The sequence below is a fragment of the Thalassophryne amazonica genome, chromosome 8 (genome assembly GCF_902500255.1).
Source record: "Thalassophryne amazonica chromosome 8, fThaAma1.1, whole genome shotgun sequence".
Lineage (NCBI taxonomy): Eukaryota > Metazoa > Chordata > Actinopteri > Batrachoidiformes > Batrachoididae > Thalassophryne > Thalassophryne amazonica.
Window position 1 is genome coordinate 71,514,872 of NC_047110.1, and position 144,179 is coordinate 71,659,050.

General features: G+C 40.9%; 1 protein-coding gene across 2 annotated transcripts; it reads left to right on the top strand.

Annotated features, from left to right (window-relative positions):
* Nucleotides 1-16,367: 16,367 nt before the first annotated feature.
* Nucleotides 16,368-87,561, top strand: sema3e (sema domain, immunoglobulin domain (Ig), short basic domain, secreted, (semaphorin) 3E). Of its 2 annotated transcripts, none has more exons than XM_034176633.1 (17): nucleotides 16,368-17,349; nucleotides 51,851-52,011; nucleotides 53,625-53,684; nucleotides 55,520-55,639; nucleotides 62,628-62,721; nucleotides 62,887-63,003; nucleotides 63,743-63,885; nucleotides 63,978-64,092; nucleotides 65,064-65,133; nucleotides 65,215-65,359; nucleotides 65,634-65,859; nucleotides 82,738-82,829; nucleotides 83,072-83,113; nucleotides 83,625-83,791; nucleotides 84,113-84,180; nucleotides 84,311-84,444; nucleotides 86,398-87,561. In XM_034176633.1, exons 1-17 carry the CDS (start codon nucleotides 17,238-17,240, stop codon nucleotides 86,890-86,892), a joined length of 2,361 nt encoding a protein of 786 aa, XP_034032524.1. In that variant the 5' UTR covers nucleotides 16,368-17,237; the 3' UTR covers nucleotides 86,893-87,561. The 2 variants fall into 2 exon arrangements, with proteins under 2 accessions (XP_034032524.1, XP_034032523.1); XM_034176632.1 differs by having other exon boundaries at nucleotides 16,369-17,349; nucleotides 84,110-84,180.
* Nucleotides 87,562-144,179: the final 56,618 nt, after the last annotated feature.

The following is a 144,179-nucleotide window of genomic DNA, read 5'->3' on the forward strand; positions in this document are numbered from 1 at the left end:
GCAGTGCAGTCTCGTTTGAACCCTGCGTGATAGCACGGGATTTGACCACTTATGGGGACCTCCGCCCCCGTTGCGCAATGTATACACAGCATAGCTTCACACGGGAAAATGGTGTACTGTTTTGTTATCGGCTGCAATAACCGATGCAGTCGCGAAAAGTGCAGTTTTTTTTCCGGTTCCCAGGAGAGAATGGAAGACGAGGCAAATGGGAGAGGTCGTGCCAGTAAGTGTTAGCCTACACAGCTAACCAGAGTAGCTCCGTTCTCTTGCTTGCACAACTGCCTAGACACGTCTGAGTGCCAGTGTCGCAGAGCTAACAATCCGCCCCTAAACATTGGTTGACGATTTAGGTCATATTATGGAGTTCATTTTGAATGAAAGGAAAACGTGCACACGTTTTATTAATTTGAGAGCACGTTTTATTAATTCAAGGGCTCAGTTAAAGGAAAACGTGTGCACAAATTATCATGGCCAGAAAAAAATATCACTTTAAGTGACCCCTCCTGTGTTCCGTAACTTTCCACCTCATCATCATTTTTTCTTTGCATTTTCACTTTGTTTGTGTGTAATTTGCCCAAAAACCCAGAGAAAGTGCTATGTTTCTTTCCCTGGAAGTAGGAGAGAAATGATCTTATATGCATCATATTTTACTCCTTTAGCGCCCCCCCCCCCCCTCAAATGAGACTGCGCTGCCCAATATGAAACAAAATCTGTGAGGAATGTTTCCAGTGCCTTGCTGAACTTATACAACACAAACAACTAAGGCTGCTAAAGGGGATCAAAATGTAAAAAGAACGCCAACCCATTACTAGCAAGGTGTCCCTCGAGCCGTGTTGTATAGTAAAAAAGTAAAAATACTTCACTACTGTACTTATGTACGTTTTGGGAGAATTTGTAGAGTTTTTTTAATTCAGCTTACTTTCACTTTTACTTCACTACATTTCCGACCATAATTGCATACTTCTACTCCAATACATTTTCTATGCACCATGCTGTTACTCATTACAAAAAACACACACACACACAAAAAAGTCCTGTTTTTACCCAGAGACACCACTGATTACTAGTGACTGCAACGAAGTCAGGCCGATTTGTCATGAGGCATGTCTGGTAGGCTTTTTTGCAGTTGCGCACTTGGGGGGTGTTTGTCAGGAGAATGATAATTTCTCTACAATGATTAGAGAGCTGCAACGGGTCTGTAATCAACTTTTCTGCAGCACGGCTTTGCTTTGAACCTTGAACCAATCGAAGCAGTGCTTCGATCTACGATTCGTGGAGTCATTGTTTTATTTCGCTTTATCCTATTTTTTCCCACTAAAACCCTGAAGAGCATATGTCTGTGAGTAATATTTAATATTTTTATGTTAAACCAACCTGTTATGGTCTTCTGAAACAGTTGATAGATGTATTTTATAACTTAAAAATGGGACCGATGCTAATGCGTTAGCATGTCTATGGCATTTTCAATGTTACAGTTATCATTAAGCTGTTCACATCAGCACATTTGTGTTGATTTGTTTTCGGTATAATTAATGGCCCAGCATTCGTTGTCATAAAAGAGTCAAATTGTAAATTTTTAAATTTATTTTTATTCATAGCAACAACAATAATAGTCTACATAACAGACAATAACACTATGTAACAAATTTTTATTTTTGTTTTGTTCCTGGGTACACAGTGTGTTTTCCAAACCTGTTATGCCTTAAATAAATATAAAATAGCTGTTATTCCACAGAAACTTTGCTTCTGTGATCAGGACAATGATATTTTGAAATTTGTCTGTTTTCAAGAATATTCTCAATTCGCCTTCACTACTACTGAGTAGTCTTCTAGAATATCCTTTAACTGCTAGAACTGTCCAGAATTTTCTAGAAGTTTCCAGAATTATCTAGAAATTTCAAGAAACTTTTAGAACTTTCTAGAACGTTAAAAAAAAAAATCAAAGTTTGTGCTGAATGTAGTCATTTTTCCATAGACTTTAGACATAAGCAGTTGAAATATAACACTTAGAAGCCAGGAACAAAAATTGTGTTACCTAGTGTAATAGTAATAATACACTAATAATGTTACAATACAATTTTAGAGAAAGAGACAAAAAGAACCTAATGAAACAAAACACAACAGAAAAGATAAAACCATCTAACAATGAAAATAAATAAATACATATAGAAATAAATAACTGTCTCCTGTGAACACCTAGTGAGTAGCCTGCTCTCATTTAGGTTTTGAAACCTTGTTTCTGAAGTGTTTTTGTGTGATGTGCACAATTTTCAGTATTTTGACTAACACTACCAGTCATTTACAAGCCTAGATAAACTTTTATAAAAAAAAAAAAAAAAATCAGTCCGTTTTTGATTATTAACATTTACTTGTACTTTTACTTTCAATATGTGAGTACATTTAGTTGTACATTACTTGTCATACTTAAGTACAATAAATATTAGATACTTTAAGACTTTTACTTGAGTAGCATTTCAATCAGTTACTTGAACTTCTATCAAAGTCATTTTTTAATGGGTATCTGTACTTTTACTTAGTGTGATTTTCCGGTACTTTATAGAACACTGCAATTGAGTACACATCACATGTTTGTAAATTGTCTTGAAGTTGAACCAAGGCATTTACTGTAATTCCTGCTCAGGATACTTCTGTATAAAGTTGCTTTGCCACAAACTGTTCTGGCAACCAAGGAAACAAGTAATGCTCCCTGCACAGTGACTGTCTTCATGATAGATGCCATGGGGACAAACTTTGCTGGACATATGACAGCCACCTGTGTAAACGTCTATGGTATCTAGTGCTTTGAAACACTGGATTCTCGGAGTGCTACTTCTGTTGCTTCAGGAGACCAGAGGTCTGACCTCTTAACTGAGGGGGTCCTGCTGACAGTCAACAGTAGACACAACAGGCTTTAATGCACGCACTCATGCCTGCCATTAAATCTTGACATCAACTGTGTTTTTATACATTTTAACATATTTGATTTTTAATACAAAGACTTGCAGAGTACAAGTATTATTGAGTGTCTGTCTGTGGATGTGTATGTGCGGGGTCAGGAGAACCCTGTCTACACGTCTGTCTCTATGGGTGTAACAGGAGACGAGAGAGGTTTTTGGGTGGGTATTGGCACAACATTAACATGAATGGAAATATTTTCTGTGTTCAGACAGCATGAAAGAAACATAAGCAGAAGTTTGGACCTGACTTATTAAAACAAACACTTTCACATCAGCACTCCATCAGACTGTCTTTTCTCAGGGTCAGGCTTCCTGAAACAGCAGCTAAAGGAAGAAGGTATGTAGTCATGTGGGACTGGAGGTCACGTTGTCGCCTCGAAAATGAGTCTTTGAAAGGTAATGTCATGAAGGATGGCAGATACTGCAGAGCTGATATCTACACGGAATAAAAAAAATTCACATACTGCAGCAATCACAAGGACACATGTAAGAGGATAGGATTTCAGAGGATGTGGGTAAGTGCGTGCGAGGCAGATGTGGTGGTTATAATGTGGGGGAGTGCTGCATATCGCCTCTTTTACTACAGTACTGCAGCCAGAATTCACAAATGGAAACATTACAGCATGAAAATATAACAATAATCAAGAGAAGAACAGGGAAGCAGACTCTGAGAGACAGTGATCCTGCCAATAATCACTTCACAACTATGCAGTTTAATTGTTATGGATTTGATCCCCAAACACCTGGGTTAGACTCCAATGCAGGGAGGCTGAATGGATAAAGAAAACCAGATTTATTGTACAAGGATTGTACAAGAACAAATGCAGTGTGAATGGTGAATACAGCTTTGGAGGTTAGCTGAGTGGAGACCCGGCCCACGTTGTGGTGGAAAACGGTGGTCACAGCCCAAGTGGATCCGGTGTGCAGGTGGAGTTCCAAGGTGTGGAATTGTGCGTGGTCTGTGGTCCAGGTGGCCCCCAGTGGAGCTGATGAAGAGCGGTGTCACTACAGAGGAGGAGAAACTGTATGAGGGTGGCAGTGTACAATTGCTCAGAACCAAAATAGCACAGGTGTCAAAAAAACAGTAGATAAACAGAGTCCAGAAATAACTGCGATGGAACGCAAACAGTAGATTCTATTCACAAATAGAGAGGCCAGGTACCAGGTCGTGAACACTGAGTTTCTGGCGCCGATGAGCCATTGGACCAGGGTTTTTATGGAGGCAGGTTGATTGTAGACAGGTGTGCTCATCATCTCCACAAGGAATGCCACCTGGAAGAGAGAGAGACAGAGAGAGAGAGAGCAGAGGAGCAGGTACCAGGGCAACACACAACATTAATTGCAACAATCATGTTGGAACATCTACTCCTCCATAAGGTATCAATGAAGCAAAGATGACCCATACATTCGTTAGCTTGGGTGAGACATAGTATGGAAGAAGTAAGTCCTATAGACATCCTCAGGCCCACATGGCACCAGATTCAGTAGCTTGAAGTGAATGAGACCCCCTCAAACTGAATAGGATGCCAGTCCATAGCAGGTTAGTTCCCCAACCAAGGCCATTTATACCTGGATAGACTTGAATAATGCAGATGAAGTGCTTTTACAAAGGACACATGGGTCATGTGACTAGGAATAGGACCCTGGTCTACAACTACGTATCAATAGCTCAACTCATATTCCACTGCCCCACTGTGTATCCCTTCTTGTCTGTATCTCTGCAGAGATAGGTATCGGTGAGTTAAATATGAGCATTTCATTGGTGTTTCCCAAAGAAATGCTCATATTTAACTCATGCGCTTATGTTTATAGGTGAGATACATATAGTGAGGACTCAAAAGATTTAAGCCACCCTCAGTAGGATGAAAAGTAATGGAAACTCCATAACTCGCTTACTCCAAATAATGGTAATGGGGGGCTGGAGCTTATCGCAGCAGTCATAGGACACAAGGCAGAGTACACCCTGGACAGGACACCATTCTATCACAGGGCCACATATAGACAGTCAAACACATTCACAACCATACGCATACCTGCAGTCAATTTAAAGTCTCCAATTCACCTAAACTGCATGTCTTTGAATTTGGCAGGAAGCCGGTGCATCCAGAGGGAACCCACACAAACATGGGGAGAACATACAAACTCCACACAGAATGGCATCATAACAATATGTCCAATAAAAACAATAAAGATCAAATTAAAATGTTCCAAAATGTACTCCACATGAGGTACCCACTGGGGTAAATCTGAAAGTTGCTTTGGTGCATGTTGACAGTAGAAAAATGCTAGTAGTGGTTATAACAACAGAATTGCTGTTGTCTGCAGTGGAAAATCATACAGTTGTGGCCTGAACTTTACATACACTTATCATGAGCATGAATGTCATGGTCAATTTTGGGCTTTTAATGATGTCTTTGAACTGTTCAGAGTGGAATGATTATACAGCATACATCATTAACGACTTTAATAAACAGAAATTGGGTGCACAAGTTTGAATTTATTTTGGATCCTCTCTAATCCACACAGGGTACACAGCAAATTTTGCAGAGAAAAATTTACTCTGCTGGGATAACATTTGGTCCCAGTCCAAATAGAGTTAAATATACTCCATCACAGTGCTAAATCAACTCTATCACCGTGTAAAATCAACTGTTGTTGGAGTAGATACACTTGATTTGACAAGACGGGAGAGCTGATTTCATTCTATAATAGAGTGTATTTTACTCTATTTAGACTGGGACCAAATGTTATCCCGGCAGAGTATATTTTATTCACCAAAATTTACTGTGTAGACAGACAGACAGACTTGTGGATTGAAATTTATTATTATTATTCCTATCAAGGACAATGTCTACACACTGGCAGCTGGATTCTTGTGATTAGCAATAAACCTTCACAACCACAGATAGGCCTGTTTTTATTTTGTATTGTGGTCACTGTCCATGTTAAAAGATGCCAACACAGCCAAAACAGTTCTACATTAATGCTATGCTTGCCTTCTTAATTACAGGTAATAAGTAGCAGAACATAAAACAGTGTGGGATGAGGGTTCCTCCATGGAGGCAGCTTTCTGATTATTTGTCAGGACCCAGATGAAAGACAAGCATTACCTTTGTAAAAATGCCAGTCAACTGAGGTTGTGTGGGAGGTGACAAATCAAATTTCCCTGTCATCAGGATGTGAGATTACTTTTTTAATAAACTCTGGGTTGCTAATCTTTGTGTTCAAACTGATGCATCTGTGTGAGGCTGAGTGTGCCAGCTTGAGGGAAACCAGCATTGAGCAGTTGTCTCAACATATGAGTCTATAATTGCACCAGGGAATAAAACAACACAGAGAGTGTATGTTACAAGCCCTGTGCACATAAAGCCATTCTGCCTTTGAAAGAAACAGGTGCAACGTGGGAGTTGGAATCATCAGATTCAAGTGGTGTGGGGGTTGGAAAGGTCGGGTCCAGCTTTTAGGCCTTAATGCAATTGTTTACCCTTCTCTGTGAAGCAATTTATAGGCTTAGTATTTACCGATAGGAGCATCTCCACAGTTTGCGCAGGTCCTTCCATTACCATATGTGTGTCTAATAGATATGCGCTTGTATTTTTTGTCTGAATTTGTGAAATCAGTATTAACAAAATGCAGTTTTAAGTTTATAATAATTTATGACAGATTCCATTGTAGCTTTTCCACTAGCAACTGGCCAAATTAACATCACACTCAGTTCTATCAGGAGACAAGAAATGGTCAAATATTTATTCTGTAGATACTGTATATTCTACAAAATATTTGGACAGTCTTTGGGGCATGCCCTGGTCTTGACTACAAAGCAATATGTTGATCTCAAATCCTGCCATTGGAAGAAGGTAGGGGTAGAGCCTACCCTCGATATCAGACAGGGACCAACTGGTGATAGTGTGTGGAGGAGGTCACAATTCTCACCTGGAACTGCAAACAACAGAAAGGTGACTTATAACTGACATTTTGTAATGACATGTACATTTAAAATTTGTTATGAGTTGATAACTAAAGTGTGGACTAGCTGCTTCCTATTAGAGATATATAGCTGTTACTGATTCATCAAACCCGACTAATAGCTTGAAAACTGAGTCTTCCTGGTATAACCTACGGGCAGTGATGCCGGTAACTGACCACTTTTTTTAGTAACGAGTAATCTAACGCGTTAATCTTTCCAAATCAGTAATCAGATTAAACTTACTTCTCCATGTCACTGTGCGTTACTATTATTTTTCATTGTGGGTCGATAACAGCATTAAACTTGGTCCGTGGGCAGGAGGTCGGGTTCGACTGAACTGCCCACTTTAAGCGAGCTGTGAGCTTTTAATCCGCGGTTTTTTGCAGCTGCTCGACTCGTCCTCACCTCTTAAAGCGCGGTGATCAGCACACCTGCACTGAGCTTTACAAAGACATTTTTATACTTTTTTCCTCCTTTATTTAGAATTCTGAGCTGAGCCGCTCTGTATCTGGTCATTAAAAAGCTGATCCTCCGCGACGCGTCAACAACTAACACTATTTTCCACTCAAATGCACCTAAACTCTCTTTCTGAGGACCACATGATGTGAAAACGCAATAAAACTTTCTTACCTGTAAATCTGGTCATGTTTTCTGCATAAATAAATGTTATCCATTCTTTGTGCTCAAACGCCAAAGCAGGGGCGAATCTAGATGGGATGGGGGCGTGGGGCAAGGATGTGCCCCCCTCCCCCACAACACCCCTAGATTAAAGGTGCAATTTTGAAGCCGTTTTTTACTACAACTAATATTGCTTAAAATAATAATAATTTCGACAAGTAAAATGTTTAGAGAGAATTTAAATGTTAGAAAAATGTTAGAATTTAATAGTTACCTTTATAAAATAGTTACCTTTATAAACAATGTAGGCTCGAAATTGCAAGTTTTACTGTTACAGTGCTGTCAACAGTTAAATATGAGGTCAAGAAAGACGTCTTTATTTTACTTTTTATAAAACAAGTATTTATTTTCATTGAAGTCAAGAAAGGGTGACTATAAAGTGAGTTTTGGCAAAACAGGTATCATTGTCATGTTGAGGTGGCAGAGGGTTGTTGTCGGCAGCTGGGAAAAGTAACTAAAAAAGTAACTAGTAATCTAACTTAGTTACTTTTACAATTGAGTAATCAGTAAAGTAACTAAGTTACTTTTACAATTGAGTAATCAGTAAAGTAACTAAGTTACTTTTTCAAAGTAACTGTGGCAACACTGCCTACGGGATACTACATTTTAAAGTTAACATGTTAAAAATGTAACTTGTTTATTTAAATTTTGATAAGAATATCTTTCTCATGGCAGCATGGTGGCTTAGTGGTTAGCACTGTTGCCTCATAGCAAGAAGGTTCTGTCTTCACATGCAGGTTAGGTGTGGGCAAGCGTTTGATAACTGACTAATGGCTTTAAAGTTGTCACACTGCAAAACATATTGTGCTGCCCAAGCTGTCCTGTGTCAAAAAGGTTTGGCTTTTCTTTTTCAAAGCTCTCTTTTTTAAGCATGTTGAAGGTCAACACCAGGAGCCCTTAATGACAGAAACACTACAGTCAGTCATTTCTTTTTCCTCACAATTTCTTTCTTGAATTTATCTTTAGCATTCTTACTTTGTGATGTCACAAAAGTAAGAGGATCACATGCACTCTGTGAGTGCATGTTGTAGTTTCATAATACATCCATCAATTTTCTATACCCATTTACTCCAATTAATGGTCATGAGGGGGCTGGAGCCTTTCCAAGTAGTCACTGGGCGTGACGTGGGGTACACCTTGGACAGGACGCCAGTCTGTCACAGGGCCACATATAAACAAACAAACACATTCACACCCACATGCACACCTACAGTCAATTTTAAGTTTCCAATTCACCTAACCTGCATGAATGTGGAAGTGGGAGGAAGCCAGAGCACCCAGAGGGACCCCACACAAACACGGGGAGAACATGCAAACTCCACACAGAAAGGCTGCAAGTGGAAAGTAATCCCACGACCTCCTTGCTGCGAGGCAACAGTGCTAACCACTGCGCCACCATGCTGCCTAGTTTCATAATGTGAACAAGATTAACTGTTTAAAAAACATATTTTAAGAAGTTCAACTATAGCTGAACTTTTTTCTTTACAGATTTATTGAATGTTTCTTTGTTACATCTGATGCAGAATAACTTAAAGTGTCACGACACAGATACAGAGAAACAGATGTATTACAGGAGACAGATGACGCCTCTGTTCCAGTAACAGGATGCCTTTTGGAGTTTCCTGTAGGACGTGAAAAATTCAACATTGGTCCACTTATGTTTTTTTCTTTTTTCTTTTTTTTTTTTTGTGTAGTTTTGTTTCCCCCCTATTGATAATCAACTAATGGGTAACAGTCTTGACCATGTGAGAAGGCGAAAACAAAAGACAGAGGAAGAAGTCTGCATATCAGAGCACAAGCACATGCGCAGAAACGCTTGCATGCACACACACATTGTAATGAGACCAGTACTGTGTGCACTTTCTTTTGATTCTGCTTGATCCTCATTCTGTTTATCCTAACATTGAAAGTTAATATGTTTTGTTGAAAGAGCTCATAAGCCAAATTAAAGACTTCAGATCAAAGTTTATAAAGTCATGAATCACTCAATCATGATCAAAGAAGTCTTATAGGTTGCTCAGATACATGTACTTACAGTGCATCCAGAAAGTATACACAGGGCTTCACTTTTCCCATATTTTGTTATGTTACACCCTTATTCCAAAATGGAGTAAATTCATTTTTCCCCCTCAAAATTCTACTCACAATACCCATAATGAAAACATATAAATCAGTCATAAATCCATCGGATAATGCATTTAAGAACGCAACAAAATCAACTTGTGATGATTTCCTCCATTATTTTGTTGAAAAGGTGGCCTTGGTTAGACAGCATAAGCAATTCACTAAATGCTCTAGACCTCCATCACGCCCCTGTTGCTCCTGCTGTGTTTAGTACATTTGATCCAGTGTCACTCTCACAGCTCTCCGATGTAGTACAGAAACTGAAACCTACTAATTGTCCTTTGGGCATTACTCCATCTAGGGTGCTTAAGCAGGTTTTTGACACAGTTGGACCATCTCTTCTTCATTTTTTCAATACCTGTCTAAGGCTAGGGTCTGTGCCAACTGTTTTTAAGCAAGCCGTGGTCAGGCCACTTATCAAAAAACCCAACCTAGACCCCGTTGTGCTGTCAAATTTCAGACCGGTGTCCCATCTGCCCTTTCTTTCCAAAGTTCTTGAAAAGCTTGTTTTCACTCAGTTAAATTCATTCCTGGTTCAGAATCAAATTTATGATAAATTTCAATCCAGATTCAGAGTGTGCCATAGCACAGAGTTGGCTCTTTTAAAAGTGCAGAATGACAGCCTGTTGTCTCGGACTCCAAGACACCTGTGCTTTTGGTTATGCTGGATCTCACTGCAGCATTTGATACAGTGGACCATTCCATCCTGCTGACCCACCTGGCCCAGCAGGTGGGTCTCCAGGGACCTGTACTGGAGTGGTTCAGGTCATATCTTTCAACGACCAACAACAAAAGATTAACGACCTCTCCTCTTCACTAGCTCCTCTGACCTCCAGTGTGCCACAGGGTTCAATTCTTGGCCCTGCCCTTTTTTCTTTGTACATTATGCCATTAGGTTCTGTTATTTCCCATCATGATGTGTCCTTTCATATGTATGCGGATGACTTACAAATCTATCTGCCTGTGACTTCTTTTTCAGACACACAGTCCATTAATTCCTGTCTCACTGACAAAGTGCTGCCTATCACAAAACTTTCTCTGTCTGAATGAGTCAAAAACTGAATTTATCCTCTTTGGATCTTCCAGCCATGTAAATTCAGTTAAAAATATCACTTATTTTGGCTTTCAGCCCAACACTGCCAGGATCTGGGTGTGATTTTTGACTCAGATTTAAAATTTAATAAACAAATTGACTCTGTGGTTAGAGCAAGCTTTTTCCAACTCAGACAGTTAGCTAAGGTCAAACCTTTACTAAACCGCAGAGATTTTGAGAAAACCATTCATGCTTTTGTCAGTTCACATCTGGACTATTGTAATGCTCTATATGCTGGACGTAGTCAAGCCTCTCTTTACCATCTGCAACTGGTGCAGAATGCGGCTGCTCACCTCCTCACCAGCACTCGCAAATATGACCATATCACACCAGTTCTTTACTCCCTCCACTGGCTCCCAGATCAGTTCCGAATACAATTTAAACTCTTGTTGTTCACCTTTAGTTCAATCCATGGCCTCGCACTGACTTACCTCAGTGACATTTTGACCCCTCACCAGCCCAGGAGAGCCTAGCGTTCTTCAGACCAACACCTGCTGGTGGTTCCAAGGTCGAGGTATAGACAGTGGGGCAATCGTGCCTTTGTTGTTGCAGGTCCTAGACTCTGGAACTCTCTTCCTCTGGAGTTACACTCCATCTCATCCCTGCCCCTGTTCAAAGCCAGGCTGAAAACGTATTTGTTTCGATTAGCCTTTGACACACAGAGCTGTGACTCCCTGGAAATCAACAACTGTAATATATTTTAGATGTATATGTTTTTATCTTATGGTTGTTTTTAACTGTGTGTAGCACTTTGATCAACTTTGGTTGTTGTGAAGCGCATTAGAAATAAAACTTGATTGATTGATTGATTGATTGATATAAAATGTTTTTTTTTGTTTTTTTTCTTGGCCAAGTTATTCAAAATGGAAAAACTAAAAGGAGAATTTGGTCAATATTTTGTTGATGCATCAGCCTCAAGTCTTCTTGAATATGATGCCACAAGGTTGGTGCACCTACCTTTGGACAGTTTTGCTCATACATCTTTGCAGCACTTCTCAAGCTCCATCAGGTTGAATGGGGAGCATTGATACACAACCATTTTCAGATCTCTCCAGAGATGTTCAATCAGATTCAGGTCTGGGCTCTGGCTTGGCCACTCAAAGACATTCACAGAGTCTGTCCCTGTTAGATCAGATTTCAAAGTTCTGCTGTTAACCTATAAAATTATTCACAGACTAGCATCTTCTGACTAAGCTGACCTACTTAAACCCTATGTACCGACCCGGGCTCTGCGTTCTCATGGTGCAGGGCTACTTTGTATCCCTAGTGTGAATAAAAAGTCTGTGGGACAAAGACCTTTCTCTTATCGTGCCCCTGCATTGTGGAATGATCTCCTTGCGTCAATAAAGCAGATTTTGTAGAGACTTTCAAGTCCAGATGCACTTATTTTCCCTTTTGTATGACTAGCATAGTGGTATAGTATGTTACTATGCTTCCTACTCTTTTAAATTCATTTTATTAGGAAACACAGCAGGGCCTGGTTTCAACTTCTTCTAAAGACTGGGTCTTTTAGTGAAGCTGGGCTAGTGGCTGGCAATCACCTTAGTATTTCTTCTGTTTTTCTTGTTGCTTAATGCTGACAAATGATACCTTATTTGTTGTCTTTTTGATACCTAATTCTGTTTTTTTCTCTCTCTGAGGTGCGACTCCATCCAGAAGTGGGAGTGGGTGTCTTCTTCTGCAAGCCTCCCATCCTGTACATAAGCATAGACTCTCAAAATTTTCTGTATATTGGTATTGTCAAGTGTGTCGGTAACATGGCCCAAGCAGAGGGTCACCACTTAGAGTTTGGTCTGCTTGAGGTTTCTTCCTCAAATCATCAGAGGGAGTTTTTCCTTACCACTGTCACCTGTGTGCTTGCTCTAGGGGTTGGTAAGGTTAGACCTTACTTGTGTGAAGCACCTTGAGGCAGCTTTGCTGTGATTTGGTGCTAAATAAATGAAAATAAATTGAATTACATTAAACTTAATTGTCCCGAAGCCACTCCTTTGATATCTTGGCTATGTGCTGAGGGTCATTGCCCTGCTGAAAGATGAATCGTCATCCCAGTCTGAGGTCAAGTGTACTCTGGAGCAGGTTTTCATTCAAGATGTCTCTGTACATTGCTGCATTCATCTTTCCCTCCATTCTGTCTAGTCTCCCAGTTCCTGTTACTGAAAAATATCCCCACAGCATGATGCTGCCACCACCATGCTTCACGGTAGGGATGGTGCCTGGATTTCTCCAAACATGACACCTGGTATTCCTGCCAAAGAGTTCAGGCATTCAGAGAATTTTGTTTCTTATGGTCTGAGAGTCCTTCAGGTGTCTTTTGCAAACTCCAGGTGGGCTGCCATGTGCCTTTTACTAAGGAATGGCTTCCATCTGGTCACTCTAATTGGTGGATTGCTGCAGAGTCTGTCCCTGTTAGATCAGATTTCAAAGTTCTGCTGTTAACCTATAAAATTATTCACAGTCTAGCATCTTCTGACTAAGCTGACCTACTTGTCCTTGTAGAAGATTGTTCTCTCTCCACAGAGGAATGCTGGAGCTCTGTCAGAGTGACCATCAGGTTGTTGGTCACCTCCCTGACCAAAGCCCTTCTTCCTCGATGGCACAGTTTAGACGTTCGGCCAGCTCTAGGAAGAGTCCTGGTGGATCCAAACTTCTTTATGGATGATGGGGGCCACTGTGCTCATTGGTACCTTCAAAGTAGCAGAAATGTTTCTGTACGCTTCCCCTGCCTCTAGACAATCCTGTCTCACAAGCCTACAGACAATTCTTTTGACTCAATGCTTGGTTTGTGGTCTGACATGCACTGTCAACTGTGGGACCTTATATGTAGACAGGTGTGTGCATTTCCAAATCATGTCCAACCAACTGAACTTACCCTGAGTGGACTGCAATTAAGCTGTGAAAACAGAGGAAACAGGATGCACCTGAGCTAAATATTGAGCTTCATGAGGCTGTAATATACCAAAATGAGGAAAACTGAAGTGCTGTGAATACTTTCCGGATGCACTGTATTTAGCATCAGCACTCTCAGGTTCACCAGTTACAGTCTAAGTACTTTAGTTATAGTTTAGTTGTTACTTGTACTTAGTTACTTTCAATGATCTGGTACTTTTTACAATTGAAATTTCTGCAAAGTTGTTCATTTACTATTAGTTTCAAAGTTTACTTGCTGTTGATCATTGACCAAGGTTAAAATCTTCCCCCTCATCCAGTTCCATACCAGCCATCTCTTTGATGGTCCAGCATCTAGATCTACCTTACATTTAGCTGAAATCGTGTATTTTTTCATTATATATATTTTTTGTAGTGTCTGCCACTGTAATAAACTGCAACATTTAATGTAAAAATGCCACACACATAATATATCTCCTATAAAACATAATAGTGATTGCCTCCTACAAACATAATATGCAATTTCCTGCAAATGTAAGAGCTGTGATGAAGGTGACATCACAGATCATTTATATTAGGGGTACAATACATTGTGCCCTCTGGTGAATGAAAGCAGTCTCGCATTTCCAACTCCTTTCCACTAGCAACAGAATTGAAATTATAACAATTCTTCATTTTAAAAATTGATCCTTGTTATGTGTCGACGCAGGTTGAGGAGCGGACCTGCGTCAGACGGAACCCAGCGCTACAAATAACCAGAAAAGCGGCTCCAAAAACAATACATTTATTTCACCCACTGGTGCATAAAAGTGCAAAAACAGAAATAGCGTCCTTCTGGTGGAGTGAAGGCTGGCACGCTCTCCAGCGCCCAAAAGGATCGAAGCCCGGCGCTCCTGGACCCACTACCACCGCCAAACACCCCCCAGGTGGACATGACAAACCGACTCTCTGCGAAGCATAGAAGAGGTGAGGTAAGTTAGCAGTTACAGCTAATATCCTTCAAAAGACACACACTATCAGCAACACATACAGGTCTATATTTTAAGCTTTATGCAAATAAGGTGGAGGACCACTTGTCCGCATGCCACAGCAGTGAGAAGCGAGCTGCACAATCCTCATCACAATTCAAGTATACTGCGTAACAAAATACCAAGTTACTATCAACAATTAGTCAAACACTTAATCACCTTTGATGTGTGCTGACAGCATGTGTCCCTCACCCTTCCTTGCTTCACGGGCTCGATGTGTCAAACCCAGGCGCGGTCCTCAGCGTCTCACAAACGAACATCACAAGGTCGAGTTCCCGGCAGTTCTGCTTGAATCACACATGACTTAAATGCAGAACGCCATCCAATTATCTGCTTCAGCTGAAAGTCTTTAAGGTTGCATGTGAGCACCATTCACAGGTGCTACACATGATGTTGATGAGGGTGAAGGATTCTTCAGCCAGCACCTTCTCCACAGACAAATCAGTTCTCATGCCACCTGGAGAGCAAAGAAAAGAAAAGAACACCAAAATATCCAGCCACACCCCCCAACACACAACAATCCTTATATTATAAAACTGAATATTGCAATATATTGAGTATGAATATTTTCCCACCCTGAATATTTTGTATTATTTCCTAACATATTTTCCTTTTTTGGGGGGAGGGGGTGGGTTCTTTTTTGTCATTTTCATTGAAAAGGATTGCTTACCACGCCTCCACTGCAAAAACAATCCCTCTCAAAATAAACCAACTAATCTGAAATCTAGCCAGATTGTCTAGTATTAAGCAAAAAAAAATCTGTCAATGGGGTAAGACAGATTTATTTGGTTAGAATTCTCCAAATTAGCTAAATGTCTAGGCGCTGAATAATCAAAATGTGCCTTAAATAAAGTATTTAAAAAAAACTGGATAGAATTCTCATTTTAAGATTAGCCTCTGTCTTAAAACAAGGAAAACAATTTTGTTCCTTTGCTTGGATAATTTGAAATCCATTGTCTTTCCTTGTTACTGGTTAAATACAGCTTGATATTAGCTGGAAACACCTATTAAGTAAAAGTGAGATACATTTTCCCAAAATAAGACATTTTTCCTTATGTAAAAAAAAAAATGCTTGACAAGATTACTTTTGTATTTAGACAAAAATTAAGTCAAATTTTCTTTAAACAAGTGTTTTGTTTCTTTTCTTTTTTACTTTCTTATATATCAGTTTTGACAGTACTTTTTTTTTTTTGTACTTTGCTTTTAGATGGGTAACCGTGTAGCTCTCCTGCACACCATGTGGGAATATCACAGAGTGCACAGCGCTTCTGTAGGTGATCGAATACAAGAACGTACATAAATGTTTGTGACATGCATCACCATACTCCAAAATGAACCATTAAAAGCCTAAATTATGTCCAAAGACGGGGGGTTTCTCTGTACATTCATAGAACTGTGGCACTTTGGATATGTTTGTCATAACAACCCAAACAGATTTTAGTGTAAAAAGCATATAAAAATACATCTTACACAATATGACCACTTTAACAGAACCAAGGAGTGATAGAGGACAGAATTCCTCAAAGAACTGCTCAACTTTGTGAAACATAAAAAAAAGATAAAGAGGCCAATAATTGCAGATTAAAGAGAAAGTGAAGACACTGAAAACAGGCTGGTCTAAGCTCATGCAGAGGAGGGAAGTGGTGAAGGAGGAGGAGTAAAGGCAGGTCTGGAGGCTGACTTGTGGAGCAGTATTTCTTGGAGAGGAGCAGTGGGGGGGAGACACACGCCAAGTCTGCCCGGGAGCCGGAGCACGCTCATTGAATCCAGCTGTCTGAGAGAGGAAAAAGCGGAGCAGCCAGTTTGGCGGGGTTATTTTGCTTTTTTTCAGTGGCAGGTGGCCCGTGCCCAGAGCAGCCGCAGCAGGAGAAACCCTCTCAAGTGACTCCCTGAGGTTGAAGCTGAGGTTTATAGACTTGGTGGCTGTTTAGCAGCTTTTCTCTCCTCCCCAGACCGCACGCCAGGCACGAGGCAACCTCACTCCTCCCCTCTCCCAGACAGACATCCCTGGGCTCCTGTCCAAAGAATCACTGGCTCCAGTGTAACCAAGATGAGGAACCCAATCTGAAGATATTCCACAAGTTCCAGCTCTGTCTACAAAGGGAAACAAATATAGACATTCATTTTTTTTTTGTTCTATCCAAGCGATCAACTCCAACACCTTTGTGGGACTTATAGATTCCATTTTTTGCTTGCTTTAATCTTTTAATCTTTCATTCAGACAGATGGACTGACATATGGACAAAAAGCGCTGCGGCGTGAATGTAGCAACTGGTCTTCTCCCTGGTTACTAAAACCAGAGAGGGATAAGCGCCCGACACAGAGTACCCTGTTCTCCGAGGTGGTGGGTGGATGCAGCTGTCGGCTATAGGGGAAATCAGAGCTTGTGCTGCAGAGATAGGTGTTCCACAACATGCACACAAAACAGACTGTTCGGTGCAAGTAGATTTTTTTCAGCTTGCCAGCTGTTAGACGTTGCAGGTTTTTGTGCATGTGGAGTCTATATGAGGATGGCAGAGTGCACCAGGACTGTATATGTGACACTGATGCTGCTGTATTTGGCTGTGCAGAGCAAAACGCACAGCATCAACCCAAGGATACGGCTCGCCTACAAAGGTAAGAAACACTGTGATCGGGTTTGATGGAGGCATTGTGTTGCACATGCCGGAGAGCTCTGGTCTTTTGAATGAATAAAATGGCTCAGATCGCTCAGTGCATTCATGAAAACTCACCTTTGCTTTTGTATTTTCATGGTGGACAGACAAAAAGACAGGTGCAACAGTGCAAAATGTTCACACTCTCTGCTACTATTAGATCATTTCATTAAGAGCTTTGAATAGAATGTAATTCTATAATACCTTTAAAGTGAAGTGTTCTTCATGTTGCTACGCTTGAATGACAAAGTTCACTTTTCTGATGACCGTTGTCCCATTAAAACAGTGTTAGCTATCAATCCTCTGAGGGATGTCAGACTTTGATGACTGCATCATTGCAAGGAATGCATTTTTAAACATGTTTCAGAAGTCAATCCATGAGACTGAATGGGGCAGCTGTCCAATTCTTATGAGGAATGGCTACTTCCTTGTAGCATTATTGCTATACCCATAGCAGAGCAATTAGACCTTAGGTGATGGTCTAGTGGTTAAGGCGCTGGGCTTGAGACCAGAAGATCCTCAGTTCAAATCCCAGCCTGACGGGAAAATCACTAAGGGCCTTTGGGCAAGGTCTTTAATCCCCTATTGCTCCAGGTGTGTAGACATCGGGGTGATTGTGAGGCATTGATGTGTCTGATGGAAAAGCGCTATGTAAATGCAGTCCATTTACCATGCTACTTGTCTGTATCCTTGGACGAGATAGTTTGTCTGCATTGTTCCAGTCACCTGTGATGGACTTGCATCCTTTAGAGAAGGAGTCATAGACTCTCATCTGCTTCATGCTACAGAATTTGGGGTTAAGCACTAGTACCAATGGGACTCAAGCCCTGTATAGGGCTATACCTATACAGGTAACATGGTAGAGGAGTTGGACTGCGAATATATTGATCTGGATTTGATTCCAAGCCACACTATCTCTCTGTATCCTCAGACAAGGCACTTTCTCTGCATTCTCTCAGTCCACCCAGTTGTCAATTGGTACCAACCTTGGTTGGTGAAGTAACCTGTGATTTACTGGTGTCCTATCCAGTGAGAATTGTAAAAACTCTACTGCTTGACGCAACAGTACCTGAGGATAAGTACCACCATCAATGGGATTTGATTTCTTACTTTGGGTCCAATGAATGAATAATTTGCAATGTTACTTTCATAAAATACAAAAACTACTGCACTTCTATGGAGAGTGAATAATTCATTATACAGTTGAGGAACAATCATCACCAGCTCTCCTGTGACTTTACGCAGTATATTTCTCTGACTATAAACATTTGAGGAGCCTCCTTGTTTATTTAAAGCTGTCAACCATAGTGTCTGAGAAACTATGTCGTGATTTTCCATTGTATAGTGGCTGATGTGGTGGAAACTGTGCAGTAGGAGACACAGAGACATGTGTGCACTGGTATGTGCACTGACTGATTGTGTACATTAGCTGTCTGAGAATAATGATGGGTTTACCTTTGTGGATTTTGAGAAGTCATTCTCCCCTCTTTTTGCATTGTTTCTTTATTCCCTATAGCAACACAACGTGTTGATTCCACATAAGCCTCTTTGTCATGGCTGACTGTAGGTGTGGAATTTGTATGGTCAGTAACTCAAAAATATTGGATAAATACACTACTGCTGATGGTTATCATGGCAACTGTATTGATTACATCTGTGGAGACAGTTTGATGCTTTGCAGATGCGCCTTAAGCTTGATTGTTTGTTATCAATTTGTGGGTTTTTGACTGGAAAAAAATAAGCACTCAGCATGTCGTGATGCTCCTTTGGAAGTATTAAATATATAAAAAAGACACATAAATGGAAAAAAATGGTAGAATAATCAGATGTTTGATAAAATGCAATGTTTACACCCCACTAAGATTGAGCAGCAATGCTGATTTGCTTATTCAGACATGTCAAGTCAAAATCTGTTATGATCATATATCACTCAATTCATAAATAGCCTGAGGAGACAGTTGCTGCAGTGATTGAGAGCCCACCTTTCGCTCGTGTTCTGGCTAGCACACAGCACCACAAAAAGGCTGCAGTTCCTCCCATTATGGAATGAAAAACATCTCAGCATTATTATATTTGCCTCATGGGCTTTGCGTGCATGCATATGCACACACACACACACACACACACACACACACACACACACACACACACACACACACACACACACACACACACACACACACACACACACACAGGCGGAATAGTATAAATTCTTCACATGCAGAAGTCTTGGACAAATTTCAGAAACACTTGGATAAGTGTGGTTTAACTGAGGCTGAAGACACGCTTCCCATAATGTCTGTTATCCAAAGAGGGAACTGGGACTGTCCTGGTGACATAATTATGTTAACTGGAAGTAAAAGTTAAAATATGTTGCCATAACACATTCTAACCAACTTCTAGCCAGACAGTTTGATTTTACAGGCGTGTTCTAAAGGTGTGTGCAAACACCTGAGTGCACTTCTCATCAAATTCATCTTTTTTTTTTTTGCTATGTTGGTGTTTGATTTCCTGCTTTCTGTTACTTCAGCTTTGTAAAACTTTGTAAAAACCTTGGAACAATTAAAATGGCCTAAGCAGTTGGTTACCCCTCTGAGTCTGGTCTGCTTGAGGTTTCTTCCTCAATATCCTCAGAGGTAGTTTTTCCTTACCACTGTCCCTTGTGTGCTTGCTCTAGGGGTTGGTAAGGTTAGACCTTACTTATGTGAAGCACCTTGAGGCAGCTTTGTTGTGATTTGGCACTATATAAACAAAATGAATGGAATTGTTCACATGGTCACAGTCTTCTCTGTGTGCTGTTCTGCTTTGCACAAATCTTTCCCACCCCAGAACACTTGGAGGCACCATAATTTGTTTGAATGCAGTAGTGACAGAGTGTTTTCTGGAGAGGCACCAGTGAAGAGCTTACAGATCCATGAGGTTGCTGGACAGAGATGTTTGGCGATGCCGGTATCTTTACAGGAGAACAAAAGCCCAAGTCTTTAGAGTCCTGGTACCACCTGTCTTGCTGTATGGTTGTGAGACTTGGATGCTAACCAGTCACCTAAGGTGATGCCTGGATGTCTTTGGTACTAGAGCTATTTGGAGGATCCTTGGGTACTACTGGAAGACTTTTGTATCAAATTAGTGAATGCTTAGAGAGACTAAGATGATGAGTATTACTTGCGCTGTGAGGGTGCGTCAGCTACTGCATTTTGGCCGTATGGCTGTTCTTCTGTGTTTGATCCAGCACACAGGTGCCTGAATGTTAAGGACCCCAGTAGCTGGAGAAAATCAAGGGGATGCCCATGTTTCACCTCGCTGTGGTAGGTAAATGGCTATCTTATGGCTTCTTCACACTTAGTGCGAAGTTTTGACAGGGTTTGGACGAAAACGGCGTAACAGCGCAAAACAGTTTGAAATTAGCGCACAAAATATTGCGCCGACAGGCAGGCATGCACAAACCCGGTGCGAATGTTCGTGCACGTGCCGGTGTCTGTCGAGCAGGAACAGTGTCAGGTGCACCACATTGCGCCGCTTATGTGGTATAAATAAAAAAAATAAAAACCAGCTAGTACATGTGGAACCACATGGCATCGCTTATGTGGTATAAATAAAAAAAGAACCACCAACCGGTATGTGTGGAACCACATCGCGCCGCTTATGTGGAATAATTTAAAAAAAAAGAGAGAAAAACACACCGCCCACTGGATGCAAACTCACACCTTTCAAAAGCTCTGATTACCAGCCAGCGACTTTACCACTGAGCTACAGAGCTGTTCTGTGAAACATGTGGGAATCTGCCTGATATCAGGAAGGATTACAAAAAATTAAAATCACACACCATATAACAACACTGCATTTATCAAGCAAGCAATACAAATATGATCCGTTCTGTTCCTTTGTAGATGACCCATGGTGACAGACATACAGTCATGAAATGACATGAATGAGAAGCAGTTGACTCATCTCATTCATGCACATCTGCGTCCGTCTTGTGGACGACGCGCTGCAGGACACCGCGTCATGTGCAACAGAGCTCACGTGGGTGACGTGACAGTGAGATCGCCTGTTGCGTGTTTTGATCTGATGGTCCATTTCAACCTGGGAGCAGCCTGACCATGTGCGCGCTCGCTGGCTGCAGCATGTCACCACAGTGACATATGTTTTTATTTGTGTCCACTTGATAACAGCAAACAGACGTACCCACGTCACAGTGGGCAGTTGTTTGTCTATGTCTGTCCAAACACAGTACATGGTGTCCAGCTGGAATGTCCATATCCACAGATTTCCAAAGCCGCTTCAGTGGGAGGACACACCTTCTGTCATCTCAGCGCACACACCAAAGCCACACTCATGTGGGACTTAAACAAATTTCTCTGCAAGTATGACAGTGGTCGTCTGCAGTCTCTTGTCATGCCAAGAGTGCGACTGGCCACACATTTTCTAAGTGCCATGCGTGCGGTGTTAGATGTTCGTGCGTGTCACCGGGAATTTGGCCGGCACCTGCCGCGAAAGACACAATTTGTCTTTCAGGTGCTTGTGTGCGCAAATAGTTGTAGCAACAGGTGTACGAGGCGTTGGTGACAGGGACGACATTACGCAGTTTGCACACAATTCCTGCATCACGCACACTAAGTGTGCACTTCGTCCAAACTTTGTACCATGTGTGAAGGGGCCCTTAGAGATGTGTAAAATGGATTGGTTGTCTACCTGGGCAGTTGCCATCCAGTACCCAAGGTGGTCCCATGGTGTTGTGGATGCAGTGAAGCACAGCACCAGTGTGTGACCCATACTTAACTTGACTTGCTTTGCAGCTATAGCCAAACATTGCTAGCATTAGCCATGTCAGTAGTCCCACTATATTAGCTGACCTTTAAGAGACAGTCGACTCAGCCACAATCAGGATTCTTGCATTACATTTTTTGATGTTATTGGTCTACATTCTTGTGAAAATTACAAACACAACTATCCAGGAGTATTTTTTAGCCAGGAAACTCATGAATGACATGTAACCTCAACAATTTCAAAAGATATGTATAACCATCTTGTAGATGAAAAAAAAATCTTGTTTGTTATACACGACCACTTGATATATACACTGATTTCAACATCACATTCTGATATAGTTTTGTTGACATGCATGTCATTATGGTATGGCTGCAGTTGGTACGATTTTTCTGTGTTATTTTCCAGTTTACAGAATAGGTCAATGCTGCTTTGGATTATGACTCAATATAGAAACTTAGGTTTTTGTTATTATTTTCATTGAATATTAAGACTTCACCAAATACCTGGCAAAACTTTGCTGGAATTTTACCTGACTTGTGTCAAACAAATTGAATTTCATGTCCACCTACAGAAGGCTTCTGAACATAATCAATTTTGCTGTTATGTCACTCAGAGTGTTACATGTGAGTCCAATAGTAAAGGACTCTTTTTGTCTGTAAAATAATGTAGTGTTCGTAACAGCACAGAGAGAATCAAATGAGATAGATTGAAACAATATTGTATATGTTGATGACAAACACATATGGTACTGACATAATATACACCAAAACATTCAGGAATGCTGGCATCACTGTCTTTGTGAAGGCTTCGCTGTGTCCAAATGTAGTGTCCGTAACATACATCCAGCTGTTCTCCTATCAATGAACAAATGCTGTGCTAAATGTACAAGAATGTGACATGGATACAAAGCACATGATTCAGCATTCATTAAAATCAAAAATCATTATTTTGGATTGAATCTGACAAAACTAAATGAATTCGGGTCAGACAACTAGGGTCACTTTTTTCCCATTACAATGAAAAGTAAAATTTATCTGCAGGTGAACCTTTTTGTTTTATGCCAACTGGGACAACATCTGCAATGTTGCTTCAAAACATGAAGAAAAAAAAAAAAAAACTAGGAAAACTGTTTAAATATCAGAAAATTTGAGCTGTTGAAAAAGGGGACATTTCCAGCATTACCGAATAGTGCACATGTAACTGCTAGAAAATACCATAAGATGTACCAGCATAATTTTGGGAATTAAATCACGGTTTCAACACCTTAAGACACACAGTTTGGTGCAGATTTTGTTTGCATCAGGCGAAACAGGTTTGTGATTTTGGGCAGTGATCAGTTTGTTACCAAGGCAACTGAAAACATGGAAAATAACAGCTTCTGAGGTAGGTTAAATATACTCTTAAACTTCAAAAGCTTTTTGGGTAAAAACATGTCATTTGCTAATAATAAAGAATCTTAAAATCATTCAGATAAGATTTTTTTTATCTTTTGAAATGTTCAATAAATTGTCGTTTTGAAATTTTTTCCTTGTCATGCTTATTATTGCAGTGCACTTAAGTATTATGCGATATATTTGCATATTATCATGATTATCAACAAAATTTAATAATTCAGGGGACAAATAAATGTCAAATATGGCAGGCCTAACTGTCAATGTAGTGTCCGTAACATTATTTATAACTGAGGCTTTAAATTAATGCCAATCCGTGAATTTTAGTGATTGCTTCACAAAGTTTTCAGATATGATTCACCAAATGGTTACCTTTGATAATACACAAGTGAAACACCTGGAAAATATGTTCAAAATTTTCATGCATCTTGTCCCTGAATTGTAATCCTGATTGTGGCTCAGCTCTTTAAGTTTAATACCAAGCATTTGAAAACTGAAATATTCTTTGTGTTTCATAACATTGATCCCAACAGCAAACATATTTGTTGCACAATGGTAGAATTCCAACAACCGCCCTACTTTGCACTCATTTGTTGCAGGTGCAAATATGTGCATGGTCTACAAATTAGAATGTTCCTTGAATAATCACATCACATACAAAATAGAGATGACACACACAAAATATGTTTGTTTTTTATTTTATGTTACCTCCACCAAGGAGGTAATGTTTTCACCAGCATTTGTTTGACTGCTAGCAGTTTAACTAAAAAAATTTTTTTTTTTTTTTTTTTTTAATTGAAATTTGGAGCAGATAGATAATGTTCCGGAAAATAAGCGATTCAATTTTGGAAATGATCAAGAATATATTCTAGAACCAAGATAAAGAAAAAATGTTTAACATGTAATCAAGTAGTTATGAGAGCATGTTGTTGAAATTTGGTGAGCGGATGGATAATGTCCTAGAAAATTATAGATTTTATTTTGAATTAGATTTGAAACATATTATCAGTTATCAGGCTGGATGGTCTGGAATTGCAGGACACAAATGCACGGCTCAGACAAACAGCTCTGGTTTTTAGAAGTTTTTACTATTGAGGATAGCGGTGGTTGGTACACGAGTAAGCAGTTCAGAAAAAAGCAACAATACAAAAAACATCAGGCAAACAGGCGTGGTCGAAGCAACAGGCTGGAGGTCAGGTACACACAAAGAGGCAAGTAGGACTATGGAACGCAGGAACAGAGCTGGAATGAGGGCACAAGGCATGACAAACTGGCGGGGAACAAACACACCCAGTGAGCTTAAGTAACTGCAGGTGGTAATCAGCAAATCAGGAACAGGTGTGCATGGAAAGCACCATAACTAGGGCATGGCCAGAGAGAGAGAGAAACATCCATCACCAAGATCCAAGGGAGAGAGACAAGAGAAAGAAAGACAGGCAGACCCAAGCAGAAAAACCCCAGCAACCAAACCCAACGAAATGCAAAAATAACAAACAGAACAAAATAAAACAGAACACCCAGCAAAACTGAAACCTTGACATCAATCCAGGATCCATCAGACAATTTAAGCAATATTTGGCTTTAACTCTCCAAGAGCCCTATAGTTTGTTTGTTTGTTTGTTTGTTTTCCTCACATTTTTGTTAGTAAGCGGAGTGTATCTGATTCAGTTCAATTCAGTTTGGTAGTACAGAACAAAATCATAACATAAGTCACCGCAAGGTGAACTGCATGAATAAGGTCTGGACCCCTCACTTTTTCTGATCTGACTGTTCACATAGAATCACATCACTGGAGGTCTCTGGTGGACAAGAGAGGGCACACCACTTGTAAATCCTCACAACATTAGCAAATCCAAAAAAAAAAAAAACACCTGCATCAGATCAGCAAGGGGTTGCTGCATCAAAAATAACTTGTAAATGCAAAAAAAAAAAAAAAAAAAACTTTTAACCAAAGAGAACACAAACAAATATAACATGAAACACATGGAGCAAAATTATGTCTGCTGCAAATTCACAACACATGCAAAACCACAGATACACTGCAAAGATCCACAACACAGCAAAAGTACTCCCAAGACAAAGACACTTCTTCCAGGAGAACCTTTGCTTTTGGACTGTTCAGTGCATTGTGGTGATCTGTTATCTTTATCACTGCTTGGTTGGCACAGCTGAGGTATGTTACATTTCTGCAAAATGAGTGCATAAATAACTAAATAAATGGAAAATTCAGGTTAGTTGAGGTGCTATTTAGTATGAACAGTTAGTGCAAGATTTATGGAAATAACTGCATAGATATAAAGCTACACTATGTCCTTGTTTGTTAAGGTGTTTCAGATGTTTCAAGGGTATCCAGACTGCCATTCTATAATGATCTCTCCTCATGCTTTGATGTTGGTCATATTTTGCACATGCTGTGCAGTTATTATGGCCTTTCTCTTCTTCTTTATCCACACTTCTGCACCAGTGAAGATTTCAAACAATGCGGCTCATTCGCTTTGATCTAAGGCATTTTTTTTTCATTTGCTTGCAGCCTCAATTAATTCATGTTCCAAAAGGTTGCGACCTAAATCTGAGACTGTGTTGTGCTACAATTACACACTGTCTGCAGCCTTTAGAGCATAACTGACCTTAATACTTGGCAGCACAGCCCCAACGACCATAAACACAAGTCCTGAAAAGGACTTTTGCCCAATCACACATCTTAATCTCTGTGTTATTATCTGCAGAAGTGCTCCACGGTGAGGCATGCTCGCTAACAAAAAATAAAGAGTGCATTATTGTATAAAGTGTAGCTGTGGCGGCTGGTGAAAACAAGACTAAGTAGGGCTGTCCAGCATCTAAATAGTTATAGTAATTATTACTGTAATTCAGTGTAAACTGCCAAGTACACAAATTTCAAACAGGTATTAAAAGCACTTTGTAATGGCCTAGACAGAGAATCCCCAACACAGAGAACCACAATGACGTCAAAAAGAACGCGGTTTTTGTCCCATAGGTAATTAATTGCAGATTATACCAGTAGATAATGCTTGGTCACTATACAGGTTCAGGTGATCAGTCCAACAAGCAGCAGAGGGGTTATCCAAAGCACAAGCAAAAGGTCAGTGCACAGATAACATACCAAGTGATCATCATCAGTGCCACTTGACATGAGCATGGCAGTCCAGAATTCATCCAGGCATCTAACTAGGAGGCTGCCAACTGTTTCAGAGCTTCAGCAGCTTTCCGTCTTGCGCGTCTTTCTTCTTCAGCGTTCCGTCTATTGGTCTCAAAAGCCTTGATGCCATCACAAACCGTTCCCCTCCAAACCAGTCTATCTGCTGGGGCTGTAGCCCAGTCAGCAATCTTGCAGTCTTTAAAATGTCTTTTAAGGACATCCTTGTATGTCTTCTTAGGGGCGCCAACATAACATGATCCGGTAGAAAGTTGACTGAAGAGAAGCTGTTTTGGAAGACGTTGCACATCCATTCTCACCACATGTCCGTACCATCTCAGTCTGTTTTGGTGTAACATAGCCTCAATACTTGTCAGGCAAGCTTGGTCAAGAACTACAGCATTGGTGACACGATCATACCATTTCACATTGATTGACTCACAAATTGATTCACATTGATCATGATTGTCCGATGATATCTTTGATGGAATTTCTTGAGTTGTTTCACTTGATAACAATAGGTAAATAACACAGCACAGATAACATACCAAGCGACCAAATCAACCAAAATAACCAAAACTTTAATAGAGAGGCTAAGTATAGGGAAAACACTTTGAATATAAGCACAAGATAGCAGGTAGGAATCTAGACAATCTGGCAGTGAGGGAATGCTTTCATGGTGGTTTTGAAGCCAACCAAACAATCTTATGTGGAAGTGATGCATGAACCTGAAGATGGTCTGACATGATAGAAAATTAGCCAAAGAACATAAAAAAATAATAATATACAGAAAATAATGCCAGGTGTAGAATAACATTGACATAAGAAACAGACACCAAAAACATAACACACAACAAACTTCATGATTTACCATACTAGTTCCATAAGAGTTTTCATTATTTATGAGCACCAACAATAAACTTAATAAAAATAAAACAAACACTTTACACTTGAGCACAGCATTGTTAAGGCCGCAGTCACATTAGAGCAAAATTAGGATGCTAACCTCCTTGTGGTGAGGAAATATTGGTCATCGCCTGGTTTGCAATGAATTTTGCAGCTGCTGGCAACTGATTGCAAGCAGTTGCAGCAACCAGCTGGTTGTATGAAAGTTGAGTGTGCAGCACCCTCAACCTCAGCATGACCATGTTCCATCTCAACACAGTCACAGGTCACCTAGCAGGGAGGCGCCTTGTTTGACTTGGACTGACTGCAATCAGTCAGACAGATTGGTGACAGCTGCAATCAATGCAATCAATCTCATTTAATAAACAGGCACGTTGCAGTCAACAGCAGTCAGCCTGCAGCCCACTGTAAACCAAATATATATGAGTGATACGTGTATCAGCTCTAACATCACCGGAAACTGCTAAACACTTCATGCGGTGGATGCACAATTTCAACACTTACGGACACGGTAACATACATTTAGATCTATTTCAATATCAAGTAAAGTTCATGGTGGCACAAAGTCATTTCAAGATCATGGAGGTGCAGAGATCTTGTCTGTTGTGCACACTGATTGTGAGAAAGAGAAAGAAAATGAAAAGAGACAGACACCTCCAGTGTCCATTGTCATACATACAAAAACGGATCTGTTTGGATTGCTTGTTTTTTCTTTAAACTGAATCAACTGTGGACTATTTCCCGCACCCAAAGGTGATACAAAGACAACCACTCTGTTTTCAAATGTTTCTTCACAAGCCTCCATGCCTGACATAAACAGCAGAAAACTTTTTTTTTTTTACACAGACGCTTGTGTTCATACAAGATTAATATAACCTGAGGTAATCTGATCTCATTTCTATGGATCATTATCCAGATGGTAAAAGGTGCAGACTGTCTGAATGTGCACAGTCCATATTGCATTCTAATCCAGCAAACTATTGATTGTTTCTGGTAATAATCACTTCACACAACCTCTTTACATAAAGCATGGCCCACCCATTTATGAAATAAGAGATTTATTAATCAATCAATCATGTTGCACACATGATAGGTTTTATGGAGGCAGTATACAAAACATTTTGTGACTTTTACACATTTTGATTTAAATTATGCAATAAGGTGAGAAACCAGGCCCATTCTTTACCCAAATGTTGCTAAATTAATTGAAGACTGTATTATCACAGTAGTAATAATAATCTTTATCACAGTAGTAATAGTTGTATGATGGCCCAGTCACATGGGACTTAACGAAGGACAAACAAGCCCTAACGAAACAAGAAATATGGACTTTCGTTGACCTTTGTTGGCATCATTTAACCTTCGCTCATCTTCGTTCCTGCAGTGGTCGCTTTGTCAAGGTTTTTAAACTGTCAAAAAATTTGAACGAAGGGCAATGAAAACCTCAATTCGTCCGTATTTCGTTTTGCTGTCAATCTTGATGGTTTCTTATTGTTTGCTTAGTTTTTGTAACGTTAGCCTATCGTTTGCTTAGTTTTTGTAACGTTAGCCTTTTGTTTGACCTTTTCAACCAGCTGAATGTTTTCACATAGTACAAAAGCCGGTTTTTGAGTGCTTTTGTGGAAGAGCTGCAGCTCCGTCCCAGCACTGAGTCATGGAACGCAGATATGCAGACACACACTGCTCCAGCAGTGGCTCCAGGTGCGTTTCGTTTAAAGCGTCGAGATCAACGTTGGCTTCGGTTTTGTTTCATTCCTCTTTCATCCCTTTTGTGCTCTTGATTCACAGGGTATTCTGTGATAAAGCTCGTTCCTCCACCTTTTCTCAATGAATTGTGATTTTTTTTTTTTCACTTTTTCCCTTCGTTCAGGAATCATCGTATGCTGGGTGACTGGGCCATAATCTTACCTCAATTAAACTTGGTTGGTGCTCTTGCATGTGCGGCATTGTGGCTTTGTGGTTAGTACTGTTAACTCACAGGAAAAAGGTCTTGGGATCACTTCCCACTGGGTCCTTTCTGTATGGAGTTTGCAATGTCTCTCCGTGGTTACATGGGTTCTCTTCAGGTCCTCTGGTTTCCTCAAACTTCCAAAGACATGCAGGCAAGGTGAACTGGTGACTCTAAATTGATCATAGGTGTGAGTGAGCATGTGGATGTGTATGTCTGTCTATATGTGGCCCTGCGACAGACTGGTGTCCAGTCAAGGTAGTACCCTACCTCACACCCTATGACTGCTGGGATATTCTTCACCCCCCCTCCCATGACCCTTGACTGGAGTAATCCAGTATAGAAAATGAATGAATGTTCCTGCATTGTTTGTGCTACACTGTATGCAGCCGAGCAGAGTCAACTCTGCAGCACAGACATAATAGATAGCAACCGATTTGCGCTGTTCCTCTATTTGTCATTCATTCACTGTATTATTGCATACAGATTGCATGTAATTGCCAATTTGGCCCCATTCACTTGGACACCTATAGCAGGCAACTTGCTGTCAGAGTTGATCTTATGGCAGTTTTATTGTTGTTTGACTGTGCAACTGACTGCAGGTGGCCACAGACATGGTTGGCCGTCTTTGACATGCCCATATCAAGGTTTCATGGTTGCAATGTCATAGCAATGTTATTGTACATGGCAATGCTAATTTGGATCAGGCTACAGTCTCCAACCAGTTTTTCGTGGTATGACTGGGCCCTAAGATAGCTGTCATCTGAAGAACAACACTAAAATAACTTTAATTTTATCTGACAAATGTGAATGCCATCAAATTGTCAGTGAAAAACTCTTGCAATTTATATATTTTTAACGTTTTCACAATAATGTGTAAAATCATGACAATTTACTGAATATATACGAGGTCTGTCCGTAAAGTATAGGTCCTTTTTATTTTTTTCAAAAACTATATGGATTTCATTCATATGTTTTTACGTCAGACATGCTTGAACCCTCGTGCGCATGCGTGAGTTTTTCCACGCCTGTCGGTGACGTCATTCGCCTGTGAGCACTCCTTGTGGGAGGAGTCGTCCAGCCCCTCGTCGGAATTCCTTTGTCTGAGAAGTTGCTGAGAGACTGGCGCTTTGTTTGATCAAAACTTTTTCTAAACCTGTGAGACACATCGAAGTGGACATGGTTCGAAAAATTAAGCTGGTCTTCAGTGAAAATTTAACAGCTGATGAGAGATTTTGAGGTGATTCTGTCGCTTTAAGGAGTTTTCACGGTGCAAGACGTCGCGCAGCGCTCTCAGGCAGCGTCATCAGCCTGTTTCAAGCTTAAAACCTCCACATTTCAGGCTCTATTGATCCAGGACGTCGTGAGAGAACAGAGAAGTTTCAGAAGAAGTCGGTTTCAGCATTTTATCCGGATATTCCACTGTTAAAGGAGATTTTTTTAATGAAAGACGTGCGGGCGGATTGCAGCGTCGGCTCGCAGCCGCCGCGACGCTCCGTCACAGGAAAAACACCTCTGTTGGAAGCCTTGAGGACAAGTTGGAACATCTCCAGCTGATAAACAATTTCTCATATACTCACTCCACTGAAAGCCATCAAAAGCCAACTGGATTTTAACAAATGGTTATCAACACGGAGGTGTTGCCGCCGCGCCACGGAGGTGTTGCCGCCACGCCGCGTCGGCTGCGTCCCGACGCGCAGACCCGTCCACACGTCTTTCATTAAAAAAATCTCCTTTAACAGTGGAATATCCGGATAAAATGCTGAAACCGACTGCTTCTGAAACGTCTCTGTTCTCTCACGACGTCCTGGATCAATAGAGCCTGAAATGTGGAGGTTTTAAGCTTGAAACAGGCTGATGACGCCGCCTGAGAGCGCTGCACGACGTCTCGCACCGTGAAAAGTCCTTAAAGCGACAGAATCACCTCAAAATCTCTCATCAGCTGTTAAAATTTTCACTGAAAACCAGCTTAATTTTTCGAACCGTGTCCACTTCGATGTGTCTCACAGGTTTAGAAAAAATTTTGATCAAACAAAGCGCCAGTCTCTCAGCAACTTCTCAGACAAAGGAATTCCGACGAGGGGCTGGACGACTCCTCCCACAAGGAGTGCTCACAGGCGAATGACGTCACTGACAGGCATGGAAAAACTCACGCATGCGCACGAGGGTTCAAGCACGTCTGACGTAAAAACATATGAATTAAATCCATGTAGTTTTTGAAAAAAATAAAAAGGACCTATACTTTACGGACAGCCCTCGTAAACTGTTCATTCAGAATCTGTAAAGCCTAATTCACAACCCACCATGCTTGCTCCAATGGCAGTCTACAGGGAAAATTGGGCAACACCGTGCTTGAGACTTGTGCACCACTTACTTGTGTTCAGCAATAGTAGAAGATTGCAGACTGCCCACGGAGACTTTTGGTCCTGCACATGCAAATTCTGCGGGTCTTGCGAAAAATCAAGAATGCATACAGTACATACAGGACCCATACTCCTTTTGTACGCTTGAACCAAGTCAGGACCACCGCTAGCAAGGGCTTTGAAATGACAGTAAGATGCATGTGTGAGGCACAGTCATTGAATGGGTGATGTGTTTCAGAAGTAGTACACAAGTACTCCACACTTGTTATTTGTGTGGCCCGCAAGACCGAAGTACATCTCACTTTCTACCCCGATGTGTGGCACACTTGCAACAGATGCGACACGCATGTGACACAAGCGGCAAGACTCTAGAAGGGAAGATGATGGCTGTCGCCATGCCAATGCAATGATTGAGGTTGTTGGACATCTCGAGGCAGATGATAGGAGGTGAGGAGAGGTATGAGCTACCTCGCTAACTACATGCGCCACAAGTGCAGCCCCTAGTCCTGGCTTAGGAAACTTGTTAATTGCAAGTGATGCACACTCCTCACACTCTGAAAATGCGCTGATCACCAGCATCAGACATACGCTTTGCACAGGATAAAAAATGCAACTTTCCTCATGCCTCGTGTAAGTCAGGCCTGCAACCTGTACTTGACAAGTACAATGTTGTACTCTTTCTCAAACTTTCCCCTAGATTCCTGCAGCACAGCTCTGAGCTACCAAACCCTATGACCTGTGCATGTGCATGGCATAAGATTGCAGCTAGCCAGCTTCCAGCACTGTACCTTAAGTGCATGAAGAGACATGCATGAAAGTGAATTTCAGACAGTTCTCAAAAACTCAGTGATGGAACAAGAAGGGACCAAGATCCCCAATGAAATCTCTGAAGGCTTCTGTGGCTGACTGGAGAAACTGTGCATGCTTTTGTTCGCCACACCACCTCTTACAGTTTCATGGGGGAGAGGAACAAAGAAGATCTTTCATACAAGAGATCAGATCACAAGTTGTGTCTGTGCAAAACAGTACTTGGAATTTTTTGTGCTCTTTTACCTACACCAACGAAGTTGGAGGAGGTTATGTTTTTGCTCCGTTTGTTTCTCTGTTTGTCCGTTTGTAAACAGCCTGGAGCCCACAATTTTTTCAAATATCATTATGAAATTGTTACTGAAGATTCATATCCTAACAAACAAGAAGTAAGTAAATTTTCAAGGTCAAAAATGTTCAAAAATTCATAAAAAAGATCAAATTTCTTTCATATTAGGAAGTTATGTAGGATGGCATACTTTTTTGACTGACAATGCTTGATCCAGTGTCACCCTAAAAATCAGTCCCTCTGCCTTCACTGTGCATGTGTCATTTCAGAGTGTCAGCAGCAGTTCATTGATTATCACCTCATTTTTTCAGTTTTAAGCAGAAACGAGGCGATAATTGGTGAACTGCTGCTGATGCACCGAAATGACACAAGCGCTTTGAAGGCAGGGAGGATTGATTTTTAGAAGCAGCCATTCGGTCGGCGACACCAGATCTGATCCGGATTACAGATTTTGAGGCCATTTAAATTTAACATTGAAAACCCCATTTAATGCCTATATTACAGTATATCTTAATCAAACATGCTCCAATCACTCTCATATTTGAAAGTGATGTGCAGACTGGCACTCACTATCACATGACAAAGTTTGATCCAGATCTGATCCAGATTGTGGATTTTGCTGTCATTTGAATTTTATATTGAAAAGCCCATTTTGTGTACATTTTGCAATATATCTCAATCAAAAGTGCCTCGATCATTCTCATTTTTCTGTTATGGATTTACACCACCAAAATTAGATGGAGCTTCCAATTTTATGTCTGTTTGTCTATCTTCCCATTATCAGTTGGAAACCAAGTTCTAAAAAGCAATGGCAAATTGTGCACAGCAAAGACAGCCAATGTTCTGTTGCATGAACTAAATACATACTCCTGACATTTGATCACTTCTAATTTAGCTTAAGAAAAGCCACTTCTAACAGGACTTTGACCATGAAAATTTTTTCCAAGATAAAATTTTGTGGAATTCGAAACTAGTGCTGGTGGAGATTTGCGCTTGATGAGCGTGGTGCTTTAGTTTTTTTTTAATGCTTCTCTGTTCAACTCCACCATGAAGCGTAATAACACTATGTTGTTTCGATTCCACTCCAGTGTGGTGGTGTACAGAGGCAAAATTACAAAAACTGAGCCACTGACCAAATACCTGCATACCTGACTACTTTCTTAGGTTCCCTTATTGCCTCATGTTGGTCAGTTCAGATCAAAGTCGCTGCCAGAACATCTCATGCCTTTACTATTTAAAATAATTTATTTCTCTATTTATTGTAGGTGTGATACTTTCTAAAGTAAGGTTGTGTTTTTGTTGGTTATATAGGTTGTTTATTCAATTCTCTTTTTTCAGTTTGCAGTGCATATTGAAAAAAATTGAGATAATGGATTTCTGATTTATTGGAGCTTTAAATCTCACCCCTACTACGTAACAGATGGTTTTCTCAAATTGCTCTGACACTATTCACTTATAGAAACAACACTCTGTTTTTAGAAAGATCTGAAAAATTAATTGCTATAAGAAATAAATCTCTTTATTAAAGAGCTGTAGCTGCTGATGAATGATTTATAGTTTATAAAATGTTGTTCAGTGTGTTGACTAATGATGTGGGTGAACAGGTTTCATGGCAGAAATAAGCATCTCTCTTGTCAACATGTCTGTGTTTGGAAAATTGTCTGAACATGTGCAAGAACTGCTTAAAATAAAACCTGCATTTTATAGCAATTAAGTTGATTGCCAAAGAAGTGTCAATGTGCATAGAATAAGTTGTAGAAGTCATAATTGTTTTGCAAATATTTTCTTTGACAAGTGTGTATTCAAGGGTGCATAAATCAATGTGAATCCCCATGGGAACATTTAGAGGAACCGTAGGAAAGGCGCAGAGAAACACGCCTTCACTACCTCTTCTGTGTTACTGCTTCAGGCCAGTTCAATTCAATTTATTTCATTTATATAGCACCAAATCAGAAAAAGCTGCCTCAAGATGCTTCAAACAAGTAAGGTCTAATCTTACCAACCCCTACAGCAAGCACACAGGTGACAGTGGTAAGGAAAAACTCCCTCTGATATTGAGGAAGAAACCTCAAGCAGACCAGACTCAAAAGGGGTGACCCTCTGCTTAGGCCATTCTAACAAAAAGTTTACAATACAGAACAGGTAATTCTAAATTAAGTTGAAACAATGTTCAGAGATCATCATGTACACTGTGACTTGACAGTTTTTCTTGAAATTTTTCTAATTTACACATAGAATGTGCCTTATTTTTCAATTATATTTTTCAATGTGATTTTTGTATATATATATATATATATATATATATATATATATATATATATATATATATATATATATATATATATATATATATATATATATCCCTTTTCTGCATGCATGCAGAAAAAAGCCTTTGTCTTTTGTACAAGTGGCACATACAATACATCTGCGTATTCTATTCTTCTAGAATTTTAAAGTGGCACAAGTCATTAGTTTGATTGTCTCCAAAATGAGAGAGCCGTAGTTTGAAGCCACACATGCCATGTTCTTTGTGCACATCTGGAGATGAATGATGAAGGTCATCCGGCCTGAAATTTTGTCTGCGGTGACCTCCAGCAAAAAAGAGAGAATAACTGATGTGGTTAACTTGGTTAGGTAGCAGGGAATGTACCGGCACACTCATTTAGACCTGCATAAACAACATTATCTTTAGATTTCATTTATAGTGTATCTAAATATAAATCTTTTTCTCACTCTCACACCGTCCCCTTCTAGTGTAGTGGTGGTCTTTGTCTCCTTTAAGACCATGTTTTCAACCGGAGGTCTAGGACAGGGGTGGCCAAGTTCGGTCCTCGAGAGCCACATTCCTGACACTCTTAGTTGTCTCCCTGCTCCAGCACACCTGAATCCAATGAAAGACTCGTTGGATTCAGGTGTGCTGGAGCAGGGAGACAACTAAGAGTGTCAGGAATGTGGCTCTCGAGGACCGAACTTGGCCACCCCTGGTCTAGGAGGCTGAAAGTCCTGCATAGTATCTTAGCTGTTCCCAAGAGTGCAGTGTTGTGGACTGTGACTTTAGATGTTGCACCTGGAACTTGCTGGAGCCACTCTTCCAATTTGGGGGGTCATAGCTTCCAGAGTTCCCAGTGCTCCCATTACCACTGTTGTCACTGTGGGCTTTACCTTTCACATCATGTAAAAGGTAAAGACCGCCTCATTGCAGGAGGTGGGAGAACAGAGGATGATGGCTAAGCTGTCACCTCTGCTGGAGAATGCCTCTCACCCCAAGTGTGACACCCTTAGTGTATTAGAAAGCTCCTTCAGTGACAGGCTGCTCCACCCAAAGTGCATGAAGGAGCGATACCTTCCTGCCGTTGTCAGACTCCACAACCAACCAGCACTGTTTCCAGTAGACCACTCAGATCACACAAATCATTAATATTGTTACAGTAACAATTTTTCAGCCATTTTCAATAATTCCACACATTCTGTGCAAAAATACTTGTACACCTGTGTACAACATCACTTGAACACCCATGTGGAATATTTCGGATCATTCCTTAGGGCCCCTTCACACATAACACAACTGAGGCAGAATGGCCCACAAAGGAGTAGTCAAATGCCATTCATGAAAAATTGGAGCCGCCTCTAAACGCCTTGTACACCTGTCGCCACAACCATCCACGCACTGCAGCGGCCAAAAGACAGCAAGTGCCCTGCAAGTGCTCATTTAATCCTCCTCTCGGCAGGTGTCGGCCAAATTCCAGGTGTCACACAAACATCCAACACTGTTCGCTGGACACTTAGAAAAGGCGGGGCTGTTCGCACTCCTGGTATGATAGTTGAGAGCAGCTGACCACATTTGAGCTGTTTGTAAAAATTATCTAAGTGCCCACGGGTGTGGCATCACCAAACAACCCACATGGGTTTGGCTGTGCTGAACTCCCCCAACACGTCGCGTGCGTGTGTGTTGTGGCTCCCCCACTCCCCCAACACATGTGGCGTGCCAGTGTGTCGGCTCCCCCCAACACATGTGGTGTGTGGGGGGAGCTTGCATGACATGCTGATATTTATGTACAGAAGATCACATGGAGACCGGCCACCCATGCTTTGCTCCGCTGCTGTGTGCACGACTTTCCACGTGCTCGCACTGTGTTCATACACACAAACACAAGTGTGCACAAAACCATCGCTGCAGCATTGTGCACGTCTGTCCGACCGTGTGTCCCTCCCGACAGCAGGTGGAATGTTTTGCGGTTCCCCATTTTGTTTTAGGTTTGTGGATTTTCTTCCCGTTTCTGCGTCTTTCGTGTTAGGTGTGAAGGGGCCCTTATGCTTGTATATAGTGTATTCTATTCTACTGTATGTATTTTTGTTCAGTACAGAACTTGATATCTGTATTTGGTAATTATTTTTGTTTTGCCTTATTTTTAGATGTTGTTCTGTGACTGTCCCAATGCTGATGTAACATTGTAAATTTCCCCTCCGTGGCATTATTAAAGGATTATCTCATCGTATCTAGTTCTTCCTTCAGGCCTGGGAATTTCTCAGTCTTCTCATGCTCTTTCTGATTTTGGCATTGCTTCAAATTGCCACATCTACCACAAGTGCCGTCTGCTGCTCCTTGTCATATACATATATGTGTGTGTGTGTGTGTGTGTGTGTGTGTGTGTGTGTGTGTGTGTGTGTGTGTGTGAGTTGCTGTGTCTTTTGCATATGGATAAATACAGTGATTACTCAGGTGCAAATTACTGTTATAAGGAACACCCCTCTGATTTTAAACTTTCTCCTCTCTTTATGTTTTATAATCTTGGAATGATGTGGCTGTAGGACACTTTCTTCTTTAGGTGCAAAAGGGAACACCAGTGTGGCATAAGCTTAAAATGAAATGTGAGGGGAATTTCTCTCTCTTGCTCTCTCTCCCTCTCGGTTTTCAAACCTGTAATATCCAAAGTAAAAAGTCCCATTAAATCTTTTTTAAACCCTGAGGCAGCTTATGAAATCACTGAAAGACGGTCTCTGTCATGATAATTAGATACATCACTCTTTTGAGGTCAAAGAATATTTTTTCCAACCCCATCCTCTGCCTTTTGTGTGTCATTTTCTCTGTTGGCTTCTCAGCAGCTTTCTCTTTCCCATTGCGTTGTGTGCATGTACTCTACTTCATTAATGAGATGTCCAGAGGGGAAAGCAGCTGGTGAAACTGTAATATCCTTTCTGACCTTTTTCCTAAGATGAGTCTGTGGCATAGGAGAGGGGTGTGTGTGTGTGTGTGTGTGGGGGGGGGGCACAAGAATTGTTTGATTCTCTTTGAAAATGGCATAAAACAGTTAATCAAGGAATGGTGAGTGCATGGAACATTTGCAGGCACAGTGATTATTCTTAATCATCTGACAAAAACAAGCAAAAAAAAAAAAAAAAAGGAGAAAAAATTCCACTAAACTAAACTTAATGATGTTTTCTGCAGATCCAAACAACAGCTTTGCCTCCAAGCTTCAAAAATGAAAAATGCTGCTTCATAAACTTAGACGATGAAACAAACTGGTGAAAAACTGGTATATAATGCATGCTTTCACATGGGGTGAAGGGGGGCGGGCTTTTTGAAGCTTTTAATATCAATTAAATCTATCAAACTACAGAAGTGCCAAACACATGCAGGGAAATCACCAAAGTGTTAAAATCGATGGTGTCTTTGCGCTCATACATTCAGAGCATGGTTTTGTCTGTGCGCAATGAAAGGTACATTTATTATCTCCGCCAAGGAGGTTATGTTTTTGGTCGCTTTTGTTTGTTTGTTTGTCTGTCTGTCAGCAGGATAAGTCAAAAAGTTTTGAACGGATTTTGATAAAATTTTGTGCAGTGGTTGGAAATGACAAGAGGAACAAGTAATTAAAATAAATAAATCACGATGCTAATGTGTTAGCGTGTCTATGGCATTTTCAATGTTAAAAGTTAGCATTAAGCAGTTGCAGCTGTCATCACGTTCGTGTGCATTTTTTTTCAAATTGTAATATTTCTTAAATTTATTTTTGTTGAAATTTTGTGGAGTGGTTGGAAATGACAAGAGGAACAAGTGATTAAATTTTAGTGGTGATCCGGATCTAATCTAATGAATATTATATACAATTTTAGAGAAAGAGACAAAAAGAAATAGATCACTGTGCCAAGGAGGGACTCTCTTTAAGGTCAGTGACCCTATGGCCTTGTTTAGAGAAGTGTTTCATAAAAGTTAAAAAATTCATATATTTGCAGTTTAGTTGAATAATAAATTGAATTGTGTCTCTTATTTGTTTTTGTCTATAAGCACATGCAATATCAATATCAGTGCTCAGATGACAGTAGCTTCTGGGAAAGGTGCAATTTGCAATAAACGGTGATGTCAAGCGCTAAGGATACATGCTATCCAGTCACAGCAGATGAAACTTTTTTTTACTACTGAGCAAACATTATTGTTAGACTTTTTTAGGTTCAATGATTCCACGACTGTAGATGTTATGGCGTCAGTGACCCCATGGCCTTGGCAGAGGTTTGCACTCTCCAAGTGCTTCTAGTTTTATTTTAAAAATTATTGTTTTCTTAAAGAAAGCCACATATGTGAGTGATACTGTATTAACTAATTTTTCCACATACAGGAGAATGCTTATAAGAAGTTACATTATTGCAGAGATGTTCCTGTGAGGATGTGATGCAGCTTTAATGCATTGTTTTCATGAAAAAAAATACAATGAATTCCAACACCTTGTGGTCAGGTGATGGAGATAATATTTTAGAGCATTACTGAAGTGATATGTAATCCAAATCATAATCAATCATTTATTCATTCATTCATTTTCTGATGTTTATCAGTCAGAAAGTGATTTACAATAAACTAGTGCCACAAATCCCACTCAAACATCCTCCCTAAACAATCCACACACATACACACACAGAGAGAGAGAGAGAACAGAAAAAATGTGAAGACATAGTCAAATGTGCCTATATTTATGACTTGTAATGGGTACATACATTATAACTTGACTGCTCTGTGGTGAATTGAAAAAGACCCTTTGCGTGGATTTAGTATGCCCTGGATTTTGTTCAAAGTGTTTGTGGTCCAGTTCAACCAACCAACAATGGTACTGTGCTAACTTCCTTCAAACATTCAGGATCTTACAGAACAACCATTATTACTCAACGCACAAGTCAAGTGAAGTCATGAAACATATATGCTGGTATTGTGGGGTGCTGCATCATAGAACTGCCATGAAGGAAAATAACCTATCCATTCCACCTCTCATGAGCAGCCATCTATCTGCTACAGCCTTGTCAAATGTGGGTGTCCCCTAAGCCTTCTCCAACTATGGGGGTTGTCAACACTGAGATACCTGCATGCTGGATCACACCCAGAGAAATGATCAAAATGTCATAGTTGCCATTACCTCACCACACAGGTAATAATCTTCATGTGATTCTGCCTAAGTAACCACTCATGTTATATAAAGTCATTCAGGTAGTACCAAAGGATCAAGCACCAAAGACATCCAGGCATTGCCTTAGGTCACTGGTTATCATCGAAGTCTCACAACAATGCAGTAAGATATGTATGGTGACATGTAGCACTCTGCCCATAAACACTTGGACCTCTGTTTTCTGGTAGAAGTATCTGCACCTCCAAACATCTCTCTCAAATGATCTCAAAAACAATCTACAAGTTCAACAATTGCACCACATCTGAATGCTGAGTCCAGGAATGCACTGAAAACTTGTTTTTTATTGTTGAACATGGACAACTGCAGACATTCTGACACAGTTTCTGGAGCTATTGCAATCAGGGTATCCATTGCTTCTGCAAAGATCACAACATCAACTGCAAAGTCAAGGTCAGTAAACCTTTCGTCACCAACAAAGTTACCTAAGCTGCAGTAAACACAATATGAATTGAAGAGCATGCGACTGAAGCTGGGTAGCAAGGTAAATGTAAGTGTTAGTACTGTTGCCTCACAGCAGGAAGGTCCTGGGATTGCATCCCACTTGGTCCTATCTATGTGGACTTTGCATATTCTCATTGTGTTCAAGTGGGTTCCCTCCATGTGCTCCATCTTCCTCCCACTTCTAAAGATATCCAGGTTTGGTGGATTAGAAACTTTGATTTGAACATAGGTGTGTACGTGTGAATGAGTTTGTCTGTCAATGTGTGGCCCAGCAATAGACTTGTGTCCTGTCCATAGTGTCCCCTACCTCTCTCCCTATGTCTGCTGGGATAGGCTCAACAGCCCCCCTGCATGACCCTTGATTGAAGTAACCTGGTATAGAAAACTAATGAATGGCTGAAGGCTGCAAAAAGTTTATACTTGTCCTTGGACTGCAGAGTTGATCTTTCTTTTTAACACAGGTGGACATATTTGTAGTTTCACACCAATTGCCATTTTAATATACACAGGGAATTTTGCTGAGTAAAATTTACTCTGCAAAATAGAGTAAAATATACTCTACCATGGGGCTAAATCAACGCAACATAGTGTAAAAACAACTCTTATTGGAGTAAAACCATTTGCATTGACTAGACGGTGTCACAGACCGAACAGTCTGCCCTAAAACTCTGTCAGCCCTGCCTAAACTGAGCATGTGCCATCAGCCGCAGTTCATCAATTATCACCTCGTTTCTGCTTCAAACTGCACTCCAGTCATCATCTATCTCAGCGACAGATATCTGAAGCTTTTGTACAACAATCATTTCCACATAAATTCAGCCTTATTTCTTTTAAAAAAAGGCAGATGAAGTAATCAGAGCGCCATGGCTACATGAGCTGCTAGCTGTTGTGATAACTGGCGGTCTGCCATTTCAAAGCGTCACGGTCTTAGGGACAACACTGTAGGTCTCCAGCTGTCGGCCTCTCAGTGCCAATTAGGCTTCAACAACACAAGATGAACTGACTCACTTCCTGTTCCATGTGCTCCTCTCATTTACAACTTTTCTCTTTTTTCATGCCAACAGAGGTTCCGTTCCTCAATAAGTAAAGACTTACAGTACATCCACAGTCTTTGACATGGGGTGTAATTTGTGCCGGCAGTGGATGAAATTATGTTTCCTGAGGAATGCATTTTCTAATCTATGTGCACTTATCTTCATTTCTTTTACCAAACTTCAGTCGTTTTTCCTGATGTCTTTGAAACCTGTAATCAAATGTAGATTCCTGCTTCACGCATGTGAACATCAACACTGTTATTCTCCCCGCTGCAGGAAATCAGTGTTTTCATCAGTGTGCAAAAAAGACAATCAGGGAGTTTATTTGGATTTCACCTCCCTCAGGGCTCACGTGATGAAAGCCAATGTCTTCAGGGAGCCCCTTTTTTCGAGTTTTCCATTTGAAACAGGATCACAGTAACAACTCGTGTGTCCCTGGCTCAGCTGCTGATGGAGATTCACCCTCCTCCTGATCCTTCTGAGCATGTCACTTCTAAGTCCTCATGTCTGCAGATAGGGAAGAAATTTTGTAGAAGAGAGAAGAGGGGCATTTGGAAATCCCCCTTCTTTCGTCTCATCGGTCTGTGCTGTGGGTGCAGCTGTCTGTGAGTGTTCCACATAATTACAGAGGAGACAGTATGTGTCTCCTAAAACACCTCAGTGTCATCAAAAGATGATTTTATTGGTCAGATAATTATACAGTGACTCTGTAATCATGTGTATGTCATAAAGTCATTGCCCGTGTCTTTTGGTGATTGGATTTCCTCAAAAGAAATTAACTCTCACTGACATTGATTAAAAGCTTTGCCACAGCCTGGTATTAAATGAGTGAAATTTAAGACAGCTAAGGATTAAAATGGCAATAAACAAATGCTGTCATTGGAATTCACTCTGATGATCAAAGGTGGTCAGAGAGCACAGAGATGCCATGCAACATTTTAATGTATCGGACAGAAATTCAATAACAATAAGATATCTAAACTACTTAAAAAATTACCTCTTCCCCATACTGCTATGGGGGCAAAAACAACATCAAGCCCCCTGACCTTTATCATTGTCATAAATTAATGTTATTTCACTGAAAAAAGAGAACAGTTGAACCAACTTTAAAAAGCATTACAATTGGTAAAACCTGAATGAATTAAGTTGTTTAAACTTAAATTTGTAAGTAAGAGTTGATCTTTTTACCAATTGTAATTTTTTTTTTAAGTTGGTTCTCTTCAGTGTATTTTCCATTCCTTTCATTCATTCATTTTTGACTACTACTCTATTACTACTACTAAAAACAATAATTGTAATAATAATAATAATAATAACAACAAAAGGAAAAAAGCATGGCGTATAGTCCAGATACCATACTGAGTAAGATGTTCAATCTTCACTGGCCAAGAAAAAACATAAGAATTTGTGCCCAAAAGGTCCGTGGAGTATCTTTCATGCATGCTGCAGCTCCCACCCACCTTATACAGAAGTCACTTTAGTTTGTGAGTTAATGTTTTGTAATTCTGCATAAGTAGGGGTGGTGGACAAGTGGTTAATGTACCTGATTTCAGTGCTGAAGGTTCCCGGTTCGAATCCCACCCCTACCACATTTCTCCATGTAATGTGGAGTTGCATCAGGAAGGGCATCCGGTGTAAAACTTGTGCCAATTCAACATGCAGATCCACCTTGGATTTACTGTGGTGACCCCGAGTGCAAACAAGGGAGCAGCCAAAGGGACTTACTTACTATACTGAAAGAGTAATAAAAATGTTGCTGTTTTAACATCTAAATGTATTAAGTTGTTTGAATTTAAGTTTGTTTACTAACTTAAGTTCAAACAACTTAATTCATTCAGGTGTTACCAACTGAAAGAACTTTTTAAGTTGGTTGTTTTTTATTTATTTTTAAGTAGCAGGGCACCTGGGCGATGACCATATGTGAAATCTCATTAAGGTATGATTGTTTTGCATTTTACAGTATGTTTGTTAGGCAACCATCATCCCGCTGTTTTGATATACTCTCTGGTCCACAAGGATTTAGAAACCACCTCATTGCACTGTTGTCACGATTCTGCTTTGACATACACCCAGGTCCATAAATATTTGGACATTGCTCCGTCCCACTCTGACTTATGAGGTGAGATAAGGGTTAGGTGAGATTAGGGATGTTTGGCAACCATCGCTTTCATTTTCTTTGATGACATCTTTAACCTTTCCATCAATAATACATCTTTCCATTGTTAATCTTTCTCACTGGTCAATACTTTGATCTACGTAGATATCATTCAGAGAGAATGTTCGTTAAGCATTTGGACACCACGGACAGGAAGGAAGAAAGGAAAGAAGGAAGCATGGAAGGGGTACTGTGTGTGGGTGGGTTGTGTGTCTGAGGGAAGATCTTGTGTATGGGGCTTGACCATGTAGAGGGCATTGCCAAGGTTACTGTTGCTAAGGGCCCCTTCACAAAGTATGCATAAGTACAAATCAGGGTGAATCATGGCGCAACAGCTCGTATGAGCGAACCAGGAAAACATCGAGCTGAAGGGCAGGCATGAACAATGCCGCTGCGATGGTTTTGTGCATGCGGGGACACAGTGCGAGCAGCTGCAGCATGTGTAACCACACTGTGCAGCTACTGTGAAAATAAAAAAATAAATAAAAAAAATACATGCCACCCACAGGATTCGAACTTACAATTTCCAAAAGCTCTGACTGCCAGTCAGAAATGTTACCACTGAGCTACCATTGCTATCCTGTAAAATGTGTGGGAAAATGGTTGATATCAAGAAGGACATGGACGTATTTTTAAAAAATACAACCACACACCATACAGAAACACCACATTTTATAGAATCCCTCTTATCAAGCAGTTAGTACAAGTATGAACCACCTGTTCCTCTGTAGATGACCCATGGTCACAGATGTACAGTCATGAAATGACATGAATGAGAAGCAGGACGCTCTTATGTCCACATCTGCTGGCAGTGTGTCCAGCCGCCCCCCGCAGTGTGTCCGGTCTGACATGCATGTCTTGTGGACGGCGGGGGCAGGACAGACACTGCATCATGTGAAACAGAACTCAAGTGGGTGACGTGACATTCAGATCACCCACTGCATGTTATGATCTGACGGTCCATTTCAGCTGGGGTAGTCTGTCAATCTGTGTGGAGTGTGCTCGCTCACTGCAGCCCATTGCAACAGCAATATATGTTTTTATGTATGTCCACATGAGGCCAGCAAGCAGACACACTCGCGTCACAGTGGACAGTTCAGTTAGTTCATGTCCATCCAAACACGGTATGTGTTCTCCAGCTGGGACGTCCAGAACCAGAGATCTCCACAGCTGCTCCTGTTGGCGGACACACCCCCTGTGAGTTCAGGGCACACCAACCACACCACTGTGTCTGTTTGCAAAGCCACACTCGTGGGGGCACATCCACGACATTTCACATCCAGCTAGAAAGTGATTGTCTGCTGACTGTTTCTGTGCTAATAGTGTGAATGGCCACAGATTTTGTAAATCCCAGGCGAGCGGTGTTACATGTGCGTGCATGTCACCTGGAATTTGGCCGACACCTGCCGCGAGAGGGTTCGATGGGCTCTCACAGCACACACTCTGTCTTTCAGCTGCTGGCGTGCCAAAATAGGTTTAGCAACAGGTGTACGAGGCATTAGAGGTGGCTACGATTTTACACGTATTGCATATGATTCCTGCTTCATGCGCAATTCGACCACGTTCATACTATGTGTGAAGGGGCCCTAAGCAATAGGCCAGTCTTATCAGGCAGAAATACAAGGATGCATATATACCCACGTAAATGCATAGATACAGTACATACCACATCTGACTTTTTTGTAAAAGCTGTCCTCTCATGGCCCACATGCAGTACCTTTGTGGCTGCCAAGGGGCCATGATCCACACATGGGGAATCACTGCCTCATACCATTACTTCACCAAGAAACTGGGAGGAAAATTACATCTGGTAAAATAAACAAATAAATAAGTAAATCAGATTGAAGAATGGGACCATAGGCTTAGACAGCAACACGGACATACTTGGCAGAGGTAACTGCACTTAATTACAATCTAAACATATCTGTGTTATTTGTGTATGAGAGAAAACTTGTAAATGCATCATCATGTCTCACGAATCATGTGTCATTCATCATTACCAACTCAGACAGGTGAAACATATGTGGAAAAAGAGAGCATGTCCTGTTTATTTGTTCAGTCCATGTAGATGTTTGCCATCTGATTAAGTTGTAACAGATCTGCCATCTCATAAAGACCCAATTGTTTCCCTTTACATGAAAGATGGAGGGAAATGTTTGAGTGCTGCCCTTAAAAAAAGCACTTTAATCCAGTGACACAGAGAGAGGGGGGTGAGAAAGAGAGAGAGTCAAATGTGTAGATGAGATAATTACAGGAAACATGCCGTCTTTGTCACTTAACCACCTGAGATCTAATACTGCTCAAACAAGCAGTCGTCTGTTTCTACCACAGAACCCGTAATAGCAACAACATATACACTCCATCCTCTGCGGACACTTAATTCCATTTTAAAACAAACACAACCTTCTGTGGAGTCTACGTTGTTGCTTTGACTAGCCTACAAAAATTAGATAAATGCTCTCTGCCTTGATGGTGGAGATCGAGTTTCTCAAAATATACAGTCTAAAAAAACACAGGTACACAGTAAAATCACCAGCGTTAAATAACACTGTCAGTGTCTATATGGGTCCACACTCTGTAGGTAGCTGAAGCACCGGTGCGCCGTTCTGGTTGCGTTGCTCAGCGTATCACCATAGCAGGAGAATGAGCCGGGGGACCGTGCAGGTCTGAGGTTTGACTTTTCTAACAATCGCCAGATACTGTCTTTTACAAGGACGTCCAATCGTCTGTGTCCATGGCTGAACAGTTTACAGGCCTGCGTTCCCACTGAGAGTGAGACAGTGCACCTCTGAGACTATAGTGATTAGTTTAAGTATTTCACCTTCAACCCTACTCTCTGAATGCTCACAGAGAGCAAAAACAGACAAACAGCCCTTTAGATATAAAAAGTGACAGCCTGCTTATGTCCATGTGCATGTGTGTGTTTGACATAGACATGTTTGCACAACTAGGAAAGATATGTAGCTACCTTCACCCAAGTGAAGAATAGCTGCCAAGCTGTTACCAGTTTTTGGAAAAATCAGTGCATCAATGCAGTTCTTTTAGGCTATAAATAAACTACAGCACTCAAATCTTTCAAGTGGCACAAATCCCAGCGGATGAGTTATTGCTAGTTTCCACCCTATGTAGCTGTCATTTCTATAGGATTAGTAGAGTTAGTTAGTGATTCTACCAGGATGTAAATAAGTGAACCACTCAAGGAATCATATTCCGTCAGTGATTCACTCAGTCAGTCAGTGATTTAATGAGTTATCAGCCTCATCTAACTCACAATAACACGTCCTCCTAGACTTTGCACAATATTTCCATGTGTTACCTGAAGACACGTGCTTCTTATAGCTACAAGTACAGTATACACCAAGTCAGTATAAGTATCCTGAGATTTTCCTACTTTTCAGTATGTACCAACTACAGAGATTTTTTTCATTTTTTTAGTATACTTGTACAAAGTATAAACTCGTATACAATATAAACAAAGTATACCACAAGTATAATATGTTAAGCATATAGCTAATAAATACGTAACATGTATACTGAAAGTATTCTCCATTATTTTTAGTTTAAAAGAGGTATATTGCTAGTAAACTTGGATAAACTTGTCTTTGGTGAGGATCTAAAGCACATGAGAGTAAGAGGAGGTAAAGTCGGAGAAATGTCAAGGCTGGATATGGCATGGAAGGAGGGTTCTCATTACTGGTGCATCACAAGGGAGAATATACAGTGTGATGTGGGCAAGAACATGTAGCCCTTTCATCACAAAAAAAAAACAAAATGGTGGGAGTATTCATAGTAGCTGTTTCAAAGCATTACTTATATATTCTCAGTGGGTTTCATTTGGTTTGTTTTCTGTAATGTTTACAGGACTTCAGTTTTCAACCAAAGTTTGGAAAAAGAAGGGCATGAATAAAATCAGTTTCAGGGTCTTACTGTTTTTGGATTAAATTATTTACAAGAGGTTACATTTGGCACATACTATACATGTCAACAGCCAACAAATGGCACAAAACACAAGCAAGTCCAGTTCACATTAATGGCTGCATTTTGTATTTTGTTGTCCATTGTAATGGTTAATTGGAAAAAAAAGAGAAAAAAAAAACATATTCATGCTTGAAGGATATATTGGATTTGTTGCATGTTTTAAATGGTTTATCCCTATTAGAGCCTTTGGTCTTTTGTTTAGACATATGGTGCATCGATAAAGTATTCACAGCCTTTTACTTTGACCACATATGAAATTTTTTTTTCCTCAAAATTCTAAAGACAATACTCCATAATGACAAAGAGAAAATTATTATTATTATTATTATTATAGATTTTTGCAAATTTGTTAAAAATAATAATAATTTAATAATAATTTGTTGTTGTTGTTGTTGTTGTTGTTTTGCAAATTCATGAAAAATAAAAACTAAGAATTCACATGTACATAAGTATTCACAGCCTTTCCCATAAAGCTCAAAGTTGAGGTCAGGTGCATCCTGTTTCCACTGATCATCCTTTGGAGTCCACCTGGGGTAAATTCACTTGACTGGACATGATGTGGAAAGGCACACACTTGTATACATATAAAGTCCCACAGTTGACAATGCATGTCAGCACAAACCAAGTATGAAGTTAAAGGAATTGTTTGTAGAGCTCCAAGACAGGATTGTCTCAAGGCACAAATCTGAGGAAGGGTACAAATACATTTCTTCTGCTTTGAAGGTCCCAATGAGCACAGTGGCCTCCATAATCTGTAAATGGAAGAAGTTTGGATTCACCCGGACTCTTCCTAGAGCTGGCCACCCGTCTAAACTGAGCGATCGGGGATCAGGGCCTTAATGATGGAGGTAACCAAGAACCCAATGGTCACTCCATCTCTGAGAGGAGAACCTTCCAAAAGCACAATCATCTCTGGAGCAATCTGCCAATCAGGACTGGTGTCTTGGCCAGATGGAAGTAAAAGGCACATGGCAGCCCACCTGGAGTTTGCCAAAAGGCACCTGAAGGACTCTCAGTCCATGAAAAACAAAAGTCTCTGGTCTGATGAGACAAAAATTGAACTCTTTGGTGTGAATGCCAGGTGTCATGCTTGAAGGAAACCAGGCACCATCCCTACAGTGAAGCATGATGGTAGTAGCATCATGCTCTGTGGATGTTTTTCAGCAGCAGGAACTGTGAGATTAGTCAGGATTGAAGGAAAAATGAATGCAGCAATGTACAGAGACATTCTGGATGAAAACCTGCTCCAGAGCACTTTTGACCTCAGACTAGGCCGGCAGTTCATCTTTTAACAGGACAATGACCCTAAGCACACAGCCAAGATGTCAAATGAGTGGCTTCAGGACAACTCTGTGAATGTCCTTCAGTGGTCCAGCCAGAGCCTAGACCTGCGTCCAATCAAACATCTCTAGAGAAATCTGAAAATGGCTGTGCACCGACGCTCTCCATCCAACCTGATGGAGCTTGAGTGGTGCTGCAAAGAGAATTGGGTAACACTGCACAGTGGTAGATGGACCAAGCTTGTGCCATCATATTCAAGATTCATGGCTGCTGCCAAAGGCACATTGACAAAGTATTGTGAAAAGGGTGTGAATACTTATTTACATGTGAATTCTTAGTTTTTATTTTTCATGAATTTGCAAAACAACAACAACAACAACAACAACAAAAAACATTTGTGTTGTCATTATGGCAAAACATTAATTCACTCCATTTTGGAATAAGACTGTAACATAGTAAGTGAAGTGCTGTGAATATTTTCTGGATGAATATAAGTGTATATGTGTTGATTGTTTTGAGGATGTCAGTTTGGAGATGACAGAAGAATTAAAGAAATTGAGAAAAACTGTAATATCAGCTGGAAGAGAGAGCCAACATCAGTTTGCTGAGTGAAGTAACAACAAATATCTACACTTCTGTCATCAAGAACCAACAAATAAAGATCACTCATGTTCAGAAGAAAGATCAACATCTACCAAATGAACTTATTTGACTCCCAGTTCAAAAACGGCACACACAAAAGAGGGAAGGCAAAAGAAGTGATTCAGGGATGTCTTAAAAGCCAACATCCCAAGTGGGAACAAGAACTTTCAAAGAGAAGAAGGCACACCAACAATCCAATCCGGATCTGCCATCTGGAAGTACCTGTCCTACTATACACCTATAAACCTATGGTTGGATTCATAAGCCTCCTGAGAGCCCATAACTGGATCAATCAAATGAAGACAATCAACCTCAGCTTTGAATTCGAGAACCCTTAACCCAAAGGGACAGCAAGACTTCATATTGCAGATATAAGGTGCTCTTGGGAATTGGGATTGTAGTTTTCAACAACAGATGAACTTTGACTGAATGCACTGTTTGGAAACAAGATTGCTCCATGTGTCACATATATCCGAATACACTGATGTTGTTACTCTCAGTATGTAGGTATTGTAGCGCAGCCCTCTGTCTGATTTGAATTTCTGTTTTGTGTGTATCACAGATGTGTATATATAAAGCAAACCATTTCAGGCCTAGACCTTTCATGATACAGGAGCATTTCTACATGTTTTTAATGAAAATTGTGAGACTTTTGGGATGTTAATATGACACCCCAGAAAAATGTAACTTTAAAATAGTAGCTCATTTCTCACAATCTGAACTGTATTTAAACCAGGATTTTAAATCATCAGACTGTTAGCCACACTGGATCAAATGCTCCCCTTGTTCATATTTCCCAGGAAGACTCCATCCAGACTGTTGGAAAATGTCTTTGTGGTTGCCACAGTGGTTTCACGGTTGGATTATGTCAAGCGTTAATGACGGTCTTTATAGCCCTTTATTGGCACATATGGTGCCTTGGAGGTCTGGTTCAAGCTGTCCCATCTAGGTACCATGTGATCTTGTGAGGAAACATGGTGTTTTTAAAGTGTGTGTGTGTGTGTGTGTGTGTAGATGGGGGTGGGAGGGTGGTGAGTGACACATGTGGTGAGGGTTGAGTGCAGTGATAACCCTGCTGTTCTCTGGGGAAGTTATAAGTAACACATGCTGCTGTGTGCCCTTGGCCATGAGACCAATTGGGGCTCAGACACAGCTGGAAAGCACCACAAGGGTGAAACTGATCAAATCTGTTCCTGCTGTTGTGAAAACATGCTGGGTGGAAGCATGATTTCAAACATTGGAATGCTTTGCTCTGATCCATTATCCATTAAAAAGGCAATAATAATAATAATAATAATAATAATTATGAAAATCCATCCATTTTCTATACCCACCTACTCCAGTTAAGGGTCATGGTGGAGGGGGGTGGAGCCTATTCCAGTAGGCATGGGGTGTAAGGAAGGGTACACCCTGAGCAGGACAGCAGTAATAACTGCGTTAGGTGTTAACTGACAGGTACTTGTGTTGCATTCTGTAGAGACCAAAGTGATCACAGCAGCGTATGCCTCCAGCTGCAGCGCTAATGATAGACAATATAAGCATTTGTCTCATTTCTCCTCAGTGAGCTTTTTCCATGGAACACGAATGACAAATATAACTTTATGTAACACCCCAGGGTGTGTCAGTTAAGCAGCTCTGTAATAATCTTGGTATGTGTTATTCATCAGTATTAATTATGACTTTATTGTTTCATGTTATTTTGTCTATATTTTGCATGCATCTGTGTGAATGGAGTGCAACAAAATTTTTAGTTAAGCATAGTGCAAGTGAATGTGCATGAAGAGGACTTCCCTCCGTGAGTGTTACCTTTGCCAAAACAGATGAAATAATGTTTTTCTCATCATGTTTTTGTGCAGAGCTTTGGCAACTCAACAGGACTTGGGTGTTCCAGGGGCACAGTGCATTACTTCAGCACCACACGATGTTGCTGGATGAGGGCCATGAAAGGCTCTATGTGGGGGCCAAGAATGCCCTGTACTCCTTAAGTCTGGATCAGGTTAATGCACAACACAGAGAGGTAGGTCAGTTTCCACGCCTGCCTGTTAGGAAGTGGGGCCCATTGAACTGTCACACCATTGAACCAATAAATTAGCTGAAATGTGTGTTTCTTTGTACGTAGGTCCACACAAGGCCTTGAATCAGTACATGTGTGTCTATGAGTCAGTATACAGGAGGACTTTTATTATTGAATTATAAGTTTACTTAACAATCCAACATGGCCAGTTCACGAACATCTTTGTGTTTTTTTGTCTGTTTGATTGATTTTTATTTTTCGGTTGGTTAGCAGTGCTATAGGTTTAATGGGGTTATTCAGTCTGTCAGTTAGTGACTCAGCCAGTAGGGGAAACTGGGGCACACTGAATCAAGGGGCACAGTGAATCAGTATCTATATCTGCAAAACTACGTACTGTATATATTTGCAGCAGTTATGCCACATTTTTATGCATAAAGATCCCCCTTATAAATTAGTGTTTTGTTTTTGGATACATTCAGAGTAAAACTAAGTGGCAAGTGAAGTCAGTTTTTTTCCTGTCAAAAGTAAATTTTGTGGATGTCAGTGTCTTTGTATTTATTTCTCACAACAGAGGAAAGGTGGCCAAAAATATTGTTATTAGTTAGAAGTCTACCCCGTCCAACTGATGAGCATGTGTTATGTCTTCTCCAGACTATCAGCTATTTGATAACATGACTCATGTGTGTCACATGCACCGTGTGAATCAGTCTAGAAAGTGATTTACTAAGCCCCAGTATCAAGTGAATGACCAGTATTACTTGTTGAAGCTTATACATTTATTTTTCCATGAATTATTTCTATAATTTGTGTATATAAACAACTGTTTTCATGTTTGAACAGAAATGATGACAGTTGTATTTATAATAGTTTCTAAAGGACTTAAGACACTCACACATTACACAGATGGTTTGCGCGATTATAGTTTGTATATGCATCAGCATATGTTTAATTATTTTGAAGAAATCTTTATAATCATTTGTTTTTCATTATATTCTGAGTTGATTCACTGTGCCCTGGACACTGATTCACTGTGCTCCATGAAGCACAGTGAATCAAAAATTTGAAAATTGATTTTAAACACCTGTAAATTACACTTGGGGAGAAATAAATAACACAGCCTTATAAACAATAACTTGCTGTATTACATCCACAATAGAATGACATAAATCTATGCATAATGTGTTTATGCTGCCACAAAATAACATTTCTTATCCACTGTGCCCCGGCTTCCCCTATGTCAATGAATGTGTCAGTCAGTAAGTCAGTTTGTCAATCACTCATCGAGTCAGTGAAATCATCAGTCAGTCAATCACAGAGTCAGTCATTTAGTCAATCAGTCAGTGTGTCAGTAAAATTTCTATAGGTAACATTATAAAACTGCTACTACTAATTCAGTTCTGAAATCTTAGGTTGTGAGAACCTGTGAACGTTAAGTCATTGTGACATTTTTCCATAGATCATCACAGAGAATACAGACACACAGACCTATGAAGTTGCTTGTGAAGCCTTGTTGGTCACCGCCGGCTCCCGGTGGCCACTAAGACCAATGTTGTTCATTATTTATGTTAGAGAGCCAAATGTCCCTGTTGTAAATGTGAGTGCATGTGTGCTTTCAGATCCAGTGGGCCAGTACTGACTCTCAGATAGAGGAGTGTCTGATGAAGGGCAGGGAAAAGGTATGCAACACCAGTTAAAATATTACCCTACGTTTATGGTGTACATGATGATTAATGCAAAGGGCAAAAGGCTTTCGTATACAAAATTGATTTATTGTGCTACACTGTTCTAACATGACACTGGGCCTCATTCATCAGCCATTCCAAAGAAGAGAGTCAAACCCAAAGCCAAAGTAAATCTCATTCATTCAGTATTCAGAAAGTTTCTTGACATTTATCAATGTTGTCTTATTTGAGGATTTATTTTTGGGTAAGGATAGTCTACACATACTCAGTAGCAAACGTCCACACATTTGAGTGCTAGAGAGAGACATGTTTGTGCAAACTAACTGGTTACTTCATGTTCCAGTTCAACAGCAATTACTTTTGCATGTGGAAACAGATGTTTTAAAATCAAACTCCCGGGACAGAACTGCATCACAGCACAATATCAAACAGGTTGCAATGCATGTCTTTATTTCATTAAATTTGTGTATTGTTTTTCTGGGAAACTATGGCTGTTGTTGGGGTGATTTGTGTCAGTGTTTGGCTAGTTTCTTTTGGTTGTCCAGGACCTCAGGGCTGTTGAGATCAAACGTTGAGCTGTTGAACAGCACCTGGGTGCTTGCATGGAGGAACAGCTATATGAAGTTTCTGGTTGTGAATTGCCAGGTTTCAACTTGGATGATGGTTTACTTAGTGGATATTAGGATAAATGTTAAAAGGGGTTGGCATGTATTACCAACTAAGCATTTAAGTAACAGTTGGGCATGCTGAGAAAACTCTGAATATGATCCACCTTGGTGGTAATTCTGTGTTCTATAAGGAGCTGAGAAAGTGGGTTGTCATGGCACTAAGGTTAGACAAAGGGGTATTTGTTAGAAGAATCTGTGCATATATGATGCACTAACTCTAGTCTAGGCTTCCTGCAGTGGAATCAAAGTTCTGTGTTTCACCAAACCTACACCATTTCCCAGTCTTAGTAGGTAATGGTGCATTCCTGACAGATGACTCCACTGCACTGGCCCATTGGGTTGGCTAATTTGAGCAGCTGTATGAGGCTGATCCATCAGTAGGATGGTTGGACACCTCCAAAACCATGGTTCTTGTTGGTGATCTGCTTATCACCTGCCAATCAATGAATCTGAGATTGCAAAGGTGGTGGGTAAAGCTGCAGAGTTCTATGATATCGGGGCTGAAAATGCTCAAGGGGTGGAGACAATGTTGCCATGACCTTTCAAGGAACCTTTGCTTCCATTTGGAAAACAGGTTGCATCCCAACCAATTGGAAGGAAGGATCTTCTCTGGAAAGTAAAAGGCAATCACCTGGACTGCATCTGCAGAGGTATTACACTGGTCTTCATGTTGACCAGTGTACTTGCTAAGATTATTGTCAACATCATTTAGTCCCAGCTATGTGCTCCTCAGTGGAGCAGTCTGGTCTCATGCCCAAGAAGTCAATCATTGAGCACATCCTACCTCTGTGCACTCATTGAATGCAAACCTGCATGTAGGCTTCACTGCAACCTCTATGCATGTCTTTTCTTTGTTGTTTGCAGCCAAAGCATCTGTGGGGGTTATTGTTGATATCATTATGAGGTGGAATAGACATTTCTTAAGACCTTTCTCAAGAACAATTTAAGGAAGAGAAATAGAAAAATATTTGTGAATGAGGCCCATTGTTCATCGAGATCAACAGTACTGTCGCCACGTATGGAGTGATGTACATACAGTATCTCACTGTGCTATTTACCTTCTGTTTAACCATGCAGTGGCTTACTTATATTGTGATAGTGTTATTTGTTTTTGTATCCCTCTGCCCATCCTAAACTCTATGCATATATATCTTTCTGCAGCCTGAGTGTGCAAACTACATCAAGGTTCTGCAACAATACAACCAGACACATTTGCTGGTCTGTGGTACTGGAGCATTTAACCCTATATGTGGCCTCGTCAAAGTGGGGCATACGGGACAGGTGAGTGACAGACTGGAAATTCAGTTCAATGACCAATCTTATTTTCTGTGATTTAAATGCATCACATATCATTAAATTCCAATGAGACCAAGCTATAATGTTCTTTTATCAGTCTGTGGTTTTTCGTATTTATATATTTTCTTTGTCTGCTATGAACACGCACACACAAAAATACAAGTTAGAAGAAGAAACAAACCTTGGCAATCATGATTAGAACTTAAGGTCAAAACCGATCCCTGAATTAAAAAAAAAAAAAACCTACAATATGATGTAATACACCATATTGATCTTGGGGTGTAATGGAGTGAGAGTGCATCCTTTCTAGGCCCTTTGACCTCTGGACAGCTCTTGCCTCCATTTTATGTAATGTAAAGCAGATGAGAGTCTATTCCCCTGAGATGAGATACTCACCCTTCACAGGATACTCCCGAGCCAAGGCTGGTACCCATTTACAGCTGGGTGGACTGTGAAAATGCATGACTAAAGGTCCTATCTTGCAGTCCTTCCAGCTTGGTATCAGCGATGTGAAAGCTACTCCAGATCATGGTCTGGAACAAGCAGCTGATTTTGAGCCTGAAGAAAAGGGGTGATCCTGATCTGAATCAAACTGACAGGTTCAGGTTTTCTGCAGTGTGTATTTCTGTAGATGATTTGGACTTTTGGCTTCATTAAGTTTAAGCAAAGTATGCTCTTGTCGCTCACTTTGCTGGTCTATCTAAAAACAGAAATGCCGTGCCTCCCTGGATTAGTTGCACTGACCACTTCCTTTTGTTTTGATGATGACATAATTTACATACAAGATTTGGCAAATGGGAATTAGCTGCATGTTGCACCTGAATTCTTTCCTACTGAATTGGTGTTCTTTTGGGCACAGGTTTTACCCTAGATGCTCTCTCTTACAGAACTCTAGGTGTACATGGAGTTTTCAAAATGGATGGCTTTGAACCAGATACCTTTTTGTTGGAAGGCAAGACTACAAATAATGGGCCATAAATGTCACCTACAGGCTTTTTCTTCATCTACTATTTGGAAGGAGATGATCTAGTTGTTTAGTGGTTGGCTTGAAACCAGGGGATCCTTGATTCAAACCCCCATCTGGCTGGAAAATCATTAAGAGCCCTTGGACAGGGTCCTTAAAACCCCAAGTTGCTCATGGTGTAGAGGGAGCGCCTTGCATGGTAGTACTCTGACATTGGTGTGTGTGTGTGTGTGTGTGTGTGTGTGTGTGTGTGTGTGTGTGTGTGTGTGTGTGTGTGTTAATGCAAGGCATCATTATAAAGTGCTTTGAGCTTCTGATTCAGACGGAAAAGCACTATATAAATGCAGTCCATTTACATTCGAATTGACAATAATCCAAAATCAGACGCACACCTGTCTTCAAACCCTTCATTTGCAGTTATAGAGAGCTGGAGACTACATGGGCGAGGATGACAAGACACGCACATGTCTGCATAAACGTCTTTGTTGCACTTGCATAATTGCAATTTGAAAGCTTAAAAAAAGTTTGGTTGGGAGCTTGGCTTTCACTTTCAGGTGTGAAAACACCCTTAAAGTTGAGAGCATCCCAGGAAGATAGGATACATTTTATGCTTGTGTATATTAAAAGGGAGAAAAGCACCTTAAAAGACTACCTAGAAACATATAATCACATGTTTAGGACCTTACTGAGGCATTCTTAAATATGTCATTATAACGTCAACCAATGAGCTGTTCGCACGTGTTGCTGTATTTTATCCTTCTGGCAGCAAGGAGTGACATGAGGCGTAGGTAAGCAGCAGAGGGTGGAGTGCTTCTTTTTGCCAAAAAGAATCATTTGTGGCTCCCTAAACGAGGACAGAGAACATGTGCACTAATTTATAAATTGTGTGCATGTCAGCTGCTTGCATTATGTGTTCAGTATTTACTGCAGATGTGCAGGAGTGCACTAATGTCGTGCAGTCAGTCAGTCCCTGCATTCAGGTTTGCCACACATAACCGAAACACTAGTTTTCTTTTTCTTTTGTATCCACAGAGGGGTGAAGGGTAGATGGAGATTTATTCCAGCACCAATCCCGTTGGTTGACCACTTTAGTTTACACTACCCAAACAACAAACCACTCTTAACTCATTTCACTGGAATGTTCTTAGCTGAACCAAAACTGAACTTGGCTGCTTTCTGTGTCTACAAACAAATCTCATTAGAAGTAATGGGTGGCCTCCCACAAAACTGCATAACCGATGCATGAAATTTAATTTAATTTACATCTGCATAATGTTCATGCAACGAGTCATGAAAAAAATATTTCACCATTAACTGTCATGACAACTAATGGCACAGTCAACAATCCCTGTTGCAGTGTGTGAAAACCTGTTCAAGAACTACAGGAAACGTCTGACCTCTGTAATGGCAGACAAATGTTTCTGTACCAGTTGTTAAGCTCTGTTTTTTGGGGGATTCTGTCTCTCACAGTTGAAGTGTACCTACGATAAAAATTACGGACCTCTCCATTCTTTGTAGGTGGGAAATCCTGCAAAACTGACAGGGGGCCAAATACTTATTTTCCCCACTGTATGTCTGGTTGTGAGAAGCAAGATGGTGGCACTCTGGCAAGCCAATGAGCAGATCGGCCCGGTCCTCCATCTATTGATTCGATAGTTATCTATGGGTGTTACTGACAGAAATTTTGAGGATCCACTGAGTGACTCCCTGGTGACATTAATCCTTTGCATTACACAGTGTTTTCCTTACCATCCATTTTCGAAACTGACTTATTCCATCTTGTGCACTAGCTTGACTGTATAATTTCCTTTATTGTCCTTGTATATTATCCTTTATTGTCTCTCCTCACACATATCATAAACCACTCTCTGCAATCCGGCCATCTGCCACAAACCCTTACAACCGCCTTAATAAAACCTCTGCTAAAAAAAACCTACCCTCGACCCTGCACTACTTTCAAACTTCTGGCCCATTTCAAATCTTCCATTCCTCTCAAAAATCATAGAAAAAGTTGTTTCCACCCAAATCCATGATCACCTGCAATCTTCCAGCCTCTATGAGAAGTTTCAGTCAGGGTTTCGCTCTGCCCATAGCACTGAGACAGCCCTGGTCAGGGTCACCAATGATTTGCTGGTGGCTTCTGACCAGGGCTCTCCATCTCTTCTCTTGCTCCTGGACCTCTCGGCCGCCTTTGACACTGTAGACCATACCATCCTTCTTCACTGACTCCAGCATTTCATTGGCCTTTCAGATACAGCACTCCAGTGGTTTCTGTCCTACCTGACTGATAGAGCTGAGTATGTGGCCCTTGGGGAAGCCAGGTCTTGGCCCCACATTGCAACCTGTGGGGTCCCCCAGGGGTCGGTCCTTGGACCGACCTTATTTTCCATCTATATGCTCCCCTTGGGTCACATCATCAGCAGGCATGGAATATCCTTCCATTGCTATGCTGATGATACTCAGCTCTATGTCAGGTTGGACCCCACTTCCTCATCTTAAATTTACACCCTCACTGCCTACCTGGAGGAGACAAGGGCGTGGATGAATGACAATTTTCTTCAGCTAAACAGCACAAAAACTGAAGCCATTCTCATTGGTACCCCACATCAACTGAAATCATCCCCCCTCAAAGTATTTTCATTTTCTAGTAACAACATTCCATTATCAACATCTGTTACAAACTTGGGAGTCCGTTTTGACCCCAACCTTTCATTTGACATCCATATCCAGCATATCTGTAAGACAGCATTCTTTCATCTCAAGAACATCTCCAAACTCCGCCCCTCCCTGTCGTCTGATGCTGAGAGGCTGGTCCACACCTTTGTCTCCTCCAGGCTGGACTATTGTAATGCACTCATCGGGATCTCTGGCAGAAATTTACAACGTCTCCAGTCCATGCAAAACTGTGCTGCCAGGGTCCTGATGGGGGTGCCCAAAACTCAACACATTACTCCCATCCTCAACAAACTTCATTGGCTTCCTGTTAGGTTCAGGGTGGAATATAAGATCTGCCTCCTGACCTATCAGTGTGTCTACGGCGGTGCACCAGTGTACCTCAAAGAACTTCTGTCCCTCCATGAGCCCATGAGATGCCTCCGCTCAAACAACAGTCACCTCCTCCAGGTCCCCAAAACCAAGCTCCACACAATGGGGGACAGAGCCTTTCAGGCAGCAGCACCACGCCTGTGGAATGCCCTGCCCATCCACCTGAGGGTGCCACAGTCAGTGAACTCTTTTAAATCAAATCTTAAGACGTTTTTATTTCAGAAAGCTTATGAATTATAGTTGCTAATTTTAGTTGATTTTAATTGATCTTGTTTTATTTTATTGTTGTTGATTGTTGTTTTATGCTTTGTTTAACCTCTGTGGCACTTTGAGATTTACAAATGTAAAGTGCAATATAAATAAAATGTATTATTATTATTATTATTGTGTCAATAACATGCCCCGAGCAGAGGGTCACCCCGTTGAGTCTGGTCTGCTTGAGGTTTCTTCCTCAAATCATCAGATGGAGTTTTCCTTGTTGCCTGTGTGCTTGATCTAGGGCTTGGTATTTGACCTTACTTGTGTGAAGCGCCAAATCATGTTGTGATTTGGCACTATATAATTGAAAATAAATTGAAATTGAAACTCTATTTAAGGATGAAAGGGGTGCTAGAGCATGTCACAGCTGTTATTGTCTGAGAGATGAGGCACACCCTAGACAGGTCGTCAGCCTATCGCAGGGCCACACAGAGACAGACAAACACATTTACACCAACTGTCCATTTAGATTCACCATTTGTCATGATTCAAGGAGGCGTGGCACAGTAGGTAGATGGATGCATATGCACAATCACAGACACAAACACTGGAGTAATCAAAGGCTTTATGTGGGAATCAGGCTGGGGTTCGGTACACAGTTTGACAGTCAGAGAGGCGGAGGTACAGGCAAGTGTCAAGCAGAGGTGTGGTCAAAAAACAAGCACAGTTCAATACACAGGGAGACAAAGTTCATGGGCAAGAGCAAGGTCAAAAACGGGAACATGGTCAAAACACGGCAATGACAAAAGGCTGGAATGAGGACTAGAAAATCAACGAACTGGCAGAGACTGACAAAACACATGAGGCTTAAATAACACAGGTAGTGATTGAGAGAAATGAGACGTGGAGGGAGCATGGTTGGACAAAACAAAGATGAGGGAAGACTCGTGCAAGAGAATGCAGTTGTACAAATGAGACACGGCAGTGACACTAACAAAAACTGGCGCCTGAACAAACAAAACAGAGATGAGGAAAGACTGGTGAGGGACAAGAGCGTACAATGACAAAAGGGCCGTGGCGGTGGCATTACCTAAAACCAACAATAAACAAAATATACCAAAACACAGACAGCAAAACCAAAAGTCAAATAAAACATCCATACGAAAAGAATAAGGGAAAAAACTGAAAAGCGAACATCAAGATAATAAAGGCTGAAACAGAAACTAGAAAGGAACTCAGCACATGGCAAATGTATGAGAAACAGAAAATAAGTCCAGAAACTAAAGTAAAACAACAGCTAAACAAAGGTCGGGGCAGACAGTGGATCAAAGAAAGGGGACATAACCATAACAGGAGCTCAGCATGGGGCAGAACCATGACACCACTTCATTTAACCAGCATGTCTTTAGCAGGAATCCTGGAGCACTTGGAGGGAACACATGGAAACATAGGGAGAAAATCTTGTATTCAATCATGTCCTTCTACTGGTCAAGGTCTGGGTCACATTTGCAGTAGACCAAGCAGCTTATCCCACACTTCCCTGTCCTCGGCCGAGTTTTCTAACTGTTCCTGGGTGATTGGCTTCAGATGTGCCCAGTGCTCATTGGAGGTCACTGTCTGATGAAGCCAACAGAAGTACATCAAAAGCAGAGATGCAACTCTGAGTTCACCGAACTGGATTACTGTATGACTACTCTCATGTAGTCAGTTTATATTATTGAAAAATCATCCAACAACCAAAAATAATTAAATAAATACCCAGTGTAGTATTCCATCCATGACAATCTGTTCACTCCTGATCCTGTCAGATCTCAAGTTAAGCAGAGCAGGTCGTGATTAGAACTCAGCTGGAAGACCACTTAGGAACACCAGGAGCTTCAGCTTGATTTGCATCAGGAAGGACATCTGACATAAAGCTTGCATTTCAGCCATGCATTGCCTTGTGGATAATTTGTGGCATATCTCGGAAACCACTGGTCATGTGATCTTATTTTTGGCATAAAGTTATTTGAAATATACAAGTTTCTATATGCTTTACTCAGTGACCCTAACTTTCTATATGAGCCAAGTTAACATTTTCTCCTGAAAATCACCAGAAGTATCTGTGTTGATCTCCGACTCCTGTGTAATACCTCTGTATTGTATTTCAGTAAATGTCAGCAATTTAATGTATTCATTTTCATGTACATAAGGGAAATATCTCTTTTGATGTGCAGCCACATAATGTAAAAAAAAAACAAAAAACAATCTGTTCGAAAAGCGCTCTTCAGGGTAATGGGTTGTGCACCGTAGAAAAAGTTTGGCTGGAATTCAGTTTGTTTTTTGACAGATTACAGTGAAATGATGGATGGACTTAATCTCGATCCCGCTTTCCATTTAAGACAGGGCTGTTGTCAGGGCACAGCGCAGGTCTCTGGCTTCTCATAAATCATTACATGAGATCCCCTGCGAGCAGCTCGTCACAATAATAAACAGAGTGGTGGCCTCATGGGTGTCGGAGGTGAGGTTCCACAGACAGTTAGGGTCTGTGCACATGCGGTTTTGTAGCCTGCTGTGCAGGGCTGCAAGATCGGACAGGTGATGAATTCAAAAGTGCAGCACAGTTAGTTGGACACATTCATCCATCACTCAGAGTCCCATGTGTACTCCATCCTCTCTGTTCTCACATCATCATTTTCTGGATCTTCTTAAAGCCTGAATGATACATCATTGGTGTTGATGCATTTGCGTGTGCGTCTGTGTGCATGGCCTGTGCGTTGCCCTCAGGACAAGCTGTTCAGACTCGAAGAAGACAGTCTCATGAGTGGCAGAGGACGGTGCCCGTATGACCCCAACAGTCCATGCACCTCAATGCTCTCTAGTAAGTCACTGCTCACTCCTCACCCACAGATTAAACAGTTTAGAGTCCAAGCACAGTTTTAATCAATGCTGCCCTCTTGTGGGGCTTCTCAGAAATGATCCATCAAACATATTGCATTGTGGTTTAAGGAAGTGTTTTTGTTTGCTTTTTGTTTTCGGCCTTCAGGAGGAGAGCTCTATATCGGCCTGTACACAGACTACTGGGAGAACGATGGTGCTTTGTGTCGCCTCAACAATCGGACGTACACAAGAACAGAGAGAGATGACAGACAGCAGCTCAATGGTTGGTATAAGTCAGCAAAATGATCATCATCTCCATTTTCACCCCAACTTTGAAACAAATTAACGGCTGGCCCATGTTCAAAGCATATGACCCCACATTGACAAAATGCAGCAATTAACAGGTTATTATCAACATTAATCATAATGTAAGGTCTTGCTTTCTGAGGTGGAACATCTCCAATGCCTGGGAGATGTACAGCATGTTCACTTACCATTTTAAGTAACTAATGGCATCCCAACAGATAACACTGACTTTGACTTGATGAATTTTCACAATCAAATTGTGCTGACTTTTTCCAATGCAGGTTTAAATCTAGATATTCTCCGTTATCTGTGACCACAAGTAATTATCATAAATAACATTTTATCTTATTTTATTGTATTGGCCCTATATAACTATTGTATACATAATTATATATTTATAATAATTACATAATTAATGAAGCATTTCAATTCTGCTGTTAACTGTTTGATGTAGTTTGCTTGGTTTATTGATGTTTTATACCATACTGTCATCATTGTTTGAAAGTGTTATACAAATAATGTCAAATATAATAATAATAATAACCATCTCTAGATAGATAGACATTTGCCTTCAAATATTGCAGGTTAACAAGAAATCACAGACCCTTGAACCACATGATACTCAAAACTAATGTGTGTACAGTAAATTTTATACATTTTTCTCCTTTGCTACTGCTTGTTAAATTCTTGTTTGATTTCATGTTTTTATTCTCCAGAACCTAAATTTGTTGGCTCAGCACTTATTCCTGACAATGAATACATTGATGACGATAAGGTTTATTTCTTCTTCACTGAGAGAGAGACGAATGCCGTGGAAACGAGCAAGGCTGTTTACAGCCGCATTGGCCGAGTCTGTGCGGTAAGAATGAGAACAATGTTCAGACCTTTTTTTCCTCTACACATGACAGACAAAACCATATTATTAAAAATGTTGCTATTTTGGCTTCACAGAATGACCAAGGAGGACAGAGAATGTTAGTCAACAGATGGAGCTCCTTTCTGAAGACCCGTCTTATCTGTTCTGTGGCTGGGTCCAATGGCATCGATACACATTTTGATGATCTTGGTAAATTTTGTATCTCTACTGATTTTGGTTTCACATGATTTAATACCCCCCCCCCACACACACACACACACACACACACACACACAAACATTAATCCTAACCCTAGTCACAAAAATCTTCAGATCGTTATTGAAGACTACTGGTAATTTCAACAAGAAATTATGAGACTTGTGAGACTTCCTGAGAACTTCAGGGATGCCTTATGTGTTTATTGACACCATGGTTGGCTTTTAAATGGCACTGCATATGCTTTGTCGAATGAGAACACTCTTAGTTTCTTCCGCGTTAATTCTGGTGTCCATCAGGGATGTGTTCTGGCCACTACTCTGATTAATGCTTACATGGACTGGATGATAAATTGTAACTATTTTGATATGACGTAGCTGCTCAAAGTGCTACATATCTAATGATGATTCACATTCACACATGTACTCATGCACTCACAGACCAACGTCAGGGTGCTGCCATGCAAGGTGCACAACTGCTCACTGGGAGCAACTTGGGGATTTTCTCACGTAGCGAGCTTCTTGTCTGATGGGAATTTGAGCCAAGGATCTGAGGTTAAGAGTGGAAGACAGATTAATTCAGGATATGCTACCTTTTGGAAAAAGTGATATGTTGCCATTCTGCCAGATGGTAATTGTTAACCGAAAGCTGTGACACAAGTACAAAGTAGATAAGCTGTTGTAATGAGGCAGTCCACGGGAAAATATGTAATATCTTTCTAAATATTTGCTAATTTGTTTCTTTTCTTAACTTATTTTTTTTTCCTTTTTTTGCATTATAAATTCACAAAGCAGCCATAATTGCAAATTAGCATTTAAGATGTTTTACAAATGCTGAAGTGGTTCCAACTGAATCACCTTATAGATACTGAAATGAAATGCCTAATAATGTCAGAATGAGTTTTTATTGTTATTTACAAGACATATAAATTGTCTTTTAAAAGCACTGTGAATGTTCCATTTTAGAGGACGTGTTTGTGCTCAAGAACAAGGACGAGAAGAACCCTGAAATCTTTGGACTCTTCAGCACAACAAGGTGAGTGAAGGATAACAAGGACATTAAATTTTAACATCACATGTATGTAATGCAAATAACTGATGGAACTTTCCCTTGCAGTGCGGTGTTTAAAGGCTACGCTGTTTGTGTCTACCACATGGATGATATCAGAGCAGCCTTCAATGGACCATTTGCCTACAGAGAGAGACCTGAACATCACTGGACACCGTACGAGGACAGAGTACCCTACCCTCGGCCTGGATCTGTGAGTCTGTCCACTGTGATGCTTTATTCCACCAACATTAAGCATTTACAAAACAGTGACTGTGCATCAAGACCCCCTTTGAGAGGGCCAGTGCCTAGACTTTATGGAGCAGCTGTGGTGAACATCAGAACTATTTCACCAACATTAACAGGTCACATAGGGACAGACTGAACCAGATTAAAATCCATTTTATTTAACTTCAAATATAATGGCGGTTTCATAAACTCTTCACGCTCTTCTCATCTGTGTTTCTTCACCTCCATCTTTTCAACAGTGTGCCAGTAAAGTGAATGGCGGTGCCTTCTCCAGCTCTAAGGAGTTTCCTGATGAGGTTTTGCGTTTTGTGCGTTCCCATCCCGTGATGTATCGTCCAGTACTTCCCCTGCACCGTAGACCTGTCCTGCTGCAAACTGAACCAGGGAGGAGGAAGCTGATGCAAATCGCCGTGGACAGAGTCCAAGCCCAAGACGGACACTACCACGTCCTCTACATTGGCACTGGTATCATGTTCCACTCGACACAGAACACGCTGACTGCTTTCATTCATTCAAAACTGTGAAATAATTCTACTGACCCTGGTCTCAGGCTGAAGTTCAAATCATCTCCGTGTATCCCCTGCACATCATAACAGGTGTCTGTAAGGGAAGCAAAAGAAAGATGGAAAATGCAAACATAAATGCCATCCTGTGTTAGTCTTCATGCAGGCAAACAGGGACAATGTCCCCTGGTAGACCAGGCTAGTGTTGAAAAGTCAGCTGCTGGATCAAACTCATTCAAGAACAACTAAAGGATCACATCATAGAGGAACCTTCTCAGTGTCCTTTTAGCAATATCTGAACCTTCAAATTCAAACTCAAAGAGACACACATGGACTAGGGAAGAGTATAAACAAGTATTGGAGGGATTTTAAGGTAATGTTGGCAGAAAAACTAAATATGAAGACCTTGAGATTGAGATCTCCAGAATGTGAGACCCAAACTCTACCACTAGTGGTTAGATTTCTGACTTAGATTTAGGGATAGACCGATAATCAGCTTGGCCGATGATTGGCATCGGCCGATCATCAGTCTATCCCATTGGCAGGGCCGATTATCGGCCGGCCGCTAATTGGCCTAGCTGATTAACTAAATAGGGACTGGAAAAATTCCCTAACAAATTTCCAGGAAAGATATCCCTCCAAGAACTTGAAAAGGACAACCCTTTTGGGAACATACTACCCAGGATGATTTCTTAAAAATACTGTCTCCCCTGTATAATCTTGGGTCTCAGGACCATGGATTGGACCCTTTGGCTGCTCCCTTGTTGTCACTCAGGGTCGCCACAGCAGATCTGCATGTTGAAATGGCACACATTTACGCTAGATGCCCTACCTGACTCAACTCTACATTACATGGAGAAATGTGTCAGGGGTGGGGTTTGAAATGGTTTAAGTGCAGAAGGTTCCCAAGCGTACTAACCACTTGGCCACCACCCCTGCAAGATTAGATTAGACAAAATTTTATTAGTCCCTTGGGAATTGAGGTTCCAGCAGCATTGTATAGCAGCACACAGGGTAAGAAGTACACAGAGTATCAAAAGTGAAAGTAAAAAAGAAAAACCGTTTGCAAATATAAATACACAATATAAATACCAGAAATACTGCTCACTGGTGGTTTACTGGCTACTACTGTTCCTCTTTGTCCCGTCCTCTGTCTTCCTGTCACTCCTGCTCCCCCTGAGTGAGGAGATGTACAGTTTGATGGCCTGAGAGACAAAGGAGGTTTTCAGTCTGTTGGCCCTGTACTTGGGAAGGAGCAGTCCATGGCTGAAGAGGCTCGTCTGGTTGCTGATGACGGTGTGCAGAGGGTGACTGGCATCATCCATAATGGCCAGCTGATGATGATAATAATAAATAATAATAATGATGATGAAAAGATGATGTCACAATAATAAACAGTTTATAACAAATGCTTTTCATATTTTATATATATATATATATATATATATATATATATATATATATATATATATATATATATATATATATATATATATAAATAAAGAGTTCAGATGCAAAACCCAGTAACCCAGTTGATTTTCATCAATAAAATGAAAACAGTTTGTTCAAATTCTTTCATATTTTGGTCCCCTTGACAGCCAAGTACATGTTGGCCTCAACTAAAAATTTATGGTTTTGGATATATATATATATATATATATATATATATATACACGAGCAAGGGCGTAGGTTTGGTCTCAGCTTTGGTAGGGACAATACCCCCCGGCTCCCCTGCCCACCACCACCACCCCCTAACCCACTCATACCATTAGACGCACAAGTACAGCATAATACATAACATATGACGACATAATGCTGAATAATTTAACACTTTATTTACATTATTAAGTGTGTAGGCAAACAAACAAATAGCTTAAATAACAAAATTGCACCCAAAATCACTAATCTATTCTATAGGCCTACACCTGAGAGAACAAGACAACAAAAAAATACTTGTGGAGCTAACAAAAAAAAAAAAGTTTTTGCAACCAAGATGTATAATCTATTCTCTTCATCAATAATGCAGTTGTAGGTATCTGGCAACCTAATTTGCCCCCCCCCCCCCAAAAAAAAAGATTTCCAATGATATATATGGTGTATTACGGTAAACGTAAGCCTGTGATGTCATAACGCAAAGGAAAAACACGGACGTTTCACACTAGTGCGCCGCTGAAAAAAAAAAACAAAAAAAAAAACTAGTGCGCCGCTGATTCTCATTACCGTAAGTTCTCATATAAGCCCTCACTCTGAAAAATTTGACAGCAAGCCAAGAACCCGTTCTTTACAACAGTGCGTTCGGTGACTTTTGAAACAAGGGAAAGTATGAAAAAGAGCGCAAAAGTGACAGAAAAGTACAGAGACAGACAGCAAACATAAATGTAGTAATTTTTGAGGAAAAGGCAGGATGTTAGTGTCATTTGTGAAGGTGTGTGTGCGTGTTTGTGTGGGTGTGCAGTTTATTGTAAGTGTGGCGCACAGCATTGTTTGCAAGCCCTCCACCCCGCCCTTCTTGTTTTTCTGCACCGGAGCAGTGTTGCCAGATATGAAATATGAAACTATCGTACCAAAACCTCAAAATTATCGTATTTTGGGAGAAATTATCGTACACAAACAAAACGCATACAACGTAGCTATTTTAGCGTTTTTTTTTTTTAATTTACAAAGAATTTTATGTCACATTTTTAAACAGTAATTATAGTAATGGGGAAACTATGGCACAAAAACAACGCAAATGCACTACCAGACTAGAAACATTTTTTTTTCTGTGAAGGGACACAAACGTGTTAATTACCAGACTAGAAAGAGTCGAATTCAACCTCGAGGTCGCTGTTGTCATCCGATGCCATGGCCACTTGTGCAGATTTTGTTGAACACAGAAAAAATGTTGACACCTCCATAAGGAACTTGAACTTTTTTTAATTTTTCTTGTATATCTCTTTGCTCTTGTGTTTTGTTCGTTTGTTATTGCATTTGTTGAAATAAAGTTTTGAAAAAAAAAGATGGCTGGGGAATCTTCCTGTCACGGCAGAGATTGGATGGAACTCATTACTCTGTATGAGAGGGGGCGGGCTTTCAAATGACGGTCGCCGAAAGCCAGCAGCAGCCCTGTGTGTGGTGTGTCTTTGATGCCGACTGAGTGCAACGCCTGCAAAATTATTCTTGGGTGTCAGAGAGAGATGTGTCTTTGGCCAACCAACTGAAATTATTGTACATACTGGATTTTTTCCCATTATTGATCGTACATCGTACAGAGGGCACAACTATCGTACAAATACGATAATTATCGTACATCTGGCAACACTGCACCGGAGCCACCCATCCTCTCTGCTCCGGGACCTCCCACTTTACAAATGAAGCACTGCCTGCCACGAGATGCACTTTGTTTACGTCCATGTGAGAAGAACGTGAGCTAATGAAATTGCAACATGGGTAACCCTGTCACTCTGGCACGTCGAAAACACAAAACATGACGACTAAAATTATAGTATCGAGTTCGCAAAAAAATAGTGAATGATTTTGTTATATAAACAAAAATGCTAAATATTGGTAGGGACTATTTTGCCATCCCAAAATATTGGTTGTGACTTGTCCCAATGGTCCATATGCAAACCTACACCCCTGTACACGAGGTCTGTCCATAAAGTATCGTACCTTTTTATTTTTTTTTTAACTATATGGATTTGATTCATATGTTTTCACATCAGACAAGCTTGAACCCTCGTGCGCATGCGTGAGTTTTTCCACGCCTGTCGGTGACGTCATTTGCCTGTGAGCATGCCTTGTGGAAGGAGTGATCCCGCCCCCTCGTGGGATTTTCATTGTCTGGAAATGGCGGAATGATTTGGAGTTTTTTCCATCAGAATGTTTTCAGAAGCTGTTAGAGACTGGCACCTGGAAACCATTAGAAAAATTTATCTGGCTTTCGGTGAAAATTTTACGGGCTTCACAGAGAATAAGGTCTGTTAGTACAGCTTTAAGGACCCCTTTAAGGACGCTCGGTGTGCTGCACTCCAAGCTACGACGACGCGGCACAAGCCACCGGACCATTTCTAAACGGATGGCTCTGTGGATACGAGACCATCGTGTGCTCTTTCTCTGGTTATCACAAGAGCTGGACATCAGCCATTTTCCGGCAGATTTCACTTTTAACAAGAGATTTTGTCATAGAAAGCCGCGCGGAGGCTTCGCGCGTCACGACCGATTCGCTTTGGAAGTGAGACAAAGGAACACCTCCGTTTAGGCGTGTCAGAGGACAAGTTCGGACATGCCTATCTCGGCTTTCAATGCTTAACAGTCGAGTGAGTTATAAGAGAAATTGTGGAGAGCTGGACATGTCCGAACTTGTCCTCTGGCAGGCCGAAATGGAGACGTTCTTTGTCTCGCTCGAACAGTGAATCGGTCGTGATGCACAAAGCCTCCGCGCGGCTTTCAATGACAAAATCTCTTCTTAAAAGTGAAATCTGCCAGAAAATCGTTGATGTCCAGCTCTTGTGATAACCAGAGAAAGAGCACACGACGGTCTCGTATCCACAGAGCCATCCATTTAGAAATGGTCCGGTGGCTTGTGCCACATCGTCGCAGCTCGGAGCACGGTGCGCCGAGCGTCCTTAAAGGGGTCCTTAAAGCTGTACTAACAGACCTTGTCGATTGCGCCATTTGCTGGTAAGCAGCCTTTGTGTGAGGTCGTGTGCAGTGTTGTCGTCGGATTTTCATTGCAAGGAAAATGACGGAACAAGTGGAGCAGCGCCGCATCAAATTTTGCCAGAAACTGAGGGACAGCCAGGTGTAAACTATTCGGAAGATTCAGACAGCTTTCGGTGACAATGCTCTGCGCGTCACACAGATTAAGGAGCGGTACAACCGGTTTAAAGACGGCTGCACAACGGTGGAGAGCGAGTCACACTCCGGTCGGCCATCAACATGCTGAAATGACTAGATTATTTCCAAAGTGAACGCTGTGGTGATGTGGGACCATCGTGTGACTATCCAAAAAATTGCAGAAGAGGTGGACATCAGTACTTTTTCAGTATATTCCACTGTGACAGAAGATTTGGCCATGAAAAGAGTTGCAGCGAAATTCGTGTTGCTGCTGACGGCGGAGCAAAAGCGCCTTCGTGTTGAAGCCTCACAGGACATGCTGGACTCCGAAAAATGATGCCCACCTCTTCAGCAATTTCTCAGATACTCACACGACTGAAAAGCCACCGAAAGCCATCTGAATCTTCCGAATGGTTTCCACCTGGCTGTCGCTCAGTTTCTGGCAAAATTTGATGCCGTTGCACTGCTCCAGTCGTTCCGCCATTTTGCTTCCAATGAAAATCCGACGAGAGACTACACCCATCCTCACACAAAGGCTGCTTGCCAGCAAATGATGCAATCGACAGGCGTGAAAAAATTCACGCATGAGCACAAAGGTTCAAGGTTGGCTCATGCAAGCACACGTGATTTGAATCACGTGTGCTTGCATGAGCCAACCAACCGATACTTTTCTAACAGACCTCGTATATATATATATATATATATATATATATATATATATATATATATATATATATATATATATATATATATATCTATATATATATATATCTATATATCTATATCTATATCTATATATATATATATATATATATACACACACACACACACACACACACACACACATATATACGAGGTCTGTGAGAAAAGAATCCGACCTTTTTATTTTATGCAAAAAATATATGGATTTGATTCATATGTTTTTACGTCAGCCAAGCTTGAACCTTCGTGCGCATGCGTGAGTTTTTCATGCCTATCTCGGCTTTCAGTGCTTAACAGTCGAGTGAGTATAAGAGAAATTGTGGAGAGCTGGGCTTGTCCCAACTTGTCCTTTAACACTCCGAAACAGAGGTGTTCCTTTGTCTCGCTCCATCAGCGGCTCCGTCGTGACGCGCGAAGCCTCTGCGTGAAGCCTCTGCGCGAAGCCTCTGCACGGCTTTCCATGACAAAATCTCTTGTTAAAAGTGAAATCTGCCAGAAAATGGCTGATGTCCAGCTCTTGTAATAACCAGAGAAATTGCACACAATGGTCCCGGCTCCACACAGCGATCCGTTTAGAAATGATGTGGTGGTTTCTGCCTCTCGATGGCGGCTCGGAGCACAGCGCGCCGTGCGCCATTGTGGGCAGTCCTTAAAGCTGTAGTAACACTCCTTATTCTCTGTGAAGCCCGTAAAATTTTTACCGAAAGCCAGATAAATTTTTCATATGGTTTCCAGCTGCCTGTCTCTAACAGTTTCTGAAAAAATTCTGATGGAAAAAAAGCCCAAATCACTCCGCCATTTCCTCGCAATGAAACAACGACGAGAGGGGTGGACCAGTGCTCACTAAAAGCCTGCCCACGGGCGAATGACACAACCGACAGGCGTGGAAAAACTCACGCATGCGCATGAAGGTTCAAGCTTGGCTGACGTAAAAACATATGAATCAATTCCATATATTTTTTGCTTAAAATAAAAAGGTCGGATTCTTTTCTCACAGACCTTGTATATATATATATATATATATATATATATATATATATAGTGTGGGACCATATGTACACCGTCAGTGTTAATTTAACACTGATGACTTTGCTGTGTAATGTTTCAATGTTATGATGTTGTGTCTCAAAATATATCCACAGAAAACAAATTATATTGCAACATTTTTCAAGGAAGGTAACATGATATAATATTTATACACTGCCAGCCACAAGGGGAATATTGAATTGCACTCTGTCCCTGCATCTGTCTGTCCATTTATCAGTCATATACGTTCTTCCCCATAGTGTTAGATTTTTTTTTTTTTTCTAAACAATTGCATATTGTTTGAGCTTGAATTAGAGCAAGACTGCATTTCAGTTACAGGGTTTATTTTTACTTTTACTAAACTGCAGGATTGTCTTACAGACATAAAGACATGGATGACCTCTAATTTCCTGCTTTTAAACTCAGATAAAACTGAAGTTATTGTACTTGGCCCCACAAATCTTAGAAACATGGTGTCTAACCAGATCCTTACTCTGGATGGCATTACCCTGACCTCTAGTACTACTGTGAGAAATCTTGGAGTCATTTTTGATCAGGATATGTCATTCAAAGCGCATATTAAACAAATATTTAGGACTGCTTTTTTTGCATTTACGCAATATCTCTAAAATTAGAAAGGTCTTGTCTCAGAGTGATGCTGAAAAACTAATTCATGCATTTATTTCCTCTAGGCTGGACTATTGTAATTCATTATTATCAGGTTGTCCTAAAAGTTCCCTGAAAAGCCTTCAGTTAATTCAAAATGCTGCAGCTACAGTACTGACGGGGACTAGAAGGAGAGAGCATATCTCACCCATATTGGCCTCTCTTCATTGGCTTCCTGTTAATTCTAGAATAGAATTTAAAATTCTTCTTCTTACTTATAAGGTTTTGAATAATCAGGTCCCATCTTATCTTAGGGACCTCATAGTACCATATCACCCCAATAGAGCGCTTCGCTCTCAGACTGCAGGCTTACTTGTAGTTCCTAGGGTTTGTAAGAGTAGAATGGGAGGCAGAGCCTTCAGCTTTCAGGCTCCTCTCCTGTGGAACCAGCTCCCAATTCAGATCAGGGAGACAGACACCCTCTCTACTTTTAAGATTAGGCTTAAAACTTTCCTTTTTGCTATAGCTTATAGTTAGGGCTGGATCAGGTGACCCTGAACCATCCCTTAGTTATGCTGCTATAGACTTAGACTGCTGGGGGGTTCCCATGATGCACTGAGTGTTTCTTTCTCTTTTTGCTCTGTATGCACCACTCTGCATTTAATCATTAGTGATTGATCTCTGCTCCCCTCCACAGCATGTCTTTTTCCTGGTTCTCTCCCTCAGCCCCAACCAGTCCCAGCAGAAGACTGCCCCTCCCTGAGCCTGGTTCTGCTGGAGGTTTCTTCCTGTTAAAAGGGAGTTTTTCCTTCCCACTGTCGCCAAGTGCTTGCTCACAGGGGGTCGTTTTGACCGTTGGTGTTATGTGTCGGACGCAGCTCGGATAACCGACCAGCGTTTGAAGGACCCAGTATGAAATAAGCAGAGCACGGTACAAAGGCTAACTGAATTTAATACATAACAGTGATAATACAAAAAGGTGCGGTCTGGTGTGGTGCGCTCCCAGCAGCGCTAACGGTCCGGAGCCAGAAGCTGTTTCGGACCCAAGGTGGCCGCAACAACCGAGTCTGTGAAAGAAGGAACCATTATGTGAGTCCACACTCTACACACAGAACACTTAAAGGTGTACAAACAGCAAACACTTCCTGGCTTGATTGCTGATCAGCTTCCAACCTGCAGGCATGGAACATCCAGTTCACAAAACTCCACCGCAGTGGAAGCTGATACATGACTAACAAACAGCTCAATACAATAAGGTGTGAGGGACACCACATTTACTGACTGTATAACTGTTAGTCACAAAATCTAACGTACCTCAGGAAGTGTGCTGACGAGCGTGAGACCTCACCCCCTCCTCTTTCACAGACTGTGCATCAAACCTGGACGTTTCTCAGCATCCGCTGCTGATGAGATGGCTCCCGAGACGACGATCTCACCCGTCTGGTCACAAGGTCGAGTCTCTGGCAAATACACACTGTGCACTCCAGTCTTAAATGCCAACATGCTCCAATCCATCCAGATGCACCTCAGCTGTGAGTCCTGACGAGTCGCAGGAGATCAGGGTGAGGTCCTGACAGCCTCAGCAACACAGCCACTCAGTCCCAAATGCACGCCACCTGGGAGGAAAACAAACAGACAAACAAACCGGCAGCCAGGCCCCCCCCAGCCATATAACAGTTGGGGTTTTTACGTAATTATTGTATGGCCTTGCCTTACAATATAAAGCGCCTTGGGGCAACTGTTTGTTGTGATTTGGCACTATATAAATAAAATTGATTGATTGAATTGATTGATTGATTTTTGATTTTATTTTTTCTTGGACCATCATCCGGGTGTTTTTCATGTCCCTGACCCAAACAATCAGACACACACACACACACACACACACACACACACACACAAGAACAACCACCTCGATATTTGGTCATCATTAATGATCAAACATTTACTATTACATTTTGAAAAGAGAACTGCCAAATGTGTATTGATCCAAATTCAAAATCCAAATCCCAAATGTGGTAGCATGTTTTGAGCATGGATTTATTTTCTAACAAACAAAGACATAAAAGACATGCTTCATGTATATCTCCTAATTCATCTGACAACACCAAGCTAATTGAATGCCACAGTGCAAATGGAGACAATTTGTGCTTCGATTAGGTACCTGTTAAAAGCAAAGCAGAGTTGAACGTGCCTCACATGCACTTCTGCTATATTCTTTATAATGTGTGACAGGGCCCTTGTTATGAGTTCTGATCATTCATTGTACATGCAGCTGTATTAGTTGTGTTGTCATATCACATGCTTGGTAGAAGCTGCCACCTCACATGGAATTCCAAATGGAAATTATGCAATTTTACTCAGACTCATCATAATTGTAAGCAAAATTATTAAAAAAAATGAGAAAAGGTCTGCAGACAGAGAGGATAAAGGAGACATTGTTATCTTAAAAGGAACAATGCAGCAGACGTTTAAGCAGAAATTTGGGCTTTCTTCATGTAGAATTTGTGGTAAATTAATAAATAATGTACCTTTTGTGCTGTAAATTAGTTGTGTTTTGCATCAGCTACATAACCACACAGCCATTTTTCCATCACTTCTGGATCACTGCTGAAACAGTGATTTCATGACTCAGTGCTTGTGTTGAAATGTTCCTCAGCCCTGCTTCCACAGCAGTTATTAAAAAAAAAAAAGCATTTGCACACTTGGGCTTTTACACATTTTAATGTTTAATTGGTTTTTAAATGAAAATCAGAAATCTGTTACCAAGACCCCAAAATGACACCCACCACTCTGCCATACTAATTGTTTGGATGTATTGTATATCAGTGTGGGCAAATACCTGAATTAACAAATTTGTGAAGCTCTGTACCTGAAATTAGCAAATGCAACGTATGATGTATGACAAAAAAAAAAAAAAAGCAAAAGTCCAATTTTTTAAGACATCATTCTCTGGGACATCCTGATAGTTTGTGGGATCCCAAAGAACTTACTGGACACTATAGTCAACCTATACACAGATACAGTGAGTGCTGAAAGGTGCGGGGCAGAGATGCAGAGTTCTGGCTCCTACACTATTCAATGCTTGCATGGACTGGATGTTGGGTAGGGTTGTGGAAACCAGCATCTTGGGTGTTTTGCAGGAGTTGTAATGCTTACTGACCTTGACATTGTGGACAATACTGTGATTTTTGAGGAATCAATGGATTACATCACTTCAGAAGTTGAGTGAGCAATCAGAGTATTTCGGTTTTTGATTGTCCTTGATTAAGATGAAGAGCCAGGCTTTTAATGAATTTCTGTAATCAGCCCTCACAAGTGTATCTGAATGTAGTGAAAGTGTTGAAAGTAAAAATGTGAAAACGTGAGAGACATTCACTTCTTTCAGTGGTGACATTCATGTCTCTCAGTCTTCGATCTTGTAGATCAAGAGAGCTTATGGAGTCATGAGGTCACTGGACAGAGATGTTTGGTGATGCCGATGTCTTTGCAGGAGAAGTCTTTTGGGTCCTGATTCTCTTTGTCATAGTATGGTTGTGAGATTTATGAATGTTAACCAGTAGCCTAAGTGATCGGTACTTTGGTCCCTTCGGAAAATCCTTGGGTACCACCGGAATGATTATGTGTCAAATGAGCACTTACTTAGGGAGAGGACTTTGACTTGCATTTTGAGGGAGCATCACCTTTGATAGTTTGGCAATGCAGCCAATTTCTCTGTGCATAGGTGCCTGAGTGCTGAGGACCCCAGTGGTGTGCTAACGGTTCACCCGGTTGTGGCATGTAGATGGTTTTTTCAGTGGTGGGCACAGTTCTGATAATCCGATAATAGATAATTATTGAAGATAATATTTTCATTAGTGTTGTGACGTTCGCGAATGAGCAGATTCTTTTGAACGGCTCTTTAATATGAACAAAGGGAGCTGAGTCGCGGCTGGGCGGGAGCCATTCTTTTTGTCGTTCTTTTTTTTTTTCATGCGTGTTTGTTTCACACAGCTCCCAGGAACATCCAGTTGCGGTTGCGGCTGTGGCTCCCCCACCGCATAGAAAGAGAGCAGCTACGGGGGGAGGAGCACAGGCAGCATGTGGGGCAGTAGGGCAGTCACTATTATTACAATATTGGCCAATCACGATTATTTTTCATATTCGCGATTACCGCAAATTATTTATTTTATTCACAAAGCATAAAATGACTCAGAATCTGACGTCACTGTGCTGCAGCCTCGCTTACTGTTTCGCTCTCGTCTTAAGGCAGGACAGTAACATGGAGGCTGAGGAGTGAGCCGTCCTGCCGTTTAAGACGGCCGATTAAAACAGTGACCGTCTTCTTCAAAACTGTTTAAAATGCGGAGTTTACAGAAGGAGCTGTCGGTGTGTGTGTCTGAGTGTGTGTGCGTGGAGTCAACAGGCTGCAGACTGGAGGGAGGGGTGGGTGAGGGAGATTCCTGAATTGGAGGCGCGACACGTTACAGTCTGAGAACCATCAGTGCACAGCGAGCGCAGAGCAGAGAGAGGATTTTAACCCGAGTGAACATGTTAAAAAAACAAAACCGTGGAGCTGCCTTTACTTCTCTCTGAACTTTCTCTCCCGGTGTGATTCTGCCGTTGCCGCCCTGTTCACACCATGTGCGCGTTGTATACTGAATTTATGAGATCATGGGATGAAATAAACGGTCAAATATCTTTTAAAAACATATTTAAAAAATGAGAATATATGAATGAACTGAGCAAAAAAAAAAAAAAACCCTGACGTGGAGAAGCTATGGTGATGTTCAGATGCACAGATCAAAGCAGGTGAGAACTCTGAACTTTAACAGCTGTTATTTTCCAAAGGCATTTATTTGTTCAATCCAGAGCTTAATGTAGTGTTTAAGCACAAAACGTGACTGATGAGGAGAAACAATTTCAGATTTGTGGTGAAATTTCAATTTCACCACAAAAGAAGAAGATCAGAAGAAGATAAAAATAAAAATCAGAAGAAGATAAAAATAAAAATGTTGCACTATTCCCAGTTTCTCCACTCACAGAAGCCAAACGTTCTTACAGAGTTGTGTTGCCTTGTACTACGGTAGTAGAATATAAAGAAGGGAAAAAAGGAAAAAAAAATAGACAGTATATTCGTCAATCGCAATTATTTGTCTGACAATTAATCGTCTCCAGAAATTCCTAATCGTGACAGCCCTACACATGAGTACTCCTGCAGGGGGGAGGGGGGTTCTTGTGGCGCGAAAATAAGCGGCACCAAGCTGACACGCGCACACGGTGAGGAAAAAAGTCACCCAGTCTCAGAAAATTCTTTTCAACATATTATAATGGGGTTATAATCAGTATTTCCAAATAATTCAAACTCAGATAATGGTTGATAATGGCTGTGATATCAGATTTAAAGTGAACAGAAAAAAGAACATGTGCAATACAGAAACTTTCAAAATCAAAAAATATATGGAAAGAACAAAAACAAATGGTCTTGGTCTTAATGACCTTTCATTCATTTTTGTATTTCTCAGTATGGGTTTCCTTGGTTATTTACAATGCGTTAACGCCGTCTACTGGCTACTTTAAGCAACAACAGGTTTGGTTTAATGTCAGATTTCTATTCCCTGTTCTCTTCTCGTTTGGAACGAGATTTCAGTCAGTCAACACCATTCTTTTTCCTGAGCGTGCTGTTCTCCCCAAGGATTTATGTTTTCGATGTCCACTGCTGGCACAAAAAGGTAGTAAGGTACAGGATAGGGGAGCAAATTTGAAAAGTGACATTGAGATGGCTCATTTCTCTCTCCCTCTCTCTCTCAATATTTTTAGGCTTAATTATCAATTTATGTCACAAATGGCGCTAGGAATTTCTAACCAGAATGCATTGTAATGGCAAAATGCGCATGCACGCTGCAGCATGCACCACCACGAATGCACACATGGCAGAAATTGATAATTAAGCTTAAAATACTAAAAAAAAAAAAAAAAAAAAAAAAAGAGCCATATGAGCCAGTTTTTTGAACGGCTCTTTGAAAGGAACGAGCCATCCCCCCAAAGAGCCATAAATCTCTAATTTTCATTATCGGATTATCTTTTTAGATAACTTTAAAAACCATTATCGGACTAATTATCTTCCAATAATTTTTTGTCCAATAACTTTTAGACCGATTGCTGAGATAACCCATCCCACCTCACAGGTGTGCCATATCATATCATATACAGATCCTTGCAATATGGGGCCGTGCATTATCCTGCTGCAACATGAGGTGATGTTCTTGGATGTATGGCACAACAATGGGCCTCAGGATCTCGTCACGGTATCTCTGTGCATTCAAAATGCTATCAATAAAATGCACCTGTGTTCTTCATCCATAACAGACGCCTGCCCATACCATAACCCCACCGCCACCATGGGCCACTCGATCCACAACATTGACATCAGAAAACCGCTCACCCACACAACGCCACACACGCTGTCTGCCATCTACCCTGAACAGTGTGAACCGGGATTCATCCGTGAAGAGAACATATAACAGCTCTGGTTGACATTCCTGCTGTCAGCATGCCAATTGCATGCTCCCTCAAATCTTGCGACATCTGTGGCATTGTGCTGTGTGATAAAACTGCACCTTTCAGAGTGGCCATTTATTGTGGACAGTCTAAGGCACACCTGTGCACTAATCATGGTGTCTAATCAGCATCTTGATATGGCACACCTGTGAGGTGGGATGGATTATCTCAGCAAAGGAGAAGTGCTCACTATCACAGATTTAGACTGGTTTGTGAACAATATTTGAGGGAAATGGTGATATTGTGTATGTGGAAAAAGTTTTAGATCTTTGAGTTCATCTCATACAAAATGGGAGCAAAACCAAAAGTGTTGCATTTATATTTTTGTTGAGTGTAGTAAACAAAGCTGAACAGCCGCAAACTTTTTTAAAATTTAAAATCAGTTGAGCACCTACCTGTTAAAAGTTTCTTAACAGATGTATAGTTCCACCCTCTGCAAACAGAAGAGATCTGCTTCCAGGAGAAACTGCTCTATCCTCTACAGGCAAAGGAGAACTGGTCACAAAAACAAATAATTTCCTTTAACACCATACTGATACACTGGCAATATCACCCAAGTCATCCAGAGGCATATATTTTTAACTTATGGTTCTAATTTTGGACAAGTTATTTAAAATTACTGTCATGTGTGAAGTTTTATAAAGTGAAAATATCAGATATATGTTTTAATTTTAAACTAATGTGCTAATTTTTAATGTTTTAGTGAGCACATGCTGTGCCCAGCAGTGCATTATGGGTAGGATAGGGTAATCTCAGTACGTTCACGACAGGACAAATGCATTTCAGACACTCTGTTCAGGCTCCACAGACAACAGCATTAAACTCTAGTGCCTAAAACTCTCGTGAATATATTCTCTGGGTTTATAGATGTTGTTATTGTATTTCTGTTTGTTAAATTCCACACATCTTAAATGTAGCAGACACGGATTATCTGGAATTTTGTTTCAGCAAGTTTTCAAGGCGTCTACTGCCATCTACTGGCCAGTAGTGTTCATGGCAGCTCACGGCAGTATTCATCCTGAAGCTGAGCAGACACTGTATGATATTTTCATAACTGTACTAGGTTTCAGTTCAAACTTTACAACAGAACCGCACGGTGTAAAAGTTCAGAGCACCCAATTTATGTTCTCACACACATTGTACGTTCAAAAACCACACGCCAAACTCGTTTTTCCAGAAGCAAAATGTAAGCTTTTTTTTCAAACTTAATTTACAAAAACTCTTGATGGGAGACATGAAAGTTTAAAAACAAAAAACAAAAAAACATTACAAGACAGCTCTGCGGTGTTTGCACATGCACAGTGCGAGCGGTTGGACGCTTGTAGCTCTTCAGCAGCAGGATACCCTCACGACGGCTGACCAGAATAATATCAAACAGGTTTGATTTTCATTCGACCATACGATCAGCGATCAGGAGGTGGTCGTGAGATGTTTAACACAGCTTGTTACTCCTTGTACACTACACGATGCAGGACGCGTGATTAACCTGAAACTCGGTACAAAAAAATTCTCACACGAATGAAAAATCATCTGAAAAAGGGCCAAAACTCACACAGTGTAAAGCCAACCTTTATGTGTCAAGACAATATTGAGTGCACGTTTTACAACATCATAAAATGTGTGCACGGCACTAATAAAATGAACGCACATTCTCTCCACATGCAAAACATTTTGCGATGACACTTCCAGGGCTCTGTAAAATGCCTGTTTTTACAAATAAAAAAATGGAATATTTTACAAAAGCACATTTATCTGTAAACACCAACACATGACACATGTCACATTAACGTGTTGGTTTACATAATGAATGACTGAACCAAATCAGTGTTTAGCAGAGGCACCTTTACCCATAATCCTTTGCGATCTGTCTGTGTTTGTTACAAAACCTCAGAATTAGTGCATTATTCAACATTAAAAGATATATGTTATATTTTAACTTTGTACAAATGACAGAATTGACATTAATGGAGTTATTCTATCAGTATTCACACCAAACCATAAGTCAGCATGACTTTATTTTCCAAGACCTCTGTCTGACCGGAGCATTGTGATTAGTAGAAAGCTGTTTTGTAGTTGCTCTCAGCTTGGCTCAGCTATGCAACAAACAAGAGCTTCCAGCAGGGGTCAGGATGTTCAAACATAGAAGTGATCTTGGTGTTAAAACTCAAATTCAGCTTGTTAGTAGTTGCAAATGTACTAGAGACAATACTGGAATTTATTGGTTATCTGTAACTTCAGATACATTTTTGGGTGGTTTATCTTTATCAAAGATAACTTTTCAGTTATCTGATTATCTGTTATTGAAGTTAATTTTTTTGGATATCTGTGCCCACCACTGGTTATTTTATTTATATGGAGGGTGGACCGCTCCCCTGCCTGGGTGGTTGACATCTCAGACCGAAGGCGGTTCTGCGGTATTATTGATGCACGTCTTCATATGGTGTGCTACCTTCCACTGTGTGAAGCCTCACTGAAATCCACCAAAAAATTAGGAGGAGTTACTTTTACAAGCTCAATATTATGATACATCAATGAAACACAAATTTCAGTTTTGTCCCTTTGAAGATGATGGACCATTCATTCACATTGTCATATTGTGTGCTCCCATTATGTAATATTTCATTGAAGTCCATGAACAGGTTTAGGAGGAATTGCATTTACAAAGTCAGTATCATGTGGTTTGATGCATTAATTAATCAGAAATTCCTTGAACATGCTGGACCAGAATTATTGTTGCTTTTGACCATCTTCATAAAGTTCAATTGAAGATGACCAAACACCCTCTGGGAAGTTACACATGCAATATTCATACAGAGATGGGCAGATAGATGATGTAATCCCTATATACCCGTTGCACTCTCAATTCTTTGCAATCACTGTTGTGAATGAGTCAGACAGCATCACATTGTGTTGTCATGTTGCAATTGGCAACAACCAGATGGTGTTAAAAATTAAACCACACACTGGAAAAATCAAGCTCATTCCAACATCAAACTGGCCTATGGCTGTTGAATAGTCAAACATTGTGTTTGAATATAAATGTGAAATGTAAAATCAGAGTTTTATCAATTTTGATTTCAGAATAACACACTGCCATTCACTTAAAAAAAAACACTGTATAATTTAGAACATTTGTTGTCTTTGTTAGATGACTCAGTGGTGCTGAAAGTTATCACCATCTACAACAAAGACACAGACACTATGGAGGAGGTGCTGCTGGAGGAGCTGCAAGTCTTCCAGGTGCTCTTGTTTTTACTGACAAACTTAGAAATAAACAGGTTTCACACGTGTTGTTGCTGCCATTACAGTCTGAGACAATACTGATTACTGTCTGCTTTATTTGCATCCAAAATGTTGCTTTTTTTCTATTTATTTTACACACAAGCAAGCCCTCCAGAGGTAAATTTGTATTCTTAGCACTCTTGCTGAAGTGCTTATACAGTTTTAATGTTTGAAGACAAGAAAATCTTTTCATTTTACAGGTGCCAGTAGTAATAACACAAATCATCATCTCAACAAAAAGGGTAAGACGATCTGGTGTCACCTTCTTATCTCATGCGCTTTCAGTTGTGCAGTTCTCTCATGTAACCACAAGATGATAACATTGTTACCATCACTTTGCATCTATATGATTTTAGTATTGCACATTCCACGTTTCTGCTTTTGGCAAAGTAGATGGATTGCATAACCACAAAAATAAAATGTACTGAATTTACAGGAGTCACACCTTTGTTCTCTATTATCAGCTCTTTAATTTGGGATTTTTGTGCATTCTGGTCATGTACCTTTTATAATCAGCATTGATTTTTTTCATTATTAGAGGGGTTTTTTTTTGGTGCTCTGATTCCTGGGAAAGCCCTACATAAATAGTTATTATTATTAATGACAAGCACATGATTTTTCAGTATGTAAGTTGCATCGGAGTATAAGTCGCAGGACCCCCCCCCCCCCCCCCCAAACTAGTAAAACTACTCCAGAAAATATGCTAATTTAAATTTATTGCATTCAAAATAACCCATGTTGATTGGTCCACAGCAACAGCTGTATGTGGGTTCAGAGGTGGGCGTGGCTCAGGTCAGACTGCATCAGTGTGACCTCTACGGCTCTGAATGTGCAGACTGTTGTCTGGCCAGAGACCCATACTGTGCCTGGGATGGCCTCACTTGCTCCCGATACTACCACGCTGGAATCTACACAAAGAGGTAACACACACACACACACACACACACACACACCACTTGCCTTGTGTCTCTGCAGATGTTCGACATATTCTCTGTGAGCCCATCTTGCACCTTGCATTGAATGTCACAGCACTCTCATGTTGCATTACAAAATCATTATCGAAAGCACAGAGGAACAAGTGTTGCGCAACGCCTAGTGTTGCGCAATGCCTAATCAGTATGCACGTGATGGCTTATTTTCAGTTACTTTACTATTATTTTCTCATTTTCCTTTTGCCAAAGTCCCCTTTTGGGCAAATGTTTAAATAATTATGTTTGTTTCCATCTGTTCCATCTCAGCAGAAGATTTAGGCGGCAAGATGTTCGCCATGGCAACGCTGTCCAGCTGTGTAATGGTCTGCAGATTGATGGTTAGTGGGTAATGTGTGCATCCACAGGCATGCTGAAGAAATGTGATTTCTGAGAAGAAAATGACGAAGTCTAACAAAATGATGGTAACTATGTCAAATTTTGGGCTGCTGCCTATTAATGTGTTTGCAGAGGAACAATGGCAACGAGCAGAAGAGAGGATGGCCTATGGCATAGAACACAACAGTACTTTACTGGAGTGCGTCCCTCGATCACTTCAGGCTAAAGTCGTCTGGTTCCTACAAACACAGGGACAGAAACAAGAGGTGAGCTGTTTCTACCAGAATACACTTAAAATACATTTTTAAAAGGACAAATGCAGACATAATGGGCACATATTGATATAATGGAACATTCTAATGGTTCCTTTGTCAAACAATGCCCACTTTCATACATTATGGATTCATGGATTATTTATTTTGAACTGGTGGATTTTGTTTTTCATTTTCGTTAACATTGCGGCATAGGACAAGGTAGCTTCATCAGTTTTTTTACTTTTTTATAATTTTGTAGTGTTCACACCATCAGAAACAAACATGTTTGTATGATCACAGAATATGTGAAAAATAGAGATGCAGAATTTGTTATCTTACACTCAATATATGATCAAACCGGTGTCGCAGACTGAATGGTCCACCCCTAAAAATTGGTCCGCCCTGCCTCCACTGCCCATGCCTCATTTCAGAGCTGAGCTGCTTGTCTAACACAGTCTCTTCACCCAAAGCAATCAAATGGATTAATGGGATTATTAACCATCAGATGACAAGGTAAAATGTAATATGGAGTTGTGTCAGGAAGGTCCTTTGGTGTAAACTAAACATACAGATCCATCTCAGATCTGCTGTGGCGATGCAGAGTGTAAACAAGGGGGCAGCCAAAGGGAGTTACACGAAGAATAATAACACATTGAGAACAATACTACTTATTTGGCTACGACAGTATGTGCTCTGATTGGCTGATCAGTCCAGATCACATACCAGATTTGCGACTTTGATTACAAATTTCACGGAACAAAATAAAGCAAAACAAAAAGTGAACAAAGAAATTGTGAGCGATGAAGAGAACGATTCTCCCAGCAAATTTCATGACACTGACGAGTTTGAATTGGAGGAATTAGCAGCAAACGAGCTCGATGTGGACATGCAAACTGAAGACCAACAAGATGAAAAATGGCTCAGACGGCCATATAATAAATTGTTAACCTCTCTTGCTTGGTCTGTATGGGAATATCAGACTTCTCTCTTTTTTGTATGGTCCTCGCGGCGTTCACCCCGTACCTTCAAGACCTTGGTCTGATATTTAGCAGTACAGACATCGCACTCGGTTAAATAATCCTTTATTATAGAGTAATACAGATATTTAGAATGATGCAGAGAAAACAAAGAGGTCATGAAAACATGACCCATGGCAATGGCTAATGCTGCTGATGTTGACTCCAAGCATCTGCAGAATTACTGTTGCATTGGTGTCTGATGGGACTCATCTCTTCTTCCTGTAGGATTCATTTCTTCCTCTGCATACTGTTGTGTCTTTAAATCTTTAAGCTGAAGCCGTTCAGTCTCCAGCTCTGACTGTAGAATCCGTCTAGTGATGTTGAAAGCACTGAGCAAGTGGCTGCTTCTAAGTCAGTTTGGATGATGGTTTTCTCCTCAGGTGGACATCCCACATCCTGTGCGTGTAGCCCCTCTCAGTCTACTGTTACGGTAGCAGTCCATTTCCATGTTCTCAATGTGTGTCCATGAATGTGTCGTTCTTTTAGCCCATTTTCTATCAGATTGTCTTCATTCGTAACACGTGAAATCATATATAAAACTCAGTTGTATGTAGGTATGTGTATCTGACTGTAATGTAATTTTGAATATGAAATATGTAGAGTAGGGTGGCACAGTGGCTTAGTGGTTAGCACTGTTGACTCACAGCAAGAAGGTTCTGGGTTTGCTTCCTGTCTGGTCCTTTCTGTGTGGAATTTTCATCCCCCCCCCCCCCCCCCCCCCCCCCCCCGCCACCCACCTATGTTTGTGAGGGTTCCCCTCAGATGGTCCAGCTTCCAAGACATGCAGGTTAGGTGACTAGGTGAACTTTAAATTGACTGTAGGTGTGAATGAGTTTATCCATCAATGCCGTCAGTGATAGACTGGCATTGAGCAACCGTACTACAAAAGTCTACTTACTAGTATTGACATACTGCATAATCCGTGTTTCTTTTTTCCTAATGTTAGGTTCGAGGTGATGAGCGTGTTATCCTGACTTCTCACGGGCTGCTGTTTTTACGTGTGAGAACATCAGATGCTGGCTTGTACGTGTGCCAGACGGTGGAACATGGCTACGTGCACACCTTGCTGCGTGTCACTTTACACGTGGTCAGAGGTGAGAAGGTGGAATCTGGGATCAACAAGGGTGGAAATGCTGAAGCTGAGGAGGAACACAAACCTCCCTGCCAGACCTCCTCGGGCCCCCAGCTGGGTCCGAGCACGAGCCCCAGAAGTCTGCTGCCACCCTCAGCTCACTCTAGGCTGTGGTATAAGGAGTTCCTCCAGCTGATTGGTTACGGGGATGCCCAGAGGGTAGAAGAGTACTGTGAGAAAGTGTGGTGCTCCAAGAATAAAAGCAAAAAGATCAAGAAGAAGTATATTCTTGCAGGTGGTGAGAAAAAAGGGAAACGTAAGAGAGAGGAGAACTCCCATCGAGCACCTCGGCACACCGTGGACACCTGAGGAGGACGAACACACACATGCATACACAGCGCAAAGGTCAGACTCACTCAGGGTTTGTGCCGCATACAGCATCTTCAATGTCCTTTCAACCAGAGCATGACCATGTAAAACAACATGAGCAGACTCCCCACGTGTTGATCCGGTTGATCAGGCTGCGTGCATTTATTTAATATTTTGCCTGATTGTGTGTTGTAAATGATCTTCTGCTGCAGACTCGACTGTAAATATAGGTACGCTGGAGGAGTTGAATGACAAAGAAAACCAAACTGCCTCTTACATGAAGAGATAGAACATACATCAGCCCCTGTGGATTGACTTAGCGCAACACCAACATGAATCCAAATGCACACAAAAACTGCTCAACAGAGTCGCTGCCCCCCACCTCTGATGCTTAAATTGACAAAGGCTTACCGTGTCACGAACATGTTAAGAAACAAAACAAGAAAATAAAGGGCCTTCATACTGTATCTACCATATTAACTTATTTTCCTGGTTCCCAGGTTGAATTGTGAAGTGGATTAGATGTGATAAACTGGAAATCCAGTGCTGTTTGTGTTTTGTGAGCAGTGTTGCCACAGTTACTTTGAAAAGTTACTTTTTACTTACTTTACACAGTTACTTCATTAGCAACTTTACACAGTTACTTCATTAGCAACTTTATACAGTTACTTTATTAGCAGCTGCCAACAACTTGTAACTAATAAGTAATGTAACTAATAACTAGAAAACTAACTTGGTTACTCTTAAGATTGAGTAATCAGCAAAGTAACTAATAGTTAATTTTCTGAGTACTCAGTTTGAAAAATAAACAAGTTAGATTACTATTTACTGTATTAGTTACATTCAGCAGCTGCTGACAAGTTGTCCTAATAAGTTAACTAGTAAACTATCTTGGTTACTCTTAAGATTGAGTAATCAGCAAAGTAACTAATCAGCAAAGTAACTAATAGTTACTTTTCTGAGTACTCAGTTTTAAAAATAAACACGATAGATTACTAGTTACATTCAGCAGCTGCTGACAAGTTTTCCGCAGCTGCTAATAAAGTAAATGTAACTGTTTAAACTAACTTTTAAAAAAGTTACTGTGGCAACACTGTGAGTGTTTTGAATTTTATGCTAGTTTATTGCTTGTTTTATACTTTTGTCTCAGTTTTGATGTAAAATACACTTTTTTTTTTCTGATACCTACAATGTTGTGCAAAGGTTTTAGGTAAATTGAATGTGCCAGAAACCTTAAAAAAATACTGCAACCCATTAAGTGTCCAATATTTGAAAATGAGTCAATGGATAAAAATTGGTAAAAGGTGCCTATCCTAGCAGACATAGGGCAAAAAAAAAAAAAAAAAAAAAAAATCTTGAAATCTGCTTTTGCATGAACAGGGAGCCAATAAAGGAAGGCTAACACTGGGGTAAAATGTTGTATTTCTGATGAAAATTCAAGCAGGCATCAGGAATCAGTTTTGGAAGACATTAAAACATGTATCAGTGTTTTTACATACATCACCTGTGGACAGGACAGATCAATACACCACAATATTATACAATTGGAAAATGAAACATTTGTTGTTTGCTTTATATTTGCTTTCTTTAATGAAATGGGGTTTGGCCATTCCAATTTTAATCTTCAATGGACTTGATTTAAAAAAACAAAACAAAAAAAAATCAAGCATATTTTGTTAAAATTGCAATTCAAATTTGCCTAAAATGTTTGCACAGTGTTGTGTGCCATCAATGCTGAGATTGAAGTAGTTGTATAAGTCTACTATGATATTTTAAATATGCTCTTACACCACCTTCACATGTATTCTTGTGAAGAAATGTACTTACAGTATTTTGTGTATTGTTTGTTGTATCTTTCATAAATCTAGGCTGTTGTTTTGTGGACACAGTATTAAAAACTCATCTGCAACTCTCACCACTTATCTGTAATACTAATCTAATTACATTTGTTCCGCAAATCCGATTGGTTAATCGTGTGAGATTTCAGAGCATAAAATATTGACTTGACAGTGGCAAAATATTTGACTGTTTCACATTTGAGGTACAACCCCAGTTCCAATGAAGTTGGGACGTTGTGTAAAATAAAAACAGAATACAATGTTTTGCAAATCCTCTTCAACCTATATTCAAGTGAATACATCACAAAGACAAGATATTTAATGTTCAAACTGTTAAACTTTATTGTTTTTGTGCAAATATTTGCTCATTCTGAAATGGATGCCTGCAAGACATTTCAAAAAAGCTGGGATAGTGGTATGTTTACCACTGTGTTACATCACCTTTCCTTCTAACAACACTCAATAAGTGTTTGGGAACTAAGGAGACTAATTGTTGAAGCTTTGTAGGTGGAATTTTTTCCCATTCTTGCTTGATGTACGACTTCAGTTGTTCAAAAGTCCAGGGTCTCCGTTGCCATATTTTGCGCCACACATTTTCAATGGGTGACAGGTCTGGACTGCAGGCAGGCCAGTCTAGTCCCCTCACTCTTTTACTATGAAGCCACGCTGTTGTAACATGTGCAGAATGTGGCTTGGCATCGTCTTGCTGAAATATGCAAGGACGTCCCTGAACAAAGACATTGCTTGGATGGCAGCATGTGTTGCTCCAAAACCTGGATGTACCTTTCAGCATTGGTGATATCACAGATGTGTAAGTTGGCCATGCCATGGGCACTAACACACCCCGTGTCATCACAGATGCTGGCTTTTGAACTTTGCGCTAGTAACAATCTGGATGGTCTTTATCCTCTTTTGTCCATAAGATACAACGTCCATGATTTCCAAAAATAATTTGAAATGTGGACTCAGACCACAGCACACTTTTCCACTTTGTGACTGTCCATTTCAAATGAGCTCGGGCCCAGAGAAGGCAGCAGCGTTTGTTGATGTTGTTGATGTATGGCTTTTGCTTTGCATGGTAGAGTTTTAACTTGCACTTGTAGATGTAGTGACGAACTGTGTTAACTGACAATGGTTTTCTGAAGTGTTCCTGAGCTCATGCGGTAAGATCCTTTACACAATGATCTTGGATTTTAATGCAGTGCCGCCTGAGGGATCAAAGGTCATGGGCATTCAATGTTGGTTTTCGGCCTTGTCGCTTACGTGTAGAAAGTTCTCCAGATTTTCCAAATCTTTTGATTATATTATAGACTGTAGATGTTGGAATCCTTAAATTCCTTGCAAGTGAACGTTGAGAAACATTGTTCTTAAACTGTTGGACCACTTTTTTCACGCAGTTGTTCACAAAGTGGGGATCCTCACCCCATCTTTGTTTGTGAACAGCTGAGCCTTTTGGGGATGCTCCTTTTATAGTCACTCATGACACTCACCTGTTTCCAATTCGGTGTTCTTTGAGCATTCATCAACTTTCCCCGTCTTTTGTTGCCCCGTCCCAACTTTTTTGAAATGTGTTGCAACATCCATTTCAAAATGAGCAAATATTTGCACAAAAACAATAAACTTTATCAGTTTCAGCATTAAATATCTTGTCTTTGTGGTGTATTTAACTGAATATTGGTTGAAGAGGATTTGCAAATCATTGTATTCTGTTTTTATTTACATTTTACAGAACGTCGCAACTTCATTGGAATTGGCGTTGTATTACTCCGTGCCCTGAGCCTGTTGCTACGCAGGTGTCAATAATGACGCTGTCAGCTGAGAGCGAGAGAAACTGGCAGTGCCGAAATGTGTGGATTTAACTGGATTGATTGATGCATTTATCGTGGCTTTAACTCAATGCAGCTGACAAAATGGAGAAATCTGTGGGATTGCTCACAGCATTTCCAGTTTGGCATGAAGATGCTGTTGCTTCGGTAAGCTTTGCTGACTGAATTACTTATAGAAAAATAAACCATGCAAACAATGGAATTGGATTAGAATTGGAATAACCCACTTGTGTCTGATGATTTGCGGATGTTAATGCTGGATTTTACGGTCGCAAATTGAGTTTTACCAGCGACGTGTTAGTGGAGCCGGTTAATCGGATATTCCACAAATCATTAGACACAACAGTGTTATTCCCTAATTATATCACAGATGGAATTCATGATTAGTGACACATACAAGAATACAAAACTTTTTTCCTTAAAAAAAAAAAAAAGAAATGCTGGCTTCGTGGTGGAACTATCTAAGCATGTCATTAACTAAACTGCTGAGTCATCTTCATGAATATTCCATTAATTCTGACATGACGGAAGTGGCAAACTGATTTACAAGTGAAATTATCCATTGTAATGGTTGATCATGTCATTTTACATGTGGACTCTTATTTATGTTTCCATTTTTGTCACTTTATATTTTTGACCATGATGTTGTTTACTATATTACAAAGTAGTTAACTCTTATCTTGGTCTCAATCAAGATCTGACATCTCAGTATAGTTTTCACTTGAATTAAACTGATATTTCTGCTATATTGCTCTGTCATTAAAAGAAAAATAAGGTCCTTTTTTCCAACATGTCTCCTTTGTGATTTATCGGGTGGGTCGAATGGCATGGGGTGGATGGTTGGGTTGGGTCTGTGGTGGTATTTTATTGTGAAAGCACTTTGTGTTGTATTTTATTTTCATGAAAAGTGCTACATAAATAATAGACTGGTGTCTTGTCAAGGGTGTACCCTGCGGTGTGCCCTATGACTACTGGGATAGGCTCCAGCACCCCCACCCCTTCCCATGACCCTTAATTGGAGTAAGTGGGTATAGAAAATGGATGGATGGATGACTGCATGGATAAAGTTTGACTGAGTCAGCAGATTAGTGGTCATCAAAGCTCATTTAAAGGTTAGCTTTGGCCATGCCTGCCTTTTGGGCTCTTTTGTCAAGATGGTGGTGCAACATGGTGGCCTCTATAAAGGGGTTCACCCCATGTCAATATGAAGGAGACATCGATTGTTCCCGCTGGTAATTATACACTAATGAAGAGATGGTTATTAATGCTAGATTCAATTTCTGCAGACAGACACCTTTAAATAGTACACACTGTAGCTATAAAATTGCAGAGTGTATAAGGTTCTGACATCACTTATTACTTAAATTGCATATTGCTGTAAATTCCCAACCAATGGTGCTCATAGTGTAAGCTTCTACTCAGGTTTATCAAAGCATGCCTACATGATTGACTATGTGGACATCCAGGGGCAAGAAGAGTGTGGTGCTCCAAAAAACAAAACAAAAATAATGCATGTGGTGAAAAAAAAGAGAGAAACCTAATGGAGAGGAGAATCCTCATTGAGCGCCCCGGCACACTGTGGATGCCTAAGGAGGACACACACACACACAAAAGGTCAGACGCACTCACTTCGGGGAGATTAATGACATATAAAGTCAACTTGCCTCTGACCTGAAGAGACAGAACACAAATCTGACTCAGCCTGACATGACATCAATCCTAAACATGTTCAGATATCGCTTAACCAAGCCACTGCTTCACCTCTGACGCTTACACTCAGGTCCATAAGCTGTTGGACAGTGACATAACATGGCCTCTGTACAGCACCACAAAGGAACAGAAATGAAACTCAAGATATCTTGCAGTGCGACAGACCGGCGTTCTGTCCAGGGTGTACCCTGTCTCATGCCCTATGACTGCTGGGATACGCTTCAGCTCCCCCTCTGTGACTCTTAATTCGAGGAAGCGAGTAATACTTACCTCATCATTTCCTAGACAGCAAACATGTCCTGGACTTTGTTAAGATGCAGAAACTGTATGGTACCATATGGTAAATATGTGCACAAGAGGCATTTCTCAAAAACCTAGCGACCGTTTGAGCAGGAGACTACTGAGGGAAGCCACTACGGCACCCATGATGAGAGGCAGGTGGGGGAATTGAGCCTTGACTTTGGATGGAAAATCCACCATCTTGTTTCAGTCACATCAGCACATCCTGGTGAGTGACAAATACATGGGATATGTATGAATATTTGTTTTTATTTATTTATTTATTTTTTAACTATGATTTTGTCATGAGGATAACCTGAGTTGTGACTGGTGATAAAACATACTACATTTGCACAATTTCTCCACAGAAGCCTACAACTGTATAGATGTATTGGTAGATTTCCTCACTACTTTCCTTCTTGCATGGCTACACAGTTTTTGAGAAGTGCTGACTCCAGACAGATTTGCCAAGCAGTACCATACTGTTCTTATTTCCTACTGATAGATGTAAACAAAGTTCAAGAAATATTCAGTGATTTGGAAAGGTTCATGAATCCATCCCTTGACTTCACCAGTGCTGCCAGTGATTTTGGGCCCCATGAAAATTAATTTTACTGCGCTCTTTCCACCGGCTGCTCAGTTTGCTGTTCTGTTTTACATAAAATATGCATTTTAATTATATTTTTGACTATTATTCCCATATTTGTGAAAAGAAAAAGATGATTTGACAGTTAAGTATCAGGGGAAGCACTGAAAATACAATTAATTTAGATTCAATTATTTTCTGCAAGACTGATTCTCTAAACTGGCATATGCATATATGAGGCTAGTTGTTACAATTTGATCTTCTGATTTACAGAAAATGTAAACATTTCGCTGACTAGATTGAAAGCAGTCCAGTCTGTACACACTAAAATTGTTATTTGTTAATGCAGGAGGATGAGAGTCCCAAACTACTGACCAAACATTATATTTCAGTGATAGCTGATGCTTTTTAAGCGATGGACTAGGCAAACAGATGGTTAGTATTCCTAGATGGTGCATTTTTTTGAGCCCCTTGAATTACAGCTAACAGAGGTGTACAGAGGCAAAATTATAAAAAATGCAAGACAATTATGAAAAATACTTGTGGAGTTGAATGCATGCACCATAAAGTCAAGTAAAATTACTGCCAACAATGTACAACATCCAGTGCATCCAGAAAGTATTCACAGTGCGTCACTTTTCCGCATTTTATTATGTTACAGCTTTATTCTAAAATGGAATAAAATTTATTTTTTCCTCAGTCTTCTACTCAGACACCCCATAATGACAACATGAAAAAAGGTTCTTTAAAATCTTTGCAAATTCATTAAAAATAGAAAACTAAGAAATCACATGTACATAAGTATTCAGAGCCTTTGCTCAGTACTTTGTTGACGCACCTTTGGAGGCAATGACAGCCTCAAGTCTTTAATATGATGTCACAAGCTTGCCACACCTATCTTTGGGTAGTTTTGCCCATTCCTCTTTGCAGCACCCCTCAAGCTCCATCAGCATGGATGGGGAGCGTCGGTGCACAGACATTTTCAGAGCTCTCCAGAGATGTTCAGTCAGATTCAGGTCTGGACTCTGGCTGGACCACTCAAGGACATTCACAGAGTTGTCCTGAAGCCACGCCTTTGATATCATGGATGTGTTTTTATGGTCATTGCTGAAAGATGAACCATTGCCCCAGTCTGAGGTCAAGAACTCTCTGGAGCAGGTTTTCATCCAGAATGTCTCTGTAATTTACTGCATTCATCTTTTCCTCAATCCTGACTAGTCTCCCAGTTCCTGCTGCTGACAAACATCCCCACAGCATGACGATGCTCTGAACATGCTTCAATTCAATTCAATCAATTTTTTTATATAGCGCCAAATCACAACAAACAGTTGCCCCAAGGCGCTTTATATTGTAAGGCAGGGCCATACAATAATTATGTAAAACCCCAACGGTCAAAACGACCCCCTGTGAGCAAGCACTTGGCTACAGTGGGAAGGAAAAACTCCCTTTTAACAGGAAGAAACCTCCAGCAGAACCAGGCTCAGGGAGGGGCAGTCTTCTGCTGGGACTGGTTGGGGCTGAGGGAGAGAACCAGGAAAAAGACATGCTGTGGAGGGGAGCAGAGATCGATCACTAATGATTAAATGCAGAGTGCATACAGAGCAAAAAGAGAAAGAAACAGTGCATCATGGGAACCCCCGAGCAGTCTACGTCTATAGCAGCATAACTAAGGGATGGTTCAGGGTCACCTGATCCAGCCCTAACTATAAGCTTTAGCAAAAAGGAAAGTTTTAAGCCTAATCTTAAAAGTAGAGAGGGTGTCTGTCTCCCTAATCTGAATTGGGAGCTGGTTCCACAGGAGAGGAGCCTGAAAGCTGAAGGCTCTGCCTCCCATTCTACTCTTACAAACCCTAGGAACTACAAGTAAGCCTGCAGTCTGAGAGCGAAGCGCTCTATTGGGGTGATATGGTACTACGAGGTCCCTAAGATAAGATGGGACCTGATTATTCAAAACCTTATAAGTAAGAAGAAGAATTTTAAATTCTATTCTAGAATTAACAGGAAGCCAATGAAGAGAGGCCAATATGGGTGAGATATGCTCTCTCCTTCTAGTCCCCGTCAGTACTCTAGCTGCAGCATTTTGAATTAACTGAAGGCTTTTTAGGGAACTTTTAGGACAACCTGATAATAAGGAATTACAATAGTCCAGCCTAGAGGAAATAAATGCATGAATTAGTTTTTCAGCATCACTGTGAGACAAGACCTTTCTGATTTTAGAGATATTGCGTAAATGCAAAAAAGCAGTCCTACATATTTGTTTAATATGCGCTTTGAATGACATATCCTGATCAAAAATGACTCCAAGATTTCTCACAGTATTACTAGAGGTCAGGGTAATGCCATCCAGAGTAAGGATCTGGTTAGACACCATGTTTCTAAGATTTGTGGGGCCAAGTACAATAACTTCAGTTTTATCCATGTCTTTATGTCTGTAAGACAATCCTGCAGTTTAGCTAATTGGTGTGTGTCCTCTGGCTTCATGGATAGATAAAGCTGGGTATCATCTGCGTAACAATGAAAATTTAAGCAATACCGTCTAATAGTACTGCCTAAGGGAAGCATGTATAAAGTGAATAAAATTGGTCCTAGCACAGAACCTTGTGGAACTCCATAATTAACTTTAGTCTGTGAAGAAGATTCCCCATTTACATGAACAAATTGTAATCTATTAGACAAATATGATTCAAACCACCGCAGCGCAGTGCCTTTAATACCTATGGCATGCTCTAATCTCTGTAATAAAATTTTATGGTCAACAGTATCAAAAGCAGCACTGAGGTCTAACAGAACAAGCACAGAGATGAGTCCACTGTCCGAGGCCATAAGAAGATCATTTGTAACCTTCACTAATGCTGTTTCTGTACTATGATGAATTCTAAAACCTGACTGAAACTCTTCAAATAGACCATTCCTCTGCAGATGATCAGTTAGCTGTTTTACAACTACCCTTTCAAGAATTTTTGAGAGAAAAGGAAGGTTGGAGATTGGCCTATAATTAGCTAAGATAGCTGGGTCAAGTGATGGCTTTTTAAGTAATGGTTTAATTACTGCCACCTTAAAAGCCTGTGGTACATAGCCAACTAACAAAGATAGATTGATCATATTTAAGATCGAAGCATTAAATAATGGTAGGGCTTCCTTGAGCAGCCTGGTAGGAATGGGGTCTAATAAACATGTTGATGGTTTGGATGAAGTAACTAATGAAAATAACTCAGACAGAACAATCGGAGAGAAAGAGTCTAACCAAATACCGGCATCACTGAAAGCAGCCAAAGATAACGATACGTCTTTGGGATGGTTATGAGTAATTTTTTCTCTAATAGTTAAAATTTTGGTAGCAAAGAAAGTCATGAAGTCATTACTAGTTAAAGTTCACTGAAGGAATGGTGCCTAGTTTCCTCCAAACATGATGCCTGACATTCACGCCAAAGAGTTCAATCTTTGTTTCGTCAGATGAGAGAATTTTGTTTCTCATGCTCTGAGAGTCCTTCAGGTGCCTTTTGGCAAACTCCAGCTGGGCGGCCATGTGCTTTTTACTAATGAGTGGCTTCCATCTGGCCACTCTACAATACAGGCCTGATTGGTGGATTGCTGCAGAGAAGATTCTGCTCTGTCCGCAAGGGAATGCTGGAGCTCTGACAGAGTGACCATTGGGTTCTTGGTCACCTCCCTGACTAAGGTCCTTCACCCTCAGTCGCTCAGTTTAGACGGGCGGCCAGCTTTAGGAAGAGTCCCGATGGATCCGAACTTCTTCCATTTATGGATGATGGAGGCCATTCAGAACGTCAAAGCAGCAGAAATGTTTCTGTACCCTTCCCCAGATTTGTGCCTCGAGAAAGTCCTGTTTCAGAGGTCTACAGACAATTCGTTTGACTTCATGCTTGGTTTTTGCCCTGAAATGCAGTGTCAACTGTGCACCTTGTATGCAGACAGGTGTATGCCTTTCCAAATCATGTCCAATCAACCAAATTTAGGCCAGGTGGACTCCAATCAAGCTGTAGAAACATCTCAAGGATGATCAGTGGAAACAGGATGCACCTGAGCTCAAATTTTGAGCTTCATGGCAAAGGCTGTGAATACTTATGTATGTGTGATGACTTAGTTTTGTTTTTTTATTAAATTGGCAAAAATCTCAAAAACCATTTTACATTGTCATTATGGGGTATTGTGTGTAGAATTTTGAGCAACAAAATATTGAGCAAAGGGTGTGAATACTGATCTGCATAAATTTGCAACAAAAAAAGGCTTTTTCATGTTGTCATTATGGGATGTTTTGAGTAGAATTTTGAGGGGAAAATGAATTTCATCCATTTTGGAATAAGGCTGTAACATTACAAAATATGGAAAAAGTGGAGCTGTGAATACTTTCCAGATGCACTGCACCATCTCATGAGCTAACCAGCAACCAGATGATGAGTGGATGTCTATTTGGAAGGTCTTTGGATCACTTTGTGTCAAATGCATGGTTAGGTAGATAGCTTTTTTTCAAGTGGGGATTGAACTGGTTATCTGCATGGGTGGTTGCCAACAAGGACTCAGAGTGTTTCCTTAGTGTCATGGATGCAGTGACTCATGGCAACAGCACATGCTTCCATACCTGTGCATACGAAACCAAGTGTACACACTCAGGCACAACTGTGATTTTGTTGTTTTCACATTTTCAGCTGCATGCTGGAACTCACTCACATTCTGACTGAGTCTACATGTCAGAGGGGTGCTGAAGGCATTTGAGGGTGGAATTCATGCTGTTGATTTCTTCCACATAGCTGCCATAGCAACAGGGTCTGAACCAGATTTGCTCCCCTCCTCATCAAAGTTCTGTGTTTTTTTTCCCCCTTTGTCAAGTTGAACACAGTTTCTCTGACCCCACGGTCTATGATAGCCAGAGGTCCCTGCAGTCACTCGCATCACATTTGCACATGACTGATCCTCTTCTCTTTGGAGATGTACTAAAACAAACCTCAAACATTTATTGTCTGTTGAATAGACAGGTGATGCTTTCTGCAGCTCTGGGAATAGATTTAATAGTTGTATATATTATCTTCATTTCAGTGCTGATGGGCTAATTTGGAACAATGAAGTGAAAGTTAGGTAACATGGCCCTGGCAACATGTGCTGAAGCCCATCTATTTGCAGCCTCTCCATCTCCCTGCAGTCTCTGTCACATGAATATTTCTATCAGGAGCCAATGCCACAGAATGCTTTATTAACCCTCAAGTGAGCAAGTGGGGGTCATTTATGACCCCGGGCATATATTTTTGTGGACCATTATTCAATTCAATTTATTTAATTTATATAGCGCCAAATCACAACAAAGTCACCTCAAGGTGCTTCACACAAGTACGTTCTAATGTTACCAACCCTCAGAGCAAGCACACAAGTGACAGTGGTAAGGAAAACTCCCTCTGATGATTTGAGGAAGAAACCTCAAGCAGACCAGACTCAAAGAGGTGACCCTCTGCTTGGGCCATGCTACCGACAATATACAGGAAATGTTGCCAGTGCACTGGACAGGAAGGTTACAGAAACAGACACCACACCCGTCTCTGGATGGGTGTGGTGCCAACAGAGAGAAATAAACCAATAACAACAACAACAAAAAAACCCCAACAGAATCAGGCATCAGAAAGACAACAAATACAGTATAATTTGTCAGCATTAAGCAGCAAGAAAAAACAGAAGAAATACTAATGTGATAGTCAGCCACTGGACCTAAGCTTCACTAAAATATTTAGATAAAGTTGGGGCTGCGGCCTGCTCCATTTCCTCATAATATGAATTCAAAGAGTAAAAAGCATAGCAACATCCTTTGCCAGTATGCTAGTCATATGAAAGGGGAAATAAGTGTGTGTCTTAAGTCTAGACTTGAAAGTCTCTACAGAATCTGTCTGTTTTATTGATGCAGGGAGATCATTCCACAGAATGGGGCATGATAAGAGAAAGCTCTGTGACCCACAGACTTTTTATTCACCCTAGGGATACAAAGTAGTCCTGCAGCCTGTGCCGGTACATAGGGTTTAATTAGGTCACCATGGTAGGGAGGTGCCAGTCCATGAACAATTTTATAGGCTACTAGCAAAACCTTAAAATCTGATCTTCACAGGAAGCCAGTGAAGAGATGCCAAAATGGGTGTAATTAGCACAAATGAGTCAAAAGGTATAGACCAGGAACAAATGTCCACTATAGAGTACATCAATGAATTGACTGGATCTCAGGAGAGTATGACCACAAGGTATATATTATACAAATAATAAATGTTTATTAATTCAATGGTACAAATATTTCATGAGTTGAAAGCTGGAACATACCATTCAACTCGGCTTTGTCTCATTGAATGGTTTGTTCCAGCTTTCATCAAATTAAATATCCATTCCATTGAAAGAATGTAAAAAACATTCATTAATTGTTTTATATAATGGCTAAAATAGATCCTTGTCATTTGACATTTTATTAATTTATAAACAACAGAAAAGGGACTTACATTTTGATGTTCCACTGCTGCTCAAGTCCAAATTGTAATGTGTAGTCCAGTGATGCTATGCACTGACTTCGGACTTCCATAAAAAAAAGACTTTGTGTAGTTCCTCAGTCCAGCCAAAAATAGCGTCACATTTCATGTGACCAGGTTTTCATGCATCCAGACGACTTACAGCGAAGTGGATTGTGTGTGTGTATGTTCAAAGAATAAGCAGTGTCAGTTAGCTCAATCAAATCATTGTGTCATTGTCCCCCCCGTGTGCGTACGTACACACACGCAACCGGGTTGGTCGACTATGTACATCCTCAGTGCAGCAAAAAAAAAAAAAAAAATCACATCAGAAATGAGTCCAGCGTTTCATTCTTTCTTCCTGCTAACAGCCTCCAGACAGCACAGTGGATTTGGTGTGTGTGTGTGTGTGTGTGTGTGTGTTACAAGAATTAGCATCGTCAGTTAGCTAAATCAAATTATGCTTCGGGAGAGTCATTGTCCCCCATGCGCACGTAGCACATGCAACCTGGTCGGAGCTTGTGCGTGCATATACTACCAAAAAAAGACTGTGTACATCCTCAGTGCAGCAAAAAAAAAAAAAAAAAAAAATCACATCAGAAATTTAGTCCAGCTTTTCATTCCAACTTCCTGCCAACAGCCTCCAGACAGCACAGTGGATTAGTTTTATGTGTGCGCCCACGCGTGTTGTGTGTATGTGTGTGTGTGCGCCCACGCGTGTTGTGTGTATGTGTGTGTGTGCGCACGCGCACGTGTGTAGTGAGTGTGCGCGCATGCGCATGTGTGGACACGCGTACATGCTCATGCATGAGCACGTGTGCGCGCTCACATGTGCGTGAGCGTTTGTGTGTGCAGAGTGCAATAGTACCAAATGTATGTAACCAAATTTGCACTCTAAATGGAACTAAGCCGCACTCTAAATTCAATGGTACAAAAATGAATGAATTAATCCATGTCATGTGACATACAAAGCACCAATCAAATTACGTTTCCACTCAGCCGTAATATAAAAATTCCTGTAGGGACATGGAGGTGGCACAATGTCCTTCTTGCATGCAGTTTAACATCCTAATTCACATTCTTGAATTAGTTCCCCAGTATTTGCCTGCTCCAAACTCTACTGTTTGCATTTCTGTTAAAATTCACATTCCTGGATTTTCTCTGATGTCTGCTCATCTTGTGTCTGTATTTCATTTTATAAGGAAAAAAGCTACAGTGGCATCCTGCAGAGAAGGTTTTTTTTTATTATTTATGTTATCTGCTCATAGCCACAACAAATGAAGGTGAAACATCAAATGCAATACACACTGCATTGAAAATGACCCGATAAGCAAAGGGGAGCAGCTATCAGGGGAGGCACAGGCATTCACAGATCCTGCATATATTAACTTTGGAAAAAAAGGACTGCAGAATTAAATTAAATTGGTATTTATCACCAGCATTCATAATCATCATGACACACGTACATGCAGATATTACAACAGTTCAACTCTTCAGCCAAAATACAAACTCACATATAATTGATAATGCATTTGACGACCTGTTCACGTGAAACGTGACGTAATTTTTGGCTGGACTGAGGAACTACACAAAGTCTTATTTTTTTATGGAAGTCAGTGCACAGCATCACTGGACTACACGTTGCAATTTGGACCTGACATAACATGTATACTGGACACAGCAATCTGCGCCCTTTGGTGAATTTACACTAAATCATCAGTTTCAAACCAGGTGTTCTTTTTATAATCAGAGGAGACATGCATTAACATTTCCAAATCCCTGTGTGTCTTGGACTTCAGTTACATTAATCATTCACAATTCCAAAAGGTGTGGCACTGTGTGGTAAATCTGACTGGAGCAGGCAGTTCTCAAAAACTAAGTGACTGGAAGGAGACTAGTGAGGGAAGCCACCAAGACACTCATGGGAACTCTGAAAAAGGCATAGGTTTCTGTGGTTGGAGAAGCCAGCAGTCACAGCTTCATGGTGGAGTGAGCCAAAGAAGGATTTTTACACAAGGAAACTGATCTAGTTTAGGCTTCTGTCTCCCATGTGCCTTCTGACAAACTACAGCTGAAATGTCCTTCTGTTTCACACTCCAAGCTGTGATGTATTCATTTCTGAACATATTTTCAAAGGTGCATTTAAAAAATATGGGTATGCCAGTAATTTTACCATAACTGCAGCTGGCTTCAACATCAGAAGAGCAAGTAACACGTTTAGGGTAGCAGGGAGAAAAAAAAAAAAAAAGATAGTAAGGTATGAAATGCCACAATTGGAGCACATCAGTCTGTTCAGTAATGTCTTACTTTCATCTCACATGCAATAAATAAATAAATAAATAAATAAAATATAAAAAAAAAAATCACCAAAATCTTCAACCGGTCACTGACAGTCTGCTGTCCCCTCATGCCTGAAGACCTCCACCATAGTCTCTCTACTCAAGAAATCCCCCATAACCAGCTTCAGTGACTACCGGCCTGTTGCACTCATACCGGTGATGATGAAGTGTTTTGGAAAAGTGGTTATAAGTCACATCATGTATTTCATAACCCCACATCAGACCCATATCAATTTGCTTACAAGGCCAACATGTAAACAGAGGATGCCGTGACCACTGCCCTTATAGTTCAGCATTCACCACCATCCTCCACAATGGCCTCATGAGGAAACAGTTGAACCTCTGTCTACCTTTGGATTAAGGGTTTTCTGTCAGTTTGCTCACAGTCAGGATTGGCCTCCACATACCAACAGATCTCAACTCAGCCTTGGTTCTCCTCAAGGCTGTGTGCTGAGCCTGCTGCTCTTCACAACTCTACACCTAGGACATCTTACTACTCATCACTAATTGAAGAAAACAAGAACAACCCGACCCCCTGTGAGCAAGCACCTGGCTACAGCGGGAAGGAAAAACTCCCTTTTAACAGGAAGAAACCTCCAGCAGAACCAGGCTCAGGGAGGGGCAGTCTTCTGCTGGGACTGGTTGGGGCTGAGGGAGAGAACCAGGAAAAAGACATGCTGTGGAGGGGAGCAGAGATCGATCACTAATGATTAAATGCAGAGTGGTGCATACAGAGCAAAAAGAGAAAGAAACAGTGCATCATGGGAACCCCCCAGCAGTCTACGTCTATAGCAGCATAACTAAGGGATGGTTCAGGGTCACCTGATCCAGCCCTAACTATAAGCTTTAGCAAAAAGGAAAGTTTTAAGCCTAATCTTAAAAGTAGAGAGGGTGTCTGTCTCCCTGATCTGAATTGGGAGCTGGTTCCACAGGAGAGGAGCCTGAAAGCTGAAGGCTCTGCCTCCCATTCTACTCTTACAAACCCTAGGAACTACAAGTAAGCCTGCAGTCTGAGAGCGAAGCGCTCTATTGGGGTGATATGGTACTACGAGGTCCCTAAGATAAGATGGGACCTGATTATTCAAAACCTTATAAGTAAGAAGAAGAATTTTAAATTCTATTCTAGAATTAACAGGAAGCCAATGAAGAGAGGCCAATATGGGTGAGATATGCTCTCTCCTTCTAGTCCCCGTCAGTACTCTAGCTGCAGCATTTTGAATTAACTGAAGGCTTTTTAGGGAACTTTTAGGACAACCTGATAATAATTAATTACAATAGTCCAGCCTAGAGGAAATAAATGCATGAATTAGTTTTTCAGCATCACTGTGAGACAAGACCTTTCTGATTTTAGAGATATTGCGTAAATGCAAAAAAGCAGTCCTACATATTTGTTTAATATGCGCTTTGAATGACATATCCTGATCAAAAATGACTCCAAGATTTCTCACAGTATTACTAGAGGTCAGGGTAATGCCATCCAGAGTAAGGATCTGGTTAGACACCATGTTTCTAAGATTTGTGGGGCCAAGTACAATAACTTCAGTTTTATCTGAGTTTAAAAGCAGGAAATTAGAGGTCATCCATGTCTTTATGTCTGTAAGACAATCCTGCAGTTTAGCTAATTGGTGTGTGTCCTCTGGCTTCATGGATAGATAAAGCTGGGTATCATCTGTGTAACAATGAAAATTTAAGCAATACCGTCTAATAATACTGCCTAAGGGAAGCATGTATAAAGTGAATAAAATTGGTCCTAGCACAGAACCTTGTGGAACTCCATAATTAACTTTAGTCTGTGAAGAAGATTCCCCATTTACATGAACAAATTGTAATCTATTAGACAAATATGATTCAAACCACCGCAGCGCAGTGCCTTTAATACCTATGGCATGCTCTAATCTCTGTAATAAAATTTTATGGTCAACAGTATCAAAAGCAGCACTGAGGTCTAACAGAACAAGCACAGAGATGAGTCCACTGTCCGAGGCCATAAGAAGATCATTTGTAACCTTCACTAATGCTGTTTCTGTACTATGATGAATTCTAAAACCTGACTGAAACTCTTCAAATAGACCATTCCTCTGCAGATGATCAGTTAGCTGTTTTACAACTACCCTTTCAAGAATTTTTGAGAGAAAAGGAAGGTTGGAGATTGGCCTATAATTAGCTAAGATAGCTGGGTCAAGTGATGGCTTTTTAAGTAATGGTTTAATTACTGGCACCTTAAAAGCCTGTGGTACATAGCCAACTAACAAAGATAGATTGATCATATTTAAGATCGAAGCATTAAATAATGGTAGGGCTTCCTTGAGCAGCCTGGTAGGAATGGGGTCTAATAAACATGTTGATGGTTTGGATGAAGTAACTAATGAAAATAACTCAGACAGAACAATCGGAGAGAAAGAGTCTAACCAAATACTGGCATCACTGAAAGCAGCCAAAGATAACGATACGTCTTTGGGATGGTTATGAGTAATTTTTTCTCTAATAGTTAAAATTTTGTTAGCAAAGAAAGTCATGAAGTCATTACTAGTTAAAGTTAATGGAATACTCAGCTCAATAGAGCTCTGACTCTTTGTCAGCCTGGCTACAGTGCTGAAAAGAAACCTGGGGTTGTTCTTATTTTCTTCAATTAGTGATGAGTAGAAAGATGTCCTAGCTTTACGGAGGGCTTTTTTATAGAGCAACAGACTCTTTTTCCAGGCTAAGTGAAGATCTTCTAAATTAGTGAGACGCCATTTCCTCTCCAACTTACGGGTTATCTGCTTTAAGCTACGAGTTTGTGAGTTATACCACGGAGTCAGGCACTTCTGATTTAAAGCTCTCTTTTTTAGAGGAGCTACAGCATCCAAAGTTGTCTTCAATGAGGATGTAAAACTATTGACGAGATATTCTGTCTCACTTACAGAGTTTAGGTAGCTACTCTGCACTGTGTTGGTATATGGCATTAGAGAACATAAAGAAGGAATCATATCCTTAAACCTAGTTACAGTGCTTTCTGAAAGACTTCTAGTGTAATGAAACTTATTCCCCACTGCTGGGTAGTCCATCAGAGTAAATGTAAATGTTATTAAGAAATGATCAGACAGAAGGGAGTTTTCAGGGAATACTGTTAAGTCTTCTATTTCCATACCATAAGTCAGAACAAGATCTAAGATATGATTAAAGTGGTGGGTGGACTCATTTACTTTTTGAGCAAAGCCAATAGAGTCTAATAATAGATTAAATGCAGTGTTAAGGCTGTCATTCTCAGCATCTGTGTGGATGTTAAAATCACCCACTATAATTATCTTATCTGAGCTAAGCACTAAGTCAGACAAAAGGTCTGAAAATTCACAGAGAAACTCACAGTAACGACCAGGTGGACGATAGATAATAACAAATAAAACTGGGTTTTGGGACTTCCAATTTGGATGGACAAGACTAAGAGTCAAGCTTTCAAATGAATTAAAGCTCTGTCTGGGTTTTTGATTAATTCATAAGCTGGAATGGAAGATTGCTGCTAATCCTCCGCCCCGGCCCGTGCTACGAGCATTCTGACAGTTAGTGTGACTCAGGGGTGTTGACTCATTTAAACTAACATATTCATCCTGCTGTAACCAGGTTTCTGTAAGGCAGAATAAATCAATATGTTGATCAATTATTATATCATTTACCAACAGGGACTTAGAAGAGAGAGACCTAATGTTTAATAGACCACATTTAACTGTTTTAGTCTGTGGTGCAGTTGAAGGTGCTATATTATTTTTTTGAATTTTTATGCTTAAATAGATTTTTGCTGGTTATTGGTGGTCTGGGAGCAGGCACCGTCTCTACGGGGATGGGGTAATGAGGGGATGGCAGGGGGAGAGAAGCTGCAGAGAGGTGTGTAAGACTACAACTCTGCTTCCTGGTCCCAACCCTGGATAGTCACGGTTTGGAGGATTTAAGAAAATTGGCCAGATTTCTAGAAATGAGAGCTGCTCCATCCAAAGTGGGATGGATGCCGTCTCTCCTAACAAGACCAGGTTTTCCTCAGAAGCTTTGCCAATTATCTATGAAGCCCACCTCATTTTTTGGACACCACTCAGACAGCCAGCAATTCAAGGAGAACATGCGCCTAAACATGTCACTCCCGGTCCGATTGGGGAGGGGCCCAGAGAAAACTACAGAGTCCGACATTGTTTTTGCAAAGTTACACACCGATTTAATGTTAATTTTAGTGACCTCCGATTGGCGTAACCGGGTGTCATGCTGCTATAGACTTAAACTGCTGGGGGGTTCCCATGATGCACTGAGTGTTTCTTTCTCTTTTTGCTCTGTATGCACCACTCTGCATTTAATCATTAGTGATTGATCTCTGCTCCCCTCCACAGCATGTCTTTTTCCTGGTTCTCTCCCTCAGCCCCAACCAGTCCCAGCAGAAGACTGCCCCTCCCTGAGCCTGGTTCTGCTGGAGGTTTCTTCCTGTTAAAAGGGAGTTTTTCCTTCCCACTGTCGCCAAGTGCTTGCTCACAGGGGGTCGTTTTGACCGTTGGGGTTTTTACGTAATTATTGTATGGCCTTGCCTTACAATATAAAGTGCCTTGGGACAACTGTTTGTTGTGATTTGGCGCTATATAAATAAAATTGATTGATTGATTGATTGAGCTCTGACTGTACCCCTATCCACACTAACAACACCTTCATTAAGTATGTAGATGACACCACAGTGGCACGCTGTATCACTGGAGGAGATGAGTCCACTTATCGGAATGAGGTAGAACAGCTGATGGTGTTGTGTATTGAAAATAACCTGTTCCTGAACACATCCGAAACCAAGGAGCTATTCATACACTTCAGGCGAAACAAAACAGACTTTCACCCCATTGGGGGGGACCTGCGTGGAAAGCGTCAGGGACTTCTGTTTCCTGGGAGTTCAGGAGAAACTGACCTGGGACAGGAACACAGTTGGTAAACAAGGCACAGCAAAAACTCCACTTTCGGAGAATCCTCAGGAAAAATAACAGAAACCAGAGATTGCTCGTGTCTTTTTACCGCTCTACCATGGAGAGAATCCTCACATATTGCCTGTGCACATGGTTTGCCAGCTGCACCGGGCTAACAGGAAAGAGCTCCAGATGGTTACCAAAATGGCAGAGAAGATCACTGGGTGCCCTCTACCCACACTGGGGGACCTTCATGGCTCCACCATCCTAAAGGGCTCATTCCACCCTGGCCACTCTCTGTTCAAGCTACTGCCATCAGGTAGATGGTACAGGCCCACTAAGGCAAAGTACAAATAGATTGAAAAACAGTTTCTACACAACTGCTCTTTGAGCTACAAATGCCACTGGAACCAAATAACCATGTCAGATACCACATTTGAAATGAGTGCAATATTGTTAATACGCAATATCCACTGCCACTGAAATATACACAGTTTTGTACATACTTTTTTATATATACAGGCAAGGCCATACAATAATTACGCACAGTCTTTTTGTGACTATGTACTTAGATTTTTTTTCTTTTTCTAGAATTTGCACCTTGAACACACCTTTTTCATTCTGTTAAATTTTATGTTTATTTTCTTTTCTTCCCCAGACCTTTAAAGCATGTACGTGGTTAACTCAGGTTTATATTTGCACTGAAAGGCTTGCACCTCACCTTACGTTGTACTTGTTGCAACGACACTAAAGAATCTGAAAGTGAATCTACCTACCTACCTCTACCTACGATTGATTGCCGCAAGCACGGACCTGTGACTGTGTTTCATCAACTTTCTGCAAGTGGAAAAGCATCATCATGCGGGCGAATACTCAAAATTTAATTTGATGAGCAAGTGAGAGTTTAAGCAACGCAAGGATCCTGAAACAGTGCTTCCACCCCCTTAGTCCAAAAAGTAATGGTTTCCTCTGTTGTCCATACACCACCCTTCAACCAGGTATCAAGAAAATCAGTTCAGTACCTTTTGCGTAATTCTGCTAACGGGAAAACAACACTGAAAATAACTTCCTTGGAAGAGGTTAAAACGAAATCTGAGCCACTATGACTCATTGGCTTTCAAGCACATTCACGTCTGTCAAGACGTAGTCGATATGTTTAAAAGGTGCGTGGCCACCATTACACCCACCACATGCACGCCTTACAGCACACAGAGGACACCTGAGGGTCTGAGGAGGAGGGAGACAGACATCAGCTGCATTTTTCTACAACTGAGTGGAAGCAAAGCAGGGAAGCCTGTGATTCACTGACAAAGTGTGAAAGGAGTGCAGCACTTAAAAGGGAAAGGAAACAAAGAGTAAAGTTTGCGTTGTGGAGCGATGCACTCTCTGCACCTTGTGGTTTTGTCTCTCACGAGACCAACGACTCTTTGAATTACCACAATGTGCCCGATTCAGCAACCTGAAATCAAAGTTTCTGGAGAGAAATGAGTTCAATACAAGTGCAATGCACAGAAAAAAAAAAAAAAAAAAAATACCCTTAATTTAAAAAAGAAAAAGATCTTTCATGTAAACATATGAAACTCAAAATAATGGAGAACCTACGTACATCTATATGCGAGTGTTGCATTTTTAATCTGGGTGTAATCATTACATTTGTGTCCCTGTGGGCTTTGCACGCTCTCCCTTAATCCAACTCTTTATCCTGCCGTCTTTTGCATTACATCACTCTGTCCTTTGCAATGTGGCAGGCCTGACAGCTGGCCCAAGCTGTTAGAAAATAAATAGCATGACCAGTCAAGCAAAGCCACATTTTGTCGTGCTTGCTGGGGAAGACAGGTAGACCATAAATCACAAAGTTCAAAATGATGCATGTCGATCAGTAAGCATATATGTCCATAGTGCTGCAGTTTCATTCATAGATCCCTGTCAAAAGCTTGTCTATAAATATAGCAACATGAAATATGCAGGCTCTGTGCACTGCTCACATCATGATACAGTACCTACAACCCCTGGCAAAAAATTATGGAATCACCGGCCTCAGAGGATGTTCATTCAGTTGTTTAATTTTGTAGAAAAAAAGCAGATCACAGACATGACACAAAACTAAAGTCATTTCAAATGGCAACTTTCTGACTTTAAGAAACACTATAAGAAATCAAGAAAAAAAGATTGTGGCAGTCAGTAACGGTTACTTTTTTAGACCAAGCAGAGGAAAAAAATATGGAATCACTCAATTCTGAGGAAAAAATTATGGAATCACCCTGTAAATTTTCATCCCCCAAATTAACACCTGCATCAAATCAGATCTGCTCATTGACATTGACCCTATGTGTCTTTTTGCAAGGAATGTTTTTGCAGTTTTTGCTCTATGGCAAGATGCATTATCATCTTGAAAAATGATTTAATCATCCCCAAACATCCTTTCAATTGTCCAAAATATCAACATAAACTTGTGCATTTATTGATGATGTAATGACAGCCATCTCCCCAGTGCCTTTACCTGACATGCAGCCCCATATCATCAATGACTGTGGAAATTTACATGTTCTCTTCAGACAGTCATCTTTATAAATCTCATTGGAAAGGCACCAAACAAAAGTTGCAGCATCATCACCTTGCCCAATGCAGATTCGAGATTCATCACTGAATATGACTTTCATCCAGTCATCCACATTCCACAATTGCTTTTCCTTAGCCCATTGTAACCTTGTTTTTTTCTGTTTAGGTGTTAATGATGGCTTTCGTTTAGCTTTTCTGTATGTAAATCCCATTTCCTTTAGGCGGTTTCTTACAGTTCGGTCACAGACGTTGACTCCAGTTTCCTCCCATTCGTTCCTCATTTGTTTTGTTGTACATTTTTTGATTTTTGAGACATATTGCTTTAAGTTTTCTGTCTTGACGCTTTGATGTCTTCCTTGGTCTACCAGTATGTTTGCCTTTAGCAACCTTCCCATGTTGTTTGTATTTGGTCCAGAGTTTAGACACAGCTGACTGTGAACAACCAACATCTTTTGCAACATTGCGTGATGATTTACTCTCTTTTAAGAGTTTGATAATCCTCTCCTTTGTTTCAATTGACATCTCTTGTGTTGGAGCCATGATTCATGTCAGTCCACTTGGTGCAACAGCTCTCCAAGGTGTGTTCACTCCTTTTTAGATGCAGACTAACGAGCAGATCTGATATGATGCAGGTATTAGTTTTGGGGATGAAAATTTACAGGGTGATTCCATAATTTTTTCCTCAGAATTGAGTGATTCCATATTTTTTTCCTCTGCTTGGTCTAAAAAAGTAACCGTTACTGACTGCCACAATCTTTTTTTCTTGATTTCTTATAGTGTTTCTTAAAGCCAGAAAGTTGCCATTTGAAATGACTTTATTTTTGTGTCATGTCTGTGATCTGCTTTTTTTCTACAAAATTAAACAACTGAATGAACATCCTCCGAGGCCGGTGATTCCATAATTTTTGCCAGGGGTTGTAGAATTCACGATTTACACTATACCTTCTTGCAACTGATGCATCACATTTGGTAAAAAAAAAAAATAATAATAATCCCCCCGTGGCTGTTGAAGAACTGCATGCAGTGAATATTTGGTTGAGTAAACTTCAGAACATTGATTGTATGTTCCACTGGAGTGTGGTGGTGTTGATTCAACAGCTCTAGTCATCAACCCAACATGCCTTATTCAATACCTACACACGGAGTCCTTGTGCTGTTGTTCTGATGCTCTTTTGTTTCAGGTTTGGGTGTGTGGTCCTTGAGTGTGTTCTGGAGCTATTTCAGGTCAGGAATGCACTGTTGTAGCATCTACCACATTATGGAACCAGCCTGGTTCTTTGCAGGCAGACAACTGGTCCATCCCCACCTCCCAAAAGTAGCCACCTGTTTGCCATAGTCATGTGATAAATGAGCATACCCATGGCATTTTCCAGGCTCTGGGTCAATAAAACTAAGGCACCTGCATGCTGGATCCTTACAGCTAATGTTTCCTTATAATTTAATATAAGTTTCCATATAATGTAAGAAATACACCTCATCTGAATCTCCCTAAGTAACTTTTCCAATGACAGTGTTATTCCTGCAATATGATAGTTTGAGAAATCCTGTGTCTTTAAGCCCTGGTCACACGGGGTTAGCTGAACGAAGGAAAAAAGTCACAAAGCCACAAATCGTTGAGAAAGAGTGGTCAAATGAGCCTGCACTTCTTCCATCGCCAAAAACCCTGCGAATGCAGAGCGCATAAAAGACCGAAATGAAACCGAAACTAACAAAAGAAAAATGAAGTGAACGGCGACCTTGATGCTTTGCAGCTGCGAGAGCTAGTTGTCTTGTTGTTTTAGTAGTTGATCAAACGTTCTTGCCGCTATTGTTTCTGTATGAAAATGTTGCTGTTTGTCCCACACATGGATGAGACATGTTCAGCTCATAGGATCTTTAGTTATTGATCCATTCAGACATCGTCAATATTCGTGCAAGACGTCGGACTTGCGAGGTTGGACAAAGTTGGACGACAATCAAACAGAACGCTGACTTTACGGGAACTACGCAAATGATGAGGAACCGTCAACACAGAAAGCAAAACGGACTACGGAAGAATTGAGACTGTTGTCGGGATTCGTTCATATTTTTCAATAGTTTGAAAAGTCTGATGAAGCGTCAGCTCCAGGAATGATACTGGATGACAGTTAAAATGATGTCTCTGAAAGTCCAGATTTCTTTTTTCGTTTTGGCTTCGGTGTCCTTCATTAGTGCCATGTGACCGGGGCTTTAGGCCTTGGTCTGATTTCCACTAAACCTGGTATGTGAATAAAGGTCAAGCCCAGAATTGCCCTTAAATGGTTTCACTGACAAAGGCCAAGGTCAATAGTGTCAAAAGCTAAAATTTAATTTTTTTTTTACTCTGATGTCCACCATGTTGGCACACATATGTAGGCAAGTTCTGGAATTGCTCATGCAAGCTAAATTTTACCAATGGTCAATGACTGAGGTCAAAGCTCAAAGTTTTAGTTTTTCACCCCAATTTGCACCAACCTTGCCACACATCTGGAAGTGGGTTTTGGAATTGCCCAGCAATGTCAGATTTGCCAAAGCTCAATTAGTGAGGCCAAGGTCGTGTCAGGCAGTTTGTCTTCCCTTCTTCCACGTCCTTTACAGGGCTATTCCACAGGGTGCCATTCTACTACGACTGTCCACAATCCCCCAAAAAAAGAAATGAAATGGCTTAATCCAGTTTGCTTCTGACAGACTGTTTTATAACATGCATACTTAACAACCCACCCAAAAATGTAATAGTTTTACAGAGCAACAATTCTTCGCTATGGGATCACCAGCTGGTCTGGGAACCTTCCACTCAAACTGAAAGCACAGATTCATTCCCTCATTAAAACCACGGGTAATATCACAGGCCACATTGCTCCCTGTTTTCAATATCTCTGACCAAGCAACCATTGCACAAGCATAAAACATCTTAGGGTGATTCTTAGACTACGGGCACTTATTATGTCCTTTGATTATACTGTATGAAAAACAGAAAAAAGGGGAAATTTTACACTTTTATAGTTATCTTTACAATGAAAGTGTTTTAAGAAATTTGTTCTAGTAGTTTATGATGACTTTTTCACCTTTTTTCAGCATCATTATATGCAAATATTGCAGTTTTGTGCTTGTCCCACACCCAGACTTTTGATCTTCAATGATAAAAATAACATTTTTTTCTAATGTTTTAAAATATCTCTGAATAAAATATCAGTAAAATAATCAAAACATAATTGTTGTGTAGTTGTCCCACACTATTGCAGTAATTTCCACCACAACACTGTAATGTCCCTTTAAAAAGTTTGTATGAAAGATTGTTTGGGTAGTTTCTATGGAGATAAACAGTGACATCAGAGCACATGTATATAGCACCAAATCACAACAAACAGTTGCCCCAAGGCGCTTTATATTGTAAGGCAATGGTGTGGTGGAAATTACATTTACAAGGCCAATAGTGCCCGTAGTTAAAGAATCACCCCTTAATGGACAGCTCACATGTTCTGTACTCAGAGTATACCTTGCTCAACTCAGGGAGGAGGTATCATGTTCCTCTGTGCAAATGCATTACGGTACAAAACACTCATTTGTTGCATTGTCCATTAAACTTATCAGTGAACAAGCTTAAACATTGCACTTTCTGTATGTATGTTACTTTTTGCACATCTTTCTGGCTGAACAGTTAAGATGTTTGAATGGTTGAGTTGTTTTATAGCTGGTTGGTTGTAGTGATTTTCATGTTTCATTTTTCACTGTTTTAAAGCTTATTTGTTGTTGGTTGTTTTTATCTTTGTTGTTTTTATCGTTTTAAATGCTTATTTTGTTTTATTGTTTGTGCATTATACCCCCCCCCCCCCCCCCCCCCCATGCACCAAGCAAAATTTTTCCTAAGGGAGACAATAATTATAAATAAAGAACTTTGAAAGAAAGGAGCTGCACTTTAGGCCAGATATGATCGAATGGTTCAACTTTGAACCAAACCCGCAACAAATGCTGCTTCAGCTTCAAATTTTTACCCCATGGAGCACAATTAAACAAGTGTGAAACCATAGTCACTAAAAATACCCCGTTTTGAGAACTGGGGTGACATTTTTGAACAGTTCAAAAATTGGATCCTGATTTCAAATCTGATGCTAATGATGGCTGTATATACTATATATACCAAGTTTGTTCAAGAATGACAAAGATGGATCAAGATGTTACTATGATGCTTCAAAACATGCCCTGATTTGCTATTCGTAATTAAACAGGAAGAAATGGCACTCTCTGGAATAACTCCTAGCTGATTTTTGTACTTGGTATGTCAGTGAAGGTTAACCCCAAGATTACCCTTGAATAATTCTTTTTGGCAATTTCAAGGATTTGTTTTTCAACTTGATATGGACCAAATGTGCCACACATTTAGGTGGATACCAGAAGTGCCCTGGCAAGGTCAGCAATATGCACATTACTTGGGTAAAGATCACAGTCTTATATCAGGCTTTGTAACATGAAATGGCTGGACACAATTGCTGGGCTCAGACTCAGAGTGGAATTATTCAAAGAGGTTTGATGGCGTAACAAGCAGGATTTGATACACAAAAAGGCAGTCCAGAATAAGCAACAATATCAAGTTCATAAGGCATGGTCCACAAAACAAGCAGGTAGTCATTAAAACACAGAGAGGTAAACAGAACGAGAAAAAACACAAGAAATAACGCTGGAAGCAAAACAGGTGGACAAGGTGAGGTTTAAATACAGGAAGGTGATTAGCAGAAAATGGGGAACAGGTGTGAGGGAAAGATGCAGGATGTGGGAGTGGATAGACTGAGGGACATGCCCACCACCAAGCACCAAGTGACAGACAAAAGAAATAGAGACAGAAAACCCCAAGCAGAAAAAGACAAAAAAAAAAATCACCTGACAGAACATGATCAGACAACACTCTAATGCATAATACAAAAACAACAACCCGCAAACCCTGACATATGTGGGGTCAAATGTCAATTTGCCCTTGCAGTTACTCGCTTTCTGGCCAAAGGTATTATTAGCAAGTACTACTTATTAAAAACTGAAAAAAAAAATGTATAGACTGTATATATATTGAGGGCATTAATTCATTTAATGCATTTTAAATTCACCCTCAGTGCGTTGTCTTCAGACATATGCACCCAATGAGTAATAATGTAATTTTGGATATGATACTTTACGCATTCAAAATGTACAATTACCACTGTTGCTCTGGGGGTTGGTAAGGTTTGACCTTACCTGTGTGAAGAGCCTTGAGGCAACTCTGTTGTGATTTGGCGCTATATAAAGGAAAATAAATTGAAATTGAATTGAAATTGTACAAGATCATTTTGAAAATACCACGTCAATAGTTTCTTGTTACATGGATCATGTTTGAGGCTGCTGAAGTTTTACTCCTTTAGAATGTGCAATAGAATGTGTATATTGGAGTGTAAATATGCTGTTAAAGTGTTTTATTATTATTATTATTTTTTTTTTTTTTTTTTTTTTTTTTTTTTTATGAAAACCCACCACTGAAATTAAGTTGAAAAAAATGAAACATCATCTTTAAATGTTGCTTAATTGCTTCTGTAACCACTGGTAAAAACTATAATTAAAAAATATATATATTTGCATGAAATTTGTTTTGATGCACAAATGTGAGATGCATGTTACTCAGGCGCATTTCACAAGCTGCTGTGAACAGTTTCATGAACTTTCTTTTTAACTTACAGTAAAACCCATCTATTGGGTTTTGCAAGTACTGCTGCATGCATATTGCACTTACTCTTGAAGTGGAACGTTATAAATTTGAAAAATGTTGCTTAAAATATGCTATTCAAACATGACGAGGCACTTCATTCCCCACTGAAAACATCATTCAACAATACTATAGCAGAGTGTGCGCATTACAGCAGCAGGCAGCTGGGAGCCTGTGGTTCCTGATGAATATTTGATGAGAGAATGGATCTTCTCCCTGGTCAGGCTCAGTGCAGTGTGCATACTCAAACACGCACGCATACACGTGTGCACGCACGGCAGGTGGTACTGTTTCTTTTCACTGAGCTGGTGCCAATGAGGGTCATATTAGAGTATAACTCCCAGATGAAAAGAACACCTGAAAGTGATGCCTCTTATACTTCATGTGCTCTTATGCAGACACTTATCCATGCATGCTTGCAAGGTCATCTTGCCCTTTAACTGACATCATATAAGATGCATGAGAAGAATAGACAAAGGCTGAGAAATCCTGCATACATGAAGCCTTCATTATTTTTTGGCTTAAAGAAACATGCTAACCATCCCCTTTGCACGTTGACAGTTTTCAATTTAATCTACAATACTATGCAAACTTATCAATGATTTGACAGCAATGTTGTTCATTCAGCTGCTCCCAGTTTCATTCGGGGTCGCCACAGCGGATACAGCTAGATCCAGCGGATACAGCCAGATTGGCACAAGTTTTACACCAGATACCCTTCCTGACGCAACTCCAGTTTTACCCGGAGAAACACACACAGCCGCTGGTGTTCCAAAGAGGTCTCCCATCCAAGTACTAAGCAGATCCTGCTCTGCTTAGCTTCTGAGATCTGATGGTATCAGGCTGACACAGAGCAGATCAGCTGCAATGATTTGACGGCAATAAAAAAGAAAAATAAAATCACACACAGGGCCCTATATTCCACCCAGTGTTGCCGACTGAACATTCCCCTCTAAAAATTGGTCCACCCTGCCTTCACTGAGCATCAGCATCAGTTCACCGATTATCACCTCGTTTCTGATTAAACCAGAACTCCAGTCATCATCTATCTCAGTGACAGATATCTGAAGCTTTTCTACAACAATTTCCACAAAAATTCAACATTATTTAAAAAAAAAAGACCAGTCACAGCACCATAGCAGTGCGTCTGAGTCTGACATACTGACTTCATGTGGAAACAAGACAAATCAGAGAATTCTGACGTCTGCCAATCCAGATCCGGATCACCTCCAAAATTCAGTGGAGTCTTCCATTCCCTAATATCTATCTGTGGTGCAAATTTGGTGAGAATCCATGAAGTAGTTTTGACGTAATCCATCAAAGCCTATAGAAAGTGAAATCTTGATCCATAATCCGGATTTGGATCCGGATCACCTCCAAAATTTAATGGAGTCTTCCATCATGTAATATCTATCTGTGGTACACATTTGGTGAGAATCTGTGAAATAGTTTTGACATAATCCTTCAAAGACTATATAAAAGGAAATCTTGATCCAGAATCCAGATCCAGAGCCAGATCACCTCCAAAATTTCATGGAGTCTTCCATGGCTTAATATGTATCTGTGTTGAAAATTTAATCAAAATCCATGAAGTAGTTTTGACGTAATCCTGCTAAAAGACAGACAGACAAATAAAAGCAAGTCATTTTATTATGTCCTTGGTGGATGTAATAATTTTGGTACAAAAGCTTCAGATATGTGTCACTAAGATAGATAATGACTGGAGTGCAGTTTTTAGCAGAAACAAGGCGATAATTGGTGAATTGTATGCGCAAAGAAGGCAGAGTGGACCGATTTTTAGAGGGGACCTTTTGGTCGACGCCACTGGGGCAAAGCAGCACAGCACACAGCACAACATTCATTGATAGTGTCCACCCACACATGCAGTTGTAGTTTTCACGCCAAGCACACACATCCTTAAAATCACAGGTTACACTCATCTGTGCACCCATGGACTTGGTTGAAAAATGAGGCATGGACAACAGATAACTGAAACAGCAGATGGTGAAATGTTGAACTTTATTTTTGTTCGCTGGGAATCCAGTGGATGTCAATTTTGTTTGACAATTACTTTGGAGATCAAGCATTCAGCACAATTAAAGCTATTCCATTTATTAATTCTATTAGTTCAACCAATAATTTGTACCACTTTTTAGCAAAATTGGAGCAACTTTAACTTTTAACCCCTGTACAAACTGAAACTGACCTTTGTCACCATTCTTAATGTTTTTATCACATAACTCCATAACATTCAGTCATAAATCGTCCAAACTATACCTTTTTGGAATCTTTATGTTCAGACAAATAATGTGGTATAGTTTTCAATATGATTACAGCATTTTAAAATTTTGACCCCTGAGTAATTTTTCAATTGACCCCTACCTGGCCATCCATTGAAAATTCAAGTGGGCAGTCCATTTTTTTTCCAAGAGTAGTGTGCATGGAGTACTTGTGCTGAATTTGTTGCTTGAATCACCATTTGAAGGATTCCTCTGTAAAGAGTCTGTGATCTGCTGCACTACAAGCACAACTAGAGCACCGCACTTGTAGATCACAAACCGCCAACACTAGTTTTCAATTCCAGAAATTTATACCTTGGAAAAAAATTTCAACGTCAAAGTCTTGCTAGAATTGGCTTTTCATAAGCTAAAATAGATGTGATCAATTGTCAGCAGTATGTATTTAGTTCATGCACTTGAATCAAAGTTTTTGTGGCATTGTCAAGATTTTTTTAATTTTTTTTGGTTTCTGAATTCTTTTTCATATCATTTTCACAGAGCATTGGTTATCTCTGCTATGCACATTATGTCATTGCTTTTTGACACTTGGTTTCTGACTGATAACTGTAAGATAGATAAACAGGCATAAGGGCCCCTTCACACATAGTATGAATGTGGTCGAATTGCGCATGAAACAGGAATCATAGGCAGTACGTGTAAAATCGTAGCTGCCCTCAACACCTCGTACACCTGCTGCTACAACTATTTGCGCACACCAGCGGCTGAAAGACAGAGTGTGCCCTGTGAGAGCCCATCGAACGCTCTCGCGGCAGGTCTTGGCCAAATTCCAGGTGACACACATGAACATCTAACACCACTCGTTTGGCACTTAGGAAGTGTGTGGCTATTCGCACTATTAGCACAACAGTCAGCAGACGGCCACTGTCGAGTTGGATGTGAAATTTAAGTGCCCCCACAACTGTGGAGTTGCCACATGTGGCGAGGCACCTCTCATTTGATTACAGAGTGACACCTTGGTCTGTGTGCTGACAGAACGTGGGCTGTGGCTGTCTGCCCACAGCCATTAAATTCAAAAGTCCACAAAATCCACATTCCGGATCAGACCCGGGTCAAACTTTGTCAGTAGAGAGTGAGTGCCAGTCTTCACCTCACTTTCAAATATGAGAGTGATGGGGCATGTTTGTTTAAAATATAATCTAAAATATACATTAAATACAGTTTTCAATGTTAAATTTAAATGGCCACAAAATCTGTAATCCGGATCAGATTCAGTGTAACAGTATATCTTTTCTCTCCTGGCCCCGCATCCTACTGGTTGGGTGGCCAGGGTGTTTGTCTAGGGGGAAGATAAACTCAGACACTGAATCAAACTTTGTCAGTTGAAAAAGGATACCACCCTGCATAACGTTGTTAAATACACTCAACAAAATATAAACACAACACTTTTGGTTTTGCTCCCATTTTGTATGAGATGAACTCAAAGATCTAAAACTTTTAAAACTTCTAAAAATTTCCCTCAAATATTGTTCACAAACCAGTCTAAATCTGTGATAGTGAGCACTTCTCCTTTTCTGAGATAATCCATCCCACCTCACAGGTGTGCCATATCAAGATGCTGATTAGACACCATGATTAGTGCACAGGTGTGCCTTAGACTGTCCACAATAAAAGGCCACTCTGAAAGGTGCAGTTTTGTTTTATTGGGGGGGATACCAGTCAGTATCTGGTGTGACCACCATTTGCCTCATGCAATGGAACACATCTCCTTCGCATAGAGTTGATCAGGTTGTCAATTGTGGCCTGTGGAATGTTGGTCCACTCCTCTTCAATGGCTGTGCGAAGTTGCTGGATATTGGCAGGAACTGGTACACGCTGTCGTATACGTCGGTCCAGAGCATCCCAAACATGCTCAATGGGTGACATGTCCGATGAGTATGCCGGCCATGCAAGAACTGGGACATTTTCAGCTTCCAAGAATTGTGTACAGATCCTTGCAACATGGGGCCGAACATTATCCTGCTGCAACATGAGGTGATGTTCTTGGATGTATGGCACAACAATGGGCCTCAGGATCTCGTCACGATATCTCTGTGCATTCAAAATGCCATCAATAAAATGCACCTGTGTTCTTCGTCCATAACAGACGCCTGCCCATACCATAACCCCACCGCCACCATGGGCCACTCGATCCACAACATTGACATCAGAAAACCGCTCACCCACACGACACCACACGCTGTCTGCCATCTGCCCTGGACAGTGTGAACCGGGATTCATCCGTGAAGAGAACACCTCTCCAATGTGCCAAACGCCAGCGAATGTGAGCATTTGCCCACTCAAGTCGGTTATGATGACGAATTGGAGTCAGGTCGAGACCCCGATGAGGACGACGAGCATGCAGATGAGCTTCCCTGAGACGGTTTCTGACAGTTTGTGCAGAAATTCTTTGGTTATGCATACCGATTGTTTCAGCAGCTGTCCGAGTGGCTGGTCTCAGACGATCTTGGAGGTGAACATGCTGGATGTGGAGGTCCTGGGCTGGTGTGGTTACACGTGGTCTGCGGTTGTAAGGCTGGTTGGATGTACTGCCAAATTCTCTGAAACGCCTTTGGAGACAGCTTATGGTAGAGAAATGAACATTCAATACACGAGCAACAGCTCTGGTTGACATTCCTGCTGTCAGCATGCCAATTTCACGCTCCCTCAAATCTTGCGACATCTGTGGCATTGTGCTGTGTGATAAAACTGCACCTTTCAGAGTGGCCTTTTATTGTGGGCAGTCTAAGGCATACCTGTGCACTAATCATGGTGTCTAATCAGCATCTTGATATGGCACACCTGTGAGGTGGGATGGATTATCTCAGCAAAGGAGAAGTGCTCACTATCACAGATTTAGACTGGTTTGTGAACAATATTTGAGGGAAATGGTGATATTGTGTATGTGGAAAAAGTTTTAGATCTTTGAGTTCATCTCATACAAAATGGGAGCAAAACCAAAAGTGTTGCGTTTATATTTTTGTTGAGTGTATGAAAGAAATTCAATATTTTTTGACAATCTCACAATTTTTGAAAATTTATTCAATGCATGAATAAGAAAAACAAACAACACTTGCAATACCAGTTCCCCACAGTGGTGAAATACCCCTACCCATTTTCACCAAGCTCCAAGACATTGATGAGGATGTGTTTACTTCTTCAGATCGAGTTTCGAGTTTGCCAGTCCGAATTGAATGCTCTGATCCGAGATAACTTCCTTGGCAGTAAGAAAGCTGACAATTAGAGAGATGATGGAGGAGTTTTTCCTCAGCCTGCAACAAGTAGGGAGTAGGATGAGCATTAAAGTGTGTCTCTTGCACAGACACCTGAGCGAGTTTCCAGAGATCCTCAGTAATGTAAATGAGGAGCAGAGCGGGCGTTTCCATCAGGACATCAAAGTGATGGAAGAACATTACCAAGGTCAATGGAACTGCAACATGATGGCAGATTACTGCTGGAGTTTGATGACAGATGTCCCTTATGCAGTTCCTAAGAGATCAGCTACAAAAAGGAAATATATATATATATATATATATATATATATATACGAGGGCTGTCCGTAAAGTATTGGTCCTTTTTATTTTTTTCAAAAACTATATGGATTTCATTCATATGTTTTTACGTCAGACATGCTTGAACCCTCGTGCGCATGCGTGAGTTTTTCCACGCCTGTCGGTGACGTCATTCGCCTGTGAGCACTCCTTGTGGGAGGAGTCGTCCAGCCCCTCGTCGGAATTCCTTTGTCTGAGAAGTTGCTGAGAGACTGGCGCGTTGTTTGGTCAAAATTTTTTCTAAACCTGTGAGACACATCGAAGTGGACACGGTTCGAAAAATTAAGCTGGTTTTCAGTGAAAATTTTAACGGCTGATAAGAGAGTTTGAGGTGATTCTGTCGCTTTAAGGACTTTTCACGGTGCGAGACGTCGCGCAGCGCTCTCAGCCGCCGTCGTCAGCCTGTTCAAGCTGAAAACCTCCACATTTCAGGCTCTATTGATCCAGGACGTCGTGAGAGAACAGAGAAGTTTCAGAAGAAGTCGGTTTCAGCATTTTATCCGGATATTCCACTGTTAAAGGAGATTTTTTTTAATGAAAGACGTGCGGACGGGTCCGCGCGTCGGGACGCAGCCGACGCGGTGCGGCGGCACAGGAAAAACACCTCCGTGTTGATAACCATTTGTAAAATCCAGGCGGCTTTTGATGACTTTCAGTGGAGTGAGTATATGAGAAATTGTTTAACAGCAGGACATGTTCCAACTTGTCCTTAAGGCTTTCAACAGAGGTGTTTTTCCTGTGGCGGAGCGTCGCGTCGGCTCGCCCGTCCGCACGTCTTTCATTAAAAAAATCTCCTTTAACAGTGGAATATCCGGATAAAATGCTGAAACCGACTTCTTCTGAAACGTCTCTGTTCTCTCACGACGTCCTGGATCAACAGAGCCTGAAATGTGGAGGTTTTAAGCTTGAAACAGGCTGATGACGCTGCCTGAGAGCACTGCACGACGTCTCGCACCGTGAAAAGTCCTTAAAGCGACAGAATCACCTCAAAATCTCTCATCAGCTGTTAAAAGTTTTGCTGAAAACCAGCTTAATTTTTCGAACCATGTCCACTTCGATGTGTCTCACAGGTTTAGAAAAAATTTTGATCAAACAAAGCGCCAGTCTCTCAGCAACTTCTCAGACAAAGGAATTCCGACGAGGGGCTGGACGACTCCTCCCACAAGGAGTGCTCACAGGCGAATGACGTCACTGACAGGCGTGGAAAAACTCACGCATGCGCACGAGGGTTCAAGCATGTCTGACGTAAAAACATATGAATGAAATCCATATAGTTTTTGAAAAAAATAAAAAGGACATATACTTTACGGACAGACCTCGTATATATATATATATATATATCTTAATGTGACTGCTTTTGTGCCGAGATATGTTTTGGACTTATGATACACTACTGACCGTTTTAAAGTGACAATATTACCTTTTCGTGTATTTTATTGCATGCTGTAGGTGTAAAGCTGCAAATTTTATTCTGTGAGAAAGACACGAAACTAAGAAAAAAAATGCTTTTCAGTGGTGCCTTTCTTGCAATGAGCATAATGCTCCAGATTGTAGTTTTTCAATATATTTCACATATTTAGCATTTGTATATTGTGGTTAATAATTCTCAAAAAGGGTGCAAGCACAAAAGTAGTTTAGGAAATGCATTCTTAAGGGAGTAGCTGCCTTACATTGCAAACATTATTCCATATGGCTGTTTAAAGGCCACATATTTTTTTTTTACCTTTCAGGACAAAAAAATATCATTTTTAAAATTGTTTTTATATCTCACAAATGTGCTGTGATTGGCAAAAACACCAGATTCGGATTCAGCGCCTCCAAATGACCCAAAATTCATTGGAAAACTCCATGTAAGAAAAATCATGTTGACCAGTGAATTCATGATTTTCAGCAGATTCACATTTTGGAGGTAAAGAGGGTACTGCCATGTAAGGCACCCAACTCAGCAGCACACTGTGGATTAAGGACCTTGCCCTAGAGCCCTTACTGATTTTGCAGCCTGAAAGGGATTTAAACTGAGCATCCTCTGGTCACAAGCCAAATGCTTTAACCACTTGACCACCAGCTCTCAATTGTAACCTATTTACATCTTCTGAATTAGTCATCAAACTTTCATTTTTTTGTGCACTCACTTCTGTTCCCTTTAGAAGTTAAAAACTGTTAAGACCACTTCAATGATCATAATGTGAAAATAACCCATAGACCCAAATGTTATTTTATAAAAAAAATATTATCAAACTCATTGAACACTTGATGTTTGATTCCATATGACCAATGCTCCGTTTCAACAACAACAACAATAATGAAAAATTTAGACGACTGCCTTGCACAATCAAATGATCTTTGTTTATGCTGCATAAATCTGTTGTGAAAGTGTAGTGACACGGACCCACAACAGGGGGCGTTAATGACCGGACAATGGATAAGCCAAAAAGTAACAATTTAATGTTGTGAATCGCACAACGAAATACAGGCAATAACAGAGGATGAGGATGGTCAATCATACACAAGGTGATGTGTGGGCAGGCTCGAAGATAGAAGACGTCTGGCCAGAGAAGAGCCGGATCCCACACAGGTTCCACCGCCAACGGATCTGAAGAACACCGGAGCCGCCAAGTCCTGTGCCCCAGGTGGCCACTGTCTTCGGCAGTCAGACCCGGTACTGCTGGCAGAAACAGAAACAGTTAATGGTGGGTGTGTGAATACACACCCAGCAATCTTTCAGTGCTTAATTCGTCCAGGAGGGAAAACCTCCAGACACAGAATCACCCGTGCAGCTCCTGTCAGTCACTTCCCTGGAAGGAGTGAGAGGCGAAGACGTCGCGCTCACACTATCCGCCAATCCAGCTTCAGACTGTAGCCACAGGAAAACGGCTGCACACAGAACAATGTTTAGTCACAGAAAATCACCGCAGAGAAGGTTACCTGAGTGGTAGCTGATTTCTCGGCGGGGAGGTGGAGTTGCAGTCCGGCTTTTATGGAGGATGTGGTTGATGAGTGACAGCTGGTGTTGATGATGTGTGACAGCTGTCACTCCCAGTAGGTCCGACGCCCTCTCGTGCTTGGAGCCCGCACTCCAAGCAGGGTGCCATCTGGTGGTGGTGGGCCAGCAGTACCTCCTCTTCAGCGGCCCACACAACATAAATCAGCTTTATTTGGATTTATTTGCACTTATGTTTTCCTCCCAGTCATCTGTGCATCTCTGGCTATCCCTCTGCAGTACCCTGAGAAGGGGTCGGGGGTTGGTGGGTGGTTGCAAGCAGTGTTGCCACAGTTACTTTGAAAAGTTGCTTTATCATTTACTTTTTACAGTTACATTTTACAGTTACTTTATACAATTACTTCATTACCAGCAGCGAAACATTTGTCAGCAGCAACTGAATGTAATTAACAAAGTAACTAGTAATCGAACTTGGTTATTTTCAAGATTGAGTACTCAGAAAAGTAACTACTAGTTACTTTGTTGATTAGTTACTTTTCTGATTACTCAATCTTAAGAGTAACCATGTCACATTACTAGTTACCTTATTAGTTGCATTACTTATTAATTACAAGTTGTTGGCCGCTGCTGATAAAGTAACTGCATAAAGCTGCCAATGAAGAGATTATATAAAGTAACTTTACAAAGTAAGTAAAAAAGCAACTAATAAAATAACTTTTCAAAGTACCTGTGGCAACACTGGTTGTAAGACACACGGATCTAAACTGTCCACTCTTTCAGTGTCCCACTTATTGTCTCTGTAGGCACACCAATAATACCACATACACATACAAACTTAAAAACGTAATACTAAGCTTGTGGCCAAAACAAATATGCAATATATATATATATATATATGTATTGCACATTGTGTGCTTCTACTTTAAGTGCATTGGAACACAGCTGTGCACTGTGGGTACAGAACCTGCATTATGACTGAGCAAAGTTTGGCTTTGACACTGTACACTGCTGAGCCAGGAGTCGTCCGGTACTTTAAAACCCCATCTTCTTTTACACCTCTTCAATTATATACAACATGCGGTCTAGACCTTATCGCAGCACCTTTTCCTTCTGTAAACACTCAAACATTTACCGCAGTACAACAATCAACATTGTGTACAAAAACACAACAGAAATATTCTGCAAACCGCACACTCACGAACATTAAATTTACTCTTTTGCTTTTCTCACACTTCCATGAAAATGGATGAGAACGCAGTGCAGGTGTGTGCAGGTTTTATTGTCATTAAATGTCAGAGATAATAATACTAGATAGGTCTGACCCAGTAAAAGAGTGTGGATTTGCAAAACGGTCTGACACACTACCACTACAGGCTTGGCTTAGCACAGAAGCTGCTGCATTTTCATTTTCTATTTTCAGCATCATTTTGACTCATATGCTCAAATTGGGTGGTGAGTAATTTCTCTCACCTTTGTGGAGTTATCAGAACAGTGTCTAATTTATCAAGGATTTTTTTGAAACCATATCCATGTACATCTTTATCTTCAGTCTCTTTCTACTTTTCAGTGATTATTTCCGAACTGATTACTGATGAGGAAAGTGAGATTCGAAAGGGACGGTAAAGCCGTGAACACAGCGGTGTGTTGAAGATGCTGTCTCTTTAAGAGTATTTATAGTGTGACGACAGATGAGAGATGGGGTTGTTGCGTGATGCTGAGGCAGGCTGGGAGAGGGCTCTGCACCAACAAAGTCTGCTGATGACACACAGCAGACTGTCAAGTCCAGGGTAAAAAGGGTAAAGTTGGTATTTTAATTGTTAAGCAGTCTAAAATTAGACATTATGTCACACACAATGTGATGGGTTACAGAGCAAGATCCACATCGGGTCAGAGATGGTGAGGTACACAGGTGACCAAAATGGAACTGAACAAAGATCATTTTCAGCACCTCCATGCAGTGTAGTACAAAAACATTCTTATTGAGCATCAGCTTCTTTTTTGACCCTAACCAAGAAAGCCTCTTTACATCTGGAGTTGGTCCCCAGGTGCCGGACCGTGTCTGCTCAGTGCCCACTGATCCTAGTGGTTGGATTGTGTCTGGATGTAAGTGGAATGGGTTAAATCCAGAGGACAATTTTTGTTGTATGAATTGATGTATGTACAATGACAATACAGGCATTTCTTCCTTCTTCTGCCTTCTTCTTCCACATGAGGTACCTATAATATACAACCCCAATTCCAATGAAGTTGGGACGTTGTGTAAAATGTAAATAAAAACAGAATATAATGATTTGCAAATCCTCTTCAACCTACAGTATATTCAATTGAATACACCACAAAGACAAGATATTTAATGTTCAAACTGATAAACTTTTTTGTTTTTGTGCAAATATTTGCTCATTTTGAAATGGATGTCTGCAATACGTTTCAAAAAAGCTGGGACAGTGGTATGTTTACCACTGTGTTACATCACCTTTCCTTCTAACAACACTCAATAAGTGTTTGGGAACTGAGGACACTAATTGTTGAAGCTTTGTAGGTAGAATTCTTTCCCATTCTTGCTTGATGTACAGCTTCAGTTGACAATTTGAAATGTGGACTCATCAGACCACAGCAGACTTTTCCACTTTGCGTCTGTCCATTTCAAATGAGCTCAGGCCCAGAGACAGCGGCGGCGTTTCTGGATGTTGTTGATGTATGGCTTTTGTTTTGCATGGTAGAGTTTTAACTTGCACTTGTAGCTGTCATGGCGAACTGTGTTAACTGACAATGGTTTTCTGAAGTGTTCCTGAGCCCACGCAGCAAGATCCTTTACACAATGATGTTGGTTTTTAATGCAGTGCCACCTGAGGGATCGAAGGTCACGAGCATTCAGTGTTGGTTTTCGGCCTTGCCGCTAACGTGTAGAAAGTTCTCCAGATTCTCTGAATCTTCTGATTATACTATGGACTATAGATGATGGAATCCCAAAATTCCTTGCAATTGAACATTGATTAACATTGTTCTTAAACTGTTGGACTACTTTTTCACACAGTTGTTCACAAAGTGGTGATCCTCACCCCATCTTTACTTGTGAACGGCTAAGCCTTTTGGGGATGCTCCTTTTATACCCAATCATGACACTTACCTGTTTCCAAACAGGTGTTTGAGCATTCATTAACTTTCCCAGTTTTTTGTGAAATGTGTTGCAAGCATCCATTGGAGGCATCCATTTCAAAATGAGCAAATATTTGCACAAAAAACAATAAAGTTTATCAGTTTGAACATTAAATATCTTGTCTTTGCAGTGTACTCAATTGAATATGGGTTGAAGAGGATTAGCAAATCTTTGCATTCTGTTTATATTTACATTTTACACAACATCCCAACTTCATTGGAATTGGGGTTGTAAATCTGAACTTGCCACTAAGATAAGATAAGATAAGATCCCCCACCAGGTAAATTAAATTGTTTCAGCAGCACAGTGAGAAAAGAAGTAAAAAAGACAGAATACAAATACAATAATTTCCAGAGCATATGTTTTTTATTATTGTTTTTTTGTTGTTGTTGTTGTTGTTTTTTGTTTCTGATTGTTTATGAGGGCCTATGATGTGTACAGCATTGCAAGATATATATTGAAAATTCATGTTTGATAAGAATAATAATAAGAATATTAATTAATGTAGGGCTTTCCCAAAGAATTAATGCACTGAACAAAATCAGAAGAATCAGAGAATCAGAATCAGAATCACTGTTACAATCTGGCCTGACAACGCACTCCCCATACTCCAAGACTGCTTCCAACAGACAGACTGGGACCTATTTGAACATCATGAGCTGGAGATACACACGGGAACGGTTCTGGACTACATTCAGTTCTGCATCGGGAATGTGACTGTGACAAAAACCATCCGGGCATTTCCAAATCAGAAACCCTGGATGACCAGCCAGGTCCACTCACTCCTCAGGGCCCGCAACGTTGCCTTCAGGTCAGGTGACAGAGCTCTGTATAGTGCTGCCAGAGCTGACCTGAAGAGAGGAGTAAAAAGAGCAAAGGCGGACCACAGGATGCAGATAGAGTCCCATCTGTCTAGCAACAACGCACATAGGGTGTGGTAGGGAATACATGACATCACAAACTTCCGGGGTTGTGATGCTCCAACAGCGGACCTGAGTGCACCACTGGCAGAGGAGCTAAACGGCTTCTTTGCTCGGATCTTCCCAGCTGCACTCACCTGCTCCTGCCCTCCCCCCGCCCCCCACCTGGTCCCCGCACCACACCACTCACTGTAAAAGAGCATGATGTCAGGTGAGTGCTCCTCGCAGTGAACCCCAGGAAAGCTGCTGGCCCAGACGGAGTACCTGGCAAGGTGCTCAGAGAATGTGCCAACCAGCTCGTCCCCACCTTCACCAGGATCTTCAACCTCTCCCTGGACCAAGCAGTCATCCTGTCCTGCCTGAAAACCTCCACCATAATCCCAGTGCCGAAGAAGTCTCCCATCACCAGCCTGAATCATTACCACCCGGTGGCCCTCACTCCGGTAATCATGAAGTGCTTTGAGAGACTGGTTCTTCAGCACATCAAGGACCACCTCCCCCCAGACCTCGACCCTCACCGGTTTGCATACAGGGCAAACAGATCCACAGAGGAAGCCATCGCCATAGCTCTCCACTTTGCTCTAAACCACCTGGAGCAGCCGCAGAGCTACGTCCGAATGCTCTTTGTGGATTATAGTTCTGCCTTCAACACAATAATCCCGGACAGACTCACCACAAAACTGGACACTCTCGGCTTCCACCCTCTCACATGTGCCTGGATTAAAGACTTTCTTTCCAACCGTCCCCAGACTGTGAGACTCGGCCCCCACCTCTCCTCCACCCGCACGCTGAGCATCGGCTCTCCACAGGGCTGCATGCTGAGCCCCCTCCTCTACTGCCTCTACACCTACGACTGCAGACCATCCCACAAGAACAACCTTATTGTCAAGTTTGCAGATGATACCATAGTGGTCGGTCTCATCTCTGGAGGTGATGAGGCTGTCTACAGAGAGGAGATCTGGCAGCTGGCAGCCTGGTGCTCAGAGAACAACCTTGCTCTGAACACTAGGAAGACCAGAGAGATCATCACTGACTTCAGGAAACACTGCACCGACCCTGCCCCCCTTTTCATCAATGGCGAGCATGTGGAAAGGATCCACAACTTCAGCTATCTCAGTGTTCTCATCTCAAACTGCATCTCCTGGTCCAACAACATCTCCTTTATCCTCAAGAAGGCTCAGCAGCGGCAACACTTCCTGAGAGTCCTCAAGAAGTAAAACTTGAACACCGACCTGCTGCTGGCCTTCTACAGCTCATCCATTGAGAGCCTGCTGACATACTACATCACAGTATGGTTTGGCAGCTCCACCGCTGCTGACAAGGAGAGAATGCAGAGGGTTGTTAAGGCAGCACAGAAGATCATCGGCCGCCCTCTCCCCTCCCTGTTGGACATTTACACCTCCCGCTGCCTCAGCAGAGCCAAAGCGATCTCCAAAGACTGCTTTCACCCTTGCTCTGCCCTGTTTGACCTGATGCCCTCAGGGAGGCGCTACAGGCTCACAAGGACAAAAACAAACACACTGAAAAACAGTTTCTTCCCCAAAGCCATAACCATATTGAACTCTAGCATGCACTGATCCTCCTCGTGCAATCCTAACCATGTGCAATAACCCAATCACCCATAGACAATATACATTTCTGTGCAATATATTTATATCCTAGCCGCACCTTGCACTAGTGTCAATTGTATATATATTTTTCCTTACATTGTTAAATTTTTCTTTATATCTTGTTTTTGATACTTTTGTTTTTTATCTTTATTCTATTTTATTGCACTGCAACTAGATGGCCCTAATCTCGTTGTACCAATGTATAATGACAATAAAAGGCATTCTGATTCTCTTCTGATTCTGATTCTGAGGGCTTTCCCCAAGAATTAATGCACTGAACAAAATAAACACCACCAATGAAATTAAAATGTACACTACAACAGTGCAAAAAAAAAAAAAAAAAAAAATCCAAATTAAAGCGCTGAAACACTTTCAACACTGCTCTGTTGCGAGATTTGGTATCATGATGTAAATAAAATTGTTCTGTGTTGTGCACCAGGGAACTATTGCCATATGTAAAATGTAAGCTTCCTTCACTGCACTGTAAAATATTAAAAGTTAATTTAACAAAAAACATGTTTGCATATATATATATATATATATATATATATATATATATATATATATATATATATATATATATATATATATATATATATATATATATATACTCTGGATGGCATTACCCTGACCTCTAGTAATACTGTGAGAAATCTTGGAGTCATTTTTGATCAGGATATGTCATTCAAAGCGCATATTAAACAAATATGTAGGACTGCTTTTTTGCATTTACGCAATATCTCTAAAATCAGAAAGGTCTTGTCTCAGAGTGATGCTGAAAAACTAATTCATGCATTTATTTCCTCTAGGCTGGACTATTGTAATTCATTATTATCAGGTTGTCCTAAAAGTTCCCTAAAAAGCCTTCAGTTAATTCAAAATGCTGCAGCTAGAGTACTGACGGGGACTAGAAGGAGAGAGCATATCTCACCCATATTGGCCTCTCTTCATTGGCTTCCTGTTAATTCTAGAATAGAATTTAAAATTCTTCTTCTTACTTATAAGGTTTTGAATAATCAGGTCCCATCTTATCTTAGGGACCTCGTAGTACCATATCACCCCAATGGAGCGCTTTGCTCTCAGACTGCAGGCTTACTTGTAGTTCCTAGGGTTTGTAAGAGTAGAATGGGAGGCAGAGCCTTCAGCTTTCAGGCTCCTCTCCTGTGGAACCAGCTCCCAATTCAAATCAGGGAGACAGACACCCTCTCTACTTTTAAGATTAGGCTTAAAACTTTCCTTTTTGCTAAAGCTTACTGTTAGGGCTGGATCAGGTGACCCTGAACCATCCCTTAGTTATGCTGCTATAGACGTAGACTGCTGGGGGGTTCCCATGATGCACTGTTTCTTTCTCTTTTTGCTCTGTATGCACCACTCTGCATTTAATCATTAGTGATCGATCTCTGCTCCCCTCCACAGCATGTCTTTTTCCTGGTTCTCTCCCTCAGCCCCAACCAGTCCCAGCAGAAGACTGCCCCTCCCTGAGCCTGGTTCTACTGGAGGTTTCTTCCTGTTAAAAGGGAGTTTTTCCTTCCCACTGTAGCCAAGTGCTTGCTCACAGGGGGTCGTTTTGACCGTTGGGGTTTTACATAATTATTGTATGGCCTTGCCTTACAATATAAAGCGCCTTGGGGCAACTGTTTGTTGTGATTTGGCGCTATATAAAAAAACTGATTGATTGATTGATATATATATATATATATATAGAGAGAGAGAGAGAGAGAGAGAGAGAGAGAGAGAGAGATAGATAGATAGATAGATAACATTATATCACATAAAACATTAAGGTGGCACCAACCCCTTTTTAAGTTGTTATAACATTATATCACATAAAACATTAAGGTGGCACCAACCCCTTTTTAAGTTGTTCCTTGAACTTAAAATTAATTATTTCCATGTAAAAAATAATAATAAAAAAAGAATTGTGTGAATCCAACCCATGACCTTCTTGCCTCACAGCAAGTTCTCCCCGTGTTTGCATGGGTTCTCTCTGGGTGCTCCGGCTTCCTCCCACATCCAAAAACATGCAGGTTAGGTGGATTGGAAACTTTAAATTGTCAGTAGGTGTGTGTGTGCGGGTGTGAATATGTTTGTTTGTCTATATGTGTCTATATGTCTATATGTTTGTTTGACAGAAGCGTCCTGTCCTGGGTGTACCCCGCCTCACGCTCTATGACTGTTGGGATAGGCTCCAGCCACCCGCGACCCTTACTTGGAATAAACGGTTGAAGATGATTGAGTGGGTATGCAGATTTATGCAATCATAATGGCCAGTAATGTTGCAACATTATGTCACATGATGAAGTGTTCTTAATGTCAGTATAAGTTCTTCACTAATCATTGAAAGACGTATAAGTCAAAACTAAAGCTACCCTAATGAGTATGCAAATATCACTACAATAATAATACTTCAACATGTACACCATATGATGTCATTATGGTATAGAAATTAATTTTTTTTCATTCAGAATTTCTGAAACATTTTGGCTTTTATAACATTATGTTCTCCTCACTAGCATGCAAAGGTCTGCACAGACCTCTCCCAAAACTCAACAGACTTTGCTGCTTCGGAAGGAATACATGTATCATTCATATCAACTCTCAAAGATGTATTGCTCTTGATACACTAATTCCTGTGGCACCACTGACTCCACATAAGGTACTAATGTTATTACTAGAAACATTCCACTGCTTCTGTATACTTGACCACAGGTGTCAAACTTTTTCCAGAAAAGGTCAAAAGGGTTCAGAGTTTCTCTGCAACCACCAAGTCCACCAGGTGCTTTCACTGACAAATTTATTCCATCTGCTCAAAGTGATGTTAATCAGTGAAATCACCTAGTGGAGTTGGAGGTTGCAGAGAAAACCTCCAGCATTTTGGCAAAGGTCAAGTTCAAGAAATCTCATTTTCATGAGAATGTGAACAAATGTGGCAGACATGTGGATTCCAGAATTGCCCAAGCAAGGCCACCCAGAGGTCAATGATTGGGGTAAAGGTCAAAGTCATTGGGTTGAAATGCCATAGTATCACCCCACTCCACTAGGTGATTTAACTGTTTTGAGCAGATGGAGTGAGATCATCAGTGAAATCACCTGGTGGAGTCAGTGGTTCCAAAGAAAATATGCGCCATCTTGGCCCATTGTGGATTTAGTGTGATACCACAGCTACAGAGGTTGACAACAGTAAGCTTGACCTTATTTCACCTTGCTGGTCAATTTCAGAACCCACCCAATATATGCCAATTTTGATGCAAATCGGACAAAACAAAGAGAAAACCTTAATTTTAGACCTTGGATTCAATAAACTTGACCCCAATGATTTGGAAAATTTGGCTTCACCTGAGCAGTTTCTGAAACCACTTCCATATGTGTGCAAATCAGAGTGAAAACCTTCAATTTTGACTTTTGACTCCAATGATCTTTCCCCCAAGGATTGACCTTTGTTGAATTTCATGTTGCCTTAACAGTTCCAGATCCCAAGTTTGATGCCCATTTGAGTAAAAAAAAAAAAAAGAAAAAAAAATGGCATGTGTTTCCAATATGCTTGACCTTTTCCAAAACAAAACTTTTAAAGCCACTTCTAGGGTTGACAAGTCATCCTCATACCAATGTTGATGAAACTCGGCCGAAGGACAAGTTAGGAGTAGGGGAACAAACAAGTAGATAAAGTAAAATGTTGACCTTTGGCCCTATTGACCTTGGTTTTTGCCAAAACAATCACCTTGAGGGCAATTCTGGGGTCAGCCTACATGCATATAGCAAGTTTGGTGGAAACTGACCCAAGCACCTCAGAGTAGAAGTGGAACACACAAGCGCACACACAAACATTTCTCAAATTATAGCAAAATATATACCCAGAACTCCAAACGGAAGGCCTCCTCATTATTATTCAAATGTACGTACACTCAACAAAAATATAAATGCAACACTTTTGGTTTTGCTCCCATTTTGTATGAGATGAACTCAAAGATCTAAAACTTTTTCCACATACACAATATCACCATTTCTCTCAAATATTGTTCACAAACCAGTCTAAATCTGTGATAGTGAGCACTTCTCCTTTGCTGAGATAATCCATCCCATCTCACAGGTGTGCCATATCAAGATGCTGATTAGACACCATGATTAGTGCACAGGTGTGCCTTAGACTGCCCACAATAAAAGGCCACTCTGAAAGGTGCAGTTTTATCACACAGCACAATGCCACAGATGTCGCAAGATTTAAGGGAGCGTGTAATTGGCATGCTGACAGCAGGAATGTCAACCAGAGCTGTTGCTCGTGTATTGAATGTTCATTTCTCTACCATAAGCCGTCTCCAAAGGCGTTTCAGAGAATTTGGCAGTACATCCAACCAGCCTCACAACCGCAGACCACGTGTAACCACACCAGCCCAGGACCTCCACATCCAGCATGTTCACCTCCAAGATCGTCTGAGACCAGCCACTCGGACAGCTGCTGAAACAATTGGTTTGCATAACCAAAGAATTTCTGCACAAACTGTCAGAAATCGTCTCAGGGAAGCTCATCTGCATGCTCGTCGTCCTCATCGGGGTCTCGACCTGACTCCAGTTTGTCGTCGTAACCGACTTGAGTGGGCAAATGCTCACATTTGCTGGCATTTGGCACATTGGAGAGGTGTTCTCTTCACGGATGAATCCCGGTTCACACTGTCCAGGGCAGATGGCAGACAGCATGTGTGGCGTCGTGTAGGTGAGCGGTTTTCTGATGTCAATGTTGTGGATCGAGTGGCCTATGGTGGCGGTGGGGTTATGGTATGGGCAGGCGTCTGTTATGGACGAAGAACACAGGTGCATTTTATTGATGCCATTTTGAATGCACAGAGATACCGTGATGAGATCCTGAGGCCCATTGTTGTGCCAACATCCAAGAACATCACCTCATGTTGCAGCAGGATAATGCATGTTGCATAATCTGTACACAATTCTTGGAAGCTGAAAATGTCCCAGTTCTTGCATGGCTGGCATACTCACTGGACATGTCACCCATTGAGCATGTTTGGGATGCTCTGGACCGGCGTATAGGACAGCGTGTACCAGTTCCTGCCAGATGTGTTGCACTGCATGAGGCAAATGGTGGTCACACCAGATACTGACTGGTATCCCCCCCCCAATAAAACAAAACTGTACCTTTCAGAGTGGCCTTTTATTGTGGACAGTCTAAGGCACACCTGTGCACTAATCATGTTGTGTAATCAGCATCTTGGTGTGGCACACCTGTGAGGTGGGATGGATTATCTCAGCAAAGGAGAAGTGCTCACTATCACAGATTTAGACTGGTTTGTGAAAAATATTTGAGGGAAATGGTGATATTGTGTATGTGGAAAAAGTTTTAGATCTTTAAGTTCATCTCATACAAAATGGGAGCAAAACCAAAAGTGTTGCGTTTATATTTTTGTTTAGTATAAATGCAATAGTGACACTAATGTTGTAACATTTACTCCACATAAGGAACAGATGGTGAAAATATGAGCTCTTCACTGATAAACACTGATGAGATATAGCCAGAACTAAAAATAGCAAAATAAACAGTTTTTTCACATTAACTCACCCAAAACTCAGTCAACACATCATTTGTAAGAGCTTCCCATGTTGTAAATATTAAGTATGTAAAATGTTTTGACCTCGAATCATTGCTTTCACAATAATGTGCCTACCAAAGACACAGAGGGGCGACATAACCAGGGGTGCACATAACTGGTACTCATTGTGCTCGTGTGCGCTAAACATCATTAACGCACAGTAGAGGGAAACACTTTTCCTACAATCTGTCATTGCTTTCCTCTTATGAAGCTCTTCCCTTGTATTTTCTGCACGCGCAAAATGGTAAATGGTAAATGGACTGCATTTATATAGCGCTTTTCCATCTGCATCAGACGCTCAAAGTGCTTTACAATTATGCCTCACATTCACCCCGATGTCAGGGTGCTGCCATACAAGGCGCTCACTATACACCGGGAGCAATAGGGGATTAAAGGCCTTGCCCAAGGGCCCTGAGTGATTTTCCAGTCAGGCAGGGATTTGAACCCATGATTTTCTGGACTCAAGCCACTAGACCATCACCTCCCCTAGTGTGCAAGCACCATGAGTACCAGTTATGTGCATGCCTCATAATATGTCCATCCAAGCACAATATTAAAATTTAAAAGACATTTAATATATCATATGTTTTATCCAATTTGACAACTTCTGATCCTCTCTGTTTGGCTTGCTGTGAGTCCATAGATTTTCCTCCTCAGAGCAGATATGTAAATTTAATGACACTGGCAAAGTCTGTGATCAGGTTACTGTATAGATTACACGGTGACCCTGGCAAAAACACAGGCACAGAAACCTAGAGACCCACAGAGAGAACGGCCGCACACCTCCATGCAGGCCACTGCTAACCACTGCTCCAGCTCAGCTCCAGGGGAAGACATGCCGGGAAAAAGCTGCTTTGCATTCCTAAAGGGTCAGCGTCACAGGTGTGTATTTGTAATTTTTCTGGAGCAATGCTTGGGTCCTCTAAGAAAGTGACTTAACAAAGAAGCTGTTGGGAATCTGATGTTGTCTAATGTGTGAGAGTTTGAACTGTGGGTTGGAGAAACTGCTCGAGAGCATAATTCTGCGGTACATCGGCTTCATTAAAAGAGATAAGTGCTGCTTCCAAGTGCTCTATGTGTGTGTTTAAGACTGTCAGAGAGCGATGGATGTGTGAATAAGGGAGGACCATAAATACCTTTGCATCAGCTCAATGTATTTTCAATGGTTGAGTGAGTCGACAGACAAGGCTGCACAAAAACAGCCAAAGAGGATCAGATGTCAGTGAGGACGTACGCTCATGCTTACGTTAATGGTTCGAAAATGGACAGCTAAGGACGTTAATAGTTGTTATGGCCCGGATGTTTACCTAGACAAGGTGGATCAATAGGTAGTACTGGTCCTTCACAGCAAAAGATTTAACCAGACTTTTAATGGCATTGTACTTTCCCTTCCGGTTTCATCTTGGTTCCTTTGTGATGTCTCTGAATCCTTGGCCTTTAAGATGGGAAGATTGCTGGGAAGGGCTTATGGGGTTGTGAGGTAAATGGACACAGGTGTTTGGCCAAGCAACATCTTTCCAGAAGAACAAACAAAGGCTGTTTTTAGGTTCTTGGTCCTTCCTGTCTTCCTTTATGGTTGTGAGACTTTGATGTTAACCAATGACCTAAGGTGACGGCTGGATGTCTTTGGTACTAAGTATGTTCAGAGGATGCTTGGGTACCACTGTAATAATTCTGTGTCAAACCAGAGATTACTTTGAGATAATCTCATGAGTAGTGTAATGTGCATGGTGAGTGAATGTCGGTTATCAGCTTTGACATTTTGGTCATGTTTTTGCATAAAGGTGTCTCAGTGTCGAGGACACCAACAACTGGAGAAGCCAAGGGGATGCTCACTTTTCATCTGTTTGTGACAGATATACAAACACACTCATCTTCAGCCGCTTACTCCAGTTAAGGGTCATGGGGGATGGAGCCTATCCCAGCAGTCATAGGGCGTGAGGCAGCAACCCAGTCTCATGGCATGTCGTGATTCAGCAGCACGAAATATACATTAATCTATTGGGTCGTGATATTGTGATAAAAAGTGCCACATTTTCATCACCGCAGCACAAATTCATTCTAATACATTGTATGATGGCTGCATGAAATTAAAAGTAAAGTGGGGGGTTGGGGTGGTTATGGTTAGAGTTGGGAGAAGGAGTAGGGTTAGGTTATGGTTAAGGTTAGGGTTGGGGGTAGGAGTACGGTTAATAATAATCAGGTCCCATCTTATCTTAGGGACCTCATAGTACCATATCACCCCAACCAGTCCCAGCAGAAGACTGCCCCTCGCTGAGCCTGGTTCTGCTGGAGGTTTCTTCCTGTTAAAAGGGAGTTTTTCCTTCCCACTGTCGCCAAGTGCTTGCTCACAGGGGGTCGTTTAGACCGTTGGGGTTTTTCCGTAATTATTGTATGGCTTTGCCTTACAATATAAAGCACCTTGGGGCAACTGTTTGTTGTGATTTGGCGCTATATAAATAAAATTGATTTGATTTGATTTAATAGTGAGTTAAAAAAACCTGTCTTGAAAATTGGAAACATTTCGTGACAAGAGCATGAAAAAACAAAACAAAACAACAACAACAACAAAAACGTGAGGTTGGGCTGGAGGCAGGGTACACCCTGAACAGGATGCCAGTCTGTCCAGGGTGTACACCGCTCAGAACCTAAAGCGCAGATCTAGTGGAACAAATAAAATTGTTCAGATCTAGTGAAACAAATTAAATTGTTTTAGGTTAGTGACTTTAAAGCTATGGGGCCACCCACACTTCACTTCACTGCCAAAATTTAGGGCCCCTTCACACATAGTATGACTAAGTACAAATCAGGGTGAATCACGGCGGAACAGTTCATGTGAGCGAACCACGAAACCATTGAGCCAATGGGCAGGCGTGCACAATGCTGCTGCAACAGTTTTGTGCATGCGGGAACACAGTCAATCAATCAATCAATCAATTTTTTATATAGCCCGAAATCACAACAAACAGTTGCCCCAAGGCGCTTTATATTGTAAGGCAAGGCCATACAATAACCACGTAAAACCCCAACGGTCAAAACGACCCCCCGTGAGCAAGCACCTGGCCACAGTGGGAAGGAAAAACTCCCTTCCAACAGGAAGAAACCCCCAGCAGAACCAGGCCCAGGGAGGGGCAGTCCTCCGCTGGGACTGGCCGGGGCCGAGGGAGAGAACCAGGAAAAAGACACGCCGCGGAGGGGAGCAGAGACCGACCACCAATGATCAAATGCAGAGAGGTGCACACAGAGCAAAATGAAAAAAAAAAAAAACAGTGTGAGCAGCTGCAGCTTGTGTAATCACATCACACAGCTGCTGTGAAAATAAAAAAAATAAAAATTACATGCAACCCATGGCATTCGAACCTGCACTTTCCAAAATCTCTGATTGCCAGCCAGAAACTTTACCCTGAGCTACCTCTGATTGCCAGCCAGAAACTTTACCCTGAGCTACCATCACTGTCCTGTAAAAGGTGCAGGAAAATAGCTGATATCAAAAAGAACAATGATGTATTTAAAAAAAAAAAATAAAACCACACATTATACAAAAACATCGCATTTGATTGAATCCCTCTTATCAAGTGGGCAATACAAGTATGATCCGTCTGTTCCTCTGTAGATGACTCATGGTCACAGACGTACAGTCATGAAATGACATGAATGAGAAGCAGTGCACTCTTATGTCGACATCTGCTGGTGGCATGTCCAGCCGGCCCAGTGCACATCCTGCCCGACGTGTGTCTTGTGGACGCACGCCGCAGGACAAATGCTGCATCATGTGGAACAGAACTCACATGGGTGACGTCACATTCAGATCACCCACTGTGTGTTATGATCTGACGGCCCAGATCACCTGGGGTAGCTTGTCAATGTGCGCAGCGAGCGCGCACTCACTGCAGCTCATTGCAACAGCAATATATGTTTTTATGTATGTCCACGTGAGGACAACAAGCAGACACACACGGGTCACAGTGGGCAGTCGTCAGTTCATGTCCGCCCAAACACTGTACGTGTTCCCCAGCTGTGACGTCCAGATCCACAGATCTCCACAGCCGCTCCTGTGGGCGGACAGGCCCCCTGTCAGTTCAGCGCACACACTGTGTCTGTTTGCAAAGCCACACTCATGGGGCACTTACTGTAGACATAATTCACATCCAGCTCGACAGTGATTGTGTGCTCACTCTTGTTGTGCTAATAGTGCTAATGGCCACACATTTTCTAAGTGTCAAGCGAGTGGTGTTAGATGTTTGTGTGTGTCACCTGGAATTTGGCTGACACCTGCCACGAGAGGGTTTGATGGGCTCTCACATTGCACACTCTACCTTTCAGCCGCTGGTGTGCGCAAATAGATGAAGCAAAGGGTGTACGAGGTGTACACCTGTGAAGCCCGTAAAATTTTCACCGAAAGCCAGATAAATTTTTTGAATGGTTTCCAGGTGCCAGTCTCTAACAGCTTCTGAAAAAATTGTGATGGAAAAAAAGTCCTTTTCATTCCGCCATTTCCAGACAATTAAAATCCGACGAGGGGGCGGGGCCACTCCTTCCCGAGGAGTGCTCACAGGCGAATGACATCACCAACAGGCATGGAAAAACTCACGCATGCGCACGAGGGTTCAAGCGTGTCTGACGTAAAAACATATGAATGAAATCCATATAGTTTTTGAAAAAAATAAAAAGGACCGTTACTTTATTGACAGACCTCGTATATACACGCAACGCAGACTCTGTTAAAAAGAAAAGAACATATTTGTTGTAGAATTTCCCCCAGATAAATATGTCCTCTTGATTAAAATGAGCTGTAATTTTACAAGGTGTTTCAAAAATACAACCGACATTATATTGCTTGGATTTCAGGAGAAACTAAGAGCCCCTTCACACATAGTACGAATGTGGTTGATTTGCGCATGAAGCAGGAATCGTATGCAATACGTGTAAAATCGGAGCTGCATGCGATTTTACACGTATTGTAAACAGGTGTACACCTCGTACACCCTTTGCTTCATCTATTTGCGCATACCAGCGGCTATATATATATATATATATATATATATATATATATATATATATATATATATATATATATATATATATATATATATATATATATATATATAAATATGTGTGTGTGTGTGTGTGCATGCATGGGATTTTGAAAAGGCCAGAGGTTACCATGATGTGATGCATGATGCTGACATCCGTGAAATGTTGTGCAAATCACTCCAGTGGTGTTATCTTGTTACACAAACAGCATTTTTCATTTTAGAAGTGTTTACCATATTCTCGGTAGTTGTTACATAATATATGAGAAACATCTGAAACACCACAGTTTTGGAGTGTTTTCCACAATGTTGGAGGAAGAGTCAGAGAGAGATTAGTCAGCATATGATCTATAACATCACTGTCAGACAGGGCTGGACTTGGACAAAAATTTGGCCGTGGACTTTTTGGTCCAGACTGGACCACCACTGCAATCCACGTGCAGATACTGTGCCAACTCGCCCCCGTTTAAGTACATATAAACACACAAGCCCTTAATAACTCTACTATACTGAACAATATCCCTTTGTATTCTGGAGCTTAAAATAAATGATGACTACACAGTATGTTGCTCACTTGGAGCCATAGGTGCAAGTGGAAAAAGGGGGTCATTTTCATTTATATGAAAGGCTAAACATTTATATGAATGAGTGTTTATCCACACCACAACTGCTAAAATGGTCACCACCACCAATCTCCTCCTGCTCCTGTACCACCTCCATGGCAGCGGGAGACTCACTGTCAGTTTCACTGTTTGAATCCGGCACCACCTGCTGCTGCTGAGAGGGACCTGCATGTGCCCCTGCCAGGCCAGCCCCCACAGCAAACATCTCTGAAAATTTTTCTCTCTGCTCTTAGCAGCATCAGTTCCTTTCTCTGTTTTCCTGCACCACCTTTCCTTTTTCTCCATTTTTTGACTCGCTCTGTTTTTTGGGTTCTGCTGTGTTGTCTCTCTCTCTCTCTCTCTCTCTCTCTCTCTCTCTCTCTCTCTCTCTCTCTCTCTCTCTCTCAGCATGACTCTCATCATTAAAGGTGATTGGACGAGGGGGATCTAGAACATGCATGGGTGGGACTCCTGGGCCTCTGTAGCCTATCACAGGGCCACAATTGGGCCATGTATTCTTTTGACAGACAGGCCACTGGGCCCATACTGTGTTTGCAGGCTGCAGCTGAGCTCTGTGAGGTGGTGCGTGTCTCTCTCATGGCAAGGCACAGCAAAGAAAAGGGGGCAGGCAGCCATCAGCCCACCTGGAAAATTGTGGTTCTCCCAATGGCTAATCCACTCTTGCTATCAGACTGCATTGGTCTTAACCATTGTTGTCGTAAGTAGTTCAAGACTGTCTGTTCTTTTGATATTTTACCCTCCAGGGGACCTTTTTATTATTTTTGTCCAGACAACATGAATGCTGATCATGTCAGTAATGTCACATCATGAATCCCCTATTTATAGACTAATAAATAAAATTATAGCGGTTGCCAGTGAAAATTATTTTAATGCCTTAAATGTTAAAAAGCTCAGTGGCTGTGTACTTTTAATTCAATTACTAACAAATTGAACAAGAAAGCTGTATGACAGGAGAGAGGACTAATACCCTCAGGTTTTCTAACAGTGGCTGTGCTGCACTAAGAACTAATGTTACTGCTATAATATAAGACATTTGGCAGTCATGACATTTGAAGGAGTGCCTGTGGAAAAAATTTTAACTCTAAAGGGTATCTCCTTGATTATGCTTCAAACCACAGGAATTCATTCTCTTCCTGAAATGTGTGTTGTGAATTCTGTTTTCTTGGTGCCTGTACTTAAAGTAATACACAAACTGATATTAAATTGTTCTCTGAAGGATTTTTTTTTCTTGGCCCCCTGTGTGACTGTGTGGGAAGTCACCCTCGAGTGAAATATGTTTCAATATCAAAGCTTTACAAACATATCTCAGTGAGCTGATGAATACTTACTATTCTTCAATAGCCTTGAGAGCTTACAAATCATTTTTAGATTTGTCTCTGAGAATGAGCTATGTGGTGCCATTCTATGATCCTTCAGCTGGTGGAGAACATATTTTAAGTGTGCTGTGGCTTCATCAGATAATACATAGGTCCTATATCTTCCGTCTGGTGCAAAGGAGCACACGACGTAACATGAGCATCATTCTGAGTTTCCAATTAAGATTGCAATTAAGATGTTTATGAATGGTGTCCCACATTTTTACCAAGGCCAAAATATAGCTATCAGGTATTGCAAAGACTTTGCATCTTTCCCTCCATCTGTCAATCTGTCTGTGCTCAGCATAACTCCATTCCTATTACTGCCAGGGTCTTCAAATTCACAGGGAACATTCATTTGTCACAGACCTTGGACAAGTTCAAAGTTGGCTAACCTTGACCTATTTTAATTGGTCAAAAGGTCACATTCTGTTTCCTATTTTTATGCTAATATGGCCAAGGGTATTTTAGCATTGCATTATATTTTTAAATTCCAAACCTACATGCGCTTGTCTGCACACCCATAGGCATTTTGGTCTAAAAAATTAGGTGTGGTCAAATGCAGTGCAGGTGGAATTAGATTGTAAGGATGCAGAAAGTATTTGCCACATTTACCACCAACAAAAACATGGTCTTACGTCCAGCACAGTGGTATATCACATGGCAAATTCAAAGCACATGTCCACTCTGCACATACAAACATGTTATTGACCATGAAAGTGAATTGGAAAGAAAAAAACTTTGTTTTACAAAACAGAAGGAATAACTCATGGAGGAAAGGAAAACTTGGCTTGTACATTGTGTTTAAGGTGCTTTATGTCCTCTCTATTTCTGGAGTGGATGAATGATATGGGCCACACAGCTTTGACAAGGGGTCTGGCCTTGAACCCTAATCAGTACAAATGGTTCCCAAGCAGACGCTAGGGTGTATTTTTATGCATATTTCCTTTAATATGTGTTACAACCCATGCTTTTGTGTTTAAACACAGTATTAACAATCAATGTGCACCAAAGTGCTAATTTCCAGTTCAACACAGATTAAACAGTTTTTAACTTACCTTAAAAGGTACTGTAGGCACAGGGACTCAGTACCTGTATTCTTCACACACACACACACACACACACACACACACACACACACACACACACACACACACACACACACACACACACACACACACACACACACACACACACACACACTGCATATGTAAACAGATGTTAAAATATGTAATATTCATCTAGGTCTCTTTTGCCAACTGGTTCTGGGAGCACATGTGGCCTGGCCATACATGTCTTTTTCCTTGCCAGGTATCCTCTCACACCACACACTTGCATCTGTTTTGTGTGTCTGGTGCAGTCGGGATTCAAAGAAATGACAGGTGATACTCTGTTTAACTTTTTATTCAACCCTAACTATGCCCATTGATAATGAAAAGGATAAATCTTAACCATTTGTGACAGCACTTAGTTTTATACTCTGTTTACCAATTCTCTATGTATCAGTAAGAACTTGGACTTGTCCCAGAACGACCTGCATCACGCATTATTCACTCCTATCAAGATAGAGCCCAAACTGTAGAGCAAAAGAAAAATAGTAGTCATGAATTTAAGATGAGAGATACTAAAATGAAAGAACATTATGGATGGCAAGTCAAAAGTTTTCAACCCTAATTTCAAGTTCTGATAACTTGATCACTTGTTGTGTACAAGAAGAAGATTACTGACCAGATTGTCAGAACAAAGTAGATATAAGAGGTCTTACTACTTAAAGTATTAAGTATATCTTATCCCACAGACACATTTTATGTTACCAGATGGAGCTTGTACTGATGAATGTCTACTCTTTGTGTCTACAGTGAGGCAAAACGCAACTGTAACATTTCTGTAGCTCAGGCATGACATAACTCTTCAAAACACCCCCACACCACTTGTTTCCATCATCCCACACATCTTGCTCCCACTTCCACATG

Coding starts and splice junctions, on each gene's coding strand:
- sema3e (XM_034176632.1), top strand. CDS start 17,238: ATGAGGATGGCAGAGTGCACCAGGACTGTATATGTGACACTGATGCTG. Junction 62,722..62,886: donor ATGCACCTCAATGCTCTCTA/GTAAGTCACTGC, acceptor TTCGGCCTTCAG/GAGGAGAGCTCTATATCGGC. Junction 65,134..65,214: donor GGACTCTTCAGCACAACAAG/GTGAGTGAAGGA, acceptor TTTCCCTTGCAG/TGCGGTGTTTAAAGGCTACG.